Consider the following 135,782-nt stretch of genomic DNA (forward strand, 5'->3'; position numbering starts at 1 on the left):
GCAGAAGTTACATACTGTGCGTTTCAGTTGGCAGCTGAAAAAACAATGAACTCTCATTTCACCAAGCAAGATGATCTCTGGTTACATTTGCACTATGATGTGATAATAATGTAACAAGAAATCACAGTGACTGCTCACTATGATGGGGACCTATTAGCAAGTCTGAACTTCTTTTGCAACTTTCCGATCTTTTAACATAAATTAAATCACAGTTTATGTCCAGTGTCTGTGTTTGTGTCCACTAAGTAGCAAGGTGACAGTAACGGGTTCATTGTGCTTAAAAAAAAATCTAGTTCACACCTGAATGTTTATATCTGTTCTGGTCACACTTGAAAGAGGGATGACTGCCTCCCACTGCCTCTCTGATCTCGCTCCAAGAGCTTTGCGTCTTTGTTCTCTCGATGGAGTGAATCACTTGTTTGGACGGTTCTTCTGACAGACATTTATGGTGTTGCACATGGTTGTAAACTAAAAGACTAAAAACAGTGACATTGGAACTCTGCCTACTCTCACACTTCAGCAAAGCTGGCGAATCATTGTGTATGGTGGGCGTGATTGTCACGCCAAAATTGCATTACATCGTTTAAACAAAGCTCTTGTGCAGCGTTTTCTTCATTGCTCTGTACTGGATCCTCAACAAGTCCTTCAAACTAAACAAGAACGACACACAGAAGCATTTTTTGATCTGATGCTCGCGTTGCCAGGACATCTATTGTCTGTCCCTTTAAGCTGCAGAAAAACAAATCAATTTAATTGACAACACTATGGTAAAGGTTTAGGCACAAGACCAACTTGTTCAGATTTATGGAAAGTTAGTACTTTGTTACTTCACTGAGGTTCAGGGAGACCCACATTTTACACTTTTCCAGTGTTTTGCATCTCCTCTTTCAGGCCTCTATCTAGTAACAACTCTCTAGAGCTCTAGTAACAGCAGGTCGGTGAGGACTGACTGATCTAATAAAAATATAGTAAGTTTCAGGAAACCAAATCCTGCAAGGTTGGATGGTTGGTCCAGGTGGGCGTGGCTTTGGGTGTGGCTGAATCTATGTCATTGTTTCCAAAGGTCTCCATTTTTGCCCGTTCAGATTATAATGCTAAATCTGAGTTTCCAAAAGTCTCCATTTTAGGCACTGACAAAACTCCAGAGTAGCGTGGACGCCAGGTGTAAACGTAGCAAAAGAGATGCGTTTTAAAACTAAAAGGTGGTATTGCGGGTCGCCTTTCCTCAACATTCACCATGAATATCCTGATTTCTTTTCATTTAAACCACATTAACTTATGATATAATCAGTGAATTTCAGACTTAGATTCAATCTGATTTATTTGTAGAACTATAGAAATGAAATGTTGGAAACCAGTGCCTCGGAGAAATGAAAGCTATTTTAACTTACATTATCCAAATCAGGTCCTTCCCATCCCAGGGCTCTACTTTCCCTCCCTCACAACTGCTATCAAAGGTGTTTTATTTCATTTTCTGAATTTAATATCCCTTTTCACACCGAGCCAAGATAGGTGCCATTGTGAAAGTGTGCTACTGGTTATGATAACCCTGCAAAAATGACCCCAATCAAGACTAGGACTTGGCTGGATCAAATTCTGCTATGCTATGGTGTGAAAATTCCTGTTTGGAGAATCATGGGGATGTGGTGCCCAGAATATACACGCATTTATTTTCCTAAACTGTGACATGCTGTAAGACATTCCAGTGAAGGATGTCTGGGCAGAATTGCCTTCTGTGTGGGAAGCATCTGCTGCAGATCATTAAAGCAAACTGCCATGTGAATGGGTTAATCAGAGTCTTTTGTTACTTTGATGACACTCTTAGTATAGTTTTTTTTTTTTAAATCCCACCTCTTCACAAGTCAGGTAGCTCAAAAGCAGAAGATGTACGTGTGATGCAGTGAGGAACCTTTTTGCAGAAATGACTTTTCCATCTCAAGCTCCTGTTGGAAGGTCATCCAGCGGCAGAGTGACGAAGACTCGAGGCCAAGCGGAGCGATGAAGAGCTAAGCGTCCCACAGAGGGAGAGCCACTTGTTAGAGACACACCATTACAGTGACATACAGTCATTAGCCAGCTCAGCTCTTTGCTGCCAGCCCAATATGTGCCCCAGCAGTTAGCATTCAGCCTGCGTTAATGGGGTAATTCCCATTCAGCTGGGATAGCAGCTTTATGAGCGATGTGTCACATCTACAGTCAGCTAGCGTAGCGGCCATGCAATAATTTCTCCACTCGCTCCTGTATTAAATGACACTCCGTCTACGCCAAGGCACGCCCCTACTTCTCCATTTTCCTCCCGGCCCTAAATCACACCTCACTGTCTCTATTACATACCTCAGCCGCTCTCTAAATCACTTTCCCCTCTACGTTCCTTTTCTCCTCTACTTCACCGCATCCTCCTTTTCCCTTGTGAATCATAAACACCTCGAACTTTTTCTCTTCATGGCACTTTGAAAGAGAGTTTGACAGTGACGTTAACATAAGACTGAAAGCTGTTGAAACATGACTTTGTTGGGAGGATGTGAGAGCTCAGCCTCCTGTTATGCCTCCGCGTCGGCAACAGCCAGAGTCATACTGTATTCGGGTTGTCCGCACGTCCGATTCTCGTGGACGCGATACCTCAGTAACGCCGTGACTTCTCCAAATTTGGCACAAACATTAATTATGGCTCACGGATGAACAGTTTTGGCCTCTTCAATGTGGTATCTTAAAACCACCTCAAGGAAATTTATTTAGATTTGGCACAAATTTTCACTTGGAATCACATATAAACTGATAAGATTTTGGGTGTCAAAGGTCAAAGTTCAAGGTGGCCTCACGTTCTTGTAGCTGAGTCTCTCTGATGTTTCCTCCGCTAACCATTTTGATACTCTGTTCTTTCACCTGTCAGGCTGGAGTGAGCAGCAGTGGTGGGGGGCGGGGGACAAGGTCTGATCCAATTTCTCAATCAGGAAGTAATGAGTAATGAGTAATGAGCTTCCAGCCCCTTTTCAGAGTTTTCTTTTGTACTTTTTATGTGGGGAAAACCATGTTAAACAAAATATTAATCATAGCAGAGGATTTTTGCACTGTTTAAAACATGTCTGGAGAGGAATTTCGCCCTCTTCTTCTGCAGTGGTTCAATGGCACCCGAGTGCAGAATTTGCACAACCTACTAGACATTGCCCATGTCTCAATACTTACATGAGCAGGAAATGCACATTCATCTGCTTTTTCTTTAGTCATGATTCTTAAAATTTCATTATAATATGCTATCATGTTATCAGGATAATCTCAGTAAGCCTTGCGGACTACAAACACAGTTTACGCAAAGCCTGTGGTACAGTTTGACGGTGTGAAGAATTTGAAAGATGTGGGCATTTACCAGCGAGGGAGGGTCTAACAAAAGATGCTACTCAAGGAGTAGAGATCTGGATGTGTTATACTAAGTAACCTGCTAACCTGCTGGTCTGCTTGGCCCTAACTCACCCTGATCAAACACCCCCCCCCCAACTATTCATCCCTCACATCCCCCTCCTCCACTTAATGTTTTGGGTTTTCAGCTGCTGTGGACAGAAAGCCCATTTAGGCACTACGTGTGTGTGCGTGTGTGTGTGTGTGTGTGTGTGTGTGTGCATGCATGTGTAAAACGGTTCTTCTGCGTCCATTTTGGGAGGAGAGGTGCGTCAGAGCGTGAAGGCTAGCTGTCAGTCCGAATTACTTTCGGTTGTTGAGCACTCTGTATGTGTGTGTGTGCACATGTGTGTGTGTGTGTGTGCGCGTGTGTGTGTGTGTGTGTGTGCACATGTGTGTGTCTAGGAGCACAGCCCCAAATGCTGTAAAACAAAATGAAGTGATCTCTGTCTTCCCCGGCTGTCGCTGCTGCTTCTTAATCACCTCCTGAGTGCACACACACACACACACACACACACACACACACGCACACACACACACCTCCCATCTCTGCCTCACGGCTTCTCTGCATTGCACAAGAGGCATTTAACCAACCACTTCTTTCACCCAGCTAAAAACACATATGCACGCAGCAGACACACTGCCATCCTTACACCTCACATTTCTTCCTGTTTTTCAGTTCCGCTGCTCAGACATGACCCTTAGTAACCTTTATGGGTTGCCTCCTGCCCCATGTGTGCTTGTGTGTGATGGAGAAAGAGGTCATAAAAGCATGCAGGGGAAAATAAAATAAACTTAATTCTCTTGAACACAGCACCATGTTACCAAAACATCAAGATTTTCACATTAAATCCTCAAACACAGGAGTGCGTGTTTGTGTGTCTGTGTGTTTTAGAGCTCCGGCAGCAGAGGAGGATGCCAGTCAGTGCGCATTACACCCCCTTACACACACTCAGAGCATTTACAGTTCAGGCATGATGCTCTTCAGGAAAAATGACTGTGAATCTCGAAGTACAAAGAATATAATATAAATCATGGTAACTAAAAACAAAGAAAAACATAAATTTAAGATAGGGCTAAACAATGAAAATAATAATAATAATAATGATAATGAAGGAGAATTAAGTGGAGAAACAGCTGGAGAGAGTTTTTGTTTATGATTTGTGCACAGTGGAAATGGAGAAGCTGAAAGTTCAGCAAACGTTGGAAGACAGTGCAGAAACTGAAAGCAGGTTGACGAGGGGGTTCAGAGGACTGGAGGGTGAATCGAGACTACCGCAGGCTTCAGGCAGAGCTGCCACAGGGCTGCGGTGGCAGCGTTCTCACACCAGTCACTTCCTCAGCCTTCTCACGCTATGAGGTTCACTGTTACGCCGTGTGCACATTTGAGCGTGCACTATCTCTGTATGAAAGCTTCAGACCCGGCGATGTGTTTTGAGATGGACTCGGTAGAAGATAACAAGCAGCTGTAATAAATAACATTGTTCCTGATCAATAACACAAATTCTATTAAAGGCCCCATGTTGTGTAAATGTAGATGTCCATGCCTTTTTTGATTATAAAGCAGGTGCAGGTTCTATATTAATACTGTGAAAGTATCAAAGTGCTCAGTCCACAGAGAAATGCACACAGCCTGTCAGAAACGGAGGCGAGCCGTCAGGACTTCTGTAACTTTGTGATGTCACAACAAAGCTTGATGTCGTCGCCCTCAGCTACGCCCAAATCCTTTCTCTGAGTGTTTACCTGAAATTTGTTACATTTTTATCGGATCACTCAGAAATCAGTCATCAGAGCCTCCTCACTTTTGATTGGCTGACGTGTTGTTACTAGAGCTCCAGAGAGAAGCCTGAGAGAGGAAATATAAAGTACATCAAGATGGTTTTTGGTTCTTAAAACCACAAAAATATCTTGTTATGGATAACACAACTTCAAAAAAAAAAAAAAAACCTCCAGAAAAAATATGGGACGTTTCATTCAAGGAGAACTTCTTTGCTACATTTTCTTTTCTTGACAGTTATATTGTTTCCTGAGAAAAAATCTTTATACATTTCCATCTTGAATGGAACAGATAGAAAATAACAAGAAAAGCACTGTACATGACATTATACAAACATACTGTACATACTGTTTTACATGAAGCTGATCAGAGTTCTCAGGACAAAAATGGCCTCAAAGTGATATTAAGATGTGGTTCAAGCATCCACTGTGAAAAACATCATGTTATTGGAAGACTGTCAGTATGGCAGCGTGGACCCTGTCTTTTATTAAAAACCTAAATTGTGATGACCTCTAGTGGGTGGTACTGGATACTACATCAGCTCAGCCGATCTGAGAGGAGAGGTAGTGCTGTGAACTGGATCAGGTTTTTATCAGGCCAAATAATGCTCATAATATTTGCAGCATTATATATATGTATATATATACTTTTCAAACCCCAAGTTACAAAATAATTCAAACAAGGTAACAAATTAAGATCCACCAATTATAAAATAATTAGATTTTACAATAAAACAATTTTAGTAATATAAGATATAATAAACATATAACATTTATATAGCATATATAGTAATATAAAGAAAATAAAAGACAGTTCAGGTCATGAATGGGTTACAGGTACACCTCAGTGTATTATATATTTCTAAAAACAGATGCTAAAAGCTGTGGTATGAATTGCTGCACCCTATAACTTCCTCTTCATTGCTTTGATGTAAAGTATTCACAGTGCAGGTCACAGCATGTTTCGATGCTGACACATGAAGGAAAACAGGTATGACGGATTTTTGTGTGTTTTAAAATAAAAGTTATCAGGTATTTATCAGCATTGCGTTTTTAACAAGTTACAACATTTTTTTCAGGATTGAGTATTAATCACTTCAGGAGATAAAACATTATTTCCTTGATTATCTCAAGCTGTTTCTCCTCGGTGACTGTGCATAGGTCTGCAAAATTAAATCTAAGTAATTTCAATAGTTGTAAAATAAAATAAACTTTATTTAAATGTGAAAAACTACAAACAATCAGACGTACCAGTTCTTGAAATAGAACAATTGAATAAAAATTCCAACAAACATTAATGAAAAAAAGGCAGACAAATACATAATTAAGTGACAAACCTCTTGAGACAAGCATTTCAGAATAAATATTAACTACTGACAAGCACTTCTTGTTTGTTACAAATTTAAGAGACTATTCAGTTACGTTGCAGAGATGTATTTCTCTCTACCTAGGTGGTGCAACTTTGGATACATGACAGACTGGTTGAAAGACATCAATGCTTGGATGAGTACCGACTACAATTACCTCAGATTTAACCAGGGTAAATCTGAAGCTGAGTATATGTATGTATGTGTATATATGTACATATATACTTGCTGTTAATTTACTTTCCTGTCCTCAGATTTTTTTTGTGATAAATGATGCAGCATTTGTCACTGAACCATGATGACCAGACAGAGAAACCTTCGCTTTTTGGTCTTTGGTAAGACAGATGTTTAATTTAGTTTTTAAGGCTTTTTTCTGTCTGTTTTTTCTCTTTTTCTCAACACAGATAGTATACAAATGAGGGAGGTCTATTAAATATCTATTAAATATCTATTAAATTAGTTTATGAAATGATTTAAATCAGAAACAAGGGAAACTTTTCTTTTAGCACTTTCCACGTTACTGAATGTATTGAAATACTCCATTTTTCTCCTGTAGTCTCTTTTCTGTTGGCTTCATCTTCACCTGCTGGAGGTCAGTCCGTTCTCCTGTGTCAGACATGGAATATTTTTAGCTTTGAGCAAAATATTAAAATATAGTTTGTTATGTCTTGTGCCTGATAGGTGTTCAGATCAGATTGGCTGGATCTGGATCTACTCAATGCTCTGGAAGAGTTGAAGTTTATTACAAAGGTGTCTGGGGAACAGTTTGTGATGACAGCTGGGATGTAAATGATGCTAAGGTGGTGTGCAGACAGGTGGGCTGTGGTACAGCACTGAGTGCCCCTCAACCAGCCCAATTTGGTCCAGGAACCGGGCAGATCTGGCTTGATGATGTGGACTGTTCAGGAAGTGAAGGGTCTCTAATGGCGTGTCAGCACAGAGGATTTGGGAAACATAACTGTGAACATAGTGAGGACGCTGGTGTCGTCTGTTCAGGTGAGAAGAATTTTGACTCACTTACTGTATCTGCTATACTGTACTGTATGTTGTAATATTATGTTTGACTGTGGAGTCATGGGAGTGTCATAAAAAATAAATCTGTAAAAGAATAAGAAAATAAATAAAGGTCTTTAAGTTAGTGGCAGTACAGTAGATTTTGGTAAAAGAACTCAATGTTTCCTCTAGGATATTTCTTCGGGGGGGGGGGGGGGGTCGACATACACAAATGACCAAATGAGCAGTTGACAGCAGATTTTACTTTCAACCTGTTTATTGGCTGGCCAGTTGAAAATGGCTTTTATCGCTACCATTGAACTTTTACAATATATATCTCAGCCATATACAATGTCAAGAAAAATAAATACCTTTGGTTTGTGAAAAATAAATGTCACTTCAACTCTAACCAGTTGAAAATGTAAAAAGTAAAAAATAAATAAAACAATAACATTAAATAAATAAAAATAATAAATAAACATATAAAGATCAGCTAGATGAGGCTGTAGAGTCAGTGGCAAAGTTTGCACCCAGGCTCATCTCTCTCTCCTGCACCTTCACCCAGCTCTCCCGCTGCTCTGCTCTCCTCCACTTTGTTTAACAACTCCTCCCTGTCTAATGTTACTTGTCTAATAAGATTACATTAAGAGTGAGTAACGTAACGCTAACAGCGTTACATAGTTTACACTCACATCACATCTGATTACAAGTGTGAACATTAAAATACTATTTTTTACCTAACATCATCATTTACGAGTCAGTAAAAGGCTTATGATGCTACCTGACTAGCGTCTTCTTCATCTGTTGTCTTTCTCTTCTTAGAGAAGTATCTGAACAAGCTCATCTGAAAATGCAGTCAGCAGTTAATACATAATGACGTGTAGATATTAGCTTAATGCTATCAATTAGTTTACCCTAAGATAACGTCACTGAGTTGGCTAATAAGTCTACCTTTTTTCCGGTAATTTGCTGCCTTATTCCTCACGACTACACTTCTCTGACTCTCACCTGGTGCCTGACTTGACGTCACTTTCAAGGCCGCGCTCTCGCGAGTAATTAACTCCAATAGGATCCTCCAACCACCCCACTCCCTCCCTCCCCTCTCCTCCCCTCCCCCCCGCTGTTGCGCTCATCATCACACAGGCTGTGCTGTGAAGGTGGAGAGATGTGGCGGTGGTGCATTTGCGACAATAAATAAAAAAACAAAAACAAAAAAAGAAATTTGAAGGCGTTGCGGCTATGATTTAGCATGATTCTAAATGAATGTAGAGGAAACACTGGAACTGTAATCACAATGAGGATGCTCAAGTGCTTGGTGTGGTAATCATACTCTGCAGCCTGCTTTAAGATTTGACAAATCCATTACAAATGTGAAAGATATACAGATATGTCAACACATCAGATCAGTACCAGTGCTGATACTAACCTCCTGAAGCCGATCACATATCGTCCGTGACCTGACTGATCCACATTAAAGAAAGTTTCTTTATTTGTTGACACAACATGTAAATGAATTATAAGTTGTACATGTCTTGTCTGCCATAAACTCATAACAAACAATGAAAACAGATTTCATTTCCATCCTATGTTCTGTGCCTAGGTGTCAGATTAGCTGGATCTACTCGATGCTCTGGAAGAGTGGAAATCTATCACAACGACGCCTGGGGAACCGTCTGTAATAACAACTGGGATGTAAATGCTGCTAAGGTGGTGTGTAAAAATCTGGACTGTGGCACAGCACTGAGTGCCCCTCAATCAGCCCTTTTTGGTCCAGGAACCGGGCAGATCTGGCTTGATGATGTGGACTGTTCAGGAAGTGAAGGGTCTCTAAGTGCGTGTCAGCACAGAGGATTTGGGAAACATAACTGTAAACATAGTGAGGACGCTGGTGTCGTCTGTTCAGGTGAGAAGAATTTTGATTCACTTACTGTATCTGATATACTGTATATACAGTATATATACATTATACTGTATATATACTGTATGTTGTAATGTTATGTTGTACTCTATGGAGTCATAGGAGTGTCATAAAAAAAATAATTTGTAAAAATTAAAAAAAAAAAATTATGAAATTTAAAGAGAAATAAATTAACAGAATAAAATTAACACTGAGTCTGTTTTACTGAAAGGCAGCACAGTTTATACACTACAGTATACACATATTTATGATTTAATTATTTAAAAATGGCTCATCTTTTCATTCAATACATCCAATTAAAGACAGGGTTGGAGACACAATCTTATCTCTGGTTATTTCACAACTACATTGTCACTGAGCTCTGAAAAACAAAGGTCAGTTACTGTGTCTCAGTAGCAGTAGCTTACTGTGTTGTTTTTTCAGTGAGCCTCCCAAAGCCCAGCCTCTCCATTACTCCTGCTGGTGAGGCTACCAGGGGACAGAAAGTCAGCATCACTTGTTCAGATTCAGCTGAGCTTGTAGGTGGAACATTCATTCTGACGGAGACTTCAGGCTCATTCAGAGAGACCCAAACCTCAAGTACCAACTCTGCTGTATTCAGTATCCCTAAAGTGAACTTTGACAATGAGGGATTGTATCAGTGTCAGCATGAGAAAAGCATTTCAGGTCACACGTTCAGCTCCAGCCTATCTGACACAGTCAGACTCACTGTTACTGGTAAGAAAAAATAATTCCACTTTCCTGTTTCATTCACTTGTGTAAATCATTAAACGGTAGCAAACTAATAAGAAGTCATAAAGAATTATAGCTCAGTTCAAAGGAAACACATTTATGCTGTAATACTGTGTGCTGCTCTTTCAGTGATCTTTCCCAAGCCCAGCATCTCCATGAACCCTGTTGGTGAGGTTACCTGGGGTCAGGACGTTAGCATGACTTGTTCAATCTCAACTCAGTTTTTAGGAGGAACATTCACCTTGAAGAGGACACCAGGTTCATTAAGAATGACACAGACATCAAATACCAATTCTGCTACCTTCAGCATCCCTAAAGTGGAATTTGTCAATGAAGGATTGTACCAGTGTCAGTATCAGAAAAGCAGCTCCAGTCGAGATTTCACCTCCCCTCTAAGTGACTCTGTCAGACTCTCTATCACTGGTAAGAAAAGGAAATAAATCAATGAAATAAGTCATGAAACAAAACAAAACACAGTCGTGTGCAGTAGATTCTGAGATTTTCGAGTAGAAGCGATTAAGAGTGGCTGCACAAGAAAATTGGAGCACCTGTGGGTGCAGCACCTTTTCTACAGGTAGGGTACCTGCTGTTGGTGATGTCATGTGATCTAATATGATGACTGTATGTGTTTCATCAGATCCAACAAGTTTTATCATCAGACTGGTCATCGTGCTGCTGAGTCTGCCGTTGATGGTCACCATCATCTGTTTCGTCCATAAGGTACATGTACTGACGGGAAGCAATCAGCTTGTGTATATTGAACTGAACAGAGGGCTGATGCAGTAACTAACGTCTGTCATGTCATGTCTCTCCAGTTCACCAGGGGGAAGAGGCCTGACCAACAGCAGGACATACAGTTGGATTATATCAACCTCGGTGTTTCCAGAGCTGAAGGAGTGCTGGCAGAAGAGGCAGGAGTCCAGGCAGCGGAGTAGGAGCTCATCTCACATCCAGATGGATTTCTCAGTTGCCACACAACCGTCCAATCCATCAGCTCAGTCAAAGTTTTGACATTTTACACAGATGTTCTCTTTTGAGTATTACTGACTGCCTGCAGGAAAAACTACTGAGGGAGAAATCATCTTTGGTTTAATCTCTCCTGTCAGTCTCATGTGATGAATCAACCACATTTTCACATCGCGTGGAGTTAAAATACTGTTAGCTTGTGCCGTCAAGTCTCTGCACTGTAGGCAGATGTTAGTAGCAGTAGCTAACTGTCTAGCTTGTTTAATATACTTAACTTTCTTAGCTTCAGTTAAGAGTTCTGGAGTTTCTCAATTAAATTGTGTTAGCTAACATTGTGCTAATGTTAGCTATTGATTGTAACTTTTTCTTTAAGTCACAGTTAAGCTAGCTAATGTAAGATAGCTAATGTTAGCTAGCTGATAGCCCGCCCCATCATTTCCAATGTTGGCTTGGCATTTCATCACCAATATTAAATGTCATATATGATCAGATTTTAGCAAACAGTAGTGCTCAGTCATGATCAGTGAGACAATGGAGGAATAGTTGTTATAGAGATACATTAATATAGAGTTTATTATTTAATTTTAGAAGCCTTTTGTGTGGCTGTTGTGGTTAAGTTATTATTCTACCTCTTTGATGTTAGCTTTTATAATAAGTGACCCCTTTTGTTTTCACTCAGGAAGTCAGGAGTTTTACCTGGTTGGATAATTAAACAATGTTGAAATACATGTGTGTTGAAGGATAGACTTTAAATCTTTTCTGCTGACACAGTCTGTGTAATGAATCTTAACCCGTGAGAGCAGTGCCCAGCGGTCGTTATGATGTGCGACTGCTTCAAATGGCATGCTGGCAGCTTTAATCTGAGTTTTGTTTTCTTGCCAGTTCTTCAGTTTTGCACCAGTTTGCAATCTGTTTATTAAATTACCCTTGTTGCAATTACCAGCTTTTGTTTGAGTTTGTCCTGAAAACATTCACATTATGGTGGTTCCACAAAGAATAACTTCTGGGTTTCCTGAAACCTCTTCCACTAGCAAGATTTCTATCACAGTGCGTCACGTGATCTAGAGCTTCGGCCTCTTGATGGTAGCATGACTGAGCAGCATGAATCCATTGACCCAGCCTGCCTTGTGGCAACAGTCAAGGCTGGTGGAGGTGGTGTGATGATGTGGGGAATGTTTTCTTGACACACTTCTGGCGCCTTAAGATCAATCAATCATTGATTGAATGCCCCAGTGTGAGGTTTTGGATAGATCTGAACCCACAAAGCAGAACACTGAGTAGTGGTGAAAAACAAGCAGGTTGTGGAGTTGATATCATGATGAGAAGCTGGTGAGTATGGAGACTGAAGGGAGCAGGAACCAGGAAGCCCTGCCCAGCTGACAAACACACAAATACAGACACAAAGAACAAACTGGGGACGAACAAACACATGAGGGATGGGAAAACAGCAGAGCACAAGAGGGAAAGAAAAGGACGACAAGGCCCTAATCCTAACACACAGTCTGAGTATTGTTACTGACCATGTGCATCCCTCCATGACATGGTGCAGGATAATGCACCATGTCACAAAACACAAGTCGTATCAAACTGATTTCATGAACATGACAATGAGTTCACTGTACATCAATGACCTCTCTTGTCACCAGATCTGAATCCAGTACAACACCTTTGGGATGTGGTGAAAAAGGAGATTTGCAGCAAGAAGGATGTCGCTGCAGAAATGATGTGATGTAATTAGAGATGGGAATCGAGAATCGGATCCAGTTCAAAACCAGTTTCAAATTGTCCGAACCATGGGAATTGTATTTCCCAGTGCCTATCCATCCCATCGATGCCTGCCTGTTTTTCAGAGCTAGGCTTCATCCTCTTGGTAGATTTAATACATAGCTAGTCGAAATCAAAACTGACAACCTCATGGTGCTGCTGCAGGAAATGTCACTGATTCACCAGGGCAAATAGGGTTCATCATCTAGCGATCTTTAATATGGTTTTCTACTGTAGTGTGAAGCCAGTTAACCACAGATGAAGAAAAGGTCAAATCAGACGTACTCAGAGTCATAGATTTAATCATGTTTAGCTTCTTAGCATTTGATCATGAAACACAGAGATTTATTTATAATTATTCAGTTTTTCAAACAGTATGTTTCCATTTGATAAGAGAGAAAGGCTTTTAGGACTAACCAATATGTTTGATGAACATAATGTGATCTCAAACAAGAAGTTGGGTGGGGGTTGCTGCAGTGTACACTTCCTGAAATACAAATACAGCGGGATAGAGCTACACGTCCCACATGGAAGTATCAAGGACCGGCCTCCAGCCAGTATGGCAGTGGCCCTGTATCTGTGGGCACTTTTTTTAAAGAAAACTTTCGTAAATAATTCGAATTATAGATTACAATAAATACATTAAAACGTATAATAAATGCATTCTCAGAGGTAACATCTACATATAAAGGTAAAATGCAGTTGGTTATAAAGAACAGTGCATGCATATAAAAGTGAGTATTCAAAAAAAAAAAAAGAGGGATCAAAAGTGAAAGAGAGAAGTGCTCCAGGAAGTGAGACAAGTGTGAAAAGTTTCTGTACAACGTCGTTAGTAGTTCAGTTTTCTGTCTCCTGTTTTTCAGTGATAAATGATGCAGAGCTGCCTTTTTCTCTGAACCATGAAGAGCAGACAACAAAGAAACCTTTGCTTTTTTACCCTTGGTAAGAAAAATTTAATATCTATTACTTTAGTTCAATAAATTTTGAATCTAAAGCAGAAACAAGGGAAACTTTTCTTTTAGCACTTTCCACGTTACTGAATGTATTGAACTACGCCATTTTTCTCCTGTAGTCTCTTTTCTGTTGGCTTCATCTTCACCTGCTGGAGGTCAGTCCGTTCTCCTGTGTCAGACATGGAATATTTTTAGCTTTGAGAAAAATATTAAAATATAGTTTGTTATGTCTTGTGCCTGATAGGTGTTCAGATCAGATTGACTGGATCTGGATCTACTCAATGCTCTGGTAGAGTTGAAGTTTATTACAGAGGTGTCTGGGGAACAGTTTGTGATGACAGCTGGGATGTAAATGATGCTAAGGTGGTGTGCAGACAGGTGGGCTGTGATACAGCACTGAGTGCCCCTCAACCAGCCCAATTTGGTCCAGGAACCGGGCAGATCTGGCTTGATGATGTGGCCTGTTCAGGAAATGAAGGGTCTCTAAGTGCGTGTCAGCACGGAGGATTTGGGAAACATGACTGTGGACATAATGAGGACGCTGGTGTCGTCTGTTCAGGTGAGAAGAATTTTGACTCAATTACTGTATCTGCTATACTGTACTGTATGTTGTAATATTATGTTTGAATATGGAGTCATGGGAGTGCCATAAAAAATAAATCTGTAAAATAATAAGAAAATAAATAAAGGTCTCTAAGTGAGTGGCAGTACAGTAGATTTCAGCAAAAGGACTGTAATCACAATGAGGTGATCCACATTAAAGAAAGTTTCAATATCAGTTTCAAACAAACTTCTGTGTTTCCTCTGTAACTTATATTTATTCAGTCAGGGCTGGCAACCAACTTTTACATCTTGTATTATGTTTTTATGTGACTGCAGTTATTTGTTGACACAAACATGTAAATGAATTATAAGTTTTACATGTCTTGTCTGCCCTAAACTCATAACAAACAATGAAAACAGATTTCATTTCCATCCTATGTTCTTTGCCTAGGTGTCAGATTAGCTGGATCTACTCGATGCTCTGGAAGAGTGGAAATCTATCACAACGACGCCTGGGGAACAGTTTGTGATGACAGCTGGGATTTAAATGATGCTAAGGTGGTGTGCAGACAGTTGAACTGTGGTACAGCACTGAGTGCCCCTCAATCAGCCCTCTTTGGTCCAGGAACCGGGCAGATCTGGCTTGATGATGTGGACTGTTCAGGAAGTGAAGGGTCTCTAAGTGCGTGTCAGCACGGAGGATTTGGGACACATAACTGTAAACATAGTGAGGACGCTGGTGTCGTCTGTTCAGGTGAGAAGAATTTTGACTCACTTACTGTATCTGCTATATTGTATATACAGTATATATACATTATACTGTATATATACTGTATGTTGTAAACCATGGAGTCATAGGAGTGTCATAAAATTTTTTTAAAAATGTAGAAAAAGAAAAAAAGAAAAAATAAATGGTGGAAAAATAAAGGGAAATAAATAATTGTCTGGTTCCAGACTGAGAGTCTGAGGGACACAACACTGAGTCTGGTTTACTGAAAGGCAGCACAGTTTATACACTTGGATACCTGTAATGTCAAAACAGAAGAGCTTCACTGACAAAATATTCATTAAGTCTGCACAATGTTTAGCTGATGAAAGGTAAAATCAACCAGTTCCCCAAATTGGACCAAAATAGGAAGTGTGTGGTTTTTAAAAAAAAAACTTGTTTCATTTTGATAATCTTGTTCGATGAGAAGCAATGTTAAAGGATTACTCCACTAAAGAACCTGTGTTTGAAATATCAAATATTGACCCCCTGTAGTCAATGAAAGGTAGCTCCGAAATATCAACCAGGGACCGCCTGCGCTAAGAAAGGTACAGTCAGTGTTGTCATCAACGCATATATTTATTGTCACTGTAAAACCTGAATGGCCATTACAAGTAAGAAGCAGTAAAACACAAGAGCTGTGTCGCAATTTAGGGGCCACATCCTTTGGATATTGCAATCTAGCTGGTGTTGACTGTGAAGGCCGAACTGAACTGTTGTTTGCTGCCATATCATTTTCATTACCAGCGCACAACAAAGTGGGACAGCCTAGTTTCCTCTCTGTGACACAATCGGCCTTTACATGCAGCCTGCGAAGGATGCAGCCACCTCACTTGGGACACAGCTAATAAAGCTCAAAGAAAAGAGCTGTCTACAGTATACACATATTTATGATTTAATTATTTAAAAATGGCTCATCTTTCCATTCAATACATCCAATTAAAGACAGGGTTGGAGACAAAATCTTATCTCTGGTTATTTCACAACTACATGGTCACTGAGCTCTGAAAAACAAAGGTCAGTTGCTGTGTCTCAACCTGATTATTGTGTTGTTTTTTTCAGTGAGCCTCCCAAAGCCCAGCCTCTCCATTACTCCTGCTGGTGAGGCTACCTGGGGACAGAAAGTCAGCATCACTTGTTCAGATTCAGCTGAGCTTGTAGGTGGAACATTCATTCTGACGGAGACTTCAGGCTCATTCAGAAAGACCCAAACCTCAAGTACCAACTCTGCTGTATTCAGTATCCCTAAAGTGAACTTTGACAATGAGGGATTGTATCGGTGTCAGCACAAGAAAAGCATTTCAGATCAAACATTCAGCTCCAGCCTATCTGACACAGTCAGACTCACTGTTACTGGTAAGAAAAAATAATTCCACTTTCCTGTTTCATTCACTTGTGTAAATCATTAAACGGTAGCAAACTAATAAGAAGTCATAATCAGTATAGCTCAGTTCAAAGGAAACACATTTATGCTGTAATACTGTGTGCTGCTCTTTCAGTGATCTTTCCCAAGCCCAGCATCTCCATGAACCCTGTTAGTGAGGTTACCTGGGGTCAGGACGTTAGCATCACTTGTTCGATCTCAACTCAGTTTTTAGGAGGAACATTCACCTTGAAGAGGACACCAGGTTCATTAAGAAAGACACAGACATCAAATACCAATTCTGCTACCTTCAGCATCCCTAAAGTGGAATTTGTCAATGAAGGATTGTACCAGTGTCAGTATCAGAAAAGCAGCTCCAGTCGAGATTTCACCTCCCCTCTAAGTGAATCTGTCAGACTCTCTATCACTGGTAAGAAAAGGAAATAAATCAATAAAATAAGTCATAAAACAAACTAAAATAACTGCGGTTGTATGCCTCAACCACTCAGACTGGTTCCAGATTACATCCCTGTTTATCCAGAGTCATATAAAATATTAACCATTTCTGTGAAATTTTGTCATAATTGCTGTGTGAATTCTTGAATAACAACTAAAAAGTGTTTTGTGAGGTCACCGCGACCTTTGACCTTCAGCTACCTAAATCAGATCAGGTAGTTCTTGAATCCAGGTGAAAGTTTTTACCAAAGTTGAGGAAATTCCTTCAAGGTGTTGCTGAGAAATCGCGTTCACAAGGCCTCCGGCTCTGGCTGTCACGGCACAGAGGCATGAAAACATAACAACAACATCATTTTTGTGAGTGAAAGTGAAATGTATTAAATGTATTGAAAACTTACTATAAACATGTTAGTGTAGCTGCTGATCTTAGAAAAACTACAACACTATGTCACTGAAACAGCCATGATTGATGTTTTTATAATAACGATGTATTAAATGACAGTGTGAGAACAATATGACCAGGTGAAAGCAGTCGCTCTTAGAGATGAACCTACAGGGAATTATCACCTGAATTTCCTTCTGTTTTATTGTGAGTTTGATCTTGTTTTTTATCTCTCCCACCCACAGCTTTACTGTTCATAACGTTTCTGGTTCACTGCTCCCATAGTGTAGTTTCTGTTTCTTTTCAGCGGTGTACTACCTGCTCATCACTGAAGAGAAGACACAGTTAGACACTAACTGGTGATAAAGGAGCTTTTAGCTGCTAAAGAGCCAAATATTTTTCTCAGTAGTTGGTGGAGACCAAAAACAAAGCTAAACGAGAGTTATAATTGTGAATGCAATGTCTCCATAACAACTTGAGGGGAATCCCTTCACATTTGGCACGTTCACTTGGACTCAATGACAAACTGATTATATTTTGGTGGTCGAAGGCTCAAGACTTCACAGAGCAATTATGACAAACTTTTACACGAATGGTGAATATTTTTTATGATTCTGGATAAATAGGGATGGAACCTGAAACGAGTCTGAGTGGCGGAGGGAGTGAACCATGAGGCAGTAATTGTACTTTGTCTCTATTTTGATAAGTATTGGCCCAATTGTCCAGCAGCCCACCGGGAAGACTCCCAGATACTCCCAATGGCCAATCTGCTGGATGTGTAAATAAGTAACTGGGTGCTAACAAGCTCACCATATCAACTTAAAAACGTATGATATGTCAGTGTAATTGTTAGCTTGTTTCCAAAGCCCCCAAGTCGCCAAAAAAGGTTACTGCAACTTTGAAATGCCACCTTCGCCGTTAGTCGTTTGAATTGAAAACTTACATGTTGAATGTGTGTTTGTAATTGTGTTCAGAATGAATCTGGATCTCATTTTAAATGCCTAGAGGCAAACCATCTGTCTTTTCATTTACATAGTAAGACTGGAGAGGCCCAGCATCTCCCTGACATCTCCTGACGGAGGGCTGGTCTGGAGTCCTGGAGGTGCAGAGATCACCGAGGCTTACAGCTTTGTCTTAACCTGCTCCATTAACTCCACCTATTCTGGAGGCCGTTTCTTTCTCATCTTCTCTGGCTCCAGCACCTCCGACTCCAAGCCTGCAGTCAACAACTCAGCCTCCTTTGAGTTCCCTGTAGCTGAGTATGAACACCAGGGCAACTACAGCTGTGTGTACGAAGTCGTACTGTCCACGCGGATATTCAGGTCCACGGAGACAGCACAGATAAATGTGGTTATTAAATGTAAGTAGAATTTAAGTAAATCATTTTGACATATTATTAATAAGCTGAACATATGTTTTATGTGTATCTGCTGTGAGTTTGACTTTACGGCTGTTGGTTCATGGTCTGACCCTTTCTTAATCACTTCTTGTGATCATCACTCGCAGATGTTTCAAAAGACCGGTTGGATGCTTCAACTCGTTTCAAATTCATTACTTATGTGGGTGTTTATTCAGACCCGGCAGTGAGTTTTCTCCTTAGGAATCTGAACTGATTTCTTCATAAAAGTCATTCAAACATTCATACAAACTGACTTCAGCAGCACCAGTAGCTGTGCTGTTTGTAAACTGCACCTGACACACGCCTTGAGTGGAGCCCTAAAACCAAAACACAGTAGTTCTTCTTCTGGGTTTTTTTTGGCAACTTTTTGGTTCACCTTCTGGTGTGTGTGTCATTCACTGTCGCCAGAGTCAACGACGCTTGCGTTCACGTTCATTAGTTGCAAAAAAGTACGCTCAGTTCATCATTCACCAAAATGCATACTGATGTACTGAACAAAACTGGCTGGAATCACCTACAGAGAGCCTGAGTTGAACACAGCATTGCATGGTCCATTTTGAGACTTTGGCAGGAAGGACTGCTAGAGCTGGATATGATCAGAGTAGCAGTGGTACGAAAAAAAAACACATGCACGGATAATCAGACGAAGGGAGGTGTATGTTGAAAAGAGAGGCGACCAAGCACCAATCCCTGTGGTACTCCAGTTGGAAAGAAAGTGACACTTATTCTTGCAATATCAATTTAAATAGTTGATCTGGAAGGCAGAACTCAAATTAGGGTAGTGGTGTAGGAGGGTTGTGCCAACGGACGATGCCGACAGCTGTAGCAGAACTGATGACTGGACATCAGTTGCTGACAACAGGGTTTCTATTACTGAAAGCAGTTTCACTGCGGTGCCTGCTCTTGAAACCAGATGGGTATGAGTCAAATTTTGATTATTTATAGATTATTTAGAAAGGGGAAGTCTGAAAACTGCACACTCTAGAGTAGCAGTACATTACATTTGGAGACAATTAGACACGTTTTCAAGGATAAACTGTTCAGTGTTTTCCCTCCTAGTTCCTTTGTTACTGCTGGCCTCCTCAGTAGCTGCTGGGATCCTGGTGCTGCTCCTCCTGCTGGTCTTGTTGGTGGTTTGTCTGGTGCGCAGGAAAAGACAACAAGTCACCAAGCATCTGCCAATCATCTTCAGTGAAGGTCTGCACTCACCAGGACACACACAGTTCCACAAACTTCAAAGTGCTTTTATATCCATTCACATTTTCATCTGATGCTTGTGTTTCAGTGGCTTTGAACCATTATGAAGATGATTGCAACGATGACTACGAGAATGTAGATCAAGAGTACATCGCAAAGAAACTCAATGGGAGTGTGGAAGAAGATGATGATAATGATTATGAGGAGCCTGAGAGCGACGAAGATCATGATTATGAGGATGCCGGCCCCGGTGTAAATTACGTAAAGTCTGAGGACGTCTGTTGTAGTGAAGAGGACAACAGAGAAGATGAAGAAGAAGAAGAAGAAGAAAGCAGCGATGATGAAAATGACTATGAAAATGTGACTCCGGAATTTGATGAAGAAACTGTGGATATTTATGACAAAACTTAGGATATTTATCAAAACTTTTAGGTGACTCTCAGTCAATAGTGACACAGTGATTACAACTGATAGAGGACTGATTTTCCAAATTAGGACAACTGCCAGTGAAATAGCTGGCTCAAATTGATATTGAATGATACTATAGAAATATAGCTTGATCCTTTCTTGCCATAGTAGAATATGAAAGTCATTCGATACTTCATCTTATTTTGGATTACCATTTCAGTGTATATACAGCATGCGTTACATGATGTGATTAGTTGTGGGTGCAGTCCCCAGACCATTCCTAAAGTACTTTAGGTTTTGTCTCATAAGTCTTGAAATATGGGGCATAGGACCAAACATTGCATGCATTCCTTGGATTAAAATGAATCAGTATAGGGCAAACCCATTTGTACAAAAGTATCATCTGTTTTCCTGACGAAAAACAAATATGAAAAAAAAAAAGAAAAAGGCCCTTTTTTTTAGTTTTCCAATGTCCATGCACATTGAAAATGAAGTGGAACAAAGGGATTTGGTGTCATTTCCATTTTTCCGTCAAAATAAAAGTGAAATGTGGGAGAACGAGGCACTTTGCAAATGATTTAGTTGCCTGTAGGTTCAGATTAAGCTAAATTTAGCTAGTGTGATATATAGTGATATTATTTTCATTGAGTGGCATTAATAAATATTGTGGAAACTGTTACCTGTATTCCATATTCTCTACCCAAATAAAGAGCATTTATAAAGTCACTAGCAGAGGTCCCTGTCACCCACTGGGAAGTTATAAACAAGCGGGAACCTCTGGAACTGAAACATGAAGCCAAAAACTGCAGTTCCTCTAATGGCTCCAAAAGTGAATCAATCTCCATAGACTCCCATGTTCAAATGTTCAACTTTACAGCAGAAACAAACATGTTTACAGCCAAAAAACAGTTTTGGTCTTAATTTATTTAATTTCCTCCTTCATGACAACTGTACGGGGATGAATTTTTATATAACTCACCTGTTTAAATTTTAATAAGGCTTAAAGTTATTTATAATTTAGAGTGTGGCCACTTTGACTGACAGGTGGGTGAATGTATGCTTGTCACAAACCAGCATGCACCGAAGTCTTGGCCCCTCCTCTTTGCCTATTTTTGTATTAGCTGGGAGTTCAGCGGAGTCAGGCGCTGCCAAGATGGCGACAGCAGAACAGCCCACTCTGTAATAGTTATAATAATAATAATTTAAAAATTACATTGTAAATTAAATCTATAGTCCTCTATCATTACATGTGGTGTTGACTAATTTTTACTCTATATGTAAAACCAACTGATTAAAAGCATTTTATTTTATTAACTCTGTAAAACATTTATGTGACATGATGAACATGCATGCAAATAGACACACACCAATAAATATTATTTACATACACATATACTGAATTGGGGACCATACACATGTGCACACATACACATACACAACACATGTAAACTGATTGTAATGTGATATAAATATTGTCATTTTTGAATGAAAATGTCACTATTTATTATGTGCTCAGCTTAACGAACATACTCTAATTATATGTTATGAACGTTTTTAGCGGAAATCCTCACCAGGGAAACAGGTCGCAAATTAGCCTCGGATAGAAATCCTGTTACTGTAACCTGGTACAATGTTTCCTGCATTGTCCCTGACAAACAAACTAATAAATAAATACATGAAACACCTAAGCTCCCAGTGAACATTTGAATGTGATGAGGCACTTTGTCAGAAATCGAGTATCTTGTAAAGAAATTTGGGCCACATTCTTTTTAACACTGACATTCCCTGATTGTACTGGGAAATTAAATGCATGACTCACTTTTGTAAAAGTAAATTTATCCCCTTGAACATTTTCACATTTTAGATGTCTTCCTGAATCACAATACAAATATGCACTTATAATGTAAGTATGTCAAATATGTCATTATAATGTTGCAGACTGAACAGAATAAGGAGCAACATGGTTACAGAGGGTAACAGCAGAGAAAATCTGGTCTCCAGATAGGCTTTGGTTACAGTATCTACACTTCCACAAAGCCTGGTGTTTATGGTATATTCTGTGGACTCAAATCTGAATCAGCAAAAGTTGACCGCTATTGTATTTTAAGTAAGCCACCAACTGTTTGCAGAAGTGTGCCAAAGATCAGTCAGCTGGTTTCTACATTCTCGGGTTTGGCATACATAAACTACCATGCACAGTTTTAGATATTTAATATTCTAAGTCAAGTCAAAAAAGTTGTTTGGTTGGTTTACGACATGCTAAACGCAGATCCTAACCCTATGCAACATGATTTGATGTTATCAAAGTGCTGTCCCATTCCTCTTTGTACCATTATTAGAACCTTGCAGCTTCTCACACTCAGTCACTTCCCAGGTGATGTCAATTAATAAGTCAGTGTGGGATCAGGGCTTAGGTGCACACCTGCGCCATAATCATGCTGTGTAATAACCATCTTGATATGTCACACCTGTCAGGTGGATGGATTATCTGGGCAAAGGAGAAGTCCTCACTTACAAGGATTTATTTAAATTAATGAAAAATGGGAGTGTTGCATTTATAGTTTTGTTCAATATACATAAATAGAACAATGTAAATGTTCAAATGTAAAAATAAATCAGTCCAATATAGCAAACTGTGTGAATAAGTTAAATGTTATATGTTAAATGTAAATCAAATACAAATGAGCAAACTACAGGCATAAGGGGTCTAGTCCAAGGGTGGGAGAACCAGGTCACACTGGCTTCTCCATGCCTGCACAAGCTGGCTCAGTGTAATCACTCTCCGCCCTCCTCCAGCACCCTTGCTCGAATCTCATCATCAAGCTCAGCTGAAGTTCACCTCCTGCTGCTCCACATCTGTCTCCTGTATCTCCATCAGGAGATGCTCCTGTTCCCGACATGTTTACCTCCTGCCTGGATAATAATGAAGAAAAAACAGGCTGGCTGTGGCCGTAACAGTTAAGCTACGCTAACCAGCTTCATATTAACTTCACAGATGTGAGAGTGATCTTCCTATCTAACGCTCAAGAAAGCGATTTTCTAAAATGTCATGTTATTCCTTCCGGTGTTATTGACAACATTATTATTTGAAGCAACTATTAGGAGCTTTAATTTTTAATGAGAATAAAACACAACAAAAATATAATAAAACACAACTCATTATAAACTACAACAACACATTCCTCTGCACATTAGCAAACACATGCACAAATTACCAATATGGCCATTGTGACTTAAGCCGTACAGCCATATAAAACCATAAATAATGACCAAACTGAAATGGGTGGTTTAATTTAAAGCTGATGAAAAGGCAGCCTTTTTTAATCTTCATTTCTATTTCTGTCCTTGCTCTCTTACACACTTCTTTATTTTTGAAGTAAACCTTCCAATGACTCAAAGTTGACAAACTGTCGAATGATGTCTTAATCCATCCATCTTCATCTCAACCAATCAAATCTGCTGAGTGTACCATAAACAGACACAGCAGAGTTGGATCAATATAATATCTCTGTTACACTGTCAACAAAACTCGAAACAGTAATCCATTAATACTAACAACACTGACAAAATATCTCTGCACACTGTTACAAGCAGAACCTGGAAATACCACATTGAGGCAGCGGTTCTGAGCCAATCACATGAGAACCAGGTCACTGTATGAACCAATGATGTGAGAGCAGGTTTACAATATGACGCCTTGACAGCCACAAATAGATATGACACATGCTCCTTGTAATGTTAGCACACTGGCTTGACACACGCACACACACACTGACACACACATGCAGCCAGACTCAGAGTGTTTGCACTCTGAGATCATCCCTCGAAGAAGCAGGGATGAAGCCTCGTAACTTGAGACAAGACAGGCTTTGTTTACACTGCTGGTCTACATGTTCAGTGCTGAACAGCTGCTGAAGTCTGGTTCGTGGACGTCAGTTCAAGGAAAAGTTTATACATCCAATGAAAAGGCATGTCTGTGAGCTGTAACATTTATAAAGATCGTTTGTGATTACCTACACATTTTCTTCAGTTTCCTCTGACACGACCCATAGGACTGTCTCCTGAAATAGCGCCCCTACCACAGCAGGCATAATGGACCTTGATTATTATGGTTATTATAATAAGCACACGGATTGTACTGACAGAAACTAGATGATCTTTGTGTAATAATTAATCACCACAACAGTGGGGCCAGCCCTATAATCACAAATGTCCCTGACTGACTGACTGATGATAGTTCCACCACAGGTCAGTGGAGTGCCGAGCCGCAGTCTACCGAGTCACTCTGCTCGGGAACCGCAGAGAAGCAGAGGAGCGCTTCCAATACAATGAGCCTCACCTCCATTACAACAAATAAAGTAGAGAGGAAAAAATAAAAATAAGACACACCGAGCAGAGAGAGCAGGAGAGAGGGAGAGAGAGAGAAGTCATCTGTAACAAGGCTTGGAATAACAGCTATGACCCATTGTACATATCAAACAGAGCGACTTAGACATAAAGGCCTGCCTCTAATAAAAGTTTGTTATATTCTGGAGTCATGCTCTGTCTCTTCTAACTTTCTCTCTGTGTGATCATTTTACAGTAAATCCAGGTGAAATCTCAGCTCAGTCTTTGTCTTTAATTTATGTGTTTGGTGATTTTATCAGACGACTTCACAGTTATAAAATCAGGATTTGGTCAAAGGCAGTCGACACTAGTCAAGTACAAGATACTAGGTAGGATACTGGTGTTCATGGATGTACATTCTGACACTTGTTGGAGGTGGTATTTACTGAGTAGATATTCATTTGTTGAACACACATTAGCTGTTTTCACTGTCATCACAGATATTCTCACACTGCAGCATTGAACAAACTCACCACTTTGCTCTTCACACACTTTTTAAATCTGTACCTGCATCACACATTAGGAATGAAAAATAGCAAACATGACATTTCTGTCTGCAGTGTGAACACTCAAACACAAACAGGATGTGACCATGAGCTGTCTTTAGCCTCCTGATGAGTTGCAGGGCATTCCTGACCCCTCTGGCACACGCTAGCAAACAGCAGTGAGCTCATGGGGTATAAATAACACAGTGGGAGGGCTGGAGTGGGACTGCTGGGGTATTTAAAGGGGAGAGTTGTGTGTAATCTCTCAAACTACCTGACAGAAGACTCACAAGAAGAAGACGCTCAGGAAATTGTCGGTTCTCACTCTTCACTGGAGCCTAAAGATATTAAGGAAACTACGAGACTACAGCGCTCGCAGGTTGTCTTATAAACAAAGCAAAGTTTTTGTCAAGAACGGTCTTTCAACGTTGACATGATGTCCCAGCACGCTGCCTTGACCAGCCTGTTTGGCGATGACCCTTTCTTCAGCCAGGAACGGCTGCTGTGGCCGCTGAACCACGGGGCCCTTTCCTCGCTGCAGCAAGGCTTCTTCAACCAGAGAGCCAAAGTGGCCGACAGCCTCCTGAGGGAGCTCCATGACGAGCACCCTCTGCTCAGACTCGGCAAGCTGCCCCTCCTTTCCTCCACTTTGGCAGGGTATGTAGAGTAACTGTGTATCTCATGATTAGTTATTGGAACCTATAATCAGTGGATGAGTTGGTAAACTTGACGAGGATGATTCTGATCTGGATCCTGATTGTGTTTCAGGCTGAGTGATGGTAAAGAGCAGCAGAGAGAGAGCCCCAGCATGGAGCTGCAGAAGGACACGCAGCAGGCCACAGAAAACAACCGCGACCTCCTGGTGACCCTAGATGCTCGTGGTTACGCCCCCAATGACATCACTGTCAAACTGGAGGGGCGGAGCCTGGCGGTGGTGGCCATGAAGCAGGCCGGGGCAGAAGAGAGCCAGTCCTGCTCCTCCTCTTCGTCCCGCGCCTCCTTCTGCGCCTCGGCCTCGTCTCAGACAGGGTTCGTCCAGAGGATCGACCTGCCCCCACACCTGGATCTGTCCGGCCTATCCTGCTCCCTGATGGATGATGGACAGCTGCGGATCCACGCCCCCGTGCTCAAGCAGCCAAACAGCGAGGAGCACCAGGTGCCCATCCGCTTCAGGACATCGCTGGAATTTCCCATCAGCAAGGACAAGACAGAGGAGGAACACACAGACTAACGCACACACTCCACACACTCCACACATTACAATACATTGTTGAATAAAAAAATATATACACACATACTCACACTTCCACTCAAAGACTGTCAATGAGTAAAGTTTACAGCTACTAAATGATGAGATTATTTATTTTGTAATTATTTTCAATTTGTATAAACTGTTGAAATAACATAAAGATTTTGATTTTCAGAAAATTACATTTGTGCAACAGCGTCTTCTTGGTGCAGGGATTTCTGAAATATATAGAAAACTACTTTTGTTATGGACTTTTGCGACCACAAGATGGCGCCAGCAGCTAATTTACACAGAGGAAGGCCCAGATGGCGGGAGGGGAGAGAGGGAGGGAGCAAGCAGGAGGAAGAAAAAGAGAAGGGGCCTAAATGCTAGCATTATGTTTAACTCCCCTCAGGTGATTGAATTAGTGACTTTAAAAGGTTCCAGTGACGTTTGGTTTCCCGAGGAGAAGTTATTTGCTGGAGCAGGTGACAGACAATAGCAGCAGTTTAATGTTTTATGAGTCATGCCGCGAGGGCGTCACGACAGAGGAGAGTAGAAATAAAGGCAGTAGGAGAAAAGTAGGGGAGATGCCAGGGGAGGAGAGAGGAGAGAGAACCTATAGCGAGACATTAAAGAGTTAGTTCACTGAAATTACAAACAAAACATAACAAAATAAGTCCGGGCCATACTTGGGCCGCATGCTTGTTTTCTTCTGGCACAATATACGCCCAGTTCCACGGCCTGAATCTGGCCCATGCACAACATGATTGCAAGATGCTACTTCCACATTTGGACCAATTCTAGCGCACACATAGAAAATCTTCCCTCTGTCAGTTAATACCTGAGGATAACAGCTGGACTCTCCCCAGATGTGCAAGTGTATAGGCCAGACTCGGGCCGAGGACTCAGGTATACGTTGGGCCAGAAGTTTAATTTTGCTATCCGGGATGCTCTTACTATACGATATCTAGCCACGCAAATACTTTGGGTTTTATTTTTGAGATATTAACAATGGAGACTCATGGTATTTTGTTTGTGACGCTCAGCACAGAGACACACTGAATATAAAACATTCAACAGCAGCAGTGTCCCCGTTACTGCAGCCAGTCAACAGAGCAGAACTGTTCACTGCTTCAATAAGGACTCATTCCTCCAGTAAGAATCAGTCCCCACAAAAACAGAATATGTTCTGTGAATTGTGAATTATCCACATCAACAACAACACTGGGTTTTGAAAGACAAGCAGCTTCCCGATCAGCACACAACGCTCCTGGGTACATGCACGAACTAGGTGAAACCAAAAGAGTCGAGAAGTGTCAGAAAGCCTTATTAAGGTGGATAAAGAGATCACCTTTATTCTGAATCTCATCAGAATAAGTAACAAGCTCAAAAAATTGTGAGCGAGCGCCAGGTGGTCTGTAGAGCACCACAAGGTGGAATGGCCAGAGTCTGAACTTTTCTCTCTCTCTGTGTCTTTCTAATAATGTATCTGAATGCCTCTCACTGTCTCTGCCTCCCCTCACAGTTTATGCAGTTGTCCTCCCAGAATGAAACGTCTTCACAGGCTCTACGGGGGTTTGCTGTGTGTAGGTGTATGTGATTGTGACTGTGCGTGTATTTGTGTTATTTATGCATGAGTGTTTGCAAGTTCTCGAATTTTCTGAAGTCGAAAGGACCAAATGTGCTCACCGATATAGAATGACATCACACACACACACACGCACACACATGCACACACACACACGCTCACATAAACACTTCTGTGGGAAATGACTGCCCATTTTCCATGGCGACAGTTATGAGGTCATAACGATAACGGGCCCTTCAGTCCAGTAAGGTGGTAAACTTTCTCTCTCCTGGAGACAATCTTCCTCAGGGGAGGATGCTGTTTACTCCAGCAGCTGGTTCACTCTAAACATACAGAAATCTCATTCTCAATAATCTGATTTGTGCTTGTGTGTCCTCCAGTCTGAACATTTCTGTGGCTGATTTCCCACCACATCAACCACAGAATGAATGGCACCTGTACATGAAGAGGTGCACTTTGGAAATGTGAGCGTAATCATAGCATTTTCCCTCATGCTAGCTAGACATGATTGGCTGCGCTTGGATTGATTGGTTAAAACTTAAAATGTACTCAAATGAGTATTTTAAATGGAAAATTAATAATTGTGTAGAAAATTGAATAAAGATTTATTTCCATTTTTCACTTTTCAACTAGCAAAAGAAAAAAAAAGACCCTACCATTCAGGATATTTTATGTATTACGTTCTCTACATGTTGGAACACACGCATTTATTTATCACACATTACATTTTCACACAGGTGAAGTGGCTGAAAATCAAAGTCTCATTACTGTGAATTAATCCCATGTGACATGACCTAAAACCACAGGTGCCTCCATGTAAAATGTTCACATTAGAAATGGTGATCCAATCCACATGTGCTAAAACAACTCAACTGTAAACTACTGTGGTGTTAACTTGTATTAAACGGAAATAATTGACTTATCAAACAGTCCAAAGTATATTAAATGAGAACATACTATGTAAACTCAGAGGCAATAGAGAGGTTTCACATTAACTGAGCAGCACCTGCAGCTGCGGGCTGTTAGGTTTAATGTCACAACACTATCCCACCTGACTGATGCACAACACCGACACCGACGGCGCAGGTATTCACAGCGGTGAGCAGTTCATCCTGCAGCCTTAATTTTGTGATCTCATCTTCCCTCTCCAGGTATCACAACAAGACAAGCAGGCCATCACTCTGACTTTCACATCAGTGTGTGTGCTGCTGTACGGCAAACTCCCAAAATCTGATTGATGACTTGAATAAACATCCTATCAGCATATATAACCCGGAGAAAAGACGTGATGATGCTCACTGTGAAACGAACAAGACTAATTCTGATCCCTGATCAGCTGATCAAACATACAACTATTATCAGTCTTCGTTTTGACACATGTTGAGCCCTGTATGCACACTTCCTGCACAGTCTGCATTTCACAGTTGAGGGTTCAGAAAGATGATGATTTTAAAATGCAACAGGAAAGGCTAGTACGTAACGGCATTCGGACACTTCCTGGGTCTACCGCCTGAGCAGAGACCTCTTAGACGAAAAGAACCAGGGTCCCGGGAAAGGAAATAACATTTCCACGTGTTAGCTGGTAGAAAAGTCAGTTTCTATGCTTTTGTATTTCTGTCTAGTCGAGGACAAAGAGTTGATCATTTCTGATTAATTTATGATGTATATATGTTTGTAATTTAGGCAAAATTGGGGCTATACTTCCCTTTGCTCTGTTTAGCTGCACATCTTTCATTCTCCTTAAGCCGTTGTTGCTCTTGCCACTTCTTTTTCTACCTCCAGTCTCAAAGAGGCCAACAGGTGTGTGCAGGATGTGGGAAGATCAATAGCTGAAGTGAGCTTTATTGATCGGAGGAAAGGCCATCAAACAGAGAAGCCCCGGGGCTCCTCATCTACTTCCTTACCTTACCTTATCATTTCTCTCTGGTTTCTGTCTTTTTTTATTGAATTTCTTTTCCACTTTTTTCTTCACCTGTTTTCCTTTCTCACTTCTCCCTTCTTCTACTCTATTTGATCTCTCTTTCTGTCTATAAAGTCAGATTTTTCCAGATATTTCTCACCATCCCTCTCACAACAACTGACCTGCACAGACCCATGGGACTCTTCTGTCTTAACCCTTCTTTTGCAAACACACACACACACACACACACACACCTGGCTTTCCTGCATCGAGTCATAGTAACAGCAGGACATAAGACACCATTAAAGCCGTGTTGTAAATATAAGGAGCAGCCTGTATTATGTTGGGCAGAGCCCTGTGCTATGGGGAAACACGAGGCTTTGAATCTGTACTAACGGACGCTGTGACCATGACAGAGATTGTCCTTATATAGACGGGTGTGTGCCTTTTCTACATCACGTCCAATCGGCTGAATTAACCACAGGTGGACTCCAATTAAGGTGAATACTTACGTCAATGTGATATTTCACTTCTTCCTTTTTGATAAATTTACAAATATTTCTTTGGGTTGAAGGGGAAAAGTAATTTAAATGATTTTAGCATGAGGCTGCAACATAATAAAAATGTGGGAAAAAAAAAAGTGAAGGGGTCTGAAGACTTTCTGAACGATCTGTACGTCAGCAAAAAGAAATGGGTGTGGATCATCATTGACAGATGGACGTTGTTAGTTTTCATCTTTTCGGGGAATGTGGTGACAATTACAGAATTACTGCACAGACTGATCTGTGACTAGATTTGGATTCAAATGTCATTTTACGATAGAAACCAGCAAGTTCCCGTTTAATGTGTAACCAAAAACCTACCTCCAAGATTTTTATTTGTTTAGTGTGTATAATACTTCAGTAGGTGCATGTGTGGCTTATTGTAGAGATGCAGATATTAAAAGACACTATGAGGGACTATGATAGCATCGTGTTGTTAATCAGCAGGAACAGATAATGGAGTTAGCAGTGAGACGGAATTGAATTTACTGCATGGTAGTGAAAAGGAAAACAAAAGTGTAATAATATGGCTGTGAAACTTGAGCTCATTAAGCTCAGCCTTTTATATTATCTTTTATTTCATAAAGGGGTTACGGTACATTGCTGAGCTTCACACTTCACTGCTGCAGGAACAGAGATGTGCAGAGAGAGAACTGAGCATGAGACTGATGCACAATTTAGGTAAAAAAAACATGCACGCATAAATACACAAGAAAAGGCAAAGTGAGGTACACTCACGCGCACACACACACACACACACACACACACACACACACACACACACACACACACACACACACACACAGCAGGGTCCATTAGAGCGACATTTTGTTCTTGGCACTGATACGGCTGGTTATCAGTGAAGTCTGGCTGTCATGTTGTCCTGACAGAGCAGAGATACAGATACAAGAATCACAGACTTAAACAAACACTGAAAGGCTCCTGAACATCAAGGCAGGAGATGGGCCTTAAAAGCATTTTTGTGTGTGTGTGTGTGTGTGTGTGTGTGTGTGTGTGTGTGTGTGTGTGTGTGTGTGTGTTTGTGCTTTTTCGTATCAGTGCATACATCTACTGACTAATACTGGATGTATATTACATTTAACACTCCTTAGGATGTGTTTTACAGAGCAAAAATATACATTATATAAAAAAGGCATTTTAATATATTTGTGAATGTGTGAATGTGTAAATGTGTGAATGTGTGACAGTGTGCGCGAATGTGTGTGTGTGTACGTCTGGCTACGTTGAGTGACGTGCAGTGACAGTAGCAGCACTGTGTGTTTTATCAGCCCTGGTTAAATGTTTCCTGCCACTCTTCCTCCTCGCTTTCAGCGACTCTAACCTTTACAAGACTGCTGTTGATACAATCAGACGCAAACACACAGATGCGTTCACACACGCAGATGAACTAATATGCTCTTTTGCAGCTATGCTGTTGTTGTTTTTTTCCCTTATTAATGCAGTACATATGTACATATAGTCACATTCACAGTGTGGGCCGGCCAACTGAACGAGCCAGCTGTTATTCATGTGTCACAAGGAAAGCTACTTATTATTTGTTTATTCTTTGGTCACAGTAGTGATGGGACTTTGTAGCTGGAAATGTTGGTTATTATTCTGGACTTAAAAACATCTACACAGACAAACAAAATACCAGCACTGTGCATGTGATACACTGTTCAAGATGTGGAGCTGTGCACGCTGCTACTCTCTGTTATACCCCAAATACCTGCACAACCACTGGTTTGATTGCCATGAAATTTAGCACAGATATTCCGACAGAGGATGAATCTTAACTCCCTCCTCGATGTTGTCTACCTCTGCCACTCAGACTAGTTCCAGATTATGTCTCTATTTATCCAGAATCATATAAAATATTAACCTTTTGTGTGACATTTTGTCATTATTGCTGCGTGACGTTGACTTTTTGAGCACCAGTCAGGTTCCTCTTTTGCCCGAAACAATGAAACTACAGTCAAACTCCAACTTCTACAGAGCTTTCAGTCACACGTCACAGCGCATAAGCAGATTCTTAGCAGACTACAACTGACTCAGCTGCTCAGACTTTAAGATGCATGTGCCATTTTCTCACCATGTCCAATGGATTCTTTTTTGTCTGTAAAAATCATTGATGAGCAGCCGGCTGACATATTGAAAATGCACTGATGTACTTCGTTATGATTACGCTTGCACAAGAGGAAAGGGCTCTCAGTTAAATTCAAAAATTATTCAATAATTAGCTTGAAATAGATTTTTGATGTACAGTATCTGAGCTGAGTATCTGGTTATCACAGAATACTCAATCAGCATCGAAACAAAGTCATGTTTGCATTCAAAACACAATGAATGCATTTCTTTCATTCAAAACATTTACAAAGCTGATTTTTTTTTTTTTTTTGCATATTTTAAATTATGCGCCGCGTGCGTCCATGGTTACTTGCTCGTAGCCTTCATATTTGTTGGTGCATCGCTACACGTCCTTGTGTGTTATCACCACAAACTGTGGCTCAACAGCACAGTGTCAAATCCAAGAGAGGAACGTGAATTGCATCATCCACATGCTCGTGTCTGTGCATGTGCATGTGCATCCTAAAGCACAGGAAATATACAAACAAAATAGGGACCCATTCACATGGGTTGACAAAAATGTAGCAGGGTACCTTTAATATCTATAACTTTTAAGTTAATACAGCAAACTGGTTAGCAAAGTGGACCCTAACTTATACATTCAGCAGACGCCGAGCAACAGGAGCGTTCATTTGGAGTCCAGTTTGAGGACACCTGATGAACATAAATCTAACGCTCACTCTCCTTTTCGCTCGGTTTTTGGTCTTTACCAACTCTTAAAGGAAGTTCCCATCTCTTTAGCTGCTAAATTCTCCACCATGTTCAGCAGCTGATAGCTAACTTAGTCTTTAAACGCAGGTAACCTGGAGTTGCTGCAGCGAATATGACGCGATGAGAGCCGAGAGAGTGAAACCAAAACAGCTCCCAAGTTGTGGGGCTTAAAACCAAAACAATGAGCTGAAAGATGCTACATAGCTCATAATTATGAGAGACCTTTTTCTCAAATACAAGGAGTCACGTGAGCCATTGTTGATATAAAAATATTGATTATAGCCTCTTTAATTATCATTCAGTATTAGTATTGTTTTTTGTGAATAGCTCCCTGTCATGAAACTGTTTCCAGCTTTTGTATTGAAGATTAAGATGATTCTTACTGAAAAGGTGAAGTGAAAAAAAAGTGAAACGTCACAAGCAGCAATAAATGTGGCCTACACACACGCACACACACACACACACGCACACACACACACACACACACACACACACACTGACACATACACACACACACAGAAATGTCCACACTATAATCACTAATTGCCCTTTTTCCAAAGCATTATCACAGGTAAAAGTATTTGTGGAAGGAACTATGGTGTGCTGGCTTTTCCAAACAGACCCACATTCCCTATCATGTACACACACACACACACACACACACACACACACACACACACACAGTAGCGCAGTCGGCTCCTGTGTTTGCTCAGGGAATAGATCATGGTTGAGAGCTAGTCTCTGACATGTTTGTACTGCTTTTATATCGCCTGCGTGTAATACGGAGAAAAAAGAGAGACGATTAGTAACGGATGGTTGTTTTGGAAAAAACGAGCACAATAAATTGAGAAAAAGAAGGAAAGAGATGGAGAGATTAAAATAATTGTAACACAATTCAACATTTTTCAGTGTCAGGTGACAGTAGAAAGTAACTGACGTCAAGTAAAGATCATTCTTATGTGTGTGTGTGTGTGGGAGAAAATACTAGAGAGCGAGAGACATTTACACTTACATTTCTGTAAAGCAGCAGCATTTTATATAATCAATTATATCATTTTAGCCAGTTATATTTGAATTTCTTGTCTTCCAAAAGCTGCTAGTATCACATTCTCCAAATTCTGCATTAAAATCAAATTGGTAGGCTGTTTAGTTTTATTTATTTTGTTAATCTTTTATTTCCGTCACTCCTCTTTATTTCTATTTTATTTTATTTTATTCTAGAAAGCTTTGTCATATTCCAGCAGAACAATTACATTTGTATGATTAAATTTCACGCTTTGCAGTGGATACTGATATCTGATTGCATTTTTCTCTACTCTCTGGACAGTGTTGTGTTACATATGTACCTTCATGTTTTACAATTCTGTGTGGACCAAGGATTTATATCTCTGCCACAGAGAAGTAAGTGCGTTTTGATTTAGAGTATTAATATCCTTCATATTATTTGTGTGTAATTGATGAGATTTTCGTGATTGTTCATTCTGAAACGTGACGCCTCTCTGCTATTAAAATCCTGATATAATTCTGATATAATATAAAACCATATACTGACCCCTTATATACCACAGTAACTATACCAACCCTTAAAGCAGGTGTCTATTCACTCTTAACCACACTAGCGAGGAAATGGAAACTTCAGACTCAGGTGCTCAGAGAATGCCACAGTGTACAGATTGATGACTGATGGTTTGTCTACATGCAACACTCCCGTCTGTGTTCACATGTTATTGCACTTGTCACTTTGAAACATTTACATCTTTGGTCTTCTGGTCGGAGTTTGTTTGTGATTTGTAATTGGTACATTGTGTATTTATGTGATATTGTGCTTTTATGCTGTTGTGTGTTGTCTGACTTTTGTTTATAACTTGCCGCTGTAACGCTGAGATTTCCCTGTGGGATCAATAAAGTTTCATCTCTCTCCCTAAATGTTTTGCTGTTGTTCTGTCGGGACCTTGGAGTCTGTGAGCAACAGTTTATCTGTTTGCTTTGCAGAGAAGCATTTATCTCGGCTTCTGTAAGACATCAATGCAACATCAGAAGACCTGAATAATTAATTATGTTACTGCTGCTGTGCTATGCGTGCTCTGTCTCAGATATTTAATGAATTCAAAGAAAACGAGCCGACATCCTATAATTGTCTGAAAGAGGAGGTCTCAACATTTGAAGGCTAAAGGAGACGGAGATGAGTGACATCCGTACGGCACCCTGATAAACTCAGCACCAAGGGACTCAGGCCCAATTTAATCCCTGCCCCCAGAGCCCCAGGACACCAGTAGTATAAAGTGTTTAATCTGAAAGCGACCAAAATCAAATGATGTTCCAGTGGATCATATTGCTATGTCCATAACAAGTGTCAATCAAGTAAACATCATGGATTCGATTTTAAAAAGTAAACTTGTGGCACAGGATGTGGCTTTGAGCTGCAGACAGTCGCTGTGTCATGAAGCCGCTGTGGGTCCGAGACCGCGGCACAAAATCACACACTCTCCTGTAGCAATACACTGATGTCATTATGTCAAAGGGAAAAGTCACAAAGCAGAGGAAGAGGAGGGAGAGGAGGGAGAGGAGGGAGAGGAGGGAGAGGAGGTTGGATAGAAAGAATGTGATGTGTGAAACCATATAGTTGTACACGTGTCTGTGCGTCAAAGCTTTGGAGAGCGTAGACACTGCGTCATCACACTTTCTTATTGACGGTGACACACAACCATTTTCCAATGTCTGTCTGTCTGTCTGTCTCTCTGTCTGTCTCTCTGTCTGTCTCTCTGTCTGTCTGTCTGCCACGATTGCTGTGTAAAGACAGGAGCTCCGCCTAGTGGCAGGAACCGTGGCAGTTTTTGGTGAACCTAATTATCTGAGAGAAAATTTAATCTGGAACATGACAAAGAAAAATAAATGTAACCTCTATGTATGTAGAATTCAGGTATTAATATACAGCAGCAAACGCCTCCTCTTATCAACCTAATCTGATGAAAATTGAATTAGTTAATTAGCTCATTTTCCTCCAAAAAGACACACAGTCAAGCAAGTCATAGAAACAAATGATTCTCCTCAGTCATATTTCCAGATGTTGATGCTTGCTGCATCCAGCTGCAGATCTGAAAGAATGCAGATAATGATCTCTTGTGGCTGATTGGAACATGTAGATCAATGTTTATTGATTTCTAATGGAAAAGTTGGTCTTCCTCATTTCTTAACAGGGAGGTCAAAGGTCAAGATGCTGCCACAGGAGGACTGTGGGTAGGACAATTCGTCTCTGGTGGATGAGTATTGTCAGCTCTGTGTAGGAGATGGAAATGTTTTTGTTTTTGTTTTTTTTCTTCCACTGATGCAGCGTTTCACTGTCATGGCCCAAAATGTCATCTGTTAACTCCATCAGGAGTTAGCTACTGCGTGACCGGTGCGTTAGTAATATCTCCATCACCATCATCATCATCATCATCACCATCTGACGCATTCGGCCTCTTCACCCACCCTTTTCCTTCGCACACACACACACACACACACACACACACACAAACACCCTCTCTCTCCTGTGGTGTAAAACCCCTCCTTTCTCCGCTGCTGCTGAACTATATAAATCACTTCTGTCGCGGCTTGAAACCAAGATACAGCGACCTGCAGAGTTAAAGCTGACAGATCAGACCTCTGCTGCTGAGAGAAACCACCTGTCGCTCGGACTCCACACCTGCAACCTCCAAAGTCTCCTCAAAGTAAGTCCTCACTCTCTTCATTCCACTGTGCGTTTTTCACCGCCACGAATTTCTTTTCCCAGCAGGAATCAGGACGTTTTCATTGACGATTTCCAACATTTTTATTCTGTTCTGCAGAGAAATCCACGCAGATCCAATAATACGAGTCACTTTAAAAACCTCTGTGTGCAAAAGTTTGTAAATGAACGCCTCTAGCTGCTGGTGCAGGTGGCACAGAATGTAAAAGAAAATGTGTGTTTAGGCTTTTAAAAATGCAGCTTTTAACGTGTTTTTAGATTTGACTCCAACACGCTGCAGTCAGAGTAAAGCTGTGCAGAAACAGGACCCTCTGATTATTCTGCTCTCTGTTGTACAGCTGCAGTGTTTTCGCGGCTCTGACATCGTGTCTGTAAACTTGAGGTGAGATCACCTTCAGGAGGTGATGCCGGCAGAGAGTCATGCTAGTTGCTTCTTTTACTTTAATATTTGCATCAGTCCACACTGACTTAGCCACTTAAACCTCAGCTCATATCTCAAGCCTGACAGGAACCTCAAAGGTTATTAGTTCTGTGAAGGTGCAGCAGCTCAGTAATATATTATTATAATGTTGTAAAAGCACATTAGAGGAGATACAGTGGAGAGATCTTTATTTAAGTTAGACTAATGAAAAAACAGTGAAAAAAACCCACAAATGATTGTGTTATTCTTGTCCAGATTGAAAACATCATTCAAATATTCATAGTGTTGGTTGGATCAAGCATGTGAGCTAATTGGAGTCAGTAGTTATCAATCAGTTATCAGTCCAGTCAGTGAAACCAGATTGGAAATGTGTGTTAGAGATACTTTGACAAAAAAAAAAAAAAAGAAAGAATTTGAGTTTGCTGTTCACGAGAAGCTTCTGCTGCTATGAAACATGTCTCCCAAAAGAGATCTCAGAAGACTTATGATAGAGAAGATCTTACAGGATGATGGCAGGGTGAGTCTCCACCAGCTACACGCTGAAGACAATCTACTGCAGACTGACTTCAAACTAACAAAGTCCACCTGTTAGTGTTGCCCAATCAGAGCCCAGACCTAAATATAGCAGAGATGCTGTGGAATGAGCTGAAGAGACCACACACCTCACACCAGACTTCCTCAGAATATATCTGTTTTACTGGTGCAAAGTGGGTGAACTGGGGAGAAATCCTGATCTGCTGGTGCCGTGGTTTGTGGTTGTGACACTGTGAGCTGACAGTGTTCAGCCATGATGATGTGGGCTGAGATATTCTGTACAGGTGAACAGTTCAGGTCCAGATTTCAGTGTGAAAATACTAAAATAATTGACATTATTTGGTTGGTACATTAAAAAAAAAAAAAAATCTCAGTTTTTCATTTTGTCATTAGCTGTGTATTTTAGCCACCATACTATATCATATGTGATTAAGTTAAAATCGCTGAGACCAAAGAAGTTTTATCATATCATAGCAAATGATGAAATGGTGTAAGGGACTGAAGGGGCCTAGTTTATTGTTATGACAACAGGAAAATAATATTGCTTACTGGTGGACAGGCTGCTTTTATTTTGATTCTGTTTGTATCTTTAATGTAATGTTTTGCAGGTTTTTCAAATGAGTGTGGTTTTATTGCTAGATTACGTTTTTTAAATTTTTTTATCATTATAAAAATTATTCTTATGATTAGAAGCAGTGGTCGTTTTAATAATAATGAGGTTTAAAAGTGATAAAGTCATAAGATAAAAGATATACCTGCATCACAATACACTAAGCAACAGCTATCAAAGTATTATTCATTTTTTTTAATACTCGTGCAGCATGATATTTATAAATGATGTTCATTTCAGAGCAACCATCAGACCCATATAAAGCATTAGCTTCGTCCACTGGAGTCGATCCATTTTCTTCATCTCTCCCAGGAACTAAACAACACTCTGCCTGACAATAAGTCAATCTCCTGCCTCAGGCTTTTCTTTTTTCATGATACATATTGACTCGTTTAGCTTCTCCACACAACCTCTATTTACTCACCAGCCAACTCAGAGCGGACGTTTCCCTGGAAAACACATCACACTGTTTTTCATGTCGTGCCCCTCAGGAGAGGTTTGACATGAACCAAACATTTTGTGTTTAGAGAAGAAAGAGGAAATGTCTTTACTTATTGATTTTGAAGAATACATCTCATCATTTCAAACATTTAGACCAATGATACAATGGAAAATAATGTTAACATAAAAGTTCCAGTTATTTGATTTGTGGTGTGCTGAGCTGGTCATCCTTATTTCTGAATTCATCTAAATTTTCGGAGCCTCATTACCCATAACTCCCTGCATCTTGTTGCCTTGTCTCAGATGGTCGTGATGCTGAAGCCCTGGACAGTGCTGGTGGCCGTAGCACTGTGTGTGCTGGTGTGTCTGGGAACACTGGCGGACGCCTACCCCCCCAAACCTGAGAACCCCGGCGAAGACGCCCCGCCCGAAGAGCTGGCCAAGTACTACACCGCCCTGAGACACTACATCAACCTGATCACAAGGCAGAGGTATGTACACACATACAGTACGGTACACACAGACTTGGGCAGCAAACACACACACCGACACTATTTTTGTGTAGTCTTGTATTTCTGGACAGACAATTGATTTCGTGTGGACAAGAGAAAATCCTACAAAATGAGATTAAAGGAATTTAGCCGTTGATTAGGGACTGTATGAAGATGATTTGGGTGAGGATGAGTGTAGAGTCTTATGAAGTGCATTAATGTTTGTTCGCACCCTCCCCTTGACTTGCCAAACAGGATACCAATCAAGAAGAATAACACATTTAACCTGGTCTCAGTGTCAAAACTGAATTCGCAATAGCAACTAATGAACACAGTAAGAAAACAAACAAAGATGAATATTAAATAAAAATATTTCAGCCATTATTTATTTTTGAATTAAGAGCTAATAATTGTGAATTAGTAAACCGGCATTTTTTCAGGCATTTTTTGCCTTGACATGTAGCAAAGGGCCACTGCCAGTAAAAGGCCCTCCCTTTATCTCCTTAAAAACTCACTCCATATTTAGCCAAAAGAAAAATGAAAATACCCTCATCCTTTTTGTGAAGCCCCTCCTTCCCTAATGGTTTAGAGATAAATCTTAAAGTTATGGAAGGTTCTTGTGAAGATAGAAGAAGGTTCATCCGTCGTATCATCTTTGGACTAAATGCGGATCCCCCAAGAATTGAAAGAACTGTTCCCCCAACTGGTTTTCAAGTGTTAAGATAATACAATTGTAGCGGCAGTTGAACTGGATTAGCCTGTTCTGCCTCCTCCCTTTTGCTACTTAAGCCCATATTCAATTTTGTTTTATCCAAGTCATTATAGCGACCAAGTCCTTGAGAGTTTCCCGCTCCTACTTAAGCCTTGAGCTCTGTCGATGTGCGGTGCATCCCCCCCTCCGACACCACCCCAACCCTTCACCAGCTCACACCGGCAGCTCCGCAGATTAGATTACTGGCCACTCTCCAAAACCTCCAGGCCTCCAAATCAACGGGACCAGAGCAATAAAATCGGTACAGATGGATCCAAGAAAGAATCCCAAATCCAATTAGCTGAGCCTGCTGCTCTAAGGTATAAAAGTCGGCAGTATGGAATAGTCAAATGGCATATTTTTTGATTTGGAGCAGTCGGGCTCCTCAGTTTTTATTCATGAAAGTCAAATAGGTTGTTGATATTTAAACGTCTGGTTTAAAGAAGACGCCAAATGCCACGGGAAGCCGATTTGTTTCAAGTAGAAAGTTCTTACGTTTCACTGGAGAATTGCAAATGAAGACATATCATATGTGATGAAGAGAACTGTGGTTATATAAAGATTTGGCTGCATCAAATAAAATGCCAGGGAATGTGATGGCTGGCAGCTGTAGGCACCCCTGATACAGATGATGGATCTGGGCAGTCCAGTGTCTTTGGTTTATCTCTAAACATGGCCGTTCATATCATTGTGAAGACGGACAAATATACTGGTGTCTTCACTGAAGCCATGAAAATCAGAGCTGTAGCTGCCACTCAGGTCAAAGGAAATGTGGCAGTTGACCTTTTACAGGTAGAAACTTAAACATTTGTTGGCTAACCGTAACCCAGTATTTCCCCACCGAGATTCAGCAGAATTTTATTCCTGGCAACTTGAAAATAAAATAAAATTTAAAGTGTTTAAACTTCAACTGATTTCAACTTCTTCCACTTAAACAATTAAAGTTTTAAGATGATTTAACTTGTTTATGATGTTTGCTCCTGCCATTTTATCGCTCACAAGTACAGTTGAAATTTAGCTTTCCTTCCTCAGAGGAGTGATGTAATCAGAGTGTAGTTAGTCATATTGAGTTTATAACAGCTGGTGATTTTCAAGAGGAAATTCCTTGATAGCACTGATCCACATTTTGTAATTTTTGAAAATTTAAATAAAGAAGAAGAAAGAAAACAAATTAAAAAATAACTAAAAAGTTAACTAAAAAAAATCCAAATGATTTAAAACATCTTAACATTTTCAATAGCCGCCAGTTTGTGCATCTTATATGGCAAACAAAACAAAACAGCAGCAACAAAATCCATCCATCTTTTAACAAAACTTGCATACTTAATACTGCTCTTTCCAGAAACCTGAGACACTTCTCACCATCTTGATGACACAATAAAAAGATAAAAGATAGATAAAAAAGATTTCTCACTCATTTTCATCATCCCTTTTACATAATTCAAACAAAGATGGCAGCTTGAAGTCACACATCTCCCTGTTCAATTTGTACAACACAGAACAAAAAGAAAACTTTTATCATCAGCTATACTGGTTTCCTTTATATAAATGTTGCTTTCCAGTATTTTATATTTTTTCAAATATAAACATCAAGTTATTATTTTTGCTTGTGTTTGACAAAGAGAGAAAGGAGATAGCAGCAAACAAAATATTTTTTCATCCCAGTGGTTAGAAGAGTCTCTGGGGCTCTGGGACTCAGATGAAATGGTAAGAGATGAGAGGCACAAACATCTAAAAACAATTAACATGACAACATTTGAAAGAGCGAAAGACAAAAGGAGGTAAATTGACTTTAGGATAAAGGGAGCAAGAATGAAAGAAAGACAATCAGATGGGAAAAAAGACAAAGCAGATAAGAGTTAAAGTGAGAGAAAACAGTCATAGAGACACAGAGAAAATAAAAGCAGGATCAAGCAGGGAGACTCTGGGAGATATATGGGTGCAGGCGGCCATTATCAGAGGGGAGAACATTTCACATGCTGATGTGTCGCACTGTGTGACAGCTTCATGAGCCGGAGCGCGTGAGCTACTCGATTGCTTTCCTACTGGGCGGGACACACACTCACCTCCCCCTGTGCGTAACAAAGCATTAAATTGGGTGCTGGGGTCATAGGGGGAAGTGGAACAGGTGGTTGATGGGAAAACTGAGGAACTGCAGGGTTGTCTTGAGTAGCACTGTTTCATGCACACTCACACACACACACACACACACATTACCAAGTAAACTTTGTGTTTGAACGGCTCTGTGGTTTTCCATTTGCGACTCTCTTGGATCCCTGGTTTCCTTATTAAGAGAAGAAGAAGAAGACGACTCATGCAGACTGGGAAATGACACCTGCGCACACACACCAGCACTAAAACACACACTCTCCTGCATGCACAGTCTGAATGTGACTGTGAAATGGAAACCATTAGGAGCAAAGGGAGGGGAACAAGTGAAGCGATTTACTGGAAAGACAGAAGGAGAGGGAAGAGGACATATATGACGGACAGAAAGAGAGAGAAGAAGAAAACGAGAATCTTATCAGAATATACAACAAAACCTCTGTGCTCCATTCATGCTGTGACCCACAAAGGTTTTAAGGAGAAGCAATGTGTTCTGGGAAAAGTAGTCCTGATTTTGACAAACAGCTGCCATCCATCTCAACCAAAGACTCATTTGTTTAAAGTGAAACTGAACTGATTTTGCCCATAAAACTCAGTCAATAGTCCGGGGGGAGGAATACTTAAATATTTAATAGAGTGAGTTATGTAAAGAATAGCACTAACTCCATACAGCTCTACCACAAACAGTTACACTTCATGCATTGTTTCCTGTGAACGTCTTATGTATGTGAACGTAATCTGAATCCAGAGGAAGGGTGAACTCAGCCACTGACAATGACAACTATAACCTATAAAGAAGTAATTATACTGTAGAATGAAGATACACTGAATGGCTATTGCTGAAAAAGTACGACCATGAATAGAATCAGAAACCAGGATTAAAAGGTGTTTGATGTAAGACACATTTAAAACCTCTCTTTACCTCTGTCTCAGGTATGGAAAGCGTTCAGCTCAGGAGGACATGGTCGCAGAGCTCCTGTTTGGTGCCGACAGCAACAGAGACCAGAGGTCAAGGTACAGACCCTTGCATGCATGAACTGAAGGAGTCATGTGAGACGTAGTAAACACATATGACAACATTTGTTCATTATAATCTTCAATTAATGAAGTATTAAATTAAGATTAAGACCTCTTTTGCGAGTTAGAGCTGAGTACAACCGACAGAAAGAAAAACAAGCAGTTACATGTTCTTCCTTCCATTTTTGTCTTTCCACAGATATGACGATTCCTACATGTGGTGACTCCGCCCTCCCTCTCCCTCTTCATCCGGCATTCCCTCTGAGTGTGTCCCACAATGCACCTGGAGGGGCCGACATGTGCCTCTGACCTCCAACCCCTGAATCCAACCCCAACCAATGGCCATCACTGGCCAGAATACAAGCTCTCTCTGTCTTTCTTGTCACTGTCTCACATCTCACTGATTACAACATATTTATACATAATTTATTATTGAAATAAAAAAAAACATATATATACATATATATATGAGATTAGTGCTACTAATCAGAAGGTGGAACTGTGTCTGTGTGTGCGTGAGCATAAATGTCCCTCTACTGTCGAACCATCTGTTTAGAGGAGAAAAGTCTTCTTTTACTGTTGCTCCTGTAAAAAGTAACATCTGAATAAATTAATGAAAACATTTCAGTGTGATTGAAATTTGTTTTTCTTTGGTGATTCATGTAATGATTCTGTGTGTAGAGTTTACGCATCCTGGGTAATTAAATTTAACAACATGCCACACTTCAATATCTGATGATCATTACCAGGGAATTTTATGGCAGTATAATTAAAAAAGAAGTAGTATGAATGAAGTATGAGAAGCCGCCTGTACATACATATATACCGCTACCAAGCACTTGCGGATACATGCATACTATCATGCATACATGCATATACACACACACAGTTATGCATGTACATACATACATGCACACACACACACACATATATATATATATATATATATATATGTGTGTGTGTATATATGTGTGTGTATATATTCATAGACTCATACATACACATGCATGCATAATGTGAGAATATGTGTGTATAAGTATAGGGTATATGGGTGAGTATGTTTGTATTCACTTCATTATATAGTATGAGAATGTGTATGTGTTCATGCAAGTATCTATTCAAATATCATAACATACATACTCACACTCATACACCCCCATACTCATGTGTGTATCATGTGTATGTATATATGTATGTGCAAGTGAAGCATGCAGTTTTGGCCCAGGCAGCTTCTCATAGGGGAAAGTTTTTCATATTAAAACCTTGCTTTCCTCGTTGATGTCCACAAACTTTTAAAGAATTATATTCCAAAACCCAAATCTAGGCTAGATATCTGACAACATCACTATGGCAGCCAATGGGTTGTTTTGTCATTGTTGACAACATTATTTATATTAAATAAAGAAATACAGAGAAATCAACGCACTGGCCCTTTAATACCCATACTAATCTATAGTAGTAATGTACAGCTTCGGTACTTGTCAATTTCCCAGGAGTATGTAGACTTTGACCGGAAATGTGTCATACTTGCCTTCAAAATTAAATTAAATACTTTCAATATTATAAACTATTCCCTATTTCGTACTGCACAAAGTCCAGTTAAGGTTTTAATGATTCAGTCTAACTATTTTATTTCAGTGTGACATCGATAATGTAGCATTAATACGCCATGTAGCTGCTGAGGGGACTTTATTTTTTGACATTTTCTCGGAAGTGAAGCGTTTCCTGCTTCACTTGAGGGTCGTGCCGCCGCTGACGGCCACAAGAAACCAGACGACAACAATAAGCGCAAGATACCGCAGCCAGGCAGCGGGAAGCTCGTGTTATTGTGTTGAAAGCCAGGTGAGTGGCGGTTTATTCAACATAAAAATGGCGGCTTTGTAAACAGGCGATATCTGTTTCAGTTACTGTAGAGCATCTTGTTCTTTTTCTCTCCTCCCACTGAGGCTCATTATTGTAGAGAGCAGGTAGACTGGAGCTGGGCTGACAAAGGTGTGTGTGTGTGTGTGTGTGTGTGTGTGTGTGTGTGTATTAATAATATATAAGTATTTTTATGCTCATAGTAACAGTGTCTAAGATATTCTGCTTAGCTAGAATCTTCTTTGTCGGGCCGCCTTTGTGTGTGTGTGTGTGTGTGTGTGTGTGTGTGTGTGTGTGTGTGTGTGTGTGTGTGTGTGCGTGCGTGTGTGTCATCATGCTTTGTTATATGTGACCCCTGAGACTAACCTGACACTAACCCCTACAGTACCATGCTGTGTGTATGATGCACTTTAATGATAATGATACAAAAGTTAAATATTAAAGAAATAATAATCATATGAAACACACTCACAAACACTGCTGATTGGGCTCAGGTGACGTCAAAAAACAAAAAAAATAGAAAAAGGAAAAAAACGTGTCTACGCATTTGACACCCCCCACCCCCACCCTTCACACATAAACACACACTTTACTCATTATACCTACACAATATGTGCCTAAAAATTACACTTCAATTACAATGAAACTTTACAGGAGAATATTATATTATATTATATTATATTATACTATATTATAGTATAATATAATAACAGCATTGCTTCCTCTAAACCAACTTCATTCATAAATGTTCATGTTACATGAACAGTTTTTAGATATATAACAGTGTGTGTGTGTGTGTGTGTGTGCACGCACCTGGCTGTGTCTTTACATACTGGCGCAGCAGAGCAGATGGATAACGATGGGAGACGTCAGAGGTGGGGCAGTGATGGGAGGGGTGGGTGGGTGTGGGGTATTGGCGATAAGGAGGGGAGAATGTCAGAGGAGGGGAAGGAGGGACCATGGGGGGGGGGTCTGTAAGCAAAGCATAAAGGGAGAGAGGATGGGGCAACGTGGGAGAAAGACAGAAGTGTAAAACAAGGATGGAGGGACGAAGATGAGGGAGGTGGAGAGGCAAGGCGAGCAGATGGAGCACAAGCTTTTTTTTCTGTTCTCTTTTTTCTCCCGCTGATCTGCAGCATTTCATTTATCAACAGCAAATTTTTTATTTGTTTATTTATTTTGGTCCCCATTAACTGTTAGCAGAGCAACGGCTACTGTCCACAGGAAAAAAACCATACAATGTTGTGTTATGTAAATCAAACTTAAGTAAAAATAGAAATACACTACTTTTCAGGCTCACGTTGCGTTATACAGATCTATATACTCAAAAGTATACTTAGACATTACCATTAGTTTCACCTCCACCGTTGACATTAACATTAATACATTTTATGCATTAATCTGAATCTGCAGAATTTAATAGATAATAAAACTGATATGATTTTAGTCAACCGTCACTGTTGAGATTTTATTTATTGACCAGTATAATCTAGTCACAGATATCAGTGTCAAGTGACAAGGAATTGCAGTACAAAAGTGTGTTTGAGGAAAGCACTGACTTGTATAATTTTCATCTGTAAACTATTGGCTATAACTCTCAAGAAGATATTGATAATGTGACAACAAATGCTCGACCCAAGTGCAGAAAACAAACAGAGGCTCACTGAACAGGTTTCAACAGAGTTTATTGCAAATACTGGTAGGTGGTGAGGAAGTTCAAAAGGTCCAGTTGGTCTGGAGGCAGAGGCGAGTTGAGAGTGAAGAAGCCCAGGTGATTGACAGCAGGAGACCAGAGGACAGTGTCAGGACAGATCACAAGGCAGACCAGGAAACAGCAAGGTGTGTGAGAATGGACCTCAGGCAAACAGAGAGTCGAGTTATGATCAGTAACACGTCACACAACGCAAGGAGAAACTAGAACACTTCTCAAAGGGGCCGAGTTGAGGTGCTGTCAAAGTAGCTGAAACAAGAATGTGGTGACGAATGGTGAGTAGATCTGAGGTTATATAAGGGGAGGGCTTGATTGGTGATGACCGGCAGGTGGGTTGAACGGCAGGTGCATGTAATGATGTAATCAGGGTGGATTCAACAGAGTGCAGGGAACCATGGCTTGAAAACATCACCTCGTCTCTGTCACTTTGATCCCGAAAAGAAAATATTTTTTTCCCCATCTGTGTACACAACTGGACTGTTGTGTTTCCCTGTTGTGTTGGCGGTCAACTTGCATAAAATCTGTGTAAAAGATAAAGAATAGTGGGTGATAGCGATGAAAATGTAAATCATGTGTAAGTCTTTGCAGCTTTTCTTGCTACGTCATCTTCTCCTCCACTCTTTCCTGCTCTTGCACGAGTCTGTTGTGTAATGCCTACTCTAGCATTAACAGAGATCTGTGTGTGTGTGTGTGTGTGTGTGTGTGTTTGTTTGTGTGTGAGAGGGCAAATCTCAACGAGGGTAGGTTTCCATGGCAGCCGTGAGTTGTAGCAGCAGCTTTGTTATAACACCACACTGAGACAGTTAAAGCTGCAGAAGTTTATGGATAAAGGGGGTGTGTGCCTCTTTGTTCTTCTCTCTCCCCAAATTGCCACATTGTAGTGTGTCTGTTGTCATGGTGATGTATAGATTAGTTACGCCCACATTGCCCGGCCCTCCCCTCCTCTCTCTCTTCCACGCTTTATTTTTCTATCTCTGCCAATCTCTCCTCTTCTTTTGGTATGGATGTGTGTGTGGGTGTGTGTGTGGGTGTGTGTGGGTGGGAAAAGGAGGGGTATTGTATTTGATTGCTGTAAACTCTCAGCAAGAAAGAAAATATGTGTATTTCAAAAAAAAAAAAAAAAAGGTAAACTATCCCTTTAACCTCCTTGAACAACCCTCTGGCTTAACTGTGTTTCCTTCTACATTGGAGATTTTTTTTGCAACCACAGTCTTCAACTTCAACTTTCCATTGTAAAAGATGGACTATTTTCTTCATTTGCCATTTTCATTATCTCTCTCTCTGTCTCTCTCTCCGTCTCTCTCTCTCTCTCTTAGATTGACTGAGGCCCTACCATGCCTGTGGCCTCCACCAGGACAGAGCCTGGTGAGACCAGACAGCCTCCTCCTCATTAGCGCCTACCCCCATATGACTGTTCACTATGTTTTCTTTATTCATGTTATTGTTTAATTTTAAAAATGGCTCTTCAAGTACAAGAATGTTTGACTTAAGTACATTAAAGTAATTTAATGTTGTTTCATGTGAATACTATTGAAGGGGTGGATGAATGTAAAGGTAACATATGTAATGTAGTCTTCTAATGGAAGGGAAGAATAGTTAAAGGATCCAACACAGGCGTTAGAAAGCTCATAGAAAACATTATACAACTCTTTTCAGAGGCTGACTCATAACTTCACATAATGAGAATACTAATCTTAATTTTTGAAATAATCATAGTGCAGCTTCAAATAAAGAGGCCATACTCTGTTATCCCGTGACAACGAGATCTTGGGACAATAAGCTTTGTTATCTTGAGATAACAGGATAAAAAAATGTTTGCAAGTATGGCCTTTCTTGGCTTCTGTAAAATAGTCTGAGTCCAGTAAGAAACTCATTTCAGCATGTCTGTCTCCAGGCTGTACAAGGACATGAAAATGCATTTTACAGCAGCCCTGCAGTAACAGCCAAAAGTGTCATTTTCTTTGTTTCTTTTATTGCTCCTTGTTTTCTTTATTGTCCCCCTGACTGTGTGTGTTTGTGTGTTTGTGTTACAGTGCCCCAGGTATTGGACATGATGAGTGACAGCACGACCAGCTCCACCACGGCCAATGACCTGGACCTCATCTACCTCAAAGGCATCATGGAGAGCCCTCTGGTGTGGTTCATACACACACACGGTTAAATATAAAGAAAAATACAGGCTTGTTTGCTCGTTGTGCACATATTTGTAAAGACGCCCCTCCATCATGCTGTTGTGTGTGTTGTAGTATATGAATTGTGTGTGTGTGTTTGTGTTAGGAGCAAGAGGAGAGCCTGAAGGAGCCACATCTGTCACCGGTGAGGGAGAACAATGTGGAGCTCCTGCAGGAGATCCTCCGAGATCTGGACCCCTTCACACACCGCTCTGGCACTGCAGCTGAGCTTTCCCGCATTCTCACACAGCCTCATTTCCAGGTGTGGACAAGTATAATTAAATATCTATAACTTGCTTATCACACCATCACTTAGCCTCTTTGAACCTGTGAAGGGTGTTTTATGTACCTTTGAATACAAAATAATGAAATCCTTTTGTCTTCACACAGTTTGTTAAAAGGCAAATAGAATAGTGTGACATAATATTTTGATGTTTTGTGCCTGTGATTTTTTTTTTTTTTTTGTCAGTCTCTACTGGAGACTCATGACTCAGTGGCGTCCCAGGCATGTGATAGCCCGCCCCCAAGCCCATGTGATTTTGTGGATCATGAACCGGAGGAGGGCCACACAAACAACCAGCACCCGCCACCTGACGCAATCCGCATGGTGGGCATACGCAAAGTGGCTGGGGAGCATCTGGTAGGTCACATTAAAGCATGCAGCAGAGTATGTAATGTGTAGTTTTCTGTTAGTTACTACTGTAGATGCTGATTTTATCATCACAGAAGCAGTTAATTATACAATAATTGATTACATACACACATAAATTGTGTTTCAGGGGGTGACGTTCAAGGTGGAGGGTGGTGAGCTGGTGATAGCCCGCATTCTCCATGGCGGTATGATAGACCAGCAAGGGCTGCTGCATGTCGGAGACATTATCAAAGAGGTAAGGTAGGCCATCAAGTAAGTATGACCTTTACTGACCCCTTCCATTCTTTTGGTTGATGGTAGGATCAGTTTTGCCTTGAAATCCTAGTTGGGAACCAGTTCTGGCTTTCTGGCCAAGAGTCAGATGATAACAAATCATGTCTGTATGATGAATATAAAGCAACAGCATCTCCAGACGACGCCATGGTAGCTGTTTTTCCCCATGTTTTCAGCCTTTATGCTAAGCTATCTGTAAATACTGTTGGCTCTGAATTCATATTTAGCATACAGACATCTAACTTGAATGAGGGCATGAATGAGTGTATACTCCAAAATAACAAACTATTTCTTTAATGTAATTTACCCAAGTACGATCTATGCTAGAGTCTGTGAAGACGCTCCAATTAGCTTTTCCATCGTTAAGAGTTTAGAGGCAGCTGGTCATATACCTCACATGCACTTCCACTTAAGGAACTCTTTTCAGGAAACCTAAAGTGGACCATTCAGCCCTACGTAATTATGGACCAGTCCACAAAGTTCCACTTATGTCAAAGGCGCCCTTAACAGTGGAGTACCTCAAGGCTCTGTGCCTGATCCTCTGTTTTTCTTTCTCCTTCATTCTTTATTCTGATGTTTCCATTTTCATTTTTCATTAAAGATGCCGCAAATGTAGCTATTTGTCAATTCAGAAACTTTCTTTCGTCCACTGTGCTTGCAGGTGAATGGGCGAGAGGTGGGCCGGGACGCCAGGGTGCTGCAGGAGGAGCTGCAGGCAACCAGTGGAAGTGTGGTTTTGAAAATACTGCCCAGCTACCATGAAGCCATACCACCAAGACAGGTGCCACATAAAACACATCACAAACTGTACACTCACATGATCATACTCCAAGTCATAGGTCCGGCTAATTGCCGGATTGTTTTAGCTTGTTTTGTATTTTGTATGTCTACACAGAATACAAAACAGACAGAAATTTTATTCAAGAAAAAGAGATAAAGACCCCAGCTCTGTTTTTCCAGGTGTTCTTCAAGTGTCACTATGACTACGACCCGGCCAATGACAACCTAATACCCTGTAAGGAGGCAGGCTTAAGGTTTGAGACAGGGGACATCCTGCAGATAGTCAACCAGGATGATGTCAACTGGTGGCAGGTGGAGTACAGAAGCAGCATGTGTACACTTTATCATTTTATTTTGTGTTGGCTTGCTGATTATTTGTTAGGACTAAAATTCTATGTGTTTTAGTTTTTGTCACAAATCTATTATCATTATCTGTGTGTGCGCTGCACAGGCCCGTCATGTGGAGGGTGGGAGCACGGGGCTGATACCCAGTCAGATGCTGGAGGAGAAAAGAAAAGCTTTTGTCAAGATAGATGTGGAACTGGCGCCAGCAGGTAACAGGAAATAATTAATGAAAACAAAGAAATTATATTGATGATTGATATTTGATTTTCTGTTTTACACTGCCATCTGGTGGTGAAGTCCAGGTCTGCAAATAAATGTCAATTTTTAGTTGGTACCTCAAATCAAATACCAGCACTAAGAAGAACTTTAATAAATGCAAGGGTTATAGACAAGTCTTACTTAAAAAATCTCCCAAATAATCCTGCTGTGAAGTTTTAGTTTGTGTTTTAGTCTGTATTCACAAGCACACTGACAACGGACCCGTCTGTCAGATTGGCTAAAAACAACAGCACCTGTTTATTTTCCAACAACAAGTGGAGACACATTTTAAAGCCAGGCGTGACCTGACACACTTAGAGTTGACCATTTGTGATCAGATCCCTGAAGATGCAGGTCTGAACAGGGCTCTGCTCTCTTAATGAAGCTCTTACGAGAGGCAAACAGCAACGAGGACTCTGCTGCGAGTACTATCTGCTTTTATGTGACAGGAAATCTTTGTACTGGTGTTGGAGGGAAGAAGAAGAAGAAAATGATGTATGTGACCACCAAAAATGCAGGTAACAAAACCAGCCCTGTAAAATTTTATTTGCACTGAAGTCATTTATTTATTTATTTATTTTTTTTGCTCTTCCACCTATGTTCCTCCCTCTTTCTTTTCTTTAATCCTTCCTGTCTTTCTTCCTCTCTCAGAGTTTGACAGACATGAGATCCTGCTATACGAGGAGGTGGCCAAGGTCCCGCCTTTCAAGCGGAAAACTCTGATTTTGATTGGTGCCCAAGGTGTGGGGAGGCGGAGACTGAAGAACAACCTTCTACTGAAGGATCCTCAGCTCTTTGGCACCACCATCCCATGTATGAAATATGATGCTAAAGAAGTTTGTTTCTACAACCATTGCTCTATTAATTTTATTAATCAATGTTATTTATTAATTGCCTTTTGGGGGATATTTGTGTTTGGTTGAATTGTTTTATTTAAATTTTTTACACTGCACCTTACTGACACAGCAGCATGAACTGAAGTGTGACATTATTTCCTTGGATTTACTGTTGTCTGTATTAATAGGAAATGTAAATCAGAGGGAATTTCCTGGAGAAATCCTTAGACCCATAACTACAGAAGCTGAGAAAGGCCATACTGGCAAATATTTTATTATTAGTGTTTTTGTGTCTGTTCAGATACCTCCAGAAAGCCCAAAAAAGGGGAACGGGAAAGTCGGATGTACGCCTTCACCAGCCGTAGCAAGATGGACACTGATATCAAGAATGGTCGCTATCTCGAACACGGAGAGTACGACGGCAGTCTCTACGGAATCAAGATCGACTCGATCCATGAGGTGGTTGAGGCAGGACGCATCTGCATACTGGATGCCAACCCTCAGGTACACACACACGCACGCTTGCGTTATATTATGGAATCAAGACAAAGCTGTTCATAGTCAACTCAATAAGTGGAACATGGCACTAACTCTGATACTGAACTAAGATGTGGATGGATACATTTGTCTGTAACTAAATATACGTTTGATGAGAAGGCACTGAAGTTCACTGAACTCACTGTCGTGTTGATGAAACCAGTTTGAGACAACTTTAGCTTTGTGACGTGGCGCATCTTCCTGTCCGGTATTGGTGAGTCTGTCCACTGCAGCCTCAGATTTCTGTCCTTGGCCCAGTGTGTTCTTCTGCTGTCGTAAACCATCTGCCTCACGGTTCGATGTGTTGTTGTTTTCTGAGATGCTTCTCTGCTCACCACAGCTGTAGAGAGTGGTTATCTGAGTTACCGTAGCCTTTCTATCAGCTCGAACCAGAGTGGCCTTTCTCCTCTGACCTCAACAAGAGCGTTTCCGTCCACAGAGCTGCTGCTCACTGGATGTTTTTTTGTTTGTCAAACCATTCTGATTAAACTGTTGAGCCACAATCAACGTCACTGAGATCACATTTTTTCACCAATCCTATATTTAATGTGAACTTTAACTGAAGCACCTGACCTGAATCTGCACGATTTTACGCATTGCAATCAGTCACTGCTGGTCTCTAAGGAGCTCCATTCAGTAAGTCTGGCGTCATGTGCATTGCTCAAGGGCATCTCATATCAAGTAATACTGAAGTACAAAGTTAGTCATTCACTGTCACCACTCAGGAATCCCCAGTCAGTTGACCTAAACCCAACTATGTATGTTCTCAAAGAAACCTTAGCGTTTGCACAGCTTTGTGTGTTCTTGTTGCTTTCTAGTCTCTCAAAGTGCTGAGGACCTCCGAGTTCCTGCCCTACGTGGTCTTCCTCCAATCTCCAGACTTCGAAGTGCTCAAGGCGATGAACCACTCGGCTGTAGATGCAGGGGTGGTTACTAAAACACTGACGGTAAGAAACACTTACTGTATGCTCATGCACATGAAGAGAAAACACCAGAATAAGAATATGCAAAACTCAAAATCATGTTTCTGTCTAAGGATGAAGAACTGCAGAGGACATGCAGCGAGAGTGCTAAAATGCAGGCAGCCTACGGTCACTACTTTGATCTCAGCATCATTAACGACAACCTGGACGAGACCTACCGCACTGTCAAAGCCGCCCTGGAAACAGTTTCCAAAAACCCCCAGTGGGTCCCCGTCACCTGGGTGTTCTAGAAAGAGGCCCCGGAGGACAGAGGAGGAAAGACAAGAAAGACAACCAAGGCACTGAAAATACCACTGTGTAAATAATGGATGTTGATATTTAGATTTTGACACATTTCCACTGAAATTCAATCTGCCCTTTAGCATTATCTTAGCATCAGAACACTTTTTCCTGATTGAAGGTCCCGTATTTTACACCTTTGATGTGTTTTATTTATTGATCCATAAGATATATTTGTGGTTTTAAGAACTAAAAACCATCACAGTGTAGTTTTACATCTCCTTTCTCTCTGGAGCTCTAGTAACAACAGGTCAATGATTGGCTGACTGTTTTCTGAGTGATTGGTGGATCCAGGTGGGCGGGGCCTGGGGTGCTTTGTTGTTACATCACAAAGTTACAGAAGTCCTGACGGCTCGTTTTAAGGTTCAATTTCTGAATACAGGCTGTGTGCATTTCTCTGTGGGCTTTGATATTTTTCACAGTATTAATATAGAACCTAGACCTGCTTTATAATCAAAAAAGACATGGAAATAATCCTTCATACAATGTGGGATCTTTAAGTAACAGCTTTGCTGGATAGTGTGCAGAATATCTTCTTGAAAGTGTGTAAATACTACATCCATTATTACATAGGACTGTATTATTCAGAACAGAGAGGAGGGAATCTGACAGAAAACACAAGGGGTGGAGCAGATCAATGAGGTCCTGAATGTCAGAAATTCACAGATTTTACCTGGACATATCAAGGTGTGCGTGTGTCTGTGTGTGTGGTCCTCTTTGTGCATGGATTTTAGAGCAAAGATTTTTGTATGTTTTTAAATTATTTGTGCCATTACTGATTATCATCAGCAGACTGTAATTGTTTACATTTCATGAGAGTGAACACTACTGATGGTTACACTAAATCTACAAGCTATGAAGGGTGGTAAAATTTAGCTGACAAAATGTTTAACCTATAAAATTATGAAAATGTTGCGATATATAACATAGAAGCCAAACAAATGTCTATTCAGTTTACAATAATATGACATGAAAGAGGTAAGCCATTTCTAGTATTGTCATTAATGCATTTATTTTAAAATCGGTCATTTGACTAACATTTTCAGTTGTAAGTAGCACTCGCTTCAACACAGTACTATTAAATCCAGCATATGCAACACTTCTGTTGCTGTGTAAGGCCACAGATTTCCTCATGTCAAATTATTTATTTATTGGATAGTGTTATACTTAAAACTAAGTGTGATCGAGTGCCAACGACGACGAGCAAACCTCACAGTCCCTCTGCTCTGTCAGTGTTGTGAGAGTAGGTTGCCTTTCTTGTTTTTTTATTTAATATAGTTACACACACACACACTCACTCACTCACAGGCCCTACAGTATGCACATTAATATACTGAATTCACTTGACATCACAGTAGATAAAGAAAGAATAAGACACATCTAAAATCATCTTGGGAATGGAAATTTTTTGTACTGTCATCTAAGGATGTCACCATACCCTTATTAGAAATTTGGCTTAGCCAGCATTAGCATTAACAGCTGTTTACTAACCAGTCTAGAAGAAGCGTTGTAAGCTCAGCATCAAACTCGTTCCTTTAGCACGCTAACCAGATAGCAACGGCCTGTCTCGTCACTTTCTGAAAGATAAGAGTCAGTGTTAAATCCTGACGGACTGAACGGTAATGACTGTAGCCTGCTAATGTTGTGAACACCCAACTCATGTTATGAGCTGTCGCCATATTAGCCTAAACAAGCTAACATTAGCCTTTGTCGACGTTGTGTGTGGAGCTTTGCTACAACAGATGCCAGCTGTCGCAATTTGCAAACAAAAACAACAACAACATTTAGACAACATGTTGTTAATATAAAGTTAACGACTAAAATATCTCAATATCTCCATACATGACACTTGTTGCTGCGCCTCCACGTGTTGTTAGTATTAACTGTTTCTAGTTGCTGCTGGAGCAGTCAATCACACCAGTCAAACTATTGGGCATCATGAAGCGGTCAAACATCTACTTGCTGAAACAAAACTGCCTATTAGGTGTGGAATAGTTAATGCTGACATTATGAAGCGACTTACAGGCTAAGAACAAATATATAAAGAGATAATCAGTCAGATCAGTTCCCAGTCGCACACTGGTCATGAACACAGCAGGTGTTACCCAGTGTCTCACACACACACACACACACACACACACACACTCACAGAAGCTTGGTTTTATTACAGCACTGTATTTCATAAGAACAGGTAATTCTGTTCAACATCTAATACACCCAATTTGGAGTTTTTATTTTGTAGTATATATAATTTAAAATAAAACCTTCGTTGTATTCATTAACTCAGTTGTACATAGTTTGTAGATAGCATCTAGATACACAGTGATATAATAGATACTGATATAGTAGGTATGAGATTCTTGCCTAGTATTTGCGGTATGTAACACTTTAGTGATAACTTTAAGAATGTCAGTAAAGACATGTATACTGTCTTTTGCTTTTTCTAGTGTTGTATTTTGCACTTTCAGGCCACCGTACGTGTGGCACTGTCCATGGTGCCAACTGCAGAAAGCTCCTCTAGCAGCTTGTTTGTACTCAGATCTTTTATTGTGGCAGCTAACGAATACTTTTGATGTACAATGAATCGTTGAACGATACTTGGCAAAAAGATTGGTGTTCAGCAAATACAAGCACTGACAAATAACTGACACTAACAGACCAGTTGTTATTAGCATCTCAGTATTAGAGAAGACACTTTCAGTCACTCAGATTTTAGCTCTAGTTTTTAAAGTGGCTTAAGCAGATTTTTGTCAGGCAGCTATATTTGGATGTCTGAAGTGTTTGTCGCTCGCTCCAGGACATTCCAAAACCTCACTGTGTCCCTTTTCTACAAAATCTCATGAACGCAATAAAACCCTTTTGTCACTGTCTCTTTACTTAATTATATATATTTCAATACAACCATAACTCTGAAGTAAACTGGCCTGCTCTTTAAACATGGCTCACTGACAAATATCTAAAATAGGAAATGGCATGAAGTATAGGTTTACTGTACATTCTTTGTGTGTTGTGTATGTACTAAATATGTACTATTGAAGGGTCCCATCTCAAAAGGCTACATAACAAAAAACAAAGTTACCTTAAAGGTGTACTCCAGTGATTTATTATTGTCCTTCCATAATGTTTGGGGACGTACAACAGACAAATTAAGAAAACAATAGCCCTGCGTTTTAGAAGCTAGCATGGGTCAAGCACCAGAAACCCTGAATACTATATTTCCCATTATGTAACACTCCATTAACCACGGCAAACATGGTACATACCCATGCCCAAATGTTTGCCCTGATGACCCGTGGCTGACAGGACCAAAGCCGAACATCATTTCCAAATTATTGTCCAAACTCCTTCCAACCTGTCAGGTCCCGTCAGGTCGGGTATCCACTCTCTATTTTACAAACTTCAGATAGCTTCCCTCTGAGCAAACGCTACATTACACAACTGTTTTCACAGGGCGAGAAGTACTCATCCGTACTGTGTAAAAATCACTGGAGTGGCCCTTTAAAAATCACAAGCCTGCTTTTCAAATGAAACCTAACCAGTTACACTGTAAATGCAGATGAATGAATCTAATTCTGGAATGAGACACAGTGGTCAACAAAAAATGTTTACAATATAAGACGCTTTTCTTTCCTCAAAGCGAAAGGACAAAATCTCTACAGACGCGTCACTCTAAAAGTGGACAGAGAGTCGAGCTCGAAACTTGTAATTTTGTTTTAGATTTGAGGATTGTAGAATCAGATATTGTTGATGCTTCTGTCTATACTGAATAAATTATTGATTTGATTGAAATAAGCAGGATTGTTGTGTTTTTTTCTGTAGACAATTTCTGGTTACAGTCTTCAACACATTGATATCCAACTTAACAGGATTTATATAGTCAGTTTACACCTGTCTTACTGTTATATACACACCTGTATGTGCACGTATACTTCCTTGTATGCAATTGTTTTTCATCATTTGTATTTTTACTTGTGCATATTACTATAATCACCACAACTTATATTTATAACTCAATATTTAAAGTTATGTTTATTAAGTTTTATCATTCAATTTTAGGTCAAGTTGGTTGTTTGTGTCTATATGTCAGCCCTGTGATAGACTGGCTGACCTGTCCAGGGTGTACCCTGCCCTCACCCAATGTCAGCTGGGATTGGCTCCAGCTCCCTCCCAACCCTATAAGGATAAGCAGTTTGGATGATGGATAGACATTTAAATTTTACTGTGACTTTGTGTCATTAGGGTAGCTAATAAACAAAATATAGGAAAAAAAAGAAAAAGAAAGTTATTTTGATGTTTTATGAGGTCACTGTGACATTGACCACCTAAAATCTAATTAGTGTAAGTGAGATATTACGTTCACAAGAATGGGACACACGGACGGACACACACACACACACACACACACACACACACACACACACACACACACGAAAGTTGGAAGGCAAGCAACGGTACCGTAGGGGAGCAGGAGGATCAGAACCAGGTGAGCAGTCAGCGGACGAACCAGCCGCAGGGACCAGGAAGCGCAGAGGCAGAACTCGTGGTCGGGGACAGAAGGCTGAGGAGATGAACGCTGGAAGGTCTAGCATGGATACAGAGAACAATCTGGCAGTGAGTGAGTGAGTGGACCAAGGCTGCTTAAATACTGGCTTAATTGGAGATGGAGTGCAGCTGGGAGCAACAGGTGGGGACGGTGAGGCTGGGGAGGAGGTGTGGCAGAGAGGTGAGTGTAAAAACACCAGTGAGATCAGGTAGGAGCGATTGTGACAACACACGAATATTTGTTGTGTTTTTCCACTGAAGCAGCCACACTCGAGGCCTCTGGGACTCCTTGTAAATCTTTACTAACACACTCATCCACCTCAGCCCGGTTAGCCAGAAAGTTAAATGTCCCCAGTGAACATCGTCCCGTTCACAGCATCTTAGCTCCGCAAGCATCTTTGTTCACTTTCATGCAGTGGTGGCAAGATGGATTCAGCTGTACAGTAAGATTTTTGTAAATTCACTCATCCTGGGGCACTTCAATAATGAGCAACAAATTGGTGGTGGAAAAATGGAGTCTGATGAAATCTCATGACCTTGGTGTGGAGAATGTGTTATCTGCTCTGCTCTTTGTTGAGTTTGAATTTTCTAAATGTCATGTGTTCTATGTCCTTTTTATTGTGCTTCTTAATAACCATCCTTCCTCCTTCACTCCACCCCTCACTTTAACCTTCTCCCTCTCTGCACTCCAGTGCTCTTTCTGAGGGAGGGCATGGTTGTAGAGTAGCTTCCTTCTTTCTTGTCTCACTCACTTTTCTCTTCATCCTTCACTCCTACCTTCTCCTCATCACTTCTTACTTCAGATTACTTCCTCTCCTCTCCATCCTCTCTTCTACCATGTGGTGGTGGACTGTGTTGGGCTGTGTGCTGCTGATGGTGACACTCACCTTATTCCTGAGTACTCGTCGGCGCTACAAGGTGTTCAGCGAGAAGTGCCTGAGGCCCCCGGGACCCTTGGTCACTGACAGCAAACAGAGGGACGAGAGGCTGAAGAAAGGTAAGAAAAAAAAAAGTGCAGTGTCTGACCTTGATTATTGTGCATCTTCACTTCAAAATACTTTATTTGTCCCTTAATGGACAATTAAGGGCAAGTGTGTTTGTGTGTGATTGGACCAAATCGTCTACTTTGGCGTCCAGTTTAAACGCACACCTTTCAGTGCAACCTAAACATACTGTATCATCAGTGATGTAACCCGCAGTCATCGGGTGCTTCAGGTCTTTCAACAATCAGAAAGCCTCGCCCAGGTGACCCAGGGTTGATCATTGTCTAGGTAGCTTAATTTACCATTAATACGTCAAATTTGTAAATCTTAAGACTACAGAAAATTCCCTGTTAACAAGTCTATTTCATGCATCGTTTTAGATTGGGTGCTACCACTTCATCACCCTACATGGGCCTACAATCATTTCAGAGAGAAATCAACCTACCTATGAATTGAGGTTAGGAAATAATATTGATTTTACGGTGACATAATTAACATCCTCATCTTTTGTTGGCTACTGGTACTTGCCCACGAGATGGCAGCATTAGAGCACAAATGGCAACCTGTTGAATCTTTCTGATTAAAGGAGACAAGCGGTATTTTTTTAATGTAACTGTGGTGTGAATTATATTTCACAGTGTGAAGATTATTCCAAAAAATTTAATTGTCCTTTTTCCCTCTCATGAATCGACAGCTTGAACCACAGTTCTCCTGTTTAAAACACCACATTTGTGTTTAGAAAGAAACACACGGGGTCTGTTGTTCACCTTCTGGGTATGAATGAGAACCTGTAGAGACGGAACATGGTGTGGTGAATAAATAGCATGAGCTAGATTATTGAAACTATTTTATATATTTCTTTCAGTCTGGAGTATAGACGAGTGATGGAGCAGGGTTTCTTTTTGCTCATAAAGTTTAATGAATGTGGATGAGAGAAAAAAAAAAAAAAATCAAGAAAGACTGTTTTTAAAACCTGTGCATCTCCTTGCAGGTTTTACTGCGGATCGTGTCCCGCCTGCTCTGGATGCAGTGGTGATTGGCAGTGGTGTGGGAGGTCTGACAGCAGCGGCGGTTTTGTCCAAAGCCGGGAAGAGAGTTTTAGTTCTGGAGCAACATGATCAGGCCGGAGGCTGCACACACACCTTCGAGAATAAGGGATTTGAGTTTGATGTGGGTAAGATACCAGTACACGTACAGAACAGTATATAAACACACACACCAGCACACATCCCTGCAGCTGCAATGTAACTTTTCCTCCAGTTAGTAAAAGATCATAATAATGTGTTCAAACAAAGATTCACAACGTGATTGTGTGCCTCCACCAACCAGTCAAGTTGCAGGGAATATGGTCACAATTTCCTCTTACAGCATTGAATAATAGCCAGGAGTGTTTTTGCAGAGCATTATGATGTCACAATGAAGTTGACCTTTGACCTTTTTAGATATAAAATGTCAGCACTTTATCATTTTATCTTCTTCTTGTTAAATTGTGTTGGAAATTCTATATTTAAAGTGTGAAGCAGATTTTCTGCAGAGTGGAGCTCAGCAGGTATTGATCTAAGAGGATTAACCAGTTTATCAATTGGACTTAATAGAAACTTAAGAATTATTCAAATTTTCTGTAGTAATTTGAGAAGAGTAATGCTGTTTGGATTTCTTAACCTAAAATTTGGTTTTACGCCACTTGTGCTCAGATTTATGCCAGGCTCTTTTTATTGCCCTGTTTAGAGCACCACAAATTACCTTTACCTAAGTTTTTATAGTTGTAATGTCATCCATAATTTCTGTCTCTGTAAAGTTAAATTAGCAACCAATTTGTCACACAAAGACAGGGAAGGCATATTCAAATCTATGTGTGACCAGGTACACATAAAACAGTCTTGTGATAAAATCAAATGTGTGCACAAATGGAGCGTCTGTTCACTAACTTTAACTCTGCCACCTACAGGTATCCATTACCTGGGCCAGCTTCACGAGAACAGCCTGCTGAAGATTGCTCTGGATCAGATTACAGAAGGACAGCTGCAGTTCACACGTCTGGGGCAGCACTTTGACACACTGTTCCTGGGTCAGCCTGACCAGCGCAGGTAGGGCGTGCCTCATTACTTGTTACAGCATTGTAGAGTTTCATTCTTTCTTTTTCTTTGTTTCTTCTGAAAGGCTTTTCTTTTTTTAGTTTTAGTAATACTTTCCAAGGCTTCTCCATATCTTAATGCATCACAAAATTACAAAAGTGTTTATTTTTTCACACTCTTGAGAGTACCCGTCCTACCTCACTTCTCTGTCATTCTCAGGGAGTACCACATGCATGCAGGGAAGACTGAGATGGCAGCAAGCCTAAAGAAGCAGTTTCCAGGAGAGGAAGAGGCCATAGATGAGTTCATGAGACTGATGAAGGTACAGGGAGGAGGATTAAGGTTGTGGAGTGGAGTTTTTTTGTGCGACCACTCGTGGCCATCATTCATAAGCTCAGTAGTGGTATTCACTGCTATACAGATGACACCCAACTGTGTGTAGCAAAATTGAAAAAGGCACCTCAGAGGGGAAAAAAGAACACATCCAATCTTTCTCTTTGTTTGACTCTGCAGCACCTGCTCACTGTCTGAACAGAACTTGCTTTATAGGTAAAGTCTCTTAAGTTTGATTAATAAATACACCTGTGTGTCCTCCTCTTTCAGCTAGCCGCAAGGCGGACACCACTTATCGCCATCTTGAAGATGATACCGTTTTGGCTGGTTAACTTCCTTGTTCGTACCGGCCTGTTACATCGCATGTCTTCAGTGTTCTCCCTGGCAACAACCAACCACTCAGAAATAATGTCCCGCCTCACACAGAACAAGGACCTGCAGGCACTGTCTGCCTACCTGTTCTATGGTGCTCGACTCACTCACACACACACACACACACACACTATCATAAAATTCATTCTCAATGTAAACCTTCTGCAATTACCTTTTTTTATATGATTTTCTTTTTAGGTGTCCCCCCGAAAGAGTCCAGCTTTCTCATTAACGCGCTGCTTATTCACCACTACAAACGTGGTGCATACTATCCTCGAGGGGGCGCCAGTGAGTTCGCCTTCCACATCATTCCTGTCATTCAGAAGGCAGGCGGCACTGTGCTGGTCAGGGCTCCTGTGCAACGCATCTTGCTCAACCAGCAGGGGAAGGCCTATGGTGAGAAAGACTCTGTGCTCTAATGCAGTGGCCTTTTATTTATATATTTATATATATATATATATATATATATATATATAGTGTGCGCAGCTCGTTCTGTTCATGGTGAAACACTCCCTCTCTGACACCCACCAACTCCCTGCCTGTCAAGCAAAGCTATTTCTTAAGTCGTTTTGGGCAACTCCAAGTCAAGTCAGAATCCGTCATAAGAAAATGAATAATAAAATGAAACACATTTTAAACATTTTCTTTTAATAATGTCACAGCACTCGTAGTACTGGTAAATTGATCTTAGGTATGCAGAATCAGTTACCACGAAGGCAATTTGCTGTGCCAGCTAAAAGTCTACAACATTACACTGAATACCTTTTGTTGCCTTTTCTTCAACTACACTGACAAAACAGAAATTGCTATTATTGGCCCCAGCTTTCTGCACCCACAACTTCAGTCATCTCTTGCTCTTCCTTACAATTATTCTGAGCTCTCTGGAAGCAAACTTGGTGTAAAATTTGACTCCCACTTCATCTTCAGAGTGATGTTTCTACCATCTATGCAGCATTGCCACGATTGGTTCGATTTTGAGTTTTACTGATACAGAGTCCACCATGAGCGTGTTCAGGCACTGATGTTTTATTTTTGTTCTTACACAAGCCGCGCCGAAGGAAACCAACCTAGCGAATCAATAATTTCTTCAGAAACAGTCCAAACAAAGAACAGTAAAAAGAACTTCTATGTATGTGTTTATATCAAAAACTGTTGACTTTCTACGAAGCAATGCTAGATGATTCCTTGTGATGAACAGTATTTGTGTGTCAGGTGTGACAGTGCGTAAAGGACAACAAGAGATTGAGGTTCATGCCCCTGTTGTCATTTCCAACGCTGGCATCTTCAACACCTTCCAGAAGTTTCTGCCTCAGCAAGTACAGGACAAACCAGGTAACGCAGTGTGTGTTGTCAGTTGACTGCAGACACTGAACAGTGCATTGTAGTCTTATGTCATTTGCTGTCTTTTTCCACTGAATGTTACCTGTAACGTGCCTTTGTGTTTGTAGAGATCAAGTCATTGACGGGTATGGTTCGTCACGGTATGGGTTCCTTCTTGGTCTTTGTTGGTCTGGATGGAACCAAAGAGGAGTTAGGGATTGTTTCTACCAACTTCTGGATGTACAAAGACAACGACTTGGATTCATTGTAGGTTTCTTTATATCTTTTTTTTCCTTCTTCACCTTGTATCCTTGTAGTTTTGATCTCACTTCCATTGCTCTGTTCTATTGTATTCTTCATTTTATGGATTTACCTAATGCATTTCTCAATGTGTCTGTGTCTGTCTACATAAAACTGTGCATGAAGAATGGAGCGATACTCTAGCCTGAGCAGAGAAGAGGTATTAGGGAACATTCCCATGATGTTCATCACCTTCCCATCGGCTAAAGATCCCACATCCAGCATCAGACACCCAGGTAACACTCAGGCACATGTACATTAATGTATACTCACTACTTGGTCATCAAATCTGATCTTTGTCACCTTTGATTCTTCTCTTTGCTCCTTGAGCCTGTAAATTCCTTTCTGGATAGTGTAGCTTCCAGTCAAAGAAATGCAAGGCTGGACTAATTTATTCTGTCTTTGCAGTTCGACCAACGTAAGAGACAGACACAGACTTGATATAAACAGGTCTCTCAAAATAAGTCTCATAAAAACACACTGCCACTACACACCTTAAATATGACACACACTCACACATCCAGGACAATAGTGACACTGCAAACACATCAAACTATGAGCAACAAATAGGGGGTCTCTGAATTTATATGAAGCCTCAATCAATTACAGTTAATTATTCTATGGCTCAGGGATTGAAAACAACTACAAACAAACAAACAAACAAAAAAGATTACAGCAAAAGGCCCATAACCTTAGCCAATCCTTCACATGGGAAAAAACAGTGACAGTCAATGTTACACTCTCGGACAGTCCTATTAAAAATAAAAATAATATTAAGCTGTGGCCAAACACATTTTAGAAACCATTGTTTTCATTATATTATCAACTCAATATGCTGTACCTTTAACTCATTCAGAGCTGCAACGTGCTTAATATCAGAGCGCTACTTCCATTGTCTCCTAAATAAGGCAACACAGTTGTTAGATTTATAGAGAGTATGTTTTACCTTTACAAGAGTGAAGGACTTTACTACCGTTAACGTGCCCCTGCACATATTCAACTGGCCAAAGTTTACCCACAAGCAACAATTTTACTGGACAACCCAGGATCATTCTCTCAAGGAGATAAATGAACTGAAAATGTTGCACCACTCTTTCTTTATTCCCCTTCCTATCTCTCTGCAGGTAAGTCCTGCATGACATTGCTGACCATGGCTCGCTATGAGTGGTTCGAGGAATGGGAGGGGACAAGGCTTGGCAAGAGAGGACAGGACTACCTGGATATGAAAAACAGCATGGCCCAAGAGCTGCTGGAGTGGGCGCTAACCATCTTCCCCCAGTTGCGGGACAAGGTATATGTCAGTGCTTGCATGTAGTTGTTTATGTACTTGTGCCTTCATACGGTTATTTACACTGTAACATCTCTTGTATCCATACTCACATACACATTTACACTCAGCAGAACAGTACGTTAAGCTCTCACTTTCCCTGATTCAAAGTCACCAGTAACAAAGCAATTCAACAGTACAGGCCTAGACTACCAATATCATTAGCTCTCAGGTAATGTTATATAGCTCCCCATTGCATCTTCATCAGATATTTCTATACAGAGTGTAATACTGCCGTGAGAATTTGTGTAAAATTCCTGCACACTTGATGATTGGTCAGACTATCACTGTAAAGATGCGCTAGTTGATATTTTGTATTTTTGACTACATGTAATGTGAAAGGCATGTAGTCACACATCTGCAGAGAACCCACCCCAGACTTTTTACACATGCGGTGAATTTGAATTTCTACAGTTCTGTAATCGCCATCATCTACTGTCGATTTTCCTTTTCCCTGCCAGTACAACGTGTACATACTGTATGTGTATGTATGTTCAGGTGGTGATGGTGGACGCTGCCACCCCTCTAACAAATGTCCACTATTTGGGCGCTCCAAGAGGTGAGATGTACGGCGCTGAGCATAACTTGGAACGCTTCAACCCAGAAACGGTTGCTAGGACACGACCACAGACGCCGATCGACGGGCTCTACCTAACAGGTGACTTGACGGGACAGTTTCAAGTGTAGATTCTACAGAGATGTGACAGGTGTGCTCAGCGTTTGTTTGTGTGGGTTTGTGTGTGCGCAGGTCAGGATGTATTCTGTAACGGCATGGCTGGAGCTCTGCACGGCGGACTGCTCTGCGCCTCTGCTGTCCTCGATCAGATCCTCTACATTGACCTTCTAGCCCTGAAGACCAAGCTCAAACGCAAACGGACCAATCATAAGCTGATCTAGCAGCGACTGGGTTGTAGTATAACTGCAGATAAATGCTGTTAAATGAATGCTTTACACACACACACACACACACGTATACTTTACACCTGATTCTCAAATTGAGCTCAATTTCTGGTGTTATTTTAGGATATTTTTTTTGTTTTCCATCGGATACCATTGTTCGTGACAACAGTAAAGGAATCTTCCACATTGAAGCTAGCAGGTAGAACACCGGCTATGGCAGCTCTAATGGAGGAGATGGATGAATTTAAACCCAGAAGGACCTACATATGGCCTATTAAATGTGCAGCAAACTGATTTAAAATAATAATCTGTCATTAAAAAGAACATAGGCGTTAGGCCTCGGCATTCAGGGCTTCATCCCCGGATGTTTCGCGAATAGCCCCGGATCTCAAAGATTTAAAAAATATGAGGTGAACATGGCATTATCCTGAACTGCAGGAACAGCGGGGAACTTACGGAATAAAATGTCAAACCCAATAATATGAGCAATGTTGCAGAAAGATGCAGAAGCACGAACTGATTTCCATAAACCTGTTGGTGAATGCTGCACTTATCCTCCTGCCTCAATACATTTCCATTTATCAGTGTTGCATTGTCAGAGAAAAGCAATACAGTTGAATACAACAACTCTGCTGTTCATTTGTTTGTGCTGCTGTTTAATGCTGTTGTGTTGTTTCTATAGTAAGTCTACACTCATTTCACCCACATAGGATACACAAAATTTCCTAAAAACCTCCATCGTGGGAATTATGGCGTTTATTTTAATGTTTTTTTAATGCAAGTAACTGCAGGGAGTTTTTCAACACCATCAGTCACAGCAATACTTCAGCTGTTCCAGACCACAAGTGCAACACCACATACCCACATTATACTTTTGCTTTCTTTTAAAAAGGCTGAAATGTCAGTGTAATTTAATGTTCCCACAGTAAGACTGGTCGCAGACATGAAAACATGTTAGGTGGCACGTATATTGTAATTTCCTCGGTGTAGGGGAAAAGGGCGTATCAGGTGTTTTTTTTTTTGTTTTTTTTTTTATAAATGACTATTAAAGAATTGGTACCTGAAGAACAACACTTAAAAAAAATATCACACAAACTGCATGTTGTCAAAAAACAATATTAATTTGTGAATAATTCACCCTTTAATGACAGGATTTCTTGTTCAGAAAGGAGTAACCTGCAGAAATGTGCTGCCTTTATGGCCCATTGGCATTGCAGCTGATAAATGGAGCCACACTTTTGATGTCAGACATTTTTACACCTATTATGCAACACACAATGAAGCCTGGGTATAACTGGATGTATTCTCTGCATGGCTCTACAAAGTGTTTGTGTAACATTTTGTTAGACAATCAGCACCATTATTAGATCTTGGTACAACCATGCTGCGAGCTTATTGGCTCACTGAAGCTGATGATATTTCCTCCTTAGTTACAGGAATTTGGTACCAAATGACGAGGCGTTTACCCAATAGTAGCTAAGCACAGAAAGCTGTTTTTGTGCCTTATATGGTTAATAAAACTGCTTGAAGAAGTGTGTGTGTGTGTGTGTGTGTGTTTGTGTGTGTGTGTTAAAAAGTGTACCACTTCCTTCACACATTGGATGTTGCATATTTCTCACACAAAGTAAACCAAGCTCAACCTCAATACCTTAACATTTTATTATCTTCATTAATCTCATCCCAATGAAACTTGAACATATGGATCAGGGCATATAGATTTATATTTAAATTTAAAAAATAAGAAATATCAGTGCTGTAATGTCGTCTCAGCAAGTTTAGTTTCAGATAAACATTAAAACATGTTTAATCACGTTTCTTACTTTCATTTTAATGTGTAGGGGAGACAGGCACGGGTAGTATATCTGTTTGTATGAAGAAAAAAGCAACTGAAACAATGAAATAATTGTCAAATAAGTGAGTTTTCCTTAACAAGTATAAATATATATTAATGTAGTACAATTTCTTATATGGTCAGAACGTTTCCTCTTTATAACCTCTGATAACTTGATAATGAAAGGGTTTTTGAGTAGAGGGAGGGTCCTGTAGTTTCTTCCTCTCGTCCATCTCCTTTATAAGGAGATTACCTAAAAGCCTGACAGCCAGAGCGTCCACGGTCCTTCAGAAGTGTTCTTCCACGGTAAGAATTGCTTATTAAATTGAAATATTGAGATGACCTCTTACTCTGTCTTGACTTGGAGGAAAGCTCCAATTTTTTGCATCTGTCTACTGCATGAATGAAGGGTATGTTTTGTGCTCCTGTGTCTGTCTGTCTGAACAAGTTACCTTGTCAAACAGTGATTATGCCTAAAGGAACTGATATCATGGACACAGCGATATCAGTTGCCAGTGAAGTTGCTGGAGTCCTTCCAACACACCGTCAGTGCTCCATTCAGATCAAAAATAAATGCTCAAACTACACCCTGTCTTTCCCCAGGTAACTGCAGTTCTTTTCTGTCTTACATTGAAATCAGTTTATCATTTCATATATCATATATATATCAATTTATTAACACTTTTCCATTGTTTCTAGTCTACACATAAACAGTGGTTGGTGCGTGGAGATGCTGCCACCCACAATCGACCCCTCTTCAGATGGGAAGGGACTGTTCAGCAAGACTGCCGACACTGCTCGAGGAGCTGTTGGCGTCTTCACCTACGATGTCGTCAACAAATCTACAAAGGAGGTCACTGAGAAAATAGCTGTCATGTTCTCCGTGCCCTATGACTTCAACTTCTATTCAAACTGGTTTGCAGTGGGAGTCTTTGGAAAGGACACAAAGTGTGATCATGATCTGTATCATAACATGTACAACAACGAAGAAAACAAATTTTCCAGAAAGAAAGGAGGCTGTTGTGTCAGTTACAAGAATGATCGAATTACCATCTTGGCTACAATGTCAGACTCTTTCCAACCTGATATGAAGGTTGAAGTAAGTGACAGCTGAAATAAGAAAATTAACAAGTGCTAAGATGTAGCGCAAACCTGGAGCAACTTAATACCACATTTGTGCAATTCAAACTGTATTCTGCTTCGCTTTTTATTGAATGAATAATTTTCTCTTGTAATTTGCCTCGGAGCATGAAGAATCGGTAATGGCTTCTGTGTTATAGAAACTGGAAACTAGATTACTGTGATTTCAGCTGTAATGTCTTGTGATGAAGTAAACTGTGTTATAAATTGCTTTTATTTTTTCACTGTAAAGCTCAAACATTCAGTAAATCTGCAAAGTCAGTCCTCTTCTGGGTGTGGTCATTCTCAACCATGAGTTCTGTTTTTGAAACAAATAATCTGCAGTATTACTGAGTCAGATGAGAGAGTGGTCTTCCCACCAATACGTTAGTTCAGTTGTGACTGTACTTGAATACATACAAACTGCATATTTAATAACAGATATTTCACCAAAGAAAATAAGCAACTTTTATTTATAAGTTTTATATAATTTTAAGAAATACACTTATTTTCTTTCTTGCTGAGAGTAAGCTATCGCTAAATAGCCAATGTTAGCATTAACAGCTGGGCAGGGATACCAGTTCAGGACAGACTGGATGTAACAGTGACTGGGTGTTGGAAAGTGAGGAGGACCAGGGCTAACTGGTTAGCATGCTAACTTCAGTAAAGAAGTGATAGAAATAACAAAACAAGAGGGGTGCTTTCCACCTCTGGAGACAGCTCTTGGTGAGTAAAGGAATAAAGTTTAATGCTGAACTTGCAACATTTCTTCTAGACTGGTAAGTAAACAGCTTGGTGACGTAGCAATTACAAAATTTACAAATAGCTCCTATAAACTGTACATAAACCCAAGTGTAAATATGACAATCAGCCATTTTAAGGACATCATGAACCAAACTTTGTCTTGTCTCTTGTGAAGAGAAGTGGTGGGGGAAAACTGTGCTTTTAATAGTCATGTTTTCTTTTGGTTTTCTTTTCATGTAGCACAGAACATGTGGTATAATTGATGACCCTAAAGTCAGCGACCAAAGTGGGAACTAAAAGTAGACTATACTTTTGCTTGATTTCACGTGACAGCTGAAAATCATTGTCATAATCCAGGATCCGGTCCTTGATCTTGCTGGGAACATGGTGGCAGTGTAGTGTGAGCTTGACCAGTCTATTCGCTATTACCTGTAGAAATTGGCCAGGAGGTCCAACCATAGGATGACAAGGTCCTGTCTGTTTTCATGGTCTTCTCTGATGAGCTGCATGACTACACCAGTGTGCTCCAAACATGCAGGAACAATAAGAACCCCACCCTTCTGCACTCAGGGCCCAATTTAGCCATTATTGAAGAGAAACTTGGTCAATCTTTGAGAAACAATGCTGAAAAATACCTTCCCATTGACACGCAGCAGTGAGATTGACCAAAACTGACTGATGTTCTCTGAGTTTTCCTCTTTGGGGATCCAAACTCCCTCAGCACATCTCCACTGGTCAGCAATTCTCCCCCTTCACAACACCACCTTAAAGTTTTTCCATAGGTGTCGGTGGAGGACTGGGCAGCGTTTGCAAACTGTGTATGGTATGTCACTGGGGCTTAAAGGAGAGGTTGAGCGTGCTACCTTGATGACTTCCTCAATGTCCTTCAGACTCCGCTCTATTAGACTGAACTCTGTTCTTGAAAGTGCTGGGCTGACGAGAGCTTTGTTGGGTTTCAGTTCCTGTTCCCTCATTCGGAGATTCATGACAAACATTTGGTAAAACGAAAGGCAAAAAAAAGGTTGTTACCCAAGTATCCAAGTATGGAATACAATCTTTGCTGTATAACACATAAATCTTGGTCTAAAAAAGATAATGTTTATTTTGTTAGCCAAGAATTTAGACTCTCCATTGCAGGAAGATCTTTTATACCCTTAGCAGACAACCATTTGTCTGAAAATTGTACTTATTTTATTTTATTTTATTTTGATGTACCGGTATTCATCAGCAGCAACTGTGCATTTAAAGTGAATACGCTTTTATTCTGAAAACATCCTTTCCGCCGGCCAGAGCAAAGACAATACTTCCGGTCTGTGTGAGAAAGGCGGAATCGGCGGCCCTACAGAGGGAACAAAGGACGATTGACTGAGTACGTTTACGCTGTTTCCAGCACAATTACTTGAAATGTAACATTTTTTGCCATTTCTTAACTTCGGTGTAAAAATACTTAAAATATATTTCTGTTGCCTTTTAGTGATTTAGCAAGTAATGGTTATTACCTCCATGTGCAGAGCTAGCGGGAGCTGGTATTGTCCCTTACTTTAGCTTCAACAGCGAGGTTTATTCAATCATCCTGCAAGCGTTGCACACTTCAGAAATGGCAGTCGGTCCGTACAAACGCGTATTTTGTGTGTACACGGGTTCAGAATTATTCATAATTAACTAATTAAAAAGAAGCTCCAATATTATGGGGCAAATGGTCTCTTTGTGTTAGCAGGTTTGGCTAGTAGGCCAGGCCGGGTATGCTAGCTTTTAAGGCCCAGTCAGCCGTTGTTGTTGTTATTAATGGTTACCAGCGGTAGTCAGTCATTTTCCGGTTTCTTGTTGCTGCTGTGCCTAACAAGCAACTAAACTGTAATAGCTGAGTGATTGCAGTTGAATTAATGTGGGTGATTTCTTTGTCTTATCCAGGTTAACCAATATAAAAATGGCCTGTTCCCCATAACCCAATCTGAAGCCACGATGTCAAGTAAGTAAAAATACATTTTACTATTGGTGACGAAAATCCACTTAATGGTGGTGGTTGTGTTCCTATTGATATTACAGAGAAAACATATTTCATGGTTTTGATAATAACGACCAATCAATAGTAACAGGTTTTCTTTGCTTTCATTCATTACCGTTGGCCTTTTTTTTTTCTTCGTTCAGAGACTCGATCACCAAATCAAACGTTAACATTTTGTTTAAGTTGTTAATATTTTTAGATGTAATAATAATCCTATCATTCTTGGGCTACTGGAGGGACATTGGCGGATATCAGTCCAATTTACATGTCTGTCTGTTCTTGCCACATCATTTTTTTTCAAGAGGTTGGGATAATAGGAACAACAAGATAGTGAACTGATCAGATTTAAAAATTCATATTGTGTGTAAAAATGGCCTTCCTGGTCAAATTTAGGTAGATTCTATCTGCTTGGATTTAAAGGTTTGGTTCAGCTAGATGTCTCCAGGACCACATTTTACCCTGTTGACGCAGTTTTAAAAATACTCAACATTCATACAGCTGTTTGTTCAGCAATACATTTGAGGTAGAAACTAAAGAAACTGATCTCCCTCCAGTTACACAATAAGTTTAATAGCCCATAGGAAGATGCAGTGCCTGTGAACATCATCTGTGATGTGAAAACATCTCATTTATATACTCACGATATCTCACACCATATGTGATATTTTTCATAATAATGAGAAAAGTGTTTTTTCCCAGTGATACATTTTGTACTAGAAAAATTAGGTCAGACTCAGGGGCTCATTGACTGATGAGTTGTGTTACTGATGTTTAGGTGGCAGACCCAGTGTAGAGGGATTTTATGAGGCAAAAACTATCCATAAAATATATAAACCATACACAGTAGGTTGATGTAATAACTGACTAACATTACTTTTTTTCTTTCTCGAACAGAACGACCATCCTACGCCCCTCCCCCTCCCCCCGCCCCAACAACAGTAAGTGGACAACTCTGGGTTCCTGTCTTATTTACTATGTAGTAGCCAGGGGCTGCGCTAGGTCACTGTTAGTACACGTTAGTACACTCTTTGGTTCCTATTTTATCTTTCTTTCATGCTGTCTTACTCCCTCTTTATCCACTTTTTATATTTCTTTCATTTAATTTCTTCTGTATGAAGACACAGAAGTTGGCACAAATCTTGTTCAGCCTCCCCATCATCGCTCTCACTCCTGCTTTCTCCTGTCATACCACCACTTATTGAAGGTCTTGCACAGATGGGGTCAGTTTGCCTCGTGTGCTTTTACGAAGCATTGTTGCTACTGGGGAACAAGTTCCTTTGAAATCTGTTTTTAAGAACTTAAAACTTTTAATGTTAGTAGACTTGCGTACAGTGAAGGAATCAACATGCTTGTTTTGTTGCTTTTCATTTCCTTACATTCAGCAGCAGGGCACAACATGTGTAAGGTTGAGGTGCAATTGTACAGTCAACAAATACAAGCAACTTGTGCTTTAGAGGGGATAATTTGAGCTTGTTGCAAGGTCTTGGTTCACATGTTGTGCACACACTCTGAATGCCAGCCTGCCGAACAGTTGACGTCATGGAAAACAAACAAACAAGCAAAAACATATATTTTCATATTTCCCCTCCCTTTTCACTTATTTATGTTTATCCCTCTTCCTCTTGTTTGTGAGCCATTTCTCATTCGTGTTTTGTCTCATTTGTCTTCCATCAGCAAATGCCTTCCACCCCTGGGTTTGTGGGCTACAACCCTTACAGCCATCTGGCCTACAACAACCTCCGGCTGGGAGGGAGCTCCGGAGGCTCCAGCAGGGTAATGAATTGATGGAGGGAGGGTATGGGGTTTAGGGGAAGTAAGCAAATGTCATGGACTAAATACACAGGTATGAGGAAAAGGTGGAAAGACAGCAGCATTAAAATTAAGCTCATGAGGTCGGGCTCATACAGAGGCTGTTGGGATGATGAAGATGACCAAAAATGATAGAACATGTATATATATTTGTAACGATGGTCTCAGGCTATTTTAAAAACTTTTATATGGAAACGAAGAAGAATAGTTTTGCGAAAACCAAAGATATTGGGAAAAGATGTTAAGGATTTGAACAGTGGGAACTTAATGAGACGTGAATTTGTAATCCAGGTGGACAGTGGTGACAGCAACAAAGGGGATATAACCTTCATTTGGCTGCATTCATTTGGGTTTTAGACGAGTTGTTCTGTTCAGTTTTATAATAGAAGCTCATTTGCAACCTCCACAGTTTCTTTTTTATAAAGGGCTATCATCATTCCCCCAGTCATTCACTGAAATGCACCACAGTTCCCGGGCTCGGTGCATGATGCTAACAGTATCAACAACAACAATATCAACATTGACTGCTGTATATTAATTTATTATTTACTACTTCAAGTGGCTAAAATCTAGAGCACCTTTATTCTCTCAGCCCCTTGACCCCCAAAACTTGTGTGTTAGACCTTAATCCTTATAGCCATGTAGAAACCCAGTTTCTCCACCATACTTAATGACATCATGTCAAATGTTATGAAAGATGAAATTGCGCTCGCTATGTCCCTGCTTCTTTTTGAACTCAGACTTTCAACACCTAATCGTGTCGGGTAATGACTGAAACTCAGACACGAGTGACTGTTGCAGAGATTTGTTTGTCAAACGACCACAAGAGGCTGGTTTGTGAGCTTTGCTACTAGTGCTAACACTGCAGACTTTCTGTATACTGTGATGCTGGGTAAAGATATCACTTTAATAGAAATCTGAACCATGCCACAATTTCTTCATCTTATGCGGATGTTTAACTCCTCACGGTCGCTCATCTTTACATTTTCAACAACATATTTGTGTGTGGGGTTTTGTTTTTGTTAATAATTCTCAGTTATTGTCAAGATCATTTTTATCGCCCAGCTCTGTTTCAAAACATGCAAGTGTTGGCTGCTAAAATTAATTTATATCTATTCATGCATGTAAATGGTTTGACATTCATCAGTTATGTTTTTATCCAGTTTTTTGAACACATTACATGTTATGAATTGTTATGTTTTCGTGTACACCATGATCAGACCATAATCAGTGGATGTTTTATGACACTTTATTTGCTTTTCCCTCCTCTCTGAACCTCTGTCCTTCATTTGTTTATTTCCCCATCACCTACATCCCTTCTATATCCCCATTTATTCATTTCTCCCCCTCTTTGCCCTCCCTTTTTTGTCTTTCTCTCTTTTTCTCTCCCCCTCCTACAGAACTCCTCAGGCATCACTGTCCCAAAGCCTCCCAAGCCTCCAGACAAGCCACTGATGCCTTACATGCGGTACAGCCGGAAGGTAAGCAGGAAGGTAAGACACCCATCCACGGTGTCTGCTTTTACTGCTTGTCCTCCCATCCCCTGAAAAGGTGCAGCGGTTTGAGGGTGGGAGACAGCCAAGCCATGACGCCTCACCACCACCTCAACCATCTAGTGGAGACTTTCCACTCTGTTATCCCGTTGGCTTACAGTAGTCTCCAGTGTTTGTCAAGCGCTAAAAAGAAATAACAAGCATGTGCAAGCATGATCCGCTCCTGCCTCTTTATTTCCCTCCTTGTTTGGCCCTGTCTTCACCGCTTCTCTAGTTTTACGGCTGTAATTCTGCTTAAAGACAAAATCTACTATAAAGATTCATGTTGCCATAAAACCAGTGATTCTGTCTTTAGAAATATTTCATTCTATTTCATCCTGCCTTTTTGCAACACTTGACGCTTCACCTTTTTGCCAGTTAATAAATCTGTCCGCTAGATGCATCATTTAGGAGCCCTTTTTCTTATGCACTTTTCCTCCTTTTATTTCCTTCACTGCCTTCTAGTAGTATTATTTACAATTAACTGCACTTGACCTGTTCTGATCATATCTTTTGTTTGTGTGTGTGCGTGTGGGGGAAACGCTTCTGCTTGTGTACGTGTTTGCGTCTTGTGTTTGCGTGCACCTGCAAGGTATGGGACCAAGTGAAGGCGTCCAACCCAGACCTGAAGCTGTGGGAGATTGGGAAGATTATCGGAGGCATGTGGAGGGACCTGACCGATGAAGAGAAACAGGACTACCTGAATGAGTACGAGGCTGAGAAGGTGAGTGGACAGACGGATGCAGGTCTGCACAGTGCTCCCTCTGTACTGAACTCTCCATCAATCAGGCCTAATTAAAGCCACTTATTAAAAGCCATATAACAGCCTGCTTGCAGTTTGCCAAACAGCATTTAAAGGAGACTGAGAACACGAGGAAAATTATTCTCTGCTGTGATGAGACAAAAATTTAACCTTTTGGAGAACTCCATCTTAATTTTTTTTCTCTGGTCTCTCTCCCCCTCTCAGATTGAGTATAATGACTCTTTGAAGGCCTACCACAATTCCCCAGCCTACCTGGCTTACATCAATGCCAAGAACAGGGCTGAGGCTGCAATGGAGGAGGAGAGCAGGCAGAGGCAGAGTCGTATGGACAAAGGCGAGCCATACATGAGCATCCAGCCCGCTGAAGACCCTGATGGCAAGTATTGCTTATGGATGTTTGAAAACCAATAACTTACACATACAGAGTATGTGTAAGTTACCTGTTAACTTATTCCCTCATGGTGGTCATTTAAGTCTCCTCTTTATCTTCTGCACAGACTATGACGATGGGTTTTCAGTGAAGCACACAGCAGCCGCTCGCTTCCAGAGGAACCACCGGCTCATCAGCGACATCCTCAGTGAGATTGTGGTGCCTGACGTCCGCTCCGTGGTCACCACAGCCCGCATGCAGGTCCTCAAGAGGCAGGTCCAGTCTCTTATGGTGCACCAGGTAGGATGGCAGAACTAACCCTAACCCTTTGCCATGCCCGGAGAATATGTGGGCTGAAAGGAGCTCGGTGGCCTCTCCTGCTTCACCCTGTGTCTCTGGTTGATTTTCAGAGGAAGCTGGAGGCAGAACTTCTGCAGATCGAAGATCGTCACCAAGACAAGAAGAGACGCTTCCTGGAGACCACTGACTCATTCAACACTGAACTCAAGCGGGTACATCAGAACTCTTTCACATAGACAGCTGAGTGTGTAGTGAGGAGGTGGTTTCAGATTGTTCAACATCCTTTCGAATAACGTTCGACAGACTGATTTTATTTAATTACCTGAACAAAATATGAACTTGATCACAAAGAAAGAAGAGTATTATCACTCCTGATTTGTAAAAGACAAAAGTAGCATTGTCTTTTACAAATCACAATTTTAGAAAATGAGTCATAACACCTCATTTTATTTACATATATTTGTAAACCTGCAAGTTGTTTTTGCTACTTTGTCATTAGATTGGGACTCTTGTAAATTGAGAATTGAGTTGTGTTTTGAATCCAGTGTTTGGTGTGTCTCCAGCTGTGCAGTCAGAAGGTGGAGGTGGACATGGAGAAGCTTGCAGCAGAGATGGCTGCTGCTGAAGAGGCAGCCCGGCGCCGGGCAGAGGAGAGGGAGCGCGAGGCCGCCGAGCAGGCGGAGAAAGCTGCGCAGCAGGCTCAACAGCAGCAGCAGCAGCAGCAGCAACAACAACAACAACAGCAGCAGCAGCAGCAACAACAACAACAACAACAGCAGCAACAACAACAACAACAGCAGCAACAACAGCAACAGCAAGAGGCTGCTGGGAACAAAGCTGCAGAGCAGAGCAGTGCTAATGCTAAAAGCACAGCTAACCCCACTTCAGGGACCAAGGAGGAAGACATGCCCCCACCAGTGGCGACAGGTATGTGTTTGTGTTGATTTAATGTTTTATATGTCTTTACCAGTGGTTCTCAAAGTGTGGTCCGGGGACCCCCAGAGGTCCTTAAGGTGGTTCCAGGGGGTCATTAATTTTCACTGTAATCCCATCCATAAGTAACACAATGAGAGAAGGTATGACTGCTTTGGTCATGGGTTTCAAACACTTTGTCTAATATGAAATCACAGTACATTTCATTGATCACATGTCTTAAAAACGACGTAATCATATACTCTGTGTGTACGTCTCATCTGTCCTTAAAGGGAGAAGCACATAGACGTTGCACCCAGTCTGAATGGGTTCATGACAACCTTATCCTTCAAGAGAATTTCAAGTGTTCAAACATTAATTTGGTCCTAAGCAAATCTTTCTGCCTGTACTTTATTACCTCCACAGATAAAGCAGCACCTGCAGAGACCTCTTCAGAACCACATCCTGCTCCACCTCCCGCATCTGATCCTCCCTCTTCTGCCTCTGATAAAGCAACTCCTCCCCCTGAGCCTCCCAGGGAAAGCAGCACTCCAAGCAGCAGCACCCCGAGTGACGACAGCAGCAGCAGCAGCAGCAGCAGCAACAACAACAGCAACAGCAACAGCAACAGCAACAGCATGCCCGCTCCACCCTCAGACAGCACCCCGGGAGTAGCAGCCCCAGAACCCCCAGTGGCTCCGGAAGCTAATTCCAGTGCAGCTAACCCTAACGTCGTGTCTGCAGCACCTCCACCTCCCCCTGCCTCAGAAGAACCAGCTCCTCCTCCACCACCACTACTACCCCCTAGCCAGAGCAGCCAACAGTATGATATGTAATAGTCGGTGTGTTAGGTACACAGTGGTAGCTGTAGAAATCCTCCCTGTGCTGCAGCCCCCCACCTCTGGATGGAGCGGCAGGTGTGGAAGAAGTGGGATTTGTATGGTGGCTTTTAACACACAGTGCTGAATGGCTGAGGGTCTGTTAGTAAGGTCAGCAAATAGTTAACATGTATTTCACACACGAGCTACTGTATGTAGGGTTTTCATCAACTAGCTTCATGCATCTGGACCAAACAAGGGGAAATTAGGATTTTGCTTAAATCTGCGCATGTTTCCTTTAAATTTATTCAGCAAATGTGAGTGGGTTCAGTGAAATGTCACCAAAGAGTACAAGATTTGACCAGACTGAGTTTGTACTCCAGGCATCATACGAGCCGTTCTTCTTTTCTAATTGTGTCACTGAAAGGATTTTTTTTTTTTTTTTCATTTAAAATAACCTCACACAGACTGATGCTAGAGGGATGTTACACTGCAAATGGTTAGCAATAACCCTACTAGCTGCTGGGACATCATTGTACAGGTATCTCACTCAACACCTTACCTATTCTGCTCCTGCTTATTGTCCAAAATCCATCTGTTACCTCAGATACATTTCCAGTTGTCAGGGTCCACATTCACAACGTTGATAGTAATGCTCATTCTGAATAGGGCTGCAACTAACCATTATTTTCATTATGAATTTAATATGGCGGTTATTTTCTCAATCTATAAAATATTTGAATTCAAACTTCCCAGGGTCCACAGCAACATCTTGGTTATCAGGGGACAGTTAAATGTTGCAGAGGTTGGGTGAGCCCAGCATTCATGTTAATCACTGGGCCCTGTGCCATCATAAATCCTCCTGCCTCGTGGAAGGGAACACCATTCTTTCTCCCTGACTGGCCGCACCTTTAAACTGACTTGAAGTGGTAGTTGGGGTTATTTGATGTGGGGTTGTGTGAGGCATTCATCTATAGTCGGTGTGTTGCCTGCAGTAGATTCAGATCGGCGATCTGCCAGGTTTCGAGAAGCAGTCCCCGAGCACAGACGCTGAGCGATGAGCTGCTGCAAAGTAAATGTGTTTCAGCTACTTTAAAAAATGCTCACAGAAAAATCTAATATCAGTTTAATTGTTGCTTTAATTTGAAAGTTTTCATAGCTTTATCTGCTGTCAAACAGCCCTTTACTTTAGAACTACAGTTTGTGAACCATTGAACTATATTACTACGCACAAGTGCAATCTGCAGCTCTGTTTGAGTCATAAACGGCTAAGCATAGGTGCGTATGTGTGTAGGAATACAGTAGTTCAACAGTTGAAAAAAATATTTAGTTTCAAAGGAAAGGGCTCTTTGATGGCAAAATAAAGCAGTGAAAATTTCTCCAAAAAAAGCAACACTTAAACTGATACTAGCTTTTTTTTTGTGGGCAGCTCATCACTCAGCTTCTGTACCGGTGTTTCTGCTGCTTCCCTTAACTCACAGCGCACTGATCTGAATCTAGTGCAGGCAACACACTGACTATAGATAACTGCTTCACACAACCTCGCATCAAATAACTCGAACCATCACTTTAACGTGCTTTTAAGCAAACAGTAAACATTTAGCGGCTTCACACACCTTTTGAAATGTCTTGTTTTCGACCAACAGCCCAAAACCCAAAGATAATCAGTTTACAAATTGTGATGGGGAAAAGCAGAACACTTTCACGTTTTGAGAGGCTGGACATTTTTGCTTGCAGCAAGTTACTGAAATGATTAAATGATTATCAGAATAGCTGCCTATTATTTTTCTCTTGATAGATGAATCACCTTGGCTCTAATTACATCTCCCTGCTGTTGTTAGAAGGGGAGTCATGTCATGTAGCAGTGTGTACATTGTTCTATGGTACAAACTTGTCTGTGATACAAAGTAAAGACACCGGGATGAAGTGACTTTAGGAGTTGTTTGCAGGGAGAAGGCATTGCTGTTTTTTTTGTTTTTTTTCAAATACATGCATAACTTCCACTGTGTAGACTTAATACTGAAATGTTTGAATACTCCTCAGTTCTCATGTATAAACCTTTAAATCAGCCCTTGTACTTTTCTGAAATAAGACCACAGGGGTTTGATTATATATTTCACGTTCAGCGCTGGGCGGATTTTCTGGTGTTGACGGTCAACAATGCATGAAAGGCCCCAACACCCCTCCGCCTTCCCTTTTAAAACCCCTGAATTTTCTACTTCGTCATTTTGTTTGATGTGCAAAACAACTACTGTTAGTTCTACTTTGTGTTTTTAGAGATCTAGTGGAACCTTTTAGACAAATATAATCAAATTCAGCCTTCGTATTAAACCTGTACTCTTTGAAACAGATGCCATTTCTAAGACATTTCAGTTCAACTGGAGACGACACGTCTTGGTCGTCGTGGAAGTGACAAGTTTCCAGGTCTGGGGGAAGCCACGTTTTAATTATTTGTGCACCGATAGTCTGCATGCTATACTAAATACTAACCATCATCCTGTAAGCATTTGAACAATAACTGAAGTTTTAGTGAAAGAGTTGAGGCTGAGCAAAACTGTTGAAATTTAAATATAGGACAAAACTCATAATGTGCGCAAGAAACAGAAAAATTAAGTGATGGGCTCGTTCGTCTCTGAGGTGCCTCTTATAATCTGTGGATGATAAAAATGACCTGCGTTGAGTATAAAAAGTCAATATGGATGTTTGTTCCCTGTATTCATCACATTTATGTAGAAAGAGCTGACACATACTCAATTAGCATTTAATCTGTAACGTTTAATCTGTAAGAGTTTCTCTACAAGTTGAGACCATTTTCTTAAAGACTGCATTGCTCCTTTAGACTGGATATTCCCGTTAACACCACAAGTGTTCAACAACTTCAGCAGAGAAATGCACAGGCTACCCTCATCCAAATGTAACCTCAGTCACTTATGCATTTAAAGGACTATTTTCTTACTTGAATTGGACTGTTTTTAGTAATATGCCTCTGTTTTTTGCATCTTTTTTTTGTACTGTCTAAACTTATCTATCCAAATAAAGGTGATTTCTCAGTCGGTGGCTGTCTTTGACGTTTTTCTGCTACACTGGCAGTTGATAGTAATAATTTTCTTTTTGTAATATTTTCCCATAACTTTGGAATTAAATTTGGAAATCGGATCTTAATTTATCTTGGTTGAACTTTTTTTTTGTTACTGATTATTTGGGGGGTTTTAATGTTTTTTTATTTTTCCAATGTGGTTGTTCACTGTAGTTTCCTGTACAATATACAGTTTACTTTCAAAGGAAAGCTAATAGTACACCATAAACCATAATAATGAAGATACAGATAAACAGTAAATAATAAGATTAAAAAAAACCTGAACTTAGAAAGTGCAGTGAGCTCTATATATTGAGACCCAAGTGTTCAAGATTAAATAATTAAAATGTGAAATAATCATGTTATCAAGAAATTACTATAAACCAATAAACTTAAAAACTCAGCTCAATATTTTTAAACATTAATTCATCCTGCTGTGTTTATGCACTGGATTAATTCATACTGTCTAATGTGGAACACTGTCACCATTAATGTGCACAGTATGTGCAGATGTAGTCTTCCATATTCCTGAGAAAAATAAGTATATACTATACTGCATTTTTATATGATAGCATGTCAGACAATATTATGGATTATTAAACAATTCAGTAAAAAACACATTAAGCATGTGTATAGAAATGCATTTATATGTGAGGTTTACATGCAATGCAGTTTATATTATAAAGTAAAAGTGTAAAATAAAAGTATATATAGTATAAGAATATAATGCAGAATGCAGAAAAAAATCCTTAAAAATCCTGCTTTTTAATTCTATATTTAAAAAAACTTATTTCCTGAATTTATTTCACTGCAGCTAAATTAAGATAAAGTGGAGCTCTGGAGTTAGTCGCTGCTTAGGGACTTGTGGCCACCAGGGGGCTCCAGACTGGAGAACTCAGAAGTTGAGGAAAATATGTATTGCAGAGACAAGGTTGTGATTTCGCTTGTATTTGTTTTACCTCCACAGACCCCACTGTTGCGTGTGGAAAAATTATAATAACTGTAAAAAGTAATGCATCATTTTAAAACATTAAGAATGTTTTTTTGAAAAGGCACCAAAAAGAGCACTGAAGTTAACAACATACATCTGCCTGACAGTAACCAATCTGGTATCACTTCATAATATGGGTACAAAACACATGTTGAACTAATGCACAAGAAATACTTGACTCTGGATGATTGAATTAATTTATTCAGGATGTATCATAAGATAATGATTGATTACCTTATAGCTGATTGATGGTACATCCTGCATTAAACCGTATCCATTATTTAAGCATGTGTTTTGAACCCTTATTATAAAGCGTATGTAGTTTGTACTCACTATATTTACTTGCAGCCCATAATCTTCAGCAGAATCCATTTGTCTACTAAACTAAACTAAACTAACTCATTTTCTTGACAGTATCTAATCTCTTCAGTATAAAGACCAACTCATTTTGAGTTGTGGAGTTACTTTATATTTATTGAAGTCTACTGCTGGCTACTTCCTGTATAGCCTTGATGAATGAATGAACTGAGCCTCGGTTCAGTGTCAATTCGAATTGACGCGCATGTATGAGCGTCACTGACGCCCGTGACTGTGGGAGGAGACGCTCACTGGAGCGCAACAGATAAACACACGGACAGTGTTGATGTCGGTGCGGGTAACCTGTCCACCATGAGCCACCGGTACTGTGCGCTCAGCTGCCTCCGCGTCGCGCTAGTCCAGCTGCCCCTGCTGCTGCTTCTCACGCATGGTCCGGGGCGCGTCGCGGAGCTGGCGGTGGCGGCGGAATACTCCTCCAAAACCGACTTGGACTACGAGTTCGGGGACTACAGGGGCAAGTGGTGTATCGACGACCACGGTTTCGTCTACGGCATCGGAGAGGTTTATTACCCGAGCCCCACGGCGTGTCCGTGCACGTGCACCGTGGACGGTCCCGTGTGCGTCCGACCCAAGTGTCCCCGCATCCACCCCCGGTGCACGCGGATCAGATATAAGGCATGCTGTCCAGTGTGCGAGGCTGTGGCCAGGGTCTGTGTCTACGGGGGCAAAGTTTATCGGCTTCTAGAGGAATTCAGGGTGAGAAAGATCCAGTCACCCACCGTCACCCCACACCACCCCCTCCCACTGAAAGGTTCACAAAGCTTCAGGTGCAGAGCTGCAGCTGCTCAGTGATCGTGCGTCATTTCAGATTTACGCACATCACCCATCCGTATGTGATTTCCTTGTACTGATTTAACCCTCTGTAGTTACTTAACATTACGTTATTTCTCATTTATTTTGGTTGCATGACATAATATTTTGCACATGTAAACTTTCAGGTGTCTGTTGACACTAAATGTGATTTTCTACTGCATCCATATAGAGTTATCATTATGTTCATAAAGACTATAGTTATTTGGATATTATCCTTGCTGTATGTACCCTGTTGCCTTTAGGTACCCATCAAATCCAGTGCACACAGCAGAACACACACGGTGCTGGACTGGTGTGTGTCAGTTAGTTTGTGGTTTTGTGTTTTCTTTTATGAAGAAATAGGTTGAGAATATGAAAAATAACTGAAAAAGCAGAAACCTTAAAACTACAGAAGCTCTATGAGACAGGGTACAGGACTAGGTGTTAGGATAAAACATCTGTCTGCATAATCCATCCTATAAGTATTCCCCTGCTTGGAAGTTCTCATGATTTCTTGTCTTACAACTCTCACACCAGTTTTAACCAGGGCTGCGGGAAGATGTTTTAAGTTGGGGTTGCTGTAGTGGGAGGGGCATTTTACCCCAACCTATACAATATGACCCATACAAATACAACATAGGCCTACAACAATACTACTGCAACACAGACCAAAAAAGGAGCAGCGGTAACAACAACAGCAGCCAGGTCTATAGACACACTCTTACTGAGCAAATGCTATTGCACAATACTGCCATAACATTGCAATGTCCAAAAGTCTATTGCACAAGCCACACAAGAACATATTCAAATGTGCACATTTTTTCAACAAAGGTGTATCAGTGTGATGTTAAAAGTAATTGACAACGGAAAAAAACAAATAATTTACCTTGAGCTGCGGGCCAGGTGCTCCAGTAGTTGTAATAATCCATATGTGGCCTTCCGCTAACGTGTTATGGAAATGAGGTCCCTCATAAGGGCATGGATGTCCAATGAGTTCAAACTGTCAGTGTGGACATGCATCAAGGAGAGGTGAGTTTGTCTCTTCTGGGTCTTGGTAGTGCGGAGTCATGTTTTCAGGCCATGCAAGGTGGGGCACCAAATCAAGCGGTTTTTCCTCTGCTACATTTTCACGCAAGCAAAACACACTCCGGCCACTTCCATTTAGCAAACCAAGTTGGTGTAAATGCACGGCTGAAAGTTGTTGTGTCGGGAAATTGAAGTTGGGTGGCTGGAAAGGCTCCTCAAATGCCGCCAAATCAGTCCTAGCTTGACACCTGTTAGCAACAGGCTCCTCGCTGATAGTCCGGCAGGTGTCTTCCTCTCAAAGGAAAAATTACAACCAAACTAAAACTCTGTAGTGCTGTTAGAGCTGCTCTCCTGGGAAGAATCGACTTCATCTCTCTTTAGCTGGTGGTTTGCCAAAAAAATGCAATACGTTTTTCCTCCGTTTTGATTTTACCCTTTGCTATCAGTGCAACAGCAGCAGGTTGTAAACTTTTTATGTAGTCTATGGTTGTAAACATACAGCTTCTACCATAGAGTTGACATGACCCGTCCTACACTGCCCCCGATTGGCTAATAATCACCAAGTAATTTGATTGGAGAGGCTAATATAGAGTATAACCATAACAACAGTGGGGCTTTTAACTACGTGTATCACTCCGCTTTACAGGTGTTCTATTAACCGTTAATTGGCGTTACATTAACGGTCGTTATTATCTTAGATTGTAACAAACTTTGCAAAGATTGATATATTTCCAGAAATAACATTTGAATTAAATTATGCGTGGTCATCAGAAGAGGATGAAGGGAAGAAGTCTGGATACTTCAGCGCTCACCTGAGGTAACGTGTAGACGAAGTAGCAAGCTGTGAGCAGGTCAGGTCAATGTGTTGCTAGCAACAGACCAGTCCAGTTGCGGAACTATTTGTGTTGGCGTAGCCACATAAATGATGAACAAATCACAATCTGTTGTTGCTTATTTAACTACTGTGACGCTTGTAGAACTGTTGTTTAAAAGCAATATCACACTAGAGGTGGTGGCGTACTGATTATCATTACGGCTGTGATTATCTTCGGTACTGCGGCCTCGTATCTATGACCGAATCACAGCCGTGCTGATATTCAGTACGTCACTCCCTCTCGCGTAATATTGCTTTTGTCTTTGCTGGTTTGGATTGGTAAGGTTTAGGCATGAGGAGTGAGAATGGTTAGAGACAACGTAAGAAGTCATTAAGAGTAAAACTGGTCATGTCAACGCTATAAAAAAAAAAAAAAAAAGTATGCTCTCGCCACTAGGCGGCCTACTTCCTGCGGCCATGGTTTTGGTTTTAACATAAAAACCTCAATGTTTTATTGTTTTGAGTTCTTTTTACAGCCACTGTTCTGTTACTTGCCCTGCAAATGGTTAATACAGTTTAAAGCACTACAGAGCAAATAAAATGTAGTGTTCAGTCTCACTGCTCACATCAACACACTTCCCAGCCACAGCAGGCAGCTTTTTAAAGGTTCCATATTTTTACACTTTTCCGGCGTCTTATTGTGCTTTGATATCCATATCAAGATATATTTGTGATTTTAAGATCCAAAAACTACCTCCAATGTAGTTTTACATCCTCTCTCTCAAGCTTCTCTATGGAGCTGTAGTAACAACAGGTTGGTGAGCTGATTTTGTTGTTTTGCCTCAGCACCGGTGACAGGCAGGGCCGGAGCCATATTGTTTTCGGGTTGTCCGTCCGTCTGTCCATCCCATTCTTGTGGACATTCACTTGGACTCAAGGATGAACTGATTAGATTTTGGTGGCTAAAGGTCAAAGGTCAAATATAACAATCATGACCTCACAAAACATGATTTTCTGCCTTGTGAACGCAGTATCTCCATTAGGCCTTCAGGGAATCCCTTCAAATTTTGCACAAATGGTTAATATTCTATGTGACTCTGGATAAACAGGTATGTAATCTGAAACTAGTCGGATTGGCGGAGGCATACAACCACAAGGAGGTGATTCTAGTTTTGCTTTGGTGACAAAGATGTTGCTCACATATTGTGTTAAGAACTAATCTGACAATGACAACCCATCCTGGTAAAGAACATGCAGCCTGCTAAATATGAATGAGAGTTTGTGAGTGAGTTATAAGCCAGGTCTATTAGCTGCTTCAGTCTCATTTGTGCTGTTGTGTCATCATGTCAAGAAACAGCAACTATACTGACCTGAGGGCATGTGCTCAGTGGGCGGACAGACATTAACTGTTTTATGTAATGGTGGTGTATTAAAAAAAGTCCATCCAACTAGTCCAATAACACTAGATACAGATGAGCTGCGCTTGTGCATGTGGTGTGCAGGTCTAGTCACATCCTTCCTGTACTACCAGTGACACTGAGCTCACCCATCACTTCCCCCATGGTCTCATTCGTCTACTGTAAATACACTATACTGTCATAATTAACTAGACACATTGACACGTCAAGTAATCTAATGTAAAAGCTTGAAGTCAGTGAAATTCTAATGGTTTGTGTGTTCCAGTTGTCGAGATGTGAGCGATGTCGCTGTGAGGCCAACAGAGAGGTGTACTGCAGCATTTCAGACTGCCCCGCCCCTCACTGCGTCAACCCCACCTACGAACCCAACCACTGCTGCCCGATCTGTAAGACGGGTAAGTCTCAGTCACTGCTTTCTTTCTGTCAGTCAAACACTTTGGTCTGTGACAGGGTATCACTGTCACTAATTTCAGGATGTCCATTATATTTGTTTTTTATGGTCCCTAGAAAACAACTAATAGTTTTTCACCCTTTTTGTGTATGTGTTGTGACTTGTTATACTATATTCATGGAGCCCACTGTACAGCTCTTGTGGAGTCCGACAGCTTCATGGGAACCCACAAATATAAAAGGCTGTTTGAGGGTTAACACTTGGTTTAAGGGTTAGGGTAAGGCATTTAGTTGTTATGGTTAAGTGTTGGGGTAAGGGGCTGGGGAATGCATTATGTCAATGACGGGTCCCCAAGGTTATAGTAAGACAAGGATATGTGTGCTGCTACATATATGTGCTGTCACATCCCATGTGATTTTCCTCTTAATACATACACACACACACACACAAAAACACTTATAAGCTTCTTCCCCCTGTGTGTCATATGCATCATTGTGACAGTGTGTGTGTGTTCACTGTGCAGCTCTCAGAAGCAGCACCGGTTACATCACCTCACACACACACACACACACACACAGCTTACACAGCCACGCCTGTTATGTCATACATGCTTTCAATGCCACTGGAATTAAAATCCTTCTCTAATATTGGAGGGATTTGTGTGTGTGTGTGTTCGTGTGTGTGTGTGTGTGTGTGTGTGTGTTTGTGTGTGTGTGTGTGTGTGTGTTAGACGCTAAAAGCAGGGATAATAATAACTCCTGTATTATATGTTGTTTTTTAAGTCAAGTAAGTAAGTAAGCCAAAGCAGCTAAACAATCAAAAACATTACTTCTTTATGTCGCCTAATGAAATCAGTATAAAGATGCTATTTGCTTCCCAGTCACTTTGCTGATTTCTGGCAGTTGTTGTTAAGTTGTAGTTTCTATTTTAACAGGACAGACAGTGGGACAGATGGTTTGGTTTGTTGCGTCATTGTTCGTTTTTTTTATTATTTTATTTCCCCTGCTCCTAAACAAATTCGCTCATGTCAGCTGTGTTATATTGAACACGGTTGGGTCTGGCAGCAGATTAACAGTACTTCCTGTCCTCCTGCCGCGCCGTTGGTAATTGTTTCACAGGGTGCTGCCAAATAAAGGAACCCCCATCTGTGAACGAGGAATGCAAATAATATCAAAGGCCGGCTGTTTACATTTCATCTTGCATGGCGTTCAGTATGTACAGTCTAAACAACATTTAACTGCTTTACTGAAAATATCATATATGATAAACCCATGATGGAGGGAGCAAACAGACAGAGTGTTCAGAAAGGATTCAGACCCCTTCACCTTTTTTCACATGTTGCAGCCTTATGCCGAAATCATTAAATTAATTTTTTCCAGTTGGAGACTTGTCCCAAAGTCATTCCATCATTATCTTGGCTGTATGTTTCAGGTCATTGTTGTGCTAAAAGGTCAGCCATTGCCCCTGTCTCAGGTCATGTGCACTCGGAAGCAGGTTTTCTTCAAGGACCTCTGTGTTTTTGTCTGTATTTATCCTTCCCTAAGTTCTGACTTGTCTCTGTGCACATGGGAGAAGTTTGCCTTGAATGCTTTCTGCCAGAAAAGTCTTACTGTAACCCCAAACAGTTTTCTCTGCTGCGCCTAACCATAACCCAACCAAAGCCGTAAACTCAACTGCGGAGTGACGCGCTCAGGGAAGCACTATTCTAACGAGAGGGAACAGACTTTGACACACGACAGACTGTACTGTCTTTCCTCAACCTCTAGGTCCCAACTGCTTTGCCGGGAACAGGGTGATCCCGGCAGGGGAGCGTGTGAACATTGACGAGCAAACGGTTTGCTACTGCACCTACCGGGACGGGACGTGGCACACCCACCCCTATGCCACCTGCGAGCAGCGCCCCCAGCCCAGCGAGCCACCTGGTGATCGCACCGACTCCCCCAGGGACGAGGAAAACAAGGGGAGAGGGGGTAGACCGTTTAATCCCAGACTGGATGTGATACCGTGAAGTGGCGTGTTAATTAAATGTGTCGGAGAGCTCTGCAGGTACAAGTAAACTCTATCTGTTAGTATCAGGAGAGGTTAACTGGGCTTCAATATTTCAATATAGCATTACTCAACTTGCACATTTATGTTGAAAACACAACCAGTGAGATTATGTTACCATGGTAACAAACAACGACACCTGCGCTGTGCAGTAGCACCCAATAACAAAACACAGGAAAAACATGGTGAGAGCAATGACAGGGGAAAGAGTTTTTGGAGACTGCAGCCATTTTTTTTTTTTTTTTACAAATCAGATTTTTCTTGTCATTGTTTAACCTCTTCATACTCTCTTGTAACTGTTGAATTCTTCCAAAAGACAAACATTTTCTGCTGTGGTAAACAGAGCTCAGTGGTTGGATGCAGTTCCTCGGTCAGCCATTTTTTTATATAGAAAAAAGTCCTTCAGAATTCATTGTACCACAGTCCGGCTTAAGATAGTCAAGAACTAAACTACTTTGTGCAACGGATGAATTTAGACTCAGTCTATCTGAAGGCTGATTATTTGTTATATCTGAGCCACAGTCAAAGTCTGTCTTTGTGAAACCGGCTCCAGTATAAATACGAACAGACACTGACAGCAGAGATCACAACTAGAAATTTAAGAAAATGACTAGAAGAAAGTATTTGAGTTTTCTGGATATGGATGAATCCAAGTTATCGTCTGCCCTCCTGCACTTGTAGTTTTTTCATGGGAGCTGTATTTTTTTCTGTGATCGCAAAGAAATGATTGTTTAACTTCATTAAAATCACAAACGTTTCAGTTTCTTATAGCACCTGCTGTAGTTGATTACAGGTAGTGGATCAGAGGCTAGCCTGGATGTAACTTCATGACTTCAGCACTATGGCGTGTTGAGACCATGTCAACTACAAATGAAATACATCATTAAGTTTAAAAAAAAAAAAAAAATGAAATCACAAGTATTTACATACATTAATTAAAGTGAATTTCATGCATCAGTGACGTGAGCTGCTCCAGCAAAGACAAACTGGGCATGTAAAGACCAAATGGCTGGTCTCCAGAGACCACAGAGGAGCCACAACACAGTGCAGCCATATCTGGTGGACCGTGGCCTTCAGAGATGCTTCAGTAAAACTGTAAGATACTCTGCAGGGTGGTGGGTGTTGAGGGAAGGAGAGGCATGAAACCACAGCACCCTACAAACCCACATAGATTGACCGCACATTTTACTCTTGGACACCTGGTCGTTTTTATTTATCTTTTTATTTATTTCAATAAATGTCAAACTACTGTCACGGTCTATTTGAGGTCTATGTTTGAGTATTTATTTCAGATCTTTTAAAATTTTGTTTACGTCAATTCAGAGTGACAAGAATTAGCATGAGAATATATAACTCACATTGAAAATTAGAAGTTTGATATAGTACAAAAAAGGACCATTGCTGACAGTAATTGTTTAAATAATCAATAGATAATTGTTAATGTCAAAAACAAAATCTCCTATTCTGCCTTGTGTGTCATATTTTAAATATTTGGACTGTTGGCCCGTCTCACCATGGACTGAGATTTTATAGACTGATGTATTCATCAGTTAATTAAAAACGGGTTAGTTACATGAGATACGATAAGCTACACGAAGAGGAATAAACTGATGGGTCTTTTTCAGCACCTGATGCTGGTGTTCAATCATTTGCTGTGTCAGTTTATACCCTCCTTGACATCACATATAGATGGAGATTGTGGGATGCTCTTTTTTTGTGTTACAGTCCCACTTTCCGACTGTCAATCTGATGAATGTATGGGAGATGGGACGGAGTGACAGAAGGGAAAACAAGTGTTGGGTGCAGGTGGTGTCCTGGCTTCTCTCTGCGGCCCTGCTGCTTTCCATCTGTCAGCAGAGAGGCCAGAGATGTCCAAGTAGACCAGACACACACTCTCAGCTGAGGATGAGTCACAATTTACCTGGAGTAATAGATGCTACATATACATGTAATGTCAGAGTGCATGCCCGTTTGTGTTGCTCACCCTTACTATGTATTGTAAATGTATTGTTATATTCCTGTGGCAAAATTTTATTCTTTTTCTTACCCATGCTCCTGTAGTGTTCCCAGATGAAAATCACCTGTGTATTTTCTGTCCTGTTGTTAGAGTTAATGAGTTTATGTCCTCACCTTCTTCACAGGTTCAAACAGGCCGGTATTCAATGGTACTCAGGTGTATGACACTGTTTCCCAGTGTTATGTTTTACTGTAGTCTGAGCACTTTCCTAAACACCCTCTCTCTCTCCCCAACGTCTTTTCTCATCAGTGAGTAGTTCATAGCTGTGTAAGAACTGTACATAGGCACATAGGTTTCTTAACGCCCTCTTGTGGTAGGTCTGAGGACATGCATTAACAAGGTGCAACTGGAGGAGGAAGTAATTTTATACCTGGGTATAACTAAAGCCCATTTTTATTTTACCTCATCTTTGTTACTTGTTTATTTTTCTATTGTGTATGTTGAGCAATTTTTCTTTGATATTTGTTGTTTATTCTTCCATTATGAATATTGAGATCTATTTTGTTATTTTTGTTACCCTGCTGCTTTAACATAATTTCCCAATTTGGGATCAATAAAAGTACATTGATCCATCTATATTTCAAAATCCTTTGTACAACATAGCATGTTAATTGTAACACAAGAGCCACAGCACATTTACCAAAACATGTCAATATAACTATAGTTCTGCTTAATCTACATTTTTTCCCCAATAAACCTCAAATCAGACGTCCACAACTGTGAAACTTGTGTATAAAGCAACTTTAATGACTACTGAAACATCAACACCTGTATTAAGTGCAAATATTAAAGAGGCACTTTTACTGTGCAAAACCCAACAAGATGATGCTTGCAAAAGTAATTTGTCCAAATATCCATGTACAACAGTAAATATGTCAAAATATGTTTTCCTTTACATAAATGAAAAGCCTAAGACGTGTGGCTTCTTTAACAAGAGTCTTTATTGAAAACGAACAGGTGCAGGGTCCAGATCAGGCAATGCTGCCAGCATTTGAGGCAATCCTGGGCCACAGGTCAGCGCACTCTTTGGCCACTGGGCCTGTGATGGCTGAACCTGCAGAGACAGAAGAAGAAGTTAATTCAGTCGGGCCTGACTCTACAAAGCACTAGCTAATTAAAAGCAACAGTGTTTCCCCAACCACAGAATTCCCATAAATATATTGACCAACTCTCGCTCCCTGTGTCAAACACACTGACAATGGACCCGTCTGTCATAGAAATCCCACTTGGCTTCTGAACTAGATGTTAAAAAGGTGTCTCATCACTGATTGAGATAAGTCAGCTACAGTGTATCGCTGCCATCTCACCCACAGTGATGAGCTCAATCTTCCCTTCTTCGACAACTCACCCAGCCACTGAGCAGACAACGCAAGTGCTTTTAGAAGGGGGAATATGTTCCTAAAAAACTATTACCTCTGCCATGAACTATGAGAGGAAAGTGAAATAAGTCTGTAACTGCAGTGATAAAAATGTCTGGTGGGTGTAATGAAAACAGGCAAGTTTTAATTATCACCTCGTGGTTGTCTGCCTCCGCAACTCAGACTAGTTTCAGATTACATCCCTGTTTATACAATCATAAAATATTAACCATTTATGTGAAATTTGTCATAATTGCTATGTGTGCTATGTGTGAGGTCACACTGACCCTTTGACGACCAAAATCTAATCATTTCATCTTTGAGTCTTCTTTGAATGTTTGTGCCGAATTTGAAAAAAATTAAAAAGGCGTTACTGAGATATAATGGGATGTAAGGACGTATAACCTGAAAATAATATGCCACCGACTGACTGTCGCCAGCACGGAGGCTTTATAAAAAAAAAAACAAAACAAAACAAAAAAAAACTTTGAAGCCTACTCAACACACACCTACAAACCAGAACAGCACTGGTGAGAGTGAGAGAGTTCAGCAACAGCTTTGTTATTGAGGCAATGAGAATCAGTGAAACTAAACCACTTCACACCCCGAGGGGCTGAAGGAGCCATGCTGTTCAGCCAGTTCATGCACATACAGCTAATAATTCCTGAAATTGACTGAATTACTGAGCCCAACATCTAAAATGCCTCTAGAGAAATATCTACCTCACTGCTATCAATTCTGTGCTTGAGGTCAGTACCAATACATGAGCTATTTGTACAGTGACTATGACTGAAAGAAGCTAGCGGAGCATCCAAACAAACCAACCTTTCATTTCTCCTTTGTTGTTTACTATGACACCCGCATTGTCTTCAAAGTAAAGAAACACGCCATCTTTTCGCCGATACGACTTCCGCTGCCGTATCACCACCGCAGGATGCACTGTGGAGAGAGGGGCGGGGTTAATCCAAGTTCATTCAAGCCTCTGAGTTATTCAGTGTTCTGCCCATAAATCTGTAAATGAGATGGACTGTCCTTCTCATCTTCTTCAAACTCAGCTCATACGGAGTTAACAGATGAAGACATCCTATGTTTTCTCTCTTATGATTTTTCAAACAGTTTCAATGCAAACACACACCGGAGCACAAACAAACACAACAGTGGTTCATTTGACAATTAATACACTAGCCTCAACCTCTTTACCGCAACACTACAGTAACTTGCAGACAGACTCACCCTTCTTCCTGAGCTCTGGCTTGCCTTTCTTGACTGTGGCCATGACCATGTCACCCACTCCAGCTGCAGGCAGACGGTTCAGACGTCCCTTGATGCCCTTGACAGAGATGATGTACAGGTTCTTGGCTCCTGAGGAGGGAGAAAACCAACAGAAGAAAAGGACAGCATGTGAGAACAGCCGTTAAACAGAAAACTGGGACTAATGTTTCTGAACATCTTTCTCTCTTTTTCAGCTTGTCTCATCACTGATTGAGATAAGTCAGCTACAGTGTATCGCTGCCATCTCACCCACAGTGATGAGCTCAATCTTCCCTTCTTCGACAACTCACCCAGCCACTGAGCAGACAACGCAAGTGCTTTTAGAAGGGGTAGAACCGGGAACAGGTTCAATAAGATACAAACCATACAGCGCAGCAGCATTAATCAAAACCATCAATATAATAATAAAAAATTTAATCCCTTTGAAATAACAGTATCAACAACTGCCTGCTAATTTAACAGCCTAGAACTGTTTTAACCACATCACACTATAATTATACAATTTGAACTAACTTTACCTGTTGAGATAACAGGGGTCAAATATTTTATGTGGGTCAACAGTGATGACCGCACAAACACCTGTATTAGTTTTCAGTGTATGAGCATCACAACAGGTGAAATGAAAGTGTGCTTCTATATGTTGTTAACGGTGTGTTCAGAATTTAAAGTTCTGTAGTTTTCAAAACATTTAAAATATTAATCTCAATATTTCCAAATGACCAGACCTCTTCAGGAACCATGTAAGAAGAATGGTTACAAATTTTCAGACAATTCACTTGTGTTTTCTCGCCGAGACTAAGACGCCACACTCACACGTGCACAGTAAACAGGAAACTACATCCAGGAGCAAGTTTAACTGAAAAGTTAGCAGCAGCTTGGCGTACAGACAGGTAACAATGCTCTGTCCAAAAGGTACATCTACCAGGACATCTGAAGCTCACCAGTTACAATGTTTCATCTCATTTGTTTGATGCACACTCAAAAAGGAGGCGTTAACAACATTTCACTGTTTTTTACGAGGGCTTATGTGCCCAACTATTTCTTGGTCTCGTGTCTCTGCTGACTAACTGGCAACCAGTAACTCACCAGTACTACATATTTAACATACAGACATGAACTTGGTATCGATCTTCTCAAAGTCACAGCAAGGAACCAAATTAACTTAATTTCCCAAGATAACTATTAGTCATTGCTTAAACACACCTCCTCTGCCTGCTGTAACTACACACTACCTTCCCTGCACATTTCTGTCTATAAGAATTCATGTGCAGTGTATTTAACAATAACAAAAATCTAGTGCACAGACTTCCTCAATAGACAGTAAAACAGGTTGGATGAGGCATACCTGTGTTGTCGGCGCAGTTGATCACTGCTCCCACTGGGAGACCCAGTGAGATGCGGAACTTGGCTCCAGACGAACCACCACGTCCTGTGGGAAGAAGAAAATACAATATCAGTTCTGCCAACAGTACTTCCAGGGATATAGGTCAGGGCATGAACCTGTGATTTGCCTCAAGGAAATGGAGATAATCATGTTAAATTGTGCATTATCTCAACACACGATGGAATAAAAATAATTTATATCAGTAAACCTGCAGAAAAAGGGTTTTAACTGTTCTGCAACTACATAGGTAACCGATTCCAGTGCAAATCTCACACCTATTTCTAAAACAGACTTCAATAATTCAGAGGAGTGACAGAGTAATCGACTCACTACAGTATCTTAGTCAGCTGGCTGAGAAAACCTGCCAAAAATTACAATCCATTAACTATAGGGCTTGTTTTACCAATGTTGTTTTGAATGCCCCACAGTTTGATCAGTGTGAAGAATTACGCAAGGATTGATCTACCCTGCATCTGTTACTACACTTCACACTATTGGGAAAAAACCCTTTGAAAATTCTTCCAGCGATTAACCCTTATACGAGTTGATTTACAATACACAACACGCTGCCATTTCATCCACTTCCAGGTCCATAAATATCCATTTGCTTACACTTATAGGGCAACATCATTTACAATGTATACAGAGGTTCATAAGAAACGTTAAACTGAATGACATTATTTGTTCAAATCTCTTTGGCTAACGCAGTTAAGTCAGAAAAAAAAAAATCTCACTGTGACCACAATTTCAAGTTAGTAACACCGATATCCATTAATCACCTTCAACAGAATGGTACCGGCTCAGCTTAGCTAGTCCAGATAGCTCAGGCACCACAGATCCATTTCACCTCAGAAAACCAGAACAGCACCTATCGTTTGATTAGTTAAAAAGTGCAACATGATGCTGCACGAGTAAGAGCCCGACCAGGGACTGAGTGCTAATTAGCTTCAGTTAGCTGCCCGGCACACAGCACATCTCCTGCACTACATATTTGCACGTAACAATGTGTGTTTTCCTATTAGGATGTTCCTTGTTTATAAATCAAACAAACACACGAATAATTAACCTGATTGAATTTAACAGCGGGCAGCAAATTCTCGGCCTCTAGCTTGAACTTCATGCCTACATGGCGCTGACAGCGAAACATGGCTTCCACCAACTAGCTAACGAAAATGCCATCGTAAAAAAAATACTTCAAATGATTTCATAAATTGAAACCTAATCAAACAAATATAATGTATTCCCCACTCTATATCATATAAGCAACATTATAAGATCTGGTGTGGCGTAAAAACAGCAGATGAATGTGGATTTTACAAGCCGGGTCTCATACCTCTCTTAGACATTGCTGCAGGAGGGAAAGAGGAAGGTGGAGAAAGGAATTGTGGGATATAAAGTTGAGCGGAACTCCATCCGGGTCATGGCGCGGAGAAGAGCTGCGTTCAGTGACTGTCGGAAACACTAACATTTAACGTATTTTTCCATTGACTTTAGGCAGAATTCTTATGTGAAGATTTTACGACGTTACCACTAATAGTCTCTGATTTCCCCCATTCCTTATTTCAGTTACTCTTAAAAATCCGATCAATACACTGTGATATTTGAATGTAGACATCATTCAGTGTTGCATTAAACTCACAGTATGTAACTTCTGCCGTTAGGCGTCTCTCAATGGAAACACTGAAACAACAGAACATTTGTATTATGAATGTAAATTTTCTAGTGCTTTTTGGGAAGACTTTCATTAAAAAGTTATTTCCTAAATTTGACCGTTTCTCTAAATTAACAAAACAAAATGTGATCTTTGTCATTTAAAAAAAAAAACAAACAAGAATACATGACTTGGCAATAAACACAGTGATCATACTTGGGAAATTTCTTCTACACAAGAGTAGATTCTTGAATACACAACAGAATTTCAACAGTTTTCACAAGTAGTTATGTCATTACTTTACTGAAATTGGTGGAGAGGAAGAGTGCGTTGAGGCAGCTTGGTAGAGGAATTTCAATTTTTATAACTATTTATTTACTATTACTTACAATTTGAAAGGTAGAGATAGAGCTGATTTTACCAGGTGATCACGTTTTAGAATTATGAGTGACTATTATGAACAGCATGTTTTGGGCTGAGACAGAACTGTTGATAAAAGATACAGCAGAGAGATAATTTAACAGTACCATTTCTCATCTTGTCCCAAAATTCCTTATTTTACTTGAGGGTCACTTTACTTACTTGACATTGCGTCATGGCTTCTTTCTTTGGGTATAATAATTGGAATTTATTAGTTCAGGTGTCTGTGTTAAGATAGAAGACTGGTGGATTTGAATACTTATCTTTCAATTTACTCAACAAATAGAGACATGGCTCTTTTAAGGCAACACCATACAATACAAATCAATTTTGGTCTGACTCAGATCACAAAACTCTGCATAGTCAAAATGAATTTGAAGACGATACCAGAACAAGATGACCATAAAAAACATGCTTACAAAAGGTGGGAATCCACTCAGGGTCTGTTAAAGGAAAAATATTACTCTTCAGGCAAGCAGCACATTATATAATGTACATGATTAGCCATATTAACTAACCTTAAGAAGTGGGGAGATACATTGTCACGCTAGCATTTGCTGATGGTGCAGTGGTGTGGCACAGGGGTGTGGCACAGGGGTCTATCCTTGGTCCGTTACTTTTTACATTACACATAAATCTCCTGTGGCTCTGTTCCTCTGCAGCTCTTTGGTCTGTTCTCCTCTCTGTGGAAAAAAGAAAAAAAGAAAAAACAATATGGACTCTAGAATCAGCTAAAGTGAAGGTTTATTAAAACTTTTGGAACAAACACTTTATTTTCCAACACAACGCCAGAGTTACGCAGCGCTGCAAACATCTTTGGCTGAGCTCAACACCGCAGTTACACAATGTCAGTCCTCATTTCAAGAGAATTTTTAACATCTTGGCATTAAAACAATCTGATGTCATGAGATCAAACTTACATAAATGAGAATATAACAAAAAGTCTGTCAGTCATAGGCACATTGTGAGTAGACTGCATTCAGAATACATACTGTACATACATCAGAGTGATCGGTAGCGCCTGTGTGTGTGTGTGTGTGTGTGTGTGTGTGTGTGTGTGTGTGTGTGTGTGTGTGTGTGTGTGAGTTCTCCCAAGCTGCAAATAGGGGAACTTTGTTGCACATATGATACAGTATGTTAAAAGTGAAAGTAAAATATTTACAAGATGAAAATGTTCCAAAAATATAAAGTATATGCAGTGCAAAATCTGAGTGAAATTATGAAAATAGAAATATAGGCAGTATATAACAAATTACAAAAGACGGCGCTGCAACTCTATGACATAAAAAATAATTTATACAGATAAAGTGATTCCGAGCTGTAAACTGTCTCCACTTTCTACCAGAATCTACTTTGCGTCTTAAGTGTGAAATTTTACAATCATCAAATAACTGGCCGACAAAACTTTGAAGAAACTGCAAAACACTGGTTATCATCTGTATTTCTCTTATCAAATAATCCAATGAAACCGAAACTGAATGTCTACTACTAACAAGTATCATGTTTTTTTTATCTAAAGCCTGATATATCTTCTTCCTCTGAGTCATAGAGCTTTACTGTTTCCAAAAAGTATTATAAACACATCAGTGAACCACACTGTTGTTCCCTCATCGACATGAACACACACACACACACACACACACACACACACTGTAGTTTATTTTGACTGTCTCACACACACCATCCTGCTGCCTCACTAACACTCACTACGGCACCAAATGTAGATTAATACGCTGCTTAAGATAGTCCCAAAAAATGTTTTATACACATGTATGTCCTCCTCTTTGATAAAATCTACAGTGAGCAGCTGTTTGAGAAAAAAGCTGAACCTTTTTCATTTAAAATGAAACTATATATAAAAAAAAGGTATTTCTAAAGAATGACTTTGCTGAGAGTCAAAGTATTGAATACAGACAAACATCCTTCCATTGTTGCTTTGGATCTAAACATGGAATTTGTTAGCAATGACTAAAACACAGAATATTATTTCTGACCTTATTCTTTAATCCAGAACTGTCGGTAATGACTTGTAGGTTGTTGAGGCGAACCAGAACCAGTTTCCCTGGAACCAGAATCTTAACTCTAAGACGATCTTATCCCACAGACTTAAAATGAGGTTATGGCCATTTTAGCCTTAAGATGCTTTTGGGAAAACGGTGCTCAGCTCATTTGGCACATTTTCAGTCAGTTTGAAGGGGGCGGCCAATCCCGTAAGATCTGTTTAGTGTTGTTCAGATCATTGTTCTAGTTTTATGAACCACGACTTGACTGTTGTGGTTCAGTCTCCCAGCAGCAGCAGACAGCTGTTTCCATCAAACAGGCTCTGATACAGCTACTATCCACTACCTGCAGACAGACACAGTCAGAGAGCAGCTGGGGAACATAGTGGAGCATTTGACAGCTAAAGAGCCAGACATTTCTCTCAGGAAGAGGTGAACTTACCAGACACTGAATGGATTGGCTCTTTCCTACATCTCCAGTTTTATGACTCCCTATACTCCATCACATCCTTCCTTAACTAAAAAATCTTTTTGGGGGTAGAGCTTCTGTTGCTCACTGAGCTCCCCTTGTTTGCAACACACCATTTTTCAAGCAGATACTTAAACCTGTCGTAACAAGAAAAAGCAGGTGTGTTACTAATAATGATAACGATGTCAGCTGAATGGCATGCAGCTGTGTTTTTAATGTTTTCAATTACACCTGCGCTTCTCCTGCTATGACGAGTCAAAATGTGTGAATGCTGTGATAAAGGTCAACAAACGGTACAGTTTTTCAAATCCAGACTTAAATCTGTTTTCCCCGTTTCAAATTCAGATTCTGCCTGTGTGTGTGTGTGTGTGTGTGTGTGTGTGTGTGTATGTAGGTATGAGGTCTTATAGTTTTGTGTCTGATGTTATATTTTAACCTGTGAAGTGTGTTAACTTATGTGATGTGCAATTTAAATCTACTGAAGATGGCCAGTGAGAAAAGGAGAGTGAATACTGGACTAAGATTCATCAGGGGTACACAAACACAACTCCAATGGGATAACATTGCTCTCTCTCTGTGTTACTGAGAAACTAATTGCTGACTCATTGTCTTATTAGCTTCATAAGGCGATATGCTGAGTTTAAAGCTTGTTTTGCTGCCCCCAAGTGGCTAAAAGATCTTCTTTTTTTTTACACCTTTAAACCTGTATTATTTTTATGGTCCAACCTCCTGTCACCATGAGTAACACCTCTCATATTATACATGGCAGTAATATGAGCATATGGCAGTGTAAACATGAATCTTACATGGTCATAGATTATCCAGGGCCAATGCTGCCAATGAAAAGTCATGATAAAATTGTAGTTCTAAGGTGACAAAGGCGAATTTGGCACATTTACCCTATAAAAAGCCTTTATTTACACCCCTCCATATTTACAGAACAGTCACTTCTCTGTTGTGTGGCTTTTCATGTGAAGCCTCACATAAGTCTTTCGGTGGAAGCCTTTCCCGCAGACCTCACAGCGGTGTGGTTTCTCCCCGGTGTGCGTGCTGCTGTGCTGCTTCAGAGTGGAGTGGTCGCTGAAACACCGACCGCAGACGTTGCACAGGTACGGCTTCTCGCCCGTGTGCGTCCTGATGTGTCGCATCATGTTGTGTCGGCAGTTGAAGGATTTCCCACACTCGCTGCAGAGAAACGGCTTCTCCCCCGTGTGGATCCTCATGTGCATCTCCAGGTTCCCCTGACTGTCGAAACACTTGCCGCACACTTCACAAACCTTCCCGTTTTTGTGAGTTTTCAGGTGAAGTTTTAAGTTTTCCTCTGAATCGAAATGTGTCCCACAGACGCCGCAGAGGTCTGTGGCGTGACTTTTGGCGTGATTAACCAGGGAAACCATGGAGTGGAACATTTTCCCGCACACTTCACATATAGTCCGGCTCTGCTGCTTCTTTAGTGACGAAGTTTTGATCTTCTTCTCGCTGTCGTTGCCGCTTTCATTCTCGTTTGCGGACGTACTATTTGGGTCGAGGTTCTTCTTGTGCAAATGAACCTGCAGGTGGCGTTTCAACGTAGAGTAGTCATTGAAGCATTTGCCACAGACGGAGCAGGGATACGGCTTTTCCCCTGTGTGGATCCTGATGTGTCGCATCATGTTGTGACGACAGTTGAAGGATTTTCCGCACTCGCTGCAGTTGAACGGTTTCTCTCCCGTGTGGACCCTCATGTGCGTCTCCAAAGAGCTGGACGCCCCGAAACATTTCCCACAAATGCTGCAGATTTCAGCCTTCACGTGTGTTTTCACATGAACTTTAAATTTCTCCTCCGTCTCGAAATGTTCCCCGCAGACACCGCACACGTCCTTGGGGTGAACTTCCATGTGATTCACCAAAGAGACGTTGGCGTGGAAGGCTTTCCCGCAGACTTTACAGCAGATTCGTGATTTATTCTTTTTTGTCGGATGCAGTTTTGGGGCCATCGGTAGACGAGCATCCTTCTTCTTCCATTTGTCCTTGACGTCGCTGTCGTCGCTGTCGTCGCTCTGAGACCCAATGCTGCCCCTCCACTCCTCGTCACTCTCGTCGTGGTCGGTTGCGGAACAGCTGGAGGAAGCCCCGTCGTCGCCCTCCACCTTCGTCTGTTCCTGCTCAGCTGAGGTGCTCGGCAGAGGATCCCCTCCTCCTCCTTTAGTACTCTGATAACTGGGATGAAGCTGGTCGAGCTCACTCTTCACGTACGGAGGCGTGAAGATGATCCTGATGGTGTTGTCTTCCTCCAGCTCCTGAAGCTGCTCCTGCTCATGGCTACTGGGATGCTCCTCCTGGTTTTTCTCTGTCTGTGGAGGCTCCTGGTCATCCTGGTCCAGACCAGAGCTCCAGTCCGGCTCACACTGCACCTCCTGCTGCTGCTGATCGGAGGGGAAATCCTCGTCCCAGACAGACAGAGCCAGCTGTGGTTGGTCTGCAGGGAAAAAAAGGAAAAATTACTTTCATTATTACTTCATCATTATTCACATGTGAAAAATATTCTGTAGAAATAAAGTGTTAAGAATAAATAGAAAGTCAATCAGAACAGTGTGTGTGTGTGTGTGTGTGTGAGAAAGCTATAATTTATAATCTGATTACAGCCAGCAGGAATCGTTGATCTCTTACACAGCTACAACAATTATTTTACATTTCTTATTCACATTTTTATCATATTTCTTTTTTCTATTTCTCATTTTTCACACGAGTCTATTAGGACGACCTTATGAACATGTCTCACTGCATTTCAATGCACATAGCACATGCAAAATAAACCGTTCAATCTTGCTGAAATTGCTTGTTTTGTCAAGCTAATAGTCCAAAAATCTAAACAAGGAAATATGTTTCATTCTGGCTATGAAAACAGTTTGAATTGTTTCATTTCTACTTCCAACATGAGTCGGAAATAATACTGACCCCGATATAACACTGTGCAGTGATTTTCACAATCCAGAAACATTCAGGTTTATGCCATGATGCTTCTTACTAGAATATAAAAATGGCTTTGGCCTTTTAATATCTGGTTTGAGACTGAAGTTTTAAAACTTTCAGATCTTTTGAAACTTGACTGACAGACGTGCTGTGCTATTACTGATTAGATGCTCCCTGCAACCTGATTAACATGATCAAAATATCTAATTAACCTTGAACTGGAAATTATTTATGCCACGTTTTGATCACAATCCAAGCAAATAAATAAATACAAGCAAGACTAAACTCAAATCACTTGACCACATATATTTTGACTTTTGACTGATACTGTATAGAGTGGTTTGATAGAGTAAAACTGATTTATTATGTTCTGCAAAGAAAAGATAAAGGAATGTTTTTCATCTTTTGCACCTTCATATGCACAGTCTTTGGCTTTCACCTGTTCCTTTACAACATTAAACCTGAAGAATGTCACTAAGACAATGTAATGTTTTTTAACCTATAGGATAACACTGTCGGTTTAAGTTGTGAAAATTTACTTTTGCCATTTGATTTGGATTAAATTTTAGATTCGGCACTGGACACAAATGTCAACCGAAACTTGTTTCTATATATTTGTGGTTGATAAACGCTGACTATTGCCTACAATCTTCTGTCATTAAAATAAGTTAACGCTGTGTGACCGCTGACGGTGACCAGGTAAAATAATTTAACTTTTTATAAACGTATAGCAGCTTGGTAAATCTTTTTTTTTTGCCGAATATAAAAGTATACATTTGCAATCAACAATAAAACTTAAATCAGGGCATATCACGTTTATAGATTTGCCGATAAACAACCAAACATTGCATTTCTAGATATTTCAATGGAGTTTGGCGTCTTGGGGTCTTTCCCATTAGGCAGGTATCATCTTACCCCGGAAGGGCCTGGTTAATATGAGGCATGGTAATGAACCTGCTTTAGCTTTCATCAAATTTAGCCATTTATGATATTCTCGTGTTGATGGGAAACTGAGGGCCTAGCCAAGAAAAGTAAAGTCACTAAACATTTCTGACACCGCTTAATTTTCAGCAGGAAAGTGGGCGTTAACGGGACTCGTGATGATAGCGGCTCAGGACATAGTCAGAGCCTGGCATACTACCAGACATGGCGAAAGACCGAAGACATGCCAACGATTCACAAACCTGAGTGTTTGTTTATCTTTATTTCTGGTTTTGAAACTGTCTGCAGCATCCTGCGCTGCCGGCGGATCTCCCGTTTGGAGAGCAGGATCTCCTCCTCATAGCCCGCGATGGTTTTTTTAACCGCCTCGAAGATCTCCTCGGCGGCCGCGGACAGCCGCTCGTTAACGAGGACTCTGAGCACCTGGATGCTGGACATGATGCGGGCGGACACTCGGCTGCGTCAACAGATACGGATCTCTCATCACTTTAAACGCTGTTATTGTTGTGGAAACGGCGACTCCACATGCAACGTTTCTCAAGTGTCGAGTTAGCGCCTGTGTCCACCTGGCATGAAACATTTCCTGTCAAAGTACTATTCTTTTCAAAATAAAAGCGACACTTCTAGAATAGTAGGGGATTAAAAAAAAAACCTGACTTTGCATCTTCTGCATAAATGATTAATTATTAAAAATAAAAATATAAAAAACTACAACTCTGGCTTAATGGATACTGCAGTGTTTCACTTCAAAAAATTAGGAACTCCTTTATGGAGATTTTAGACGGGGAGAAATTTATTAAAGCCTTTTTGCCTTGAAGTATACTTGTCACGTGCGCGCGTACCGGTCACTCTTACTTCATTTATGTAATTTTGTTTTAATTTTTATGTTAAATAATGTATGACTTTCCATTAGGTAGTTACTACAACAAATTATTTTATATGCATATCTTATTCCTTTACATCTGCTCCACCTCTGCTCTCCTTTCGTCCTCTTTTCTTCAATCCTGTCTGTCAACACATTTTAATCTCCTGCGTGAACAGATTTACAATCAGGGAGTAAACGTGTAATCTGTTAATATAAAACACCTTCCACATATACAAAAAATAAATTTGTAAACTCACACAAATATCTTGCAAATATAAAACTGATCTGCAAATAAACTAACAAATTCCACAAATAAAAATATATCTGTGAATACATTCAATTACTTTACTTATAAATGAAAAGCATTTGTGGACAGACATTTGTGAAGCAAAGAAGAATTTTCTATTTGTGATGCGAGAAAGCATTTGCATGAATGAAAATCAACTTGTATCACTAGGTCACTTTAAACACTGGAATTGACTTTAAAGTCTAGTGTAATCCATTTTCAAGTTTACACGATCATCTTAATTAAAGTCCCCAACAGGCTTCTACAATGACTTAAATATTTATAATTTTAGCCTGTTATTTTTCTGCACCAGATGCTTTGAGGATGGAACACTTTATCATAATCATGGATTCTGCATTTAAAGGAGAATCCAACCCTCTTAAGAATTCACTTTTCTTATTCTCGTGCCCCAGAACAGATTGGTGAATATTTGTGAACATGCAGCACTCTCCTCTAAAATTAGAAACCAAAGGAAAAACCTTAAAATGTGTAATGTCATCCCAGTTTGCTTTATAATAAATTAATGGGTCTCTGACACTGTAAGGCCATGAAATGTTCGTCTAATTTCTCACACCAAAATTAATGTTTTACATCTTAATCCTTATGTCCAATTTCAAATCTGGATGAGACCTGTTAGGAGGTACACTACACAGCTACTGTAGATCATGGGGTTAGTGAGGAAACATTTCTCACAGTGGCGCAAAGCTTTTCAGTAGCCTGACTGATGAAAACAAGCCTTTGGCTTTTTTAGAATATGACATTTGCAAGTTTATACTTCCAGAGTCCGTTTTTCTACTGTATTCGTTTATCATTTGCTCTTAATTTGGGGGGGGGGGGGTCCAATTAAAAAGTGCATTTAACATTTTCATTTGTCACACATTTAATCGATGTTTTAATGGATTACACAACTGTTGACACAGAACAAAGTCAGTGCCCTTCTGTTGTCTGTGGAGGATTTGAGGATTCTCTGTGACATTTAAGCCTTTTATTTAGTTAAAATTGCTTTCAAATGAATTAACTGTATGTTTATGAATGTTGTGATTATTACCTATTAGTATTTTGAACTTCATACACAGCTGCTGTTGGACTTTTACCTTCACTTCCCGCTGCAGTTCGTGGATTTCAGCTGCATCTTATGAATTTTGAACCTTCCTTAACGGACGCCATGTTTGCTGGTTCACTCTTTCCTTTCCTGTGTCAATGAGAGAAAGCGGCAAAACTACCCACAACACCGGGTTTCTCGGTCCAGTCTCGGCCGAGTCATATGAATAACAGCATTAGAAAAGTAAACTGTGGAACCATCGATGAGGGGAACATGGATGTAGGCCTATTATCAGACATATTAGGTTGAAATAATACAACCACGGTGGGGAACACCTGGGGAAGGGAAGAAACCGGAAGAAACCGAGCAGAGGGGAGCTCTGCCCTGTTATACACTGCCCTCTTGCGGTGACTGGAAAGAGTTAGCACCATTTCGGATTTAAATACGGACAGCTAAAACATGATGGCGTCAAGTCAGACAGAGGAAACAATAATAATGATACACGCAACACACACCAGCGAAGGCAACGATCATTAGCCAATCAGAGGCCGTGTAGGGCGGGTCATGTCAACTCTGGTAGGATTCCCAAGTTTACTTCCGGCTGCTGTAGCATTGATAGCTAATCGAAGGCTAAAGTCACAATGGAGGAGAAACATATTGCTGATTTTTTTTTTTTTTTGGCAAACCACCAGCTAAAGAGAGCACAGACGGCGTCCAGTCTTCCCAGGAGAGCAGCTCTAGTTTTAGTTTGGTCGTAATTTTTCTCGGAGAGACTGAGACACCTGCCGGACTATCAGCGAGGAGCCTGCTGCTAACAGGTGTCAAGCTAGGACTGACTTGGCGGCATTTGAGGAGCCTTTCCAGCCACCCAACTTCAATTTCCCGGCCATACGTTTCGATAAAGAAACTTTCAGCCGTGCATTTACACCAAGTTGGTTTGCTAAATATGAGTGACCTCATTACGTGGCGGTTTGTGGTCGGGTTGAGTGTTTTTCCTGCGTGAAAAGGCAGCAGAGGGGAAACCGCTTGATTTGGTGCCTCTTCACCTTCCCGAGGAGCTGGACCCAGGCCAAACTGCGAGACTATGTCATCAGAGAGTCTCCTGTCACAGTTCAAGATGAAGCAACATGTCTATCCGAGCTCCATCCACAAAGATGAGCTCTGTTTACAATAGTACATAGTTATGTCTGTGCCTGCTCATCTCTGTGGCCTCTTCTGAGCGGGCCTTCTCCACCTGGCATCGCCTGCGGCAACACTATGACCCAGAAGAGACAAACTCACCTCTCCATGATGCATGTCCACACTGACATTTTGAACTCATTGGACATCCATGCCCTTTTTGGATTATTATAACTCCTGGATCACCTGGCCTGCAGCTTAAGGTAAGATATTTGGTTTATTATAAGCTGCCGCCGAGCAGTGTAATATTCAGTTGTCAATTACATTGAACACCAAGCTGATGGTGATGATGAAAAAGTGTGCGTATTTGGATATGTTCTTGTGTGCCATGCGCTATGGGATTTCGGACATGTGTATTGCAATGCTATGGCATTATTGTGAGCTATTATTGTGCAATAGCATTTTACTGAGTGTGTTTTATAGACCTGACTGCTGCTGTTGTTACTGCTGCTGCTTTTTTTTGGTCCTTGTGGCAGTAGTATTGGTTTAGGCCTATGTTGTATTTGTATGGGTTATATTGTATGGGTTGGGGTAAAATGCTCCTCCCACTACAGCACCCCCATCTTCTCTCAGCCCTGCCTCCAAGCACCATCTGTTCAACAAAGGGTCTTTCCCAAGTTCCCCTGGTGTGAACACCTTATCTGACACAGGCCTTGCACTGGTTCTCTGTGGTCCCAAAATCCTGAGTATCACAGGTCTTGCTGTGGTCACTGTAGCAGTTGTAAGCCCTGCAGTGCTGGTTTTAGGTCACTGGGAATGCATTCAGCTTACTGGCCACACTGGTAACAGTGAAGCTTCTTTACTGTAGATGTCAGAGATTAGGAGAGTAAGGCCTTAACTCAGAGCCCTGACTGAAGACACGTAACCCTTTCCTCTAGGCCCTGATCCCCCACAGCATCTTTGTTTTGTCATTAGTTGGATGTTTCTATTAATTTTTCAGGTTCAGTTATTCAATACATTGGTTGTGAGATGTGGTTGATCTTTGTTTGTAGGTTTGATATGTTGGACGGGTCAGCCCACTTTGTATATTGTCATTTCTTTTTTCTAGGTTAGTGAGATTGATCAGCAGCTCAGTTAGGGAAAGGGGAAACAGGTGTGTGTCGTTAGGTCCTATTAGTAGTAGTGAGGGACAGAGCAGGTGGCAGCTTTCTGTGAGGCTGCAGATTTTTACTTCTCAGTTTAAACATAGTTTTCTTTTGTTTCTGTTTGGTAATATTTTTTGTTAATAAAATCACATTTTTTTTGAGCACATGCTCTTCCCCTCCTTCCTTTGGAACATCCCTTTTTAAAGTTTCCAGTGCCCAAACGCCATCAACTGTCCTTTTTTGTGGGGTGTCGGCACTACAACTACAGTTGCTCTCTCACACTGTTCTGTCAACATGGAATTCAGACCTGAAGGATGAAGCTAAGAGTCACAGCTGTATAACTCCTAATCCTCTTTCATTATCACTAAACAGAAAGCTCTGCACCAACCACCATGCCTTTTATGAAGCATGACTTCGCCAGGCTATGATTTGTATCAGACAATATCAGCAGGTTTCTGGCAATGTTTAAAAGTTCTTTCACTTATTCAACATAGTTGTGTATTTGAAACTTTGAAACTGGCAGGTGTCAGAGAAACAAAAAAACTAAACTGAGTTATTTAATTTGTAGTCTTGAATTAATAACTGATTGATTGAATTAGTTGAGCGTGCAGTTTGCGGAACATAAAATGTGATCGCTTTTGTTTTAATGTTAACATATGCTTAAGGGATCTCAAAGACAACCATAATTATATTAGTTTACAAGCAAAATCTGAAGTATATCCACATATCTCTGTCCGAAATCAAAACAAAACCACATTAAACTCAAGAAGCTCATTACTGTTCATGTCCTGACAGCTGTCACTGTTTATCTTCCATCAGGCCCCACGGTGATAGGCCTGTGTAAGGTATAGTTTTAGAACACCATCTTTCCAGCTGTTTATAATTTATATAATTCAACGTCTCAGTTCATAGTAAATGATCCAAAATGCCCCAAAATGTAATGGGTTCTTCCCTGGATCATGACCCATCCTTCCACCAGTGAAAGTCCTGCTGACAAATAAAGACACCGATGTAAATATAACCTCTCTGGTGGAGGTAATAGACAGCTGGAGATTTTAAAGCCAAGGAATTGTGGAATCGTCTTGTTGGATTAAATTTAATCTAAATTTTACCATCTGAACTCACTCGTGATGTTCTTTCTACAATGGAAATCTATTGTTCAGAAAGTGCAGAAGTTCCTACAAATGTGTTGAACTCGAAGGTTGAAGATTTAGTTGTTTAGTTAGTTGTGATGGTGAAGTCATGTGACTGTGGTGTAGTTGGTTTATAACCTAACATTAGGTTTTTACATCTGGTGATTGTATTTAGGCTTCAAAAATCAGAAAAGTGATGTGAAGATTGTCCTTCTGAACAAAACGTGTCAGAATCAAAAACTTTTGTTTGTCACAGAGTTTACTTTATGTAATAATCCAAAAGCCAATTTAAAAATCCCACTGGCTTTTTTGTTGAGGGAACCAGGGTGACGCTAACATCCAGGTTGGCCTACAAAAATACGTCATCCCTGCAGCACACTGTACAGACTATTGCAGTCACACCGCAGCAGTTTATTCAGTACTGTGGTGGAAGTTTGGCAGCAGGCTTCTGTAATGGGGAGAGAGATCCTCTTTATTCCATCACAAGATATCAGAGCAGTTCTCATCCTCCAATCCACAAGCTCCTGCTCACTGTCTCTGCTGTTCCTCAGACGCCTTCACTGACCCACAAACCATAATAATACTGAGACCGGCCAAAGTCATTCTGACAACTAGTTCAGTGACTCTACCAGCACTTCCATCTGTTTATTATTTGTAGTGTAAAAATGTGCTGAGTCTTTTTGGTCAGTTCATACGCTTCATGCACTTCAGTATGAGCGCCAAATGTATTTATAACTCTTCCTGGTCATCACTCTTTGATGACATCATGCCTCTGTCTCTGTTTCTTCCCTATCTCTGTCTGACATCAGGCTAGATGCAGTGGACTACATCTGCCCTGGCTGCCCTCAGGCAATCACACACTGCGCTCTCTCTCTCACACACACACACACACACACACACACACACACACACACACACACACACACACACACACACGCACAGATACACTCAGTGAGGGCAGTGCAGAGGTGCACGTACTGTATAATCTTCAGGAAGTGATTAGGGGGTGTGAGATCAAAGGTTTTGTGTGACGGGAAAACATTCCTCCCTCCATGTCCCCTTGGGGCTGGAAGGACAGACGGCTTGCTCATGTTTAACTCTGACTGCCTCGACGCAGCTGACACTCAGACAGCTTTTAATATACGTATATGCAACTGAAAAGACTGTAGAATAATCAAAATACACATTACAACAGCTTTCCCCTTTAAGGACAGGGGCCTTGTGGGTAACATTTGAGTCTGATGTAGTCATTAAGGTGTTATGGGAAGTAGATCTCTCTCTCTTGTATATGTGAAAGAGTTGCCACCCGTCCCAGTTTTACCGGATTGTTCTCTTTTTTTTGAGCGACTTTCCCGGAAAAATTAATATTCTTTCCCGGGACACAAACTGTTGTGGTTCTAATTCAGAATTTCATAGTTTCAAAAGAAACTTCATTTGTTTCCTTCTACTTCTATTCCATTTTCTTCCTGGTTATGTCCAATCCTGTGTACGAAATAAACATGCTTATACTTTAATTTGATTGGTAGCAGAAATATAAAAGTTTATTTAATTACCTAGCAACTGCCGCGCCCTTTCACATCCACGAGCCCAGTGTGAATTCAGGCAGAGAGTCCGAGGCAGGTGCCAGCAGGAGTGTTAGTAAAAAAAAAATTAAAAAAATCCTTGAAAATGTGAAATGTGAGGAAAGATGTTGCAACAAAATCAGGCGAAAAAATTGAACCCCTCCAGCCACAGTTAAACTGCACACTACAGGTAGTCAGCAAAAAGTGTCTTAGCTTAGGGTAGCGGCATAAAAGTGTTGAAAGGCCGGGAATTGTGTTCACTGCCAGAAAGGGTCCCAAACTCTACCTAAACACCTCATCTTTCTTCAGCAGAGCGGTCCGGACTGAACGCTAGTTACCAGCTAAGTTATGAGCCAGGCTAAATAACCTGAGCGCTCCCAACTAGAGTTTGGGGCCTAACGGCGGGAAGGAGGTAAAACAAGTATTAAGTCTTAATGTGTATAAATGTATTCATAAATGCACCTTAGAAAAGGTTAAACTAAAGGATTGGGAGAGGTGTAAAAGTTGGTGTATCGATAGAAGGTAAATGCTACTAAGTGCAATGGAAACGGATTTAACCAATGAATGATGACATTCATAAATCACGTGATTTGGGCTTCCGCTCCAGGAGAGATGAAAAATGGCGGCAAACAAAAACATCAGGCACATTTGGGGACAGATGAGGAGTTCCGCCAGTTTCCGTGGCGTGCTCTCCATCAACAAGCTTTCCACCACGTTAATACCGTCACGGTTTTCCTTTGCTTGACGTTTGACTCGTGTCTCTTCTTCTGCAGTAGTATAATTTCACCTGACTGGCGAATTAGCGCCACCTACTGCTTATTTCGATGAACCAACTCCTAATATTTGGATAACAGTATAGTGGATGGAAACGCACATAAATTTGCATTTTCTTTTTCTGTATTTTCTGATTTTCTTTCTTTAATAGATTTGGATAGAAACCTGACTTATGTTGTAAGGTTGGTGGAGTACTTCTCCGTAGGTAGTGAGCTTTTTTCTGACAGGTTGATGTAGATGTATTGTCCAAAACTGGATGTGTGCTCTGGCCATGGACTTAGCTTAAAGTCAACTATATGTTGATGTTGTTGTTGTTGCAATGCTTTTTAAAAAATGTAAATATAATTTCTAAGGTGGATAGAAGTTCATGCACAGTTTTTGATAAAATCCCACCACAGTTGGTGCCATGCCTCTCCCTGAGAGAAAGCAGTTTACATTGGTGTTATCTGTTAACTATATATTAATTCATATTATTTATTATCCATTGAAACTCCCTTTAAATGTTTTCAGTTGACACAATCAATTCACTATGTTCATCATTGACAGGAATGTCTTTTCTCTTTTCTTCATATGAAGAACAGTAGAGGGCAGTAGACACCAGGTACTGTGTGTGTGTGTGTGTGTGTGTGTGTGTGTGTATGTGTGTGTGTGTGTGTGAGAACATGTGTGTCATTGCTCTGTTTCTAACTCCCCTGGAAGTTGGCCCAGCCACTGCTTGACTGACAACACTGAGCAGCAGCGTACCAGTCAACACAGACTGAAAATATGATGATGCGGCTCAGTGGATATTCAAGTTAAAACAGCTTTCAATGCCTTTGAACTGACATGAACTTCAGATGCAGTTTCAACTTTCTTTATGAAACATGACGTTTATTGTGCATCAATTTTCAGTTAGTCTGATGTCAAAGTATGTGTCACTGGAAATCTTGAAATGATTTTCAATTCTTTTTAACATGCGACAACTATAAAATTAATTTCTTCTGCTAAAAAAAAATAGAAACATTTTTCATGTGGTCAACACTTGCTCTTCAAATAAATATGTTTAACATTCTTGTTAAAGCGAGTAAATGACATTTAATTTAGTTTCACATGAGATAAGTAAGACGTAGGAGTAGGAGTGATAGTGACAGTTAGTGATCATAGCGCAAACAACCCCTACGATCAACATTACCATTGGATGACATTTAAAAATAGCTCTTATGTAACTTTCATCATTTGATACTAGTTTGATGCAATCTACAAATGTATACAATTAAACCAGCCTACCTACCATTAAAACCATTCAATATTGTTTTGAACTGGACATCTCTGAATTAAGAAGAACTTTCTACTGAGTTCAATGATATATATATTTTTATACATTTTTTACAAATTAAAATGTAATCATATTAACTGTTTAATTGTACCTGAACAAAATGGATGGATGGTTGAAGAGAATTATCATCTCAATAATTCATTGGTCAATCAACAGAAAAAGTAATTTTCAGCATTTGCAGATTCCACGTTGCAGGATTTACTGCTTTCATTTGTCATATAGTTAAATTAATATCTGTGGATTTTCAACTTTTGTCTGGACAAGACGAGCAGTTTGAAGACGTTACTTTGGGCTCTGAACTATTGCATTTTATAGGTTTGACAGTTTATTGAGAAAATAATCTTTAGTTGCATTCATATTGTAGATGGATAGACCTACTGGGTGAGATCAGCTTGAGCAGATGAAGCCAGAGAACTGTAGTTTTTCAAAGTGTAAGTTAAAAAGTAAAGATTCATTCAAGGAAATTAGTAAAATTCCAGTAAGTCTGACTTTCAGAAAAAAAGGCTGGTGGCTGGACCACCTGACACTCATCCCAGACAAATCCCCTGTTTACTCCTTTACATTTGGTATAAACTACAGTGGCCAGATGTTGCAGGAAATCTATATAACACCCAGCGGGCTCAGCAGGAAGAGGACAGCTGGTAAGTTAACTTACTGTAAGTACAGTAGATGGTCATGATCCTGTGACTGTGTGTCCAGACAGGACACTAAGTGAATTATAAAGTCAATGGAAAGATGTGATTAAACATTTTTGCCCAGGGCAGCGTGAATTAACACAAAGACACGTCCACTTGAGCAGGACATGTTTCAGCTTTAGTGGAAAATTAGCGCGGATCCCAGGGTTTTATGAATCTTCTTCATAAACCTACAGAGACAGGAGGAAAAAAGAGAGACTGAAGGGAAATAAGAAAAAGACTAAGTCGGCTGGGGTTGGCTATCGGGTTAGCTGCAGTCGTCATGGCTATCCTTAGCTAAAGGTAAAAAACAATCCACTTATTGATTTTTTTTCCTCTGTAAATGAAACAATCTGTGAACTTTGTCACAGAGAAACAGCCAACTAGACGGCTAAAGCAAGAGAGCTATATCTGTGTGGAAGCTAGCTGGTTAGCTACAGTAGCCATTCTGAATAACAGGACATGTTGGTTTTATTCCACATAATTAAATGAAACAGCAGCTAAATCTGGGCCACATGACCTATGTACCACTAGTCAACATTTTGAGGCACATTAAAGATTTCTGTTGCTCCGCTAGATGAGGTTAAATATGATTTTTTGCTGTACAACCTCTAAGAAAGTTTTTCCATTTTCCTCACTGTTTTCCTCTCCTCCCACCTGCCCACTCCCCCTGCTTGGTTCCTACCTGTCTGCCTGCCTGCCTGTCTGTGTGGGTGGTCATTTAATCACAGACTCTATGTGGTCCATCATCCCTCTGAGGGCGAGAGGGCAGATTGAATTAGAGCTCTGGAGCATCTCTGATTAGACACGCAGCAGCTCGTGTGTGTACAAATCCATCATCACGGGGTGTCAGAGTGATATTTCTCTGTCTATCTTTTTTAAAACACATGACAAAACTCCGGGCAGTACCTATGAGTTGTTGGTGCGTGACATATGGTTTCAATACTGATGTGATTCTAATTTGCTTTTACTTGAAAACAGCCTGCCTGTCATACACCCACATTACAAACATTGTAAAGATATTCAAAATCTCCCTTTTCCATTACAGTGAGTAAAGAGTGTGAAGTGTGTGCTAACAATATGGAGGTGAGAAAAGATAATAGCCCAAATAAAAAGTTATAAAATTAAGTCATTATAAGATTTAAAAGGCACATGTTGCATGGAGATGGATTTTCAACTTTTGAAATTTGGGGAGTGATTGTTAAAGTGCCATATTTTATTCTGAAAGGAACAGGAACAAGTCAATGTACTTTTAAGCCACGTTAATGTAATATACTATGGAAACTACTATGAGTTATGAGGTTGTCTAATTCCTTATTTAAAAGCGTGAATTTACCTAAATTATATGTGTGAAAAAGTCTTAAGTTTCTTATGATCAAAAAAAAAGCCCAAAACCATCAATGATTAATAATCAATGTGGGAAACATGTTGAGGATTGAGCATATTGTTGCAGTTATCATACGTTTCACAAAACTAGCGAGATGAGAATGAACCCAGAAAAAAAAAAATTACTATTTTCACTTTTAGGCAAAAATAGCAATTTGTTCTGATCAATGATCCAACTAACAAGTGCCTGTGTGGAGTTTGATATGTTTTGTTCATCTGTGCCACAGAGCTCCAAAAACCTTTTAAAAACACATCAGTGAGCCACTTTGACATGCTCCTTCATTACCATGAATATTGGTGCTGTGGTTGATTTTAAATGAGTCCCACATACACCACTGCTACTACTACTGCTGTAAATACTAAAGCATCAAATGTGAAGCAATCCGCAGCTGAAAATAGTCCCCAACGAAGGCACTGTTCACCCCTCATTGAGTAACTTTTGATTAAAAAACTACAGTTCGGATGAAAACTGTTGACAGTGTGTTCTGTGAATTAAACAGTGTGACTGTGACATTGTTGCTATTGATTTTTTTACCACCACACTGAAATATTGGGGCTATTTGATGGATTGACGTGAAACTTTATGCAAACATTTGTGGACCCCGGAGGATAAATCCTAGTGACTTTGTGGATCTTTCCCAACTTTTCTTCTTGCGCTACCATGAAGTAAGCATTTGTCGTTTTGAGTGAAATGTCTCAATAGCTATTGCCATGAAATTTGCTAAAAATTTATTTTTTCCACATAAATGTCTGAATTGATCAAATGACATTCACCTAAGCCTCAGCTGTACTCTGTGTTTATCACCAATTAGCATGCTAACATGTTAAACAAAGATGCTGAACATGGTTTAGTCCTAACGTTATACCCACTTAACAGCATAATGTTAGCATTGTCACTGTAAACATGTTGGCATGCTGACATTAGCGGGTCACAACCTCACAGTGCTACTAGCATGGCTGTACTCTCTTGTTTCCTGTTAATGTTATGTCTATGCTGTAAGCAACCACAAATGAAAGTTAATTTGCCTCGATTGAATGGGGCCAGCAGCAGAGATCTCAGGGATGGATATCACGAAGCCAGGACAAATGACCAAAACTATCCAACTGGCCAGATTTTAAAGGAAGTAACTAGGAACATTCATTCATTTATTTATATCAGGGACCATGTACAAAATATATTCATTGTACAGAGAGAGTAGATGCTTGTACCAGATTTAGCTACAAGCTAATTTCCATCTGCAGGTAAGGGTAATGACCAAAATCCTATTCACAACAACGCAGACACACACAATAGCACACTTCATATGCACAAACACAAAACAGAATATACATATCAAAGTGGTACATACAAGAATCCAATTTTATAAAATTAAATCACATTAATGCTGCTTAAGACTGGTTACTTAAAATATGAAAGCCTGAGCAGGTATCTTGTTATCTGTGAACACTTTGTTCTAACTACCTCTGAACAAAGAGGCAGTTACCGACATACCAGCCCTCATGTATACCTCCCCTTCATGCTGGCACTTTTACAGAAACAAACTAAAGTTAAAAAACTTCACAACAGTAATTCTCAAAGTGCTCAGCAGAAGTGACAGTGTGCAGCAACATTTTTCACCAAACAAAATGAGAGGCTGCTTTGAAGCCTGGCAGACAGCTTGTGGGCACATGCCCCCCTGGCAGCGTAGACACCCACAAATCCCCAACGGTGCCACCCTGCCACTCTGCCACCCTGGTGCCACACAGAAACTTGAAACGCTAAATTAGAGCCAGTTGGGACGGCGGATTTGGATGAAGAGTCAGGGTGGGCTCATTGGTGTGGTTGGATATGTTGGTGAAATGCGGTTATGTGTGGGTATAAAGTATTTATTTTGGTGATAGCGGGCTGTGTGTGTGTGTGTGTGTGTGTGTGTGTGTGTGTGTGTGTGTGTGTGTGTGTGTGTGTGTGTGTGTGTGGTCAGTGGCTGTGTGTGTGTGTGTGTGTGTGTGTGTGTTGAAACCAGGTCTAGTCTGTATGTCCAGCCATGTGATCTCCTAATTAAAATGTCACTACAGAGCAGATTAAAAACTAAACAGGCAATCAGGTCTAGTCACTGTATATTCTACTACATAGTAAATAAGCACCTATATCTCCCCACTCTGTTTTAGCATTTTAGCGAAATGCAGTGAAGAATACATTAAAAAAATTACCTTTCGCAAATATTGGTGACGCCTCATATTTACTCTCATATTTTTTTTTATCTCATTTACTCTGGTTTTTATTTATAGTTTATTTTGTTACTTATGTGGATAATATTTAGAGCTGGGGTTTTAACAGTTTTGCAATGATGTGAGTTTTATTTGAGGTAGTAAAAGATAAGAGAGTCACTATTGAATTCATTCATAATTTCATTGTTTGATATTTGGCCTCACGAGAATACCTACACCTATCTCATCAGGAGACGTGAGAGCTGCGCATTTCAAGAGTTACACTCGATGAGAATTTAAAAATGCAACAAACAGAAGAACAGAAGTTTGTTAACATGTTCATTTCAGTAAAAGACTCAGTGATTTAGAGTCTGTATTTTCCTCACAGATTTCCAACAGGACCATCAGTGTCTGTTTGAGTCTGGAGTCTGTAGTTAGCTGACGGCAGCGCCCCAGAGGAAACTGGAGCAAAGTGAATCAGATGGATTAAAAATGGTTGTTTATCATTATTGATTATAATGTTTTCTGATTTGTTTATCCCTTTCAAAGATTACTGCACATTAATATCAACTCAGTGTTTTAATGATAACACTTTCTGCATTTTGTTGTGTAAATATATATATATCTATATATATATCTATATATATATATATATAGATATATATATCTATATACATATCAGTTAGCCTATTAGTTAGCAGGGTTGTATTTAAACTGCCGTGTTATTAAATCATTCTTTTTTCCTTTTTGAGGAATGAGGAAACCAAAGCATGAGATAATTATTTGATTTTCAGTTATGGTAGGAACCTCTTTTTAATAGGGTTAGGTCAACAGTGTCACGTCACACCGTATTTCAAAATAAAAGCTCAGCATTTTTAACTTTTATTTTACAACTTTGATGTATCCCGACAAATAAATGTATATAAGTATGTATTCCAAATATTTATTTTGTAGGTATATGAACATGATGAGTGATGCCTAGGCAAAAACAACAATAAGACTTCCGGCCTGAATTCTGTTATAAGTTTTGCTTGTTTGTTTCTGGTGTTTTCATTTTGCTGAAATCAAACAGTTAAAACGTGCTCCGGTGCTCTGTGTACGTTTTTGTCCTTTCCTCTATGTTGTCATAGGGAAAGTGTGAGATAAACACATCTGTTGAATTACTTCCATGTGTCAGTTCAAGCAGTGCAAAATTGTAAAATCAACATTTTTCAACACTGATTCATTAATTATAATTTATTTTTTTCATAGAAGTGCAAATGAACACAAAGTATTAGTATTTAATTTTATTCAGTGTAACATTGTAATTTAATTTTTTTTCTTTAATCAGGGATAATAAGCCGCAGTTTGTTTGTTTTTTAAACAATACACAAAAGGGATTCGATAGGTTCACCCTCACTGTTTGAATGACAGGTGATCTCTGGGAATGGAAGTGCAGAAGCAGCCATGCTTCTGCAGCCATGTCTGCAGCTTAAACTGCTGCCAGAATAGAAAAAGACAAGGAGCTTGTGGAGCACCACTTCAAGTTTGAGCAATTATTCATTAAAAATCATTTGTTTTCACTTAGTGCTCTGTCTTTTGGTAGGAGCAGTGCCTGTTACAAAAGAAATTGGTTCCCATTTAATTCTCCTCACAACTTAACTTTGGATCTGCAGCACAGCTATTAGAAAACACCTTCAACACACACACACATACACACGCCCTCTTTCTATTTCATCCCATCCAAGTGTTTTTTTCTTCTTCTTACACACAGAACACCCGTCTCTTTTGTTTTTGCCTAAACTCTGGTGAAATTCCAACTCGAGGCGAATGGGGCAGGAGAAGGACGAAGGAAAAACATGTTGGAATTTTCTTCTCCTCTCAGATCTTCAGGGTTTCACAGCAGCAATTACACAGAAGTGTTACCAGATGCTTCTCGCCATTGTCGGACCAAAAAACCACGTATCTGCACAAAGTCAGTCTGTCTTCCAGGATCGGGAAAAGGAAATGCTTTTTTTTTTTTTCTCTTTACTTTTCTTTTTTTTAAATTTTACGTCAATGATGCAGTTTTGAAATTTCACTTTGGATTTTTAACAAAATACCTCAGGGTTGATGAGGCTCACTCTGCGCACAAACCGACGGTGAAACATCCGCTCTGAGGAAGAAAAACACTGAAATTGTAGTTACATGGTTGTTTCCTGACAGCAGCGTTTGGTTTCTGCAATCTTATCTTATCCTTGAGCCCTGACTCCAAGCTCTCTCCAATTAGTTTAAGAAAAACACACTTAGACGACACACACACACACACACGCAGATGGTCTTATGGACACACATTCATGCATATACTGTTTTTATCTTGAGTGTATACACATGTATTAACATACAATAAGAATGTAGATAAACACACACACAAACGCTCTTACCTAAAACCACATTTTCCACTCACACACCAGGCTGCAATGAGCAATTAATCACTTGCAATTCACTGTGTCATCCATCACACAGCTAAAACAATGCAGAGTGAGAGTAAACATGGTTATCTCCGTCTTTAAAGCATCCAGAATAAAAATAAAACATCCCAGCCGTTCATACATGTGACCAGCAGTTCAAGAAGTCTTCAGAACCTTTATTTAAGTACCAATACAACACTTCAACAAGACTCCTTTTACAAGTAAAAGTCCTTTGTTCAAGTTCTTAATAAAGGAAAAGCACAGACCTATTATTTATGATGTCTAATGTCCTTTCAGAGTCTTATACATATTATGGGATTATTACCACCATTAAAACCAGAATATGTAAACCTGTTTTTAACTTACATCCACTCGATGATTTCTGGAAAAAGGTGTATTTTGAAATTGAAACAAGATAGATTAAGAAACTGTATTGTAAGTTCATTTTTTACTAAATCCTTGAAACGATATGTTTGGTCTCTAGGTTAAGGTCCGGGCTCTGACTGGGCCTCTCCAACAGGTGGATTTTCTGTTTTTGAAGTCGTTCTGTAGTAGATTGAGTTGGATGTCGAGCCGTGTGGCATCACCCAGACTTTGATAAACTTGGGGATTCATTCTCCAATAAGCTTTTTTGATTTGATTAGCCGAGGGGTTCACATATTTTTCTAACCTGCACTGTGAATGTTTGAATGGTGTTTTCATTATGGACAAGAACAATACAATGATTTGTGTGGTATTTGTTAAAGCTGATTGTGTTTTTTAATGATTGTTGGATAAAGGAGCTAATCGTAAGGTTTGCTATAGCTAATGTTAGCAACAGCTGTTTACTTACCAGTCTAGAAGAAACGTTGCGAGTTCAGCATCAGAGTTAATTCCTTTACTCACCATTTTGATGTACTGAAGTTAGCATGCTAACCAGCTATCCCCAGCCCCGCCTCAGTGGTCTCAGACTTTTGGACCCAACTGGACGTCCCTATGCAGATGACACCATTTTATGTATATCATATTCCTAATCTGGCAATTGCAAACTCAAGTCTTTTTCTGATACATTTCTCAACCACCACAAGCTTGTTTTAAATGCTGAAAAACTAAATGTAGACTGGTTTCAAGGCCACTGAAGAGAATCCTGTCCAAACCCTTGTCAAACTGAAACTGTTGAATGCTCACCCACACATGGCCAAGTAACCTACACACCATGTATATGTTTCAGAATATGATAATTATTTTCATATGTGACATTAACTACAGTTTAGCTCTTTTTGGCTCCGTGTGAATCATACATTGTTTATCTTCAATGGTCAGAACAAAACCCAGTATGCCAATAAAATATCATGATACCACTTTAAAAGTTTCCGGTCTTGCTAGTCTAAGCTAACCTGCTGCTGGCTGTAGCCGTATATTTACATACACACATCAATTTTCTCATCTAACTCTCAACAATAAAGTGAATAGGTGTATTAAAATTAGATTAGATTTTTTTTTTGATTTTTTTCCAAACTGAAATATAAAACAAAAGCGGAGCCCATGACTGATGTACTCTACAGGTAATTTAACTTGCTCAGCCTAACAGGTCGTCCCCACCAGCTGTACTAACCCTAATGGAAAAAAAAAAAAAGGTGATTATGACAAATCAGATATATCTGACACTGGTTGCTGTCTCGCTGGCTTAACCTCAGAGCGTATCACCTTTCAGTTTTCAAATGGTGCAGAGCTGGAGGCCGTTTGTAAATGGGGAAACTAAACACCTAATGTGGGCACACGGAGGGATTATGGGTATTTTTGGTTATGTGTGTAAGCTCACTTTTCTGACACAGTCACACCGAGGATTCAGAGCAGAAACACATTTGATATGGACACACACATACATACTATAGCATACTGTAGACATGCACATACATCACACACCCCCCAACGCCCCCACATAGCGACCTCCTTCCCACACACACACACACACACACTCTCTCTCATATTCATACACCCACAGAGAAGCTGCCTATGCTCTCAGTTTCTCCATGGTGTCTCCAGGGAGGAGGTAATTGCTGCGGAAGCGGAGCTACTGGGCGCCAATCGTCTCTTTGGTTGATAGGGATCAGTGGACAAAGAAGTGTGGAGTCTAGAACTCTTCTCAACCTTGGACCCAGCATGCAACAGTTCCCCACCTTTCTCTCGTCTGATTCTGCTTTTTCTCTGGAACTTTTGTTACTAGTGAACCTAATGAATGCATCGTACTAGTCTTACTCGTTACAGATTTAGTTCTAGTTTAAGGGAGAAGTCATTTGTGTTTGTGTTCAGTTCAGCCTCTGACTGATGCATTTACATGAAGGATAATCACGTTTCTTGTTCAAGATGAAAAATTTTCAACTTGCTTGGCCACATCATCCTGTTGATTTTATATGCAATCGCAATCTAAAATTCTGTCCGTGCTCTGTCTGTAAATATCTACAATTGAAGATGATTGGCCCATCATTTGGCCCATTTATTGTTACTATTGAACTCATCAATGCAACAACATCTTACTATACCAACCATTGGTATACTCAGTGACAAATGCCAGTAATGAAAGGATAACAACTGTCTTGCCATACATGATGGGCGCATAACTTAAGAGAGCTATGAATCAAACGTTTAATAAAAACAATGTATTTTTATAAATCTGTCAGAAATCAACCAGCATATCCATTCAAGATTTTGCAATCTTGAAAAGACCTCCGTATTAGCATAGAAGCAGATGTCCTTATGCTGTCAATCTGCGGATCCTGGCTACCGTCACGTGAAATGACACGTGATTATCAGTCATCCCTGTTCACAAATTTTTTTTTTTTTTTTGTAGGTGAGTACAGGCAAGGGAATTTAATCCAGTAATACCAGCTTGTTTACTTAAGAGTGAAAATCGCATCAGTGTGCTTTGATGTGAAGATTCATACATGTTGGCAGGTGTGCAGATGGATTGGCAGAAACTTTGTACAACTATTCCAGTTCCTGTTTGACTGCAATGTCCTGCTGGAATTAGCACTCCATTTGTTTATCTGCCTTGATTATCCTCTGAAAATGTACAAATTCCTGCAAATTGCACACACTCCCATTAGTTTAATGATGTAGTGCTAATTACCTAATATTACTCCATGTTAACAGACATATCTACAAACATGATGAACATGCTAAACCTGCAAAACATCACCATTCTCACTGTGATCATGTTAGCATGCTAAGATTAGCAGATGTTTACCTTTGGTTTCTGTAGAGACTTTCTTTTTCCCCCCTCAACAGATATCACACTGCTCTGCTCCAGGATAGTGCTGACTTTGTAAAACACCCTAGTTTCCTCAAGTGTTTTGACTGACTGTCTCATGCTGCATGCAAACAAAGTTTCACCACCTCTGCCGAGCAGCCACCTGCTCAGATCTTCTTTAGGGTAGGGTTCTCCGCAGGGGAATTTAAAGCATGTGTTCCCTGTTCGATTCAGTCAGGGTACACGCAGATCGATGTGGTTCAAAGACCAAAGTTCTACCTCGATAACCTTAGATCAAAACACCAACTGCAGTTTTTTAAAGTCCACCTTTCTGGCTCACACATTGAGTCATCTTTCTGTCCCTTTTGAGTCTAGTGACAAGATTGTCAGAACTGGTAAATTTGTAATGGGTCTCAGTTATATATCAGTTTTAAATTTAAGTTTATTTACCTCTTAAACAGTAACTGATACAAGATTTCTCCACATGGAGGATAAGACAAGACTTAAATGAAACAAATTGGCTATGATACGAATACTACTAATAATCACCCACGCTTAGTGCACATGACGACAGTGCTGTCCTTGTTGCCAGATGTGTTGCAGCTGCCTCTTCACATAACTACAGTCAGTTATTGAGTCACATGTGATCCATCAGTATATATATATTATATATATATATATATATATATAACTGGCAGCTGATTCATATCTTGAGCTGAGTGTGAAAATCATGACTAACTAGCTGAGAGATGCACTGGAGGAGCAAAGAAGAAAAAGATTAAAACAGAAACAAGAAGAGATAAAATGAGGAGTAAAAAGATACTGAAAGACAGACTAATAAAAGAGAGGCCAACGGAGAAAAGAGCTGAATCATGAAGAAACGGTGATGTTAGAGTGAAAGTAGTGACTCAGCTCTAGAACTGATTCTGTTAATCTAGGGAGTTTCGTGTACATGTGGATGTGTTAACTAGGTATTTCCCAACCCCCCCCCTTTTTTTTGGCAAATACAGCTACATGGACTTGTTTTATACAAGTATGTATGTAGCTTGTGCTTCTGGGCTTACTGTGGGTTTATCAGAGCTTTTTAGCTAAAACAAAACAACAAAAACAGTTGCTTGTTGTGGCTGCAAACACAGTTCAGAGTGTGAAGACTGATCTTAAACAGTAAACCAAAACAATGAGCTCAAAGAGGCTAAAACGTTCTAGTGCTGAGGGAGAGGTAGGTGATAGTTGGGTGATAATTCTCCGAATATAAAAATATTAACTACTGTAGCTTTAAAAATGAAGCAGCAATTTGTAAAATTGGCACCAAGATGCACGTTAGGAGAAGCTGTCTCTCACTCTTAGATTCATCCCTACAACTGAAACACTCAACAATAGTAAATACCATTTTGTGAATACATCATCCAGGTGTTAAAGTGGGATTTGAATCGTGGGGTCAGGATTTATGGTGTTAGGCTCAATGGCCAGTTCAACTCTGTCTCGCACAAGCACTATCTGTTCATACCAGAAGCACTTTTCTCTGCGCTGGTCAAAGAGATTCTTCTCCTCTGCTTTGTTCTAATCACATAGAGTTGGTCTTTATAAAACAGCTTGTGTATTTACATGTGTAACATAGAGTTTTTATGTGTTCCTGGATAAGCGGGGAATTACTTCCTCTGCAACAATGAATTATATTTGTGGGGTCTGCTGATGATTAAAGTGACACTGATGCTGAAAAATATGTAGAATAAGTAGTAGTATTTAACTCATTTGACATTATTATTTATGAAACTGCCAATCAGATTTAACTCCTGACAGCATCTATGTTAGTGCATCTGCTCTCCCTTAGAGTTAGAGTAATTAAAACAAGGTATTCTCTAACCCAATTGTAATCTTAAATCTAATACCAGTTAATTACATAATACTCATTGAAACTTTACACATGCTCTACTACTCCTTTTTGCCACTCTTACATTTTATGGGCATTTTTTTTTCACCATCAGTTTCATTATGACGAGTGAGTTACATGCTGAAGTACTTCCTCTCTTTCATGTGGTCGTCATGCTCCACACTGGAGGACATTTCTCTTTTCATCTACTCTACCTTGCTGAAACAAACTCATCTGGGTGGTTTGAGAGGGCGCGGCATAAACAAGCTTTCAGAGGGACTCGGGTTGATTTGATTCCCTCCACAGTGGGAGGACGCCTGCACACGGGTGGACAGCGTGTTTTGAGTTTTGAAGCCAAATTGAAGAGAGGATAAGCTGGAGCCACACTAACAACAGAGAAACCGAAAGATACTAACATTTATACAGAGAAACCACACACACACACACACGGATACACATGCACTGGGATACAAGGTTACTCACCCTCAATCCCAATATACATATCCACAAGAAGATATGAAGCGGTGCATATTTGAAACACAGGAAGGGAAAGATGCCAACATTTACACTAGAGACAATGAATACACACACACACACACACACACACACACACACACACACACACACACAGATGGTGGCAGTGGGGCAGACCCCCTAGTCTGTGCACATATGGCTGCAATTGACCAATAGGGTGGGTGGATAAATGGCAGCCGACCAACCGGTGGTATAATTATCTGACCAGCCTCTTTATGTAGCCTTAAATAGCAGTCTTGTTTACACTAAAAATAAACTGTCATTTCAGCCTGCTGACATTTGACCCCTGACACCTGACCCCAGGCCAGAATGGACAAAGGTCGGCCTTCTTGGACTTGGCGCTAAAAATAGCAGGCAGACTTTTCTTCACCCTTGAACCTGATTCCAAAAAAAGGTGTTTTGTTTTTTCTTGTTAGCGAAAAGGGACCCGTGTCATCTCCTCTTACATTTCAACTGAAAACACCAAACTCAGACAAAGGCTCTTTGACACGCTACTTAAAGGAAACTCCTGATATGTTTCAACTCATTCTCATTATTGTTGTTCATTCTAACTATAGTTCATGTTAACTTTCCCCCACGACTGTCGTTGTTAAAGCTTTCCAACTGAACGTTAGTTTTACATAACTCATTTCAAACACTTGTTCCTGAGTCCGACCAAAAGTAAAGACAGAAAGCTAAAGCTATTGTGGCTAACTGTATAGATCTATGGTATTTCCAGGACAGCTTACAAGCAAACTAGATGGCTATTTGCATGCACCAATAGGCTGCGTGTGTGTGGGTGTAGGTTACTGTCCACTGTGCTTGTGGACCTCCAAGAGAAGCTGTAGCTAAATGAGGGAGTTTGTTTTCCCTTTTTTCCAAGGAAATTCAAGGCTGGTTTATCCAGGGCTTATGGAGACAGTCATAGGGCATTTCACTTTGATGGCCAACAATTTTTTATTCAAAAAAGACTAGAGGGACAAGGAGCAAATCCAAATGGAAGATGGAGAATGGAGGTGAAGGGCAAAAACAGGACTGCCTCAAAGGACGACATGCCTCAAGAAGGTGTTGGTGTTCCTGTCGTCGCTGAACCCACAGCTGAGAAGGAAAACCTTGCTGCAAAGAGGGACCCGTTAATGACGGACATGTCCACCATGAGACTGATCCCAGCTGCGTAACTTCAACAAATTAATTCACGGCTCTGAACGTGGTTGCCTTGGTGCAAACTCTCACTCCCACCAAACAACAGCTGGACCGAATGGTCAGTTTTTCATATGGTCATCAAAAGCAATTACAACCAACCCCCCCCCCCCCCCCCCACATAAATAACTCAAAGCCTCAAAACAGAATTATTATACTATATATGTGATGGTGTGTAATACATGAATGATGTACTGCAGATGAAGAGGAAGCTATAGCTTGGTTAGCCTGGAACTTGTCTTTGAAGTAGATCCCAATGCAGTTAGCTACAACAGCAGAATTTCTGTTTACGTTTTGGTCAAACACAAGTCGTGCCATGATGTCCTTTGTGTTTCTTTTATACACCGGGCGAGGACCTCTAAAAGTATCAAGTATTTGTTGTTGTGCACCTTTTAAGGCCACAAGAGTTCAGGGCACACTAACATGATATATGGAAATCGAACGCATATAAACATCATTATCCCAAAATATTAAACGTACATAAAGGTGATAACATATGAAATCAAGAAGTGTTTTTACTCGAGAGTAAGCAGCATAAGGTAGAAGCTTTTTCTCAGTGTCAGACTTAAAGTGTGGGCATATGGCTATTTCCTGGAAGCAGTGCAAACCAGAGTGAATTATTCAGTAGTTTCTTTTGGGGCAAACCCTAAACTCAAGCCTTATTTAAGAAAAGTAACTTATTTGGAAAGATTTAGGATCCTCTTACTGTTGCCACAATATAGTATATGCTATTATGCAAAGTTAGCATGACTCACTGTTAAAATGGCCACAGTTATGAGAATAAGACCCAAGTTGAAGAATACGAAGGTGAATACAGAGCTGTTCACCTTTTTTTTCTTTTTAGGGAAAACTTTGGAAGCATGAACGAACATTTAGAATACACTACGAAATATAGAAGTAGTGTCAGTGGGGAGATGAAGCGCACCTCAACTCTGTCTATCATACTGCATGCATTTTTTTTTTTTTAGGTAGAGCAAAGTGATAGAGTGGTAGAGTTTTTTTCTCTTTAACACACTCTTCCTACTCTCTCCTTCTGTCTCTGAAAACCAGATCTCCACCTGTTCACCCTCAAAACACCCTCCCTCTCTGTGTCTCTCTCACACACACACACACACACACACACACACACACAGAAAACAGTTAATGACCTTGACCTGTGATTATGATAGCCTGTGGCTTTCACCTGCAGCTCCGCTCCAGACACACTCACACAAGCAGCAGCTGCAGAGACCCAGTCGACCCCTGACCCTGCAATAACACAAAGGGCCAGATGTGGTGGCAAAAATCTCTGTCATACACACACATACACCCTGCAGACACACACAAACACAGTTTAGTGGATGGAGGATATGAGTGAGTCATTCTCACAGCTGAACAGCTTCTTATTTCTAGCTGCGGCGATCATTGATTTTTGCCGGCTGAAATGACAACTGCTGGCAGCAGATTCTGTCAGCTGGAATTAGTAAGCTAATTAAGCTAATGTTACCTTTATGAGATGGTTGAAATGTCGGCTCTGGGAAACAGAATGCAACACACAGTGTGGAAAAAGTGAAGGGGTCTGAATACTTTCTGAAGCCACATGATATTGTGCTTTAAAGGAACTACTTGTAAGTTTTGCTATTGCTACGTAGCTAACGTTAGCATTAACAGCTGTATACTCACCAGTCTAGAACAAACATTGAGTTCAGCATCAAACTTCATTCCTTTACTCAAAACTTATAAATAACCCATCTAAGACTGATGCTAAAGCTAACACTGCAGAAAAGCCTAGCCTAAGTTTTACTTTTGTCTACATAGCAAGCATTGGCATTAAAAACTGTTTACTATTTTCTATCTTTGTTGTGTTTACAAGACGAGAGGTTATAATACGCCCTCTGAGTAGCTACTCTTCAGGGCAGACTGGACACTGCAGTGACTCGGTATCAGAAAGTGTCGAGACAATCACGGGGCTAGCTAGTTAGCATGCTAACTTTCGCAGAGGAAGAGAAGTGATAGGATTATAATCAAAAGAGGAGGGTTGCTTTCCACCACTGAAGACAACTGTTGGCGAGTAAAAGAATGAAGTTTGACGCTGAATTTGCAATGTTTCTTCTAGTCTGGTAATTAAATGCTGTTAATGCGAACACTGTATTTTAAATAGTGCAGGTTTAACATTCTTATTTAATATATTTAAAGTTAAATTCAAAATGAACAGCAACATATGTAACAGAAATATTGAGAACCACTATGTGTGACCATATTTCCAGCTCATGGATAAGTATACTGTATGTACGAGTTTTAGCCGCCAGTTATTACTAGGATATCCTCTGGGTTTTAAACCAAACACCCTTTTCCCCAAATATGTGCTTTGCATTGATATGGTTGGCATGTCTCTAATCAGTTTGATTTTCTTTAGGGAAACCGTTACACTGAACGTAAGGCAGCTCAGACACTGGAGAATGGAGTGTGGGGTAAAGTACTCTTTCAGCAACGTCACATTTGATCAGATATGACATGGAAATTACCCTTTACAAAATCGCCGCCCTGGCAAAGAGTTCATTACAATACCACAACTCTGTTCTAAGGTTAAATATTTCTCTTTGCCCTTCTTTGCGCCTCTTTGCAAGAACATCTCCTATTTCACATAACCACACATACACTGTACACCCACACACATTTGACATCTGTGCAGTAAATTCTCTAAATTATTGTGTAGAATTTACAGCACAGATATCTGTGTTGTAAATTCTACACAATAACTTCTCCTGAGAAGATGAAACCATTAATGTTGTGACATATTGCAGCGTAATGATTTTCAAATAACTATATACTTGTAGTAACTTTACTTAACTTTACTTGCTGCATTTCTGTTTTCAAAAGAAATGCAGGTCCAGGTCCAGTGACTCACTCTTTTCGGAGCTTTCAACTGTACCATATAGTACTCAAAGATCTGACAAGTCCTGAAAGTGCTATGTGTGAAAACATAACAGCTACAGAGCAGATCCACCTCCATGTAAATCGAGCAAACTCTATCTGCTGATGATGATGATGACCGTGTGATATGGTTAAAAGCTGCACAAAATCCTAGTAAGTGGGCCCTGAGTTGGGATTGAAAACAAAACATTTCAAGCTGATCTAATAAAAGCCACATTTGTCTGTTAAAGGAATTGTGAGATTTGTTGGATCAGAAATAAAAAGTTTTTATTGTTAGAGCTGAAGCTTGAGTTGAGAAGTTTTATTCAACATACGGTACCATGGTCAAAATGGAGGAGGCCATATTCAGAAGAAGTAGCTTTGCTTTCTTGTTAAATCTTCTAATGTTTGCATGAGAACCTCTGCTGTATGAATTATTGTGTCATTCATCAGGTCAATATGTGTCGGTGTGTACTTTTCAAATTGAGTCATTTTTGGTGGGTTTTATGGATAAAAAGCCTCATGACATCATTGATAATTCATGAAGGTGTTTCAGCACATGGCTCTGAGCTGAGGTATGTACTGCACTGGTGTGTCACTTCAGGTCTTACAGAGTTACAGAATGAAGTGTCTTTTCACTCACGGGCAATTCAGAGAGTAGCTACATTAACCAAGAACAGACAAACTTTTCATTTTAGCCATTATGGACTAGCTCCTCCAACAAAGGAGGATGAATGCTGATGACTGTAGAGATGTCTTAACTCTAACTCTTTAGTGCCACCATGAGTACTGTGGTTTGCGACTAAGTACCTGCAAATCCCCATCCTCAGTAGTACTTTATGTTTAGCGCTAATGAGGCAATGTTAGCATGCTAACACACTAAACTAAGATGGTGAACATGGTATGCATTTCCTTGCTAAACATCAGCTGATGTTTGCAAGTGGCTTTAGACTCCTCGTCTTGTTTTGCAGTTGTAAGTTATTATGCTAACAGATATAAAAGCACATTCAAACACAGCTCTGGCCCTTTTTTTCTCCCCATATTTCCTCACAGGCTTCCATACTTCCTCTTTCATCTCCTTCATCCTTATCTAAAAACATATCAGCCCCTGCCACCTGCAACAAAACTCAGACATCTAGTGCACTGATCTCCTGATCTGAAGATTTGTCTTTGTTTTATCGCCATCATTTAGGGGTCACCTCGCTGGTCTAATTCCCCACAGCATGCAGACAATATGGTCAAGGGGCCCAAAGTTTGGGGACACACTAAAGGACAGATGTCTATACACACACACACACACACACACACACACACACACACACACACACACACACACACACACACACACAGAGGAAGCTGGGAAACTAAAGGAAGCTATGGTGACAAACCATTTCCCCTGTTCAGCAATTACCAACCATTCAACTCTGCACTGAGACTCATTACATCCAGGCCTGGAATGACATTTGGAAACGGTTGAAGGGGGCCCGTTCAGCGCTGCACTTTGTTGTTGTTATTATTATTGTCTGTGCTGAGAGCAACGCATTAGCACATACTCCGGTCCTCCCTCTGCCTCTCACCACCTGCAGCTGTTAAAGAAGCAGATCAAACTGCTGTCCTACATTTTCGACCTAGTTGAAAATGATTTGCTGGGAAATAGATCAGTCCTGCATTTCAGTATATTAATAAAACATATAAAGTATATTAATCCATTTGTACTGAGTAGACATGTTTAAAACATATAAGAGTCAGTTTTTAAACTTAAATTAACATAACAATTACATTCATATATTGTATTCATATTCATACACTGCAGTGAACCTTAAATATGCAAAAATATCCAATAGTTTTCTTCATTTTTCTGTCAAAGAATTTTTCTAATTTTCTGTTTTAGGAAATACTTACTTACTACTAAAATATTAATTTCTATAGATCCCTTTCTTTTTGAATGCAAAACACAGTACTGCACATATCCAGTATATATATATATATATATGTGTGTATATATATATAGGTAAGACCTATTGATGTTTGGTACAAACAGAGAAAAGACTGTTTGTGGAATGATTTAGGTTAAAGGCGTAGTCCAGTGTAATTCATGTTCATTATACAGTGACTTCATTGCTGCACTTTTTGGGAACATTTCTTGGGTTTTCAGTTCCTCTGGTTTGATGACTGTAAAAATAAACAATTGAGTTGTGTTTCAAGAAGGGAAACAACAGTAGACAACAAAATACAAACTTCTTTGTTTGGAACAAAATGTCACATATAAGAAGTTAATCCATGTATTGTGACAGTGGGCAAATATTCAAATATTCAAAGCTCTGTTACACAAATTCACATTTACCTTTTAGACTTTTCTCTAATCTTTGCTTTTTGTGAAATATTGTTTGAATTGAATGTACCAACACAAAAACACCTGAAACGTGACAGGGGGCCTCCCTGCTTGATTATTTTCATTGTCTATTAATATACCAATTATTTTCTTGATTAATAAATTAAGTCCATAAAATGTGTTTATATTTCGTATTAAAAACACCCACAGTGTTATAATCCACTTCCCTGTTTTCCTTAAACACTTATAACTATTTTTGTTTTTTACTGGATAAATGACTTGAATGGTTTATTATGAAAATAGTTGCATACAATTTTTCCGTCAGTTTACTAATCGATTATTTGCCTTATCATTTCAGTTGTAATGTATTTTTTTAATGTCTAATCTTAATTTGAAAAACAAGTAAATATAGCTGTCAAATAAAAAGCACAAGAGTAAACAGTATTTCTGTCTGAAATGAAGTGGAGTACAATGAGTAAATGTGCTCAGTTACTTTCCAGCAATGGTTTAAAGAGTAAACACACTGACAGTGGCTTCTAATGACTTTGCAGCTGTTGAATTAATGACTATTGGTGATAACAGATGTTCACTCTGATGTGTAGGTGAAAAATACTCTTTTATTTCTAATTTTATTTCTATAGCATTTTGTCATATTATGGAATTTAAATCCCAGGATTGGAAATTTGCTGTTTCTTTTCTAAACATCACACTTTTTTTTTCTTCTTCTTATCGACTTCAGCCTGACCCCTCTACAGGGGGTGCTGCACCGCATATACACCCTGGGCTCTTTCATTGTCCTGAACAGGAAACATGAAACTTAACGTTGCTGATCCCAGTCTCATATATGCGTCAGTGGTACTGATTGAATAACAGGTTAAACGGAAAACAATAACTAATAATACAAAAATGGAAAAATAATAATACAAAATAAATAAATTCAAAATAAGAGTCAGTTTTCATTAGAATTCTTTTTTCTACTGATGAGATACTTTCATTGAAAACTGACTGTGTTCTGTGGATTATTCAGAGGTCTGAAAAGAGGCTGCTGATTTAAGAAAACATAACAAAACAACAACAACATAACATTTCAGTCAGCTCCACTGTATTAGTGTGGCAGCAGAAACCTGAGTTCTAACCATCTGCCCCAGTAGATACAGTAGAGGTGAGTTACAAGACAGACAGACTCGCTCTAACCTCAGGAGGGAGGTAGAGGCTTCCAGGTTTCACAACCTCTTTTATGGAGGGAAAAGTGTCAAAATTTCCCCCCAGCTCTTTCCACTGCTGACACACTGTGCCGACCACAGACACACACACACACACACAGAAACACACACACACTAACTGGCCTGTTAGAGCTGTGGGAGAACAATATCACAGACTCTGAAGAATCAACAACAGTTGAGTGTGAAGACAGCGATGAAAGCGAGGTAGTACGTGTTTTTGTTATCCTTGTCGGGACCAGTGGTCCTCGTGGGGACCGAAACCTGGTCTTGATCAGGCAAAATGTCATTTCTGAAGTCCACTTTTTCTTTCTTTTTTCATTTCGAGTGTGTCTTCTTCCGTCTAAAATCCATCTGGAATTTAACACTTTAGCCAAATATATGTGGCTAAATCTGGTTATAGATTGTTGTATACAGTTTTCTCTGCTACATGTAAACCAGTGTCGGACCTGCTCCGGGCCAGAGGCAGGTGGTTATGCACCTGAAGCTGTTAAGTAGCTGCAAAAAAACACCAGCAGAAGAAGAAGAAGAAGATGAACCTCTGCACTTTAGTAGTTTCGTTGCAACATCATCAGTTTACTTAACATCAGCTAACACGTATCCATAACCTAACATAAACACAGGAATAAACAGTGTGGGGTTTAGCTCATGCCCCTCCCTCACCCATACAGATCATTCAGTGCTCAAGTGACATCAGTGCTTTTGTTATGTGCAATTGCTCATTTCTTTAACTGCTGGATTTACCCATAGCTCAGAATGGACTTCATCTATTTCCCCTGTTTTTTTTTTTTAGTTGGAGGATGTGAACCGTGGACTTTCAGAGGTGTTCCCCTGCACCGAGAGGATGTCTTCTCTGCTTGAATAAGAAATGATTTAAAGTGAAACTTAAGACGCTTATCGGTGACTGGCCTCATATTTCACACTGATCTGATATCGCAGTTATCCAATCATTTTTACATTATATGAATGTTCCTGAGAAACCGTTATCGCTGTGCAGCTGATGAAACTTTGACCTGGACTAAATGTAGCTGAAAAGAGACAGTTTAATAGAATACATGTAGCTGTAATATATAGTCACTGAATGTTGTACAACCACAATAAATATATGGATTAGATGTCCAGTCGGACTAACTTGGATGTATTTTCAGTTGCAAATCACTATTGTTAACGGGTTCACCTATGAGGTTGTCAGAGGTCATTAACTAAAATGGTTGTTGGTAAGGAAATATAAGGAATGATAAGGAAAGGAGCTTCAGTGCTTCCTATCTTGTTTTAGGTTTGTGACACAATCCAAACCTTATGGAAATCCTTGTATGATCGACTGAACCCTGAATCCTTGACTATAGGCTAGACTTTATACTATTATTATTTTAATGGCTCAACTATCTCTGTTTGTAAATTTCTTTCATGATATCGTATTTCAACATTTCAGTCCTCTTTGTCGTTAGGAAAGGAGTATTTATTGTCCACGTGTTATAAATAAAGTTTGTCCTTTATGAATTCTCCTTCACATCTTTCCTTGACCTCAATGGAAAACATCATGAGGTCAAGGAAAAGTGGTTCGGAAAGGAAATTATTTTGACTTTTCGACTGCAGCCCTCGACTGCTGGGGGATTCCCATGATGAACGGAGCTAGCTCTCTCGCTCTCACTCTCTCTCTCTCCTCCCTCCCTCCCTCCCTCTCTCTCTCTCTCTCTCTCTCTCTCTCTCTCTCTGGCTGTCCACCCTGAGTCTGGCTCTGTTGGAGGTTTCTTCTTGTTAAAGGGAGTTTTTCCTCCCCTCTGTCGCCAAGTGCTGCTCATTGTGGGAACTGTTGGGCTTCTCTCTGTAATAAAGTAAGGTCTCGACCTTACTCTGTAAAGTGCCTTGAGATAATGTAAATTATGATTTGGCGCTATACAAAGAAAATTTAATTTATTAGAAAGCAACCCTGTAGTTTTGCTCTTTTTCCTCTCGTTTCTTTTCTTGTACTAAAATTAGCATGCTAACCAGTTAACTCCGGCCCGCCTCCTCATTTTCCCATCCCGAGTCACTGTAGCCTCCAGTCTGTCCTGAAGATGTAGTGCTGCCCATTCTCAGCATCTGTACCCTCTGATTGTTCATTCCTCACTTGCCACACTTCGTCTTGTTTAAAGGTCCATATGCACATCGTTGCACACAGATACACATTAATGTTTTATTAGCTTTGTTTTTACCTTACCTGTTACCATGGTGAATGATGGCTATTTTCTGTCAAGGATGAAGGAATGAAATAACTGATCAGCTGTTCTGGGACCAAGATCTCCGTCTCTCACCTCGTGGTTTGCCAGCTCCGAGTTCAGCGTTTGGTCAGAGTTTATTAAACCTGAATTCTGGAGCAGTCAACAGAAATATTGATTTATTAGTATTAGATCACAGTATTTTTGATTCTTAATGGTGACACACACACGCTCTCACACACACAGAGCTGTTGGCAGTGGGATCAGTACAACACACCGAGAGTTGAGTCATATCTGATCTCAACTCTACAGTGTAGTTCTGGTCTGCTGACTCTGTGGCCAGGAGGGATATGTGTGTGTGTGTGTGTGTGTGTGTGTGTGTGTGTGTGTGTGTGTGTGTGTGTGTGTGTGTGTGTGTGGCCCTGTGTGTGTGTTCCGTCTGGGTGGTCAGCCAATACAATAATGAGCACAGATGTAAACAACAACCAGCTAATGAGGCACAGTAGCCATGAACCTGATGTTTATTTGTA

General features: G+C 40.4%; 9 protein-coding genes across 10 annotated transcripts; 7 read left to right on the forward strand and 2 right to left on the reverse strand.

Moving 5' to 3' along the window:
* Window positions 1-6,607: 6,607 nt before the first annotated feature.
* On the forward strand, window positions 6,608-22,064 carry LOC111662440 (scavenger receptor cysteine-rich domain-containing protein DMBT1). The gene is made up of 18 exons (XM_087176623.1): window positions 6,608-6,709; window positions 6,791-6,871; window positions 7,093-7,128; window positions 7,218-7,532; window positions 9,130-9,432; window positions 9,871-10,164; window positions 10,309-10,602; window positions 10,817-10,899; window positions 10,995-11,111; window positions 13,806-13,851; window positions 13,982-14,017; window positions 14,107-14,421; window positions 14,857-15,159; window positions 16,234-16,527; window positions 16,671-16,964; window positions 18,409-18,732; window positions 19,831-19,968; window positions 20,057-22,064. Exons 2-18 carry the CDS (start codon window positions 6,832-6,834, stop codon window positions 20,377-20,379), a joined length of 3,555 nt encoding a protein of 1,184 aa, XP_087032749.1. The 5' UTR covers window positions 6,608-6,709; window positions 6,791-6,831; the 3' UTR covers window positions 20,380-22,064.
* Window positions 22,065-25,500: 3,436 nt separating this feature from the next.
* On the forward strand, window positions 25,501-26,678 carry hspb9 (heat shock protein, alpha-crystallin-related, 9). The gene is made up of 2 exons (XM_023416364.2): window positions 25,501-25,904; window positions 26,016-26,678. Exons 1-2 carry the CDS (start codon window positions 25,681-25,683, stop codon window positions 26,476-26,478), a joined length of 687 nt encoding a protein of 228 aa, XP_023272132.1. The 5' UTR covers window positions 25,501-25,680; the 3' UTR covers window positions 26,479-26,678.
* Window positions 26,679-36,953: 10,275 nt separating this feature from the next.
* On the forward strand, window positions 36,954-44,066 carry pyya (peptide YYa). The gene is made up of 4 exons (XM_023416304.2): window positions 36,954-37,056; window positions 39,383-39,570; window positions 43,361-43,441; window positions 43,644-44,066. Exons 2-4 carry the CDS (start codon window positions 39,383-39,385, stop codon window positions 43,666-43,668), a joined length of 294 nt encoding a protein of 97 aa, XP_023272072.1. The 5' UTR covers window positions 36,954-37,056; the 3' UTR covers window positions 43,669-44,066.
* Window positions 44,067-45,212: 1,146 nt separating this feature from the next.
* On the forward strand, window positions 45,213-55,250 carry mpp2a (MAGUK p55 scaffold protein 2a). Its single transcript, XM_023416274.2, has 14 exons — window positions 45,213-45,286; window positions 48,332-48,380; window positions 49,049-49,149; window positions 49,293-49,448; window positions 49,656-49,826; window positions 49,966-50,073; window positions 50,773-50,892; window positions 51,072-51,203; window positions 51,343-51,445; window positions 51,944-52,012; window positions 52,146-52,307; window positions 52,632-52,834; window positions 53,686-53,814; window positions 53,904-55,250. The coding sequence occupies exons 2-14, from the start codon at window positions 48,350-48,352 to the stop codon at window positions 54,078-54,080; spliced, it is 1,662 nt and encodes a 553-aa protein (XP_023272042.1). The 5' UTR covers window positions 45,213-45,286; window positions 48,332-48,349; the 3' UTR covers window positions 54,081-55,250.
* Window positions 55,251-59,340: 4,090 nt separating this feature from the next.
* LOC111662398 (inactive all-trans-retinol 13,14-reductase-like) lies at window positions 59,341-67,814 on the forward strand. Its single transcript, XM_023416250.2, has 12 exons — window positions 59,341-59,668; window positions 60,646-60,828; window positions 61,603-61,741; window positions 61,949-62,051; window positions 62,333-62,528; window positions 62,633-62,830; window positions 63,647-63,766; window positions 63,883-64,021; window positions 64,181-64,290; window positions 65,179-65,345; window positions 65,880-66,039; window positions 66,130-67,814. Exons 1-12 carry the CDS (start codon window positions 59,509-59,511, stop codon window positions 66,276-66,278), a joined length of 1,824 nt encoding a protein of 607 aa, XP_023272018.2. The 5' UTR covers window positions 59,341-59,508; the 3' UTR covers window positions 66,279-67,814.
* Window positions 67,815-71,202: 3,388 nt separating this feature from the next.
* LOC111662463 (SWI/SNF-related matrix-associated actin-dependent regulator of chromatin subfamily E member 1-like) lies at window positions 71,203-81,537 on the forward strand. 2 transcript variants are annotated; one of them, XM_087176631.1, is made up of 11 exons: window positions 71,203-71,344; window positions 71,887-71,944; window positions 72,875-72,918; window positions 73,655-73,753; window positions 75,190-75,282; window positions 75,914-76,045; window positions 76,289-76,460; window positions 76,582-76,754; window positions 76,865-76,966; window positions 77,318-77,681; window positions 78,093-81,537. In XM_087176631.1, the coding sequence occupies exons 2-11, from the start codon at window positions 71,938-71,940 to the stop codon at window positions 78,500-78,502; spliced, it is 1,596 nt and encodes a 531-aa protein (XP_087032757.1). In that variant the 5' UTR covers window positions 71,203-71,344; window positions 71,887-71,937; the 3' UTR covers window positions 78,503-81,537. The 2 variants fall into 2 exon arrangements, with proteins under 2 accessions (XP_087032757.1, XP_087032758.1); XM_087176632.1 differs by having other exon boundaries at window positions 75,190-75,270.
* Window positions 81,538-83,194: 1,657 nt separating this feature from the next.
* On the forward strand, window positions 83,195-92,198 carry LOC111662479 (von Willebrand factor C domain-containing protein 2-like). The gene is made up of 3 exons (XM_023416355.2): window positions 83,195-83,625; window positions 87,245-87,374; window positions 89,137-92,198. Exons 1-3 carry the CDS (start codon window positions 83,221-83,223, stop codon window positions 89,376-89,378), a joined length of 777 nt encoding a protein of 258 aa, XP_023272123.1. The 5' UTR covers window positions 83,195-83,220; the 3' UTR covers window positions 89,379-92,198.
* A 158-nt stretch (window positions 92,199-92,356) lies between these two features.
* On the reverse strand, window positions 92,357-96,891 carry rpl23 (ribosomal protein L23). The gene is made up of 5 exons (XM_023416356.2): window positions 96,781-96,891; window positions 95,409-95,492; window positions 94,025-94,153; window positions 93,617-93,730; window positions 92,357-92,487 (listed from the first exon to the last, which is right to left on the reverse strand). The coding sequence occupies exons 1-5, from the start codon at window positions 96,791-96,793 to the stop codon at window positions 92,405-92,407; spliced, it is 423 nt and encodes a 140-aa protein (XP_023272124.1). The 5' UTR covers window positions 96,794-96,891; the 3' UTR covers window positions 92,357-92,404.
* Window positions 96,892-98,245: 1,354 nt separating this feature from the next.
* LOC111662449 (uncharacterized) lies at window positions 98,246-104,461 on the reverse strand. Its single transcript, XM_023416305.2, has 2 exons — window positions 104,124-104,461; window positions 98,246-102,445 (listed from the first exon to the last, which is right to left on the reverse strand). Exons 1-2 carry the CDS (start codon window positions 104,317-104,319, stop codon window positions 100,932-100,934), a joined length of 1,710 nt encoding a protein of 569 aa, XP_023272073.1. The 5' UTR covers window positions 104,320-104,461; the 3' UTR covers window positions 98,246-100,931.
* Between the last annotated feature and the right edge of the window lie 31,321 nt (window positions 104,462-135,782).

This window comes from Seriola lalandi, unplaced genomic scaffold (assembly GCF_002814215.2).
Source record: "Seriola lalandi dorsalis isolate HSWRI2012SDOR001 ecotype SW California unplaced genomic scaffold, Sedor1 jcf7180002054563, whole genome shotgun sequence".
Classification (NCBI taxonomy): Eukaryota; Metazoa; Chordata; class Actinopteri; order Carangiformes; family Carangidae; genus Seriola; species Seriola lalandi.

Excerpts from the sequence above, each read along its gene's own strand:
- LOC111662479 (XM_023416355.2), top strand. The coding sequence starts at position 83,221 with ATGAGCCACCGGTACTGTGCGCTCAGCTGCCTCCGCGTCGCGCTAGTC. Across the intron at positions 83,626-87,244 it reads GGCTTCTAGAGGAATTCAGG|TTGTCGAGATGTGAGCGATG; the intron begins GTGAGAAAGATC and ends TGTGTGTTCCAG. Across the intron at positions 87,375-89,136 it reads CTGCCCGATCTGTAAGACGG|GTCCCAACTGCTTTGCCGGG; the intron begins GTAAGTCTCAGT and ends CTCAACCTCTAG.
- LOC111662440 (XM_087176623.1), top strand. The coding sequence starts at position 6,832 with ATGATGACCAGACAGAGAAACCTTCGCTTTTTGGTCTTTG. Across the intron at positions 10,165-10,308 it reads AGTCAGACTCACTGTTACTG|TGATCTTTCCCAAGCCCAGC; the intron begins GTAAGAAAAAAT and ends CTGCTCTTTCAG. Across the intron at positions 16,965-18,408 it reads TGTCAGACTCTCTATCACTG|TAAGACTGGAGAGGCCCAGC; the intron begins GTAAGAAAAGGA and ends TCATTTACATAG.
- hspb9 (XM_023416364.2), top strand. The coding sequence starts at position 25,681 with ATGATGTCCCAGCACGCTGCCTTGACCAGCCTGTTTGGCGATGACCCT. Across the intron at positions 25,905-26,015 it reads CTTTCCTCCACTTTGGCAGG|GCTGAGTGATGGTAAAGAGC; the intron begins GTATGTAGAGTA and ends ATTGTGTTTCAG.
- pyya (XM_023416304.2), top strand. The coding sequence starts at position 39,383 with ATGGTCGTGATGCTGAAGCCCTGGACAGTGCTGGTGGCCGTAGCACTG. Across the intron at positions 39,571-43,360 it reads AACCTGATCACAAGGCAGAG|GTATGGAAAGCGTTCAGCTC; the intron begins GTATGTACACAC and ends CCTCTGTCTCAG. Across the intron at positions 43,442-43,643 it reads AACAGAGACCAGAGGTCAAG|ATATGACGATTCCTACATGT; the intron begins GTACAGACCCTT and ends GTCTTTCCACAG.
- LOC111662463 (XM_087176631.1), top strand. Across the intron at positions 73,754-75,189 it reads GCTCCGGAGGCTCCAGCAGG|AACTCCTCAGGCATCACTGT; the intron begins GTAATGAATTGA and ends CCCCTCCTACAG. Across the intron at positions 77,682-78,092 it reads GCCCCCACCAGTGGCGACAG|ATAAAGCAGCACCTGCAGAG; the intron begins GTATGTGTTTGT and ends TTACCTCCACAG.
- LOC111662398 (XM_023416250.2), top strand. The coding sequence starts at position 59,509 with ATGTGGTGGTGGACTGTGTTGGGCTGTGTGCTGCTGATGGTGACACTC. Across the intron at positions 62,052-62,332 it reads AGTTCATGAGACTGATGAAG|CTAGCCGCAAGGCGGACACC; the intron begins GTACAGGGAGGA and ends CTCCTCTTTCAG. Across the intron at positions 62,529-62,632 it reads GTCTGCCTACCTGTTCTATG|GTGTCCCCCCGAAAGAGTCC; the intron begins GTGCTCGACTCA and ends TTTTCTTTTTAG.
- LOC111662449 (XM_023416305.2), bottom strand. The coding sequence starts at position 104,319 with ATGTCCAGCATCCAGGTGCTCAGAGTCCTCGTTAACGAGCGGCTGTCC. Across the intron at positions 102,446-104,123 it reads AAAGATAAACAAACACTCAG|ACCAACCACAGCTGGCTCTG; the intron begins GTTTGTGAATCG and ends TTTTCCCTGCAG.
- mpp2a (XM_023416274.2), top strand. The coding sequence starts at position 48,350 with ATGCCTGTGGCCTCCACCAGGACAGAGCCTG. Across the intron at positions 52,308-52,631 it reads CTTTGGCACCACCATCCCAT|ATACCTCCAGAAAGCCCAAA; the intron begins GTATGAAATATG and ends GTGTCTGTTCAG. Across the intron at positions 52,835-53,685 it reads TACTGGATGCCAACCCTCAG|TCTCTCAAAGTGCTGAGGAC; the intron begins GTACACACACAC and ends GTTGCTTTCTAG.
- rpl23 (XM_023416356.2), bottom strand. Across the intron at positions 94,154-95,408 it reads CAACTGCGCCGACAACACAG|GAGCCAAGAACCTGTACATC; the intron begins GTATGCCTCATC and ends CTCCCTCCTCAG. Across the intron at positions 92,488-93,616 it reads CAACAAAGGAGAAATGAAAG|GTTCAGCCATCACAGGCCCA; the intron begins GTTGGTTTGTTT and ends CTGTCTCTGCAG.